The sequence below is a fragment of the Lates calcarifer genome, linkage group LG8 (genome assembly GCF_001640805.2).
Source record: "Lates calcarifer isolate ASB-BC8 linkage group LG8, TLL_Latcal_v3, whole genome shotgun sequence".
Classification (NCBI taxonomy): Eukaryota; Metazoa; Chordata; class Actinopteri; family Centropomidae; genus Lates; species Lates calcarifer.
Genome location: NC_066840.1, coordinates 5,016,442 through 5,118,138, shown reverse-complemented (window position 1 = coordinate 5,118,138; position 101,697 = coordinate 5,016,442). Strand labels below are relative to the sequence as shown.

At 40.3% G+C, this 101,697-nt stretch overlaps 10 protein-coding genes and 2 non-coding genes across 13 annotated transcripts; 4 read left to right on the top strand and 8 right to left on the bottom strand.

Moving 5' to 3' along the window:
- Positions 1–31,637: 31,637 nt before the first annotated feature.
- Positions 31,638–33,661, bottom strand: her11 (hairy-related 11). Its single transcript, XM_051072593.1, has 4 exons — positions 33,507–33,661; positions 32,799–32,894; positions 32,595–32,688; positions 31,638–32,513 (listed from the first exon to the last, which is right to left on the bottom strand). Exons 1-4 carry the CDS (start codon positions 33,558–33,560, stop codon positions 31,837–31,839), a joined length of 921 nt encoding a protein of 306 aa, XP_050928550.1. The 5' UTR covers positions 33,561–33,661; the 3' UTR covers positions 31,638–31,836.
- A 2,222-nt stretch (positions 33,662–35,883) lies between these two features.
- her5 (hairy-related 5) lies at positions 35,884–37,296 on the top strand. Its single transcript, XM_018669364.1, has 3 exons — positions 35,884–36,074; positions 36,180–36,275; positions 36,389–37,296. Exons 1-3 carry the CDS (start codon positions 35,886–35,888, stop codon positions 36,842–36,844), a joined length of 741 nt encoding a protein of 246 aa, XP_018524880.1. The 5' UTR covers positions 35,884–35,885; the 3' UTR covers positions 36,845–37,296.
- Positions 37,297–40,382: 3,086 nt separating this feature from the next.
- On the bottom strand, positions 40,383–42,618 carry pfdn6 (prefoldin subunit 6). Its single transcript, XM_018669387.2, has 4 exons — positions 42,433–42,618; positions 42,137–42,207; positions 41,891–42,015; positions 40,383–40,693 (listed from the first exon to the last, which is right to left on the bottom strand). The coding sequence occupies exons 1-4, from the start codon at positions 42,494–42,496 to the stop codon at positions 40,573–40,575; spliced, it is 381 nt and encodes a 126-aa protein (XP_018524903.1). The 5' UTR covers positions 42,497–42,618; the 3' UTR covers positions 40,383–40,572.
- Positions 42,619–42,820: 202 nt separating this feature from the next.
- On the top strand, positions 42,821–45,176 carry mmgt1 (membrane magnesium transporter 1). The gene is made up of 4 exons (XM_018669377.2): positions 42,821–42,960; positions 43,260–43,312; positions 43,420–43,523; positions 44,291–45,176. The coding sequence occupies exons 1-4, from the start codon at positions 42,882–42,884 to the stop codon at positions 44,445–44,447; spliced, it is 393 nt and encodes a 130-aa protein (XP_018524893.1). The 5' UTR covers positions 42,821–42,881; the 3' UTR covers positions 44,448–45,176.
- Positions 44,713–60,405, bottom strand: ints6l (integrator complex subunit 6 like). The gene is made up of 18 exons (XM_018669400.2): positions 60,102–60,405; positions 59,904–59,981; positions 56,421–56,570; positions 54,701–54,790; positions 54,313–54,496; positions 54,046–54,174; positions 53,312–53,475; positions 52,709–52,861; positions 52,317–52,449; positions 51,795–51,889; positions 51,574–51,684; positions 50,635–50,850; positions 50,373–50,499; positions 49,850–49,992; positions 49,506–49,737; positions 49,026–49,406; positions 48,822–48,915; positions 44,713–48,493 (listed from the first exon to the last, which is right to left on the bottom strand). The coding sequence occupies exons 1-18, from the start codon at positions 60,210–60,212 to the stop codon at positions 48,391–48,393; spliced, it is 2,694 nt and encodes an 897-aa protein (XP_018524916.1). The 5' UTR covers positions 60,213–60,405; the 3' UTR covers positions 44,713–48,390.
- Positions 60,406–61,813: 1,408 nt separating this feature from the next.
- mospd1 (motile sperm domain containing 1) lies at positions 61,814–66,227 on the top strand. Its single transcript, XM_018669454.2, has 6 exons — positions 61,814–61,974; positions 63,095–63,393; positions 63,514–63,589; positions 63,853–64,085; positions 65,193–65,354; positions 65,512–66,227. Exons 2-6 carry the CDS (start codon positions 63,240–63,242, stop codon positions 65,541–65,543), a joined length of 657 nt encoding a protein of 218 aa, XP_018524970.1. The 5' UTR covers positions 61,814–61,974; positions 63,095–63,239; the 3' UTR covers positions 65,544–66,227.
- A 324-nt stretch (positions 66,228–66,551) lies between these two features.
- On the bottom strand, positions 66,552–72,844 carry pabir2 (PABIR family member 2). The gene is made up of 10 exons (XM_018669413.2): positions 71,580–72,844; positions 71,346–71,424; positions 71,204–71,257; positions 70,722–70,765; positions 70,547–70,601; positions 70,095–70,196; positions 69,618–69,703; positions 69,265–69,329; positions 68,595–68,691; positions 66,552–68,403 (listed from the first exon to the last, which is right to left on the bottom strand). Exons 1-10 carry the CDS (start codon positions 71,738–71,740, stop codon positions 68,265–68,267), a joined length of 882 nt encoding a protein of 293 aa, XP_018524929.1. The 5' UTR covers positions 71,741–72,844; the 3' UTR covers positions 66,552–68,264.
- On the bottom strand, positions 70,285–70,438 carry LOC127142753 (small nucleolar RNA U109). Its single transcript, XR_007813784.1, has one exon. It is a non-coding gene; the product is annotated as a small nucleolar RNA U109 (small nucleolar RNA).
- Positions 71,031–71,172, bottom strand: LOC127142749 (small nucleolar RNA U109). Its single transcript, XR_007813780.1, has one exon. It is a non-coding gene; the product is annotated as a small nucleolar RNA U109 (small nucleolar RNA).
- Positions 72,845–73,358: 514 nt separating the features above from the next.
- Positions 73,359–79,870, bottom strand: hprt1 (hypoxanthine phosphoribosyltransferase 1). The gene is made up of 9 exons (XM_018669445.2): positions 79,651–79,870; positions 77,556–77,662; positions 76,812–76,995; positions 75,995–76,060; positions 75,492–75,509; positions 75,318–75,400; positions 75,169–75,215; positions 74,922–74,998; positions 73,359–74,744 (listed from the first exon to the last, which is right to left on the bottom strand). The coding sequence occupies exons 1-9, from the start codon at positions 79,675–79,677 to the stop codon at positions 74,697–74,699; spliced, it is 657 nt and encodes a 218-aa protein (XP_018524961.1). The 5' UTR covers positions 79,678–79,870; the 3' UTR covers positions 73,359–74,696.
- Positions 79,871–82,680: 2,810 nt separating this feature from the next.
- Positions 82,681–92,170, bottom strand: phf6 (PHD finger protein 6). Its single transcript, XM_018669468.2, has 11 exons — positions 92,004–92,170; positions 89,597–89,758; positions 88,993–89,094; positions 87,295–87,428; positions 87,152–87,198; positions 85,311–85,471; positions 85,071–85,214; positions 84,857–84,961; positions 84,639–84,772; positions 83,641–83,770; positions 82,681–83,505 (listed from the first exon to the last, which is right to left on the bottom strand). The coding sequence occupies exons 2-10, from the start codon at positions 89,726–89,728 to the stop codon at positions 83,641–83,643; spliced, it is 1,089 nt and encodes a 362-aa protein (XP_018524984.1). The 5' UTR covers positions 89,729–89,758; positions 92,004–92,170; the 3' UTR covers positions 82,681–83,505.
- Positions 92,171–94,211: 2,041 nt separating this feature from the next.
- Positions 94,212–100,784, top strand: cab39l1 (calcium binding protein 39, like 1). 2 transcript variants are annotated; one of them, XM_018669489.2, is made up of 9 exons: positions 94,212–94,566; positions 95,099–95,246; positions 95,331–95,495; positions 95,692–95,810; positions 96,696–96,864; positions 96,952–97,011; positions 97,094–97,159; positions 97,261–97,404; positions 97,592–100,784. In XM_018669489.2, exons 2-9 carry the CDS (start codon positions 95,130–95,132, stop codon positions 97,781–97,783), a joined length of 1,032 nt encoding a protein of 343 aa, XP_018525005.1. In that variant the 5' UTR covers positions 94,212–94,566; positions 95,099–95,129; the 3' UTR covers positions 97,784–100,784. The 2 variants fall into 2 exon arrangements, with proteins under 2 accessions (XP_018525005.1, XP_018524997.1); XM_018669481.2 differs by having other exon boundaries at positions 95,096–95,246.
- The last annotated feature ends 913 nt before the right edge of the window (positions 100,785–101,697 follow it).

The window sequence follows — 101,697 nt, the reverse complement described above, 5'->3', positions numbered from 1 at the left end:
GGCCAACGGGGCCATGCAACGAGTTGCAAGGACCCTCTTGTTTTCGGTCTGTTTATTATTATTATTATTATTATTATTAGGGCCCGAGCAACGAGTTGCGTGGGCCCAACGGGCCATGCAACGAGTTGCAAGGACCCTCTTGTTTTCGGTCTGTTTATTATTATTATTATTATTATTATTATTATTATTATTATTTTTTTCTTCTTTTTCCGCCTCTTAGATCGGCTTTTTGAGGGCCTTAACATGCGTGAAAACTTACCAAAATTTGCAGACGCGTCAGGCACGGCGAAAAATTTAATAATTTAGGGGTCTTGAGCATGGGCGTGGTAAAATGCCCTCGGTAGCGCCACCTACATTTTTAAACGGAACAGCCCTCAAGCCCGTTGCGCCTAAAAATCTGAAAATCTGCACACATATGTAACATCCCATGACGCACCAAAAAGTCTCTTGGAGCCATATTCTAAACCCAACAGAAAGTATTTTTATTTTGACCGGAAGGTGAAAAAATTGTGTGTTTTTGGCCATTTCCAGGGGTCGCTTGAACGCGAACTAGTCCTAGACGCATTATCCCATTGACTTCAAAACTTAATAGTATGTTCTTAAGACATAGACGATGTTAAATTGCGGCAGATTTTGAGTTTTTGTTGAAGGGCGTGGAAGTTATGGCCCCTCAAAGTTCGATTACTCGCCACGAAACAGGAAGTTGCTTTATTTTTGCTATATTTCGGCCATACTTTGTCCAAACTGCATCAAACTTTACAGGATTGTTAATGGTACCTATCTGCACACATCCATATGTCAATATTCATACAATTGTTGTAGCGCCACCTATTTATAGCAGGAAATGACATATTTTATAGTGTGATGTCCAGTTTCTAGACGGGTGACCAGATTCACTTCAAATGTTGTCAGCCCCTCCTTGACAATTTTTGGAAGAAGTCCTCCGAAAATTGTGAGTTTGGGTCGAAGCGTGTGCCGGTTCTGGCCCGTCAAAGTTCGGAAACCCAACTTCCTGTTTGAAACCTCAGATTTTGGGGTAACTTCCTGTTGCGACTCTCTACTTTATCCTACAGATGGAGCCATTGTATTACTCTTTGATGGGTTTTTGGAAGGGGGTCTCTGTGTGTGTGTGTCTGTGTGTGTGTGTTTGAGGGGGGAGGGGAAGAGGAGTTGATTGAGTCTGTGAGAAGCTGCCACAGGGAGGTTACAGTCAGAGAGCCAAGAGCTGTCACAGATGATGAGCTCTGAAAATATTTATCACAGAAAATAATTAGCATAAAAGCTTTTATTTTAAATTTGTTGCAACAAATTCAGGTTTCTTACAGCATTTTCCTTATTGAAAACTAAATTCTACCTGAAATGTATCAATAAAAATCTTCTTTTGCAGTTAATGTCACCAGTTTATAGTTTAGTTTTAATAGCATTCCCTGTCACTGATGTGCCTTTAATTATCGGTTCTATCAGGGATCATTTATGTGTTTATCTTACGGGGGTGAGCCACCTCACAGGTTGGTTATATTACCTGTTGACCTCAGCTCAGTGAGCTAAGACAATGTTTAATGCAGTGTTTTTTCTGATATGAAAATGGATATTAATTCAGCACATCTAACCTCAGCAGGCCCCTCTTCAGAAACTCATATCTGCAGATGTCAAAGCTGGCTCAAAAATTAAACTGGCTTCAAATTAATTTGAAGGAATTGTAGGTTATTTTGAATTCATGTAATCTTACCATATGTCTCCCTTGACCAAAAGTCTTTACAGTTTGGTTTTGATCAGTTAGGAAATTTCACAGGGGGTCAGCTGATTTTTTCGTGTTACTCAGTGTACGGCGACAGGAAAAGTGCACTAGGTCCACCGGCGTCGAGGTGAACCAGCTGAATATAAGCCACTCAAGTTGACGACAAGTGCATTGAAAGTAAAAGCTGCTGGCCTTTACCTTTTCTTTGTCAAAGCGCTGTTCGGCCAGTAGTTAGTAAAGTAATATTTTCAGCGTTGTCCACAGTCTCATGACATGTTTAACAGGAAGCACAGCACGCTGGTTAAGCTCATGGCAAACTGTTACTAACAGCTAAAATGAAAGCTTGTCTGTATGTAGTCTAACTGGTTAGTTTGTCACTAATCTCCAAATTTTGCAAATTGCTATAAACTTCACTCTCTTAAACCAGTAACAGTCTGAGCTGGACTGATAGGGGTCTGTATGGATAAAGATAAAAATCCTAATGATACCCATCCCTACAGCTGGTTAGTGGCTTCGCCCTGACTTTAGGCAGATGAGATATTCACTGTTCAAATAACTTCATTATAAGCCTTGTTTAAGCATAAATGATTTATATATGCACCCAATAACAGAACTTAAAAAAAATGCTTTTGCTCAAAGCTCAAAGCTTGTAAACTCAAGTTAAAACTGAGTTTTATCTCCTTTTGGGAGGGGGTATCTGTGTGTGTGTGTGTGTGTGTGTGTGTGTGTGTGTTTGTGTTTGTGTTTGAGGGGGAGGGGAAGAGGAGTTGATTGAGTCTGTGAGAAGCTGCCACAGGGAGGTTACAGTCAAGGAGAGCCAAGAGCTGTCACAGATGATGAGCTCTGAAAAATATTATCACAGAAAATAATTAGCGTAAAAGCTTTTATTTAAAATTTTTACATCTCGGAAGTGTGAACTGTTACGCCAGCGTGTGCCCTGCGACCTGCGTTGACCCCGCGGTTGCCGGGGTCCCGCGGTCGCCGCTCCCCCGACGGGCGCCGGGTGCGAGGGCCCGTTCAACGCTGCTCGCAGCTTTAATTATTATTATTATTATTTTTTTTCTTCTTTTTCCGCCTCTTAGATCGGCTTTTTGAGGGCCTTAACATGCGTGAAAACTTACCAAAATTTGCAGACGCGTCAGGCACGGCGAAAAATTTAATAATTTAGGGGTCTTGAGCATGGGCGTGGTAAAATGCCCTCGGTAGCGCCACCTACATTTTTAAACGGAACAGCCCCTCAAGCCCGTTGCGCCTAAAAATCTGAAAATCTGCACACATATGTAACATCCCATGACGCACCAAAAAGTCTCTTGGAGCCATATTCTAAACCCAACAGAAAGTATTTTTATTTTGACCGGAAGGTGAAAAAATTGTGTGTTTTTGGCCATTTCCAGGGGTCGCTTGAACGCGAACTAGTCCTAGACGCATTATCCCATTGACTTCAAAACTTAATAGTATGTTCTTAAGACATAGACGATGTTAAATTGCGGCAGATTTTGAGTTTTTGTTGAAGGGCGTGGAAGTTATGGCCCCTCAAAGTTCGATTACTCGCCACGAAACAGGAAGTTGCTTTATTTTTGCTATATTTCGGCCATACTTTGTCCAAACTGCATCAAACTTTACAGGATTGTTAATGGTACCTATCTGCACACATCCATATGTCAATATTCATACAATTGTTGTAGCGCCACCTATTTATAGCAGGAAATGACATATTTTATAGTGTGATGTCCAGTTTCTAGACGGGTGACCAGATTCACTTCAAATGTTGTCAGCCCCTCCTTGACAATTTTTGGAAGAAGTCCTCCGAAAATTGTGAGTTTGGGTCGAAGCGTGTGCCGGTTCTGGCCCGTCAAAGTTCGGAAACCCAACTTCCTGTTTGAAACCTCAGATTTTGGGGTAACTTCCTGTTGCGACTCTCTACTTTATCCTACAGATGGAGCCATTGTATTACTCTTTGATGGGTTTTTGGAAGGGGGTCTCTGTGTGTGTGTGTCTGTGTGTGTGTGTTTGAGGGGGGAGGGGAAGAGGAGTTGATTGAGTCTGTGAGAAGCTGCCACAGGGAGGTTACAGTCAGGAGAGCCAAGAGCTGTCACAGATGATGAGCTCTGAAAAATATTATCACAGAAAATAATTAGCATAAAAGCTTTTATTTTAAATTTGTTGCAACAAATTCAGGTTTCTTACAGCATTTTCCTTATTGAAAACTAAATTCTACCTGAAATGTATCAATAAAAATCTTCTTTTGCAGTTAATGTCACCAGTTTATAGTTTAGTTTTAATAGCATTCCCTGTCACTGATGTGCCTTTAATTATCGGTTCTATCAGGGATCATTTATGTGTTTATCTTACGGGGGTGAGCCACCTCACAGGTTGGTTATATTACCTGTTGACCTCAGCTCAGTGAGCTAAGACAATGTTTAATGCAGTGTTTTTTCTGATATGAAAATGGATATTATTCAGCACATCTAACCTCAGCAGGCCCCTCTTCAGAAACTCATATCTGCAGATGTCAAAGCTGGCTCAAACGTTGTCCACAGTCTCATGACATGTTTAACACGAAGCACAGCACGCTGGTTAAGCTCATGGCAAACTGTTACTAACAGCTAAAATGAAAGCTTGTCTGTATGTAGTCTAACTGGTTAGTTTGTCACTAATCTCCAAATTTTGCAAATTGCTATAAACTTCACTCTCTTAAACCAGTAACAGTCTGAGCTGGACTGATAGGGGTCTGTATGGATAAAGATAAAATCCTAATGATACCCATCCCTACAGCTGGTTAGTGGCTTCGCCCTGACTTTAGGCAGATGAGATATTCACTGTTCAAATAACTTCATTATAACCCTTGTTTAAGCATAAATGATTTATATATGCACCCAATAACAGAACTTGCAAAAAAATGCTTTTGCTCAAAGCTCAAAGCTTGTAAACTCAAGTTAAAACTGAGTTTTATCTCCTTTTGGGAGGGGGTATCTGTGTGTGTGTGTGTGTTTGTGTTTGTGTTTGTGTTTGAGGGGGGAGGGGAAGAGGAGTTGATTGAGTCTGTGAGAAGCTGCCACAGAGAGGTTACAGTCAGGAGAGCCAAGAGCTGTCACAGATGATGAGCTCTGAAAAATATTATCACAGAAAATAATTAGCATAAAAGCTTTTATTTAAAATTTTTACATCTCGGAAGTGTGAACTGTTACGCCAGCGTGTGCCCTGCGACCTGCGTTGACCCCGCGGTTGCCGGGGTCCCGCGGTCGCCGCTCCCCCGACGGGCGCCGGGTGCGAGGGCCCGTTCAACGCTGCTCGCAGCTTTAATTATTATTATTATTATTATTATTATTTTTTTTCTTCTTTTTCCGCCTCTTAGATCGGCTTTTTGAGGGCCTTAACATGCGTGAAAACTTACCAAAATTTGCAGACGCGTCAGGCACGGCGAAAAATTTAATAATTTAGGGGTCTTGAGCATGGGCGTGGTAAAATGCCCTCGGTAGCGCCACCTACATTTTTAAACGGAACAGCCCCTCAAGCCCGTTGCGCCTAAAAATCTGAAAATCTGCACACATATGTAACATCCCATGACGCACCAAAAAGTCTCTTGGAGCCATATTCTAAACCCAACAGAAAGTATTTTTATTTTGACCGGAAGGTGAAAAAATTGTGTGTTTTTGGCCATTTCCAGGGGTCGCTTGAACGCGAACTAGTCCTAGACGCATTATCCCATTGACTTCAAAACTTAATAGTATGTTCTTAAGACATAGACGATGTTAAATTGCGGCAGATTTTGAGTTTTTGTTGAAGGGCGTGGAAGTTATGGCCCCTCAAAGTTCGATTACTCGCCACGAAACAGGAAGTTGCTTTATTTTTGCTATATTTCGGCCATACTTTGTCCAAACTGCATCAAACTTTACAGGATTGTTAATGGTACCTATCTGCACACATCCATATGTCAATATTCATACAATTGTTGTAGCGCCACCTATTTATAGCAGGAAATGACATATTTTATAGTGTGATGTCCAGTTTCTAGACGGGTGACCAGATTCACTTCAAATGTTGTCAGCCCCTCCTTGACAATTTTTGGAAGAAGTCCTCCGAAAATTGTGAGTTTGGGTCGAAGCGTGTGCCGGTTCTGGCCCGTCAAAGTTCGGAAACCCAACTTCCTGTTTGAAACCTCAGATTTTGGGGTAACTTCCTGTTGCGACTCTCTACTTTATCCTACAGATGGAGCCATTGTATTACTCTTTGATGGGTTTTTGGAAGGGGGTCTCTGTGTGTGTGTGTCTGTGTGTGTGTGTTTGAGGGGGGAGGGGAAGAGGAGTTGATTGAGTCTGTGAGAAGCTGCCACAGGGAGGTTACAGTCAGGAGAGCCAAGAGCTGTCACAGATGATGAGCTCTGAAAAATATTATCACAGAAAATAATTAGCATAAAAGCTTTTATTTTAAATTTGTTGCAACAAATTCAGGTTTCTTACAGCATTTTCCTTATTGAAAACTAAATTCTACCTGAAATGTATCAATAAAAATCTTCTTTTGCAGTTAATGTCACCAGTTTATAGTTTAGTTTTAATAGCATTCCCTGTCACTGATGTGCCTTTAATTATCGGTTCTATCAGGGATCATTTATGTGTTTATCTTACGGGGGTGAGCCACCTCACAGGTTGGTTATATTACCTGTTGACCTCAGCTCAGTGAGCTAAGACAATGTTTAATGCAGTGTTTTTTCTGATATGAAAATGGATATTATTCAGCACATCTAACCTCAGCAGGCCCCTCTTCAGAAACTCATATCTGCAGATGTCAAAGCTGGCTCAAACGTTGTCCACAGTCTCATGACATGTTTAACACGAAGCACAGCACGCTGGTTAAGCTCATGGCAAACTGTTACTAACAGCTAAAATGAAAGCTTGTCTGTATGTAGTCTAACTGGTTAGTTTGTCACTAATCTCCAAATTTTGCAAATTGCTATAAACTTCACTCTCTTAAACCAGTAACAGTCTGAGCTGGACTGATAGGGGTCTGTATGGATAAAGATAAAATCCTAATGATACCCATCCCTACAGCTGGTTAGTGGCTTCGCCCTGACTTTAGGCAGATGAGATATTCACTGTTCAAATAACTTCATTATAACCCTTGTTTAAGCATAAATGATTTATATATGCACCCAATAACAGAACTTGCAAAAAAATGCTTTTGCTCAAAGCTCAAAGCTTGTAAACTCAAGTTAAAACTGAGTTTTATCTCCTTTTGGGAGGGGGTATCTGTGTGTGTGTGTGTGTGTTTGTGTTTGTGTTTGTGTTTGAGGGGGGAGGGGAAGAGGAGTTGATTGAGTCTGTGAGAAGCTGCCACAGAGAGGTTACAGTCAGGAGAGCCAAGAGCTGTCACAGATGATGAGCTCTGAAAAATATTATCACAGAAAATAATTAGCATAAAAGCTTTTATTTTAAATTTTTACATCTCGGAAGTGTGAACTGTTACGCCAGCGTGTGCCCTGCGACCTGCGTTGACCCCGCGGTTGCCGGGGTCCCGCGGTCGCCGCTCCCCCGACGGGCGCCGGGTGCGAGGGCCCGTTCAACGCTGCTCGCAGCTTTAATTATTATTATTATTATTTTTTTTCTTCTTTTTCCGCCTCTTTGATCGCCTTTTTGAGGGCCTTAACATGCGTCAAAACTCCTGAAAATTTGCAGACGCGTCAGGCACGGCGAAAAATTTAATAATTTAGGGGTCTTGAGCATGGGTGTGGCAAAATGGCCTCGGTAGCGCCACCTACATTTTTAAACGGAACAGCCCCTCAAGCCCGTTGCGCCTAAAAATCTGAAAATCTGCACACATATGTAACATCCCATGACGCACCAAAAAGTCTCTTGGAGCCATATCCTAAACCCAACAGAAAGTATTTTTATTTTGACCGGAAGGTGAAAAAATTGTGTGTTTTTGGCCATTTCCAGGGGTCGCTTGAACGCGAACTAGTCCTAGACGCATTATCCGATTGACTTCAAAATTTGATAATTTGTTCTTAAGACATAGACGAAGTTAAATTGCAAAAGTTTCGGACTTTTCATTGAAGGGCGTGGAAGTTATGGCCCCTCAAAGTTCGATCACTCGCCACAAAACAGGAAGTTGCTTTAAATTTGCTATATTTCGGCCATACTTTGTCCAAACTGCATCAAACTTTACAGGATTGTTAATGGTACCTATCTGCACACATCCATATGTCAATATTCATACAATTGTTGTAGCGCCACCTATTTATAGCAGGAAATGACATATTTTATAGTGTGATGTCCAGTTTCTAGACGGGTGACCAGATTCACTTCAAATGTTGTCAGCCCCTCCTTGACGATTTTTGGAAGACGTCCTCCGAAAATTGTGAGTTTTGGTCGAAGCGTGTGCCTGTTCTGGCCCGTCAAAGTTCAGAAACCCAACTTCCTGTTTGAAACCTCAGATTTTGGGGTAACTTCCTGTTGCGACTCTCTACTTTATCCTATAGATGGAGCCATTGTATTACTCTTTGATGGATTTTTGGAGGGGGGTCTCTGTGTGTGTGTGTGTGTGTGTGTGTGTGTGTGTGTGTGTGTTTGTGTTTGTGTTTGAGGGGGGAGGGGAAGAGGAGTTGATTGAGTCTGTGAGAAGCTGCCACAGAGAGGTTACAGTCAGGAGAGCCAAGAGCTGCTTTACACGCGGGATAAAAACTTCAGTTAAGATTTGAGCTGTCACTTGAGAAAGCATCATGCCAAAAACTAAGGAAATCACTGTAGACTTGAAGAAAAGAATTGTCGATGCTCAGGAAGCAGGAGAAGGATATACAAAGTTATCACAGCATTTCCAAGCGTCAAGAACTCAAATGAGAAGCGTCACCGAGAAATTCAAGGAGAGCCACACTGTGCAGAACAAGCCTGGCAGAGGTAGGAAGCCAAAGATTTCAATGACCCTGGAAAGAAAACCAGTGAGAGACCTGTCTAAAAACCCCATAAACGCTGCCAAGACACTAGTGAATGACTAAGTTAAGTCTGAAATTGTAGCCTCAAAGAAGATTACATGAATTCATGTAATCTTACCATATGTCTCCCCTTGACCAAAGCTGAGCGTGGATTGATGCTGTCTTTACAGTTTGGTTTTGATCAGTTAGGAAATTTCACAAGGGGTCAGCTGATTTTTTCGTGTTACTCAGTGTACGGCAACAGGAAAAGTGCATGTCTACATCCACCGGCGTCGAGGTGAACCAGCTGAATATAAGCCACTCAAGTTGACGACAAGTGCATTGAAAAGTAAAAGCTGCTGGCCTTTACCTTTTCTTTGTCAAAGCGCCTGTTCAGCCAGTAGTTAGTAAAGTAATATTTTCAGCGTTGTCCACAGTCTCATGACATGTTTAACAGGAAGCACAGCACGCTGGTTAAGCTCATGGCAAACTGTTACTAACAGCTAAAATGAAAGCTTGTCTGTATGTAGTCTAACTGGTTAGTTTGTCACTAATCTCCAAATTTTGCAAATTGCTATAAACTTCACTCTCTTAAACCAGTAACAGTCTGAGCTGGACTGATAGGGGTCTGTATGGATAAAGATAAAATCCTAATGATACCCATCCCTACAGCTGGTTAGTGGCTTCGCCCTGACTTTAGGCAGATGAGAAATTCACTATTCAAATAAGTTCATTATAAGCCTTGTTTAAGCATAAATGATTTATATATGCACCCAATAACAGAACTTAAAAAAATGCTTTTGCTCAAAGCTCAAAGCTTGTAAAGTCAAGTTAAAACTGAGTTTTATCTCCTTTTGGGAGGGGGTATCTCTCTCTGTGTTTGTGTGGGTGTGTTTGTGTTTGTGTTTGAGGGGGGAGGGGAAGAGGAGTTAATTGAGTCTGTGAGAAGCTGCCACAGGGAGGTTACAGTCAGGAGAGCCAAGAGCTGTCACAGATGATGAGCTCTGAAAAATATTATCACAGAAAATAATTAGCATAAAAGCTTTTATTTTAAATTTTTACATCTGGGAAGTGTGAACTGTTACGCCAGCGTGTACCCTGCGACCTGCGTTGACCCCGCGGTTGCCGGGGTCCCGCGGTCGCCGCTCCCCCGACGGGCAGCCGGGTGCGAGGGCCCGTTCAACGCTGCTCGCAGCTTTAATTAGGCCCGAGCAACGAGTTGCGTGGGCCCAACGGGGCCATGCAACGAGTTGCAAGGACCCTCTTGTTTTCGTTCGTTTATTATTATTATTATTATTATTATTTTTTTTCTTCTTTTTCCGCCTCTTTGATCGCCTTTTTGAGGGCCTTAACATGCGTCAAAACTCCTGAAAATTTGCAGACGCGTCAGGCACGGCGAAAAATTTAAGAATTTAGGGGTCTTGAGCATGGGCGTGGCAAAATGGCCTCGGTAGCGCCACCTACATTTTTAAACGAACAGCCCCTCAAGCCCGTTGCGCCTAAAAATCTGAAAATCTGCACACATATGTAACATCCCATGACGCACCAAAAAGTCTCTTGGAGCCATATCCTAAACCCAACAGAAAGTATTTTTATTTTGACCGGAAGGTGAAAAAATTGTGTGTTTTTGGCCATTTCCAGGGGTCGCTTGAACGCGAACTAGTCCTAGACGCATTATCCGATTGACTTCAAAATTTGATAATTTGTTCTTAAGACATAGACGAAGTTAAATTGCAAAAGTTTTGGACTTTTCATTGAAGGGCGTGGAAGTTATGGCCCCTCAAAGTTCGATTACTCGCCACGAAACAGGAAGTTGCTTTATTTTTGCTATATTTCGGCCATACTTTGTCCAAACTGCATCAAACTTTACAGGATTGTTAATGGTACCTATCTGCACACATCCATATGTCAATATTCATACAATTGTTGTAGCGCCACCTATTTATAGCAGGAAATGACATATTTTATAGTGTGATGTCCAGTTTCTAGACGGGTGACCAGATTCACTTCAAATGTTGTCAGCCCCTCCTTGAGGAATTTTTGGAAGACTGGCTCCGAAAATTGTGAGTTTTGGTCGAAGCGTGTGCCGGTTCTGGCCCGTCAAAGTTCGGAAACCCAACTTCCTGTTTGAAACCTCAGATTTTGGGGTAACTTCCTGTTGCGACTCTCTACTTTATCCTACAGATGGAGCCATTGTATTACTCTTTGATGGGTTTTTGGAAGGGGGTCTCTGTGTGTGTGTGTGTGTGTGTGTGTGTGTGTGTGTGTTTGTGTTTGTGTTTGAGGGGGGAGGGGAAGAGGAGTTGATTGAGTCTGTGAGAAGCTGCCACAGAGAGGTTACAGTCAGGAGAGCCAAGAGCTGCTTTACACGCGGGATAAAAACTTCAGTTAAGATTTGAGCTGTCACTTGAGAAAGCATCATGCCAAAAACTAAGGAAATCACTGTAGACTTGAAGAAAAGAATTGTCGATGCTCAGGAAGCAGGAGAAGGATATACAAAGTTATCACAGCATTTCCAAGCGTCAAGAACTCAAATGAGAAGCGTCACCGAGAAATTCAAGGAGAGCCACACTGTGCAGAACAAGCCTGGCAGAGGTAGGAAGCCAAAGATTTCAATGACCCTGGAAAGAAAACCAGTGAGAGACCTGTCTAAAAACCCCATAAACGCTGCCAAGACACTAGTGAATGACTAAGTTAAGTCTGAAATTGTAGCCTCAAAGAAGATTACATGAATTCATGTAATCTTACCATATGTCTCCCCTTGACCAAAGCTGAGCGTGGATTGATGCTGTCTTTACAGTTTGGTTTTGATCAGTTAGGAAATTTCACAAGGGGTCAGCTGATTTTTTCGTGTTACTCAGTGTACGGCAACAGGAAAAGTGCATGTCTACATCCACCGGCGTCGAGGTGAACCAGCTGAATATAAGCCACTCAAGTTGACGACAAGTGCATTGAAAAGTAAAAGCTGCTGGCCTTTACCTTTTCTTTGTCAAAGCGCCTGTTCAGCCAGTAGTTAGTAAAGTAATATTTTCAGCGTTGTCCACAGTCTCATGACATGTTTAACAGGAAGCACAGCACGCTGGTTAAGCTCATGGCAAACTGTTACTAACAGCTAAAATGAAAGCTTGTCTGTATGTAGTCTAACTGGTTAGTTTGTCACTAATCTCCAAATTTTGCAAATTGCTATAAACTTCACTCTCTTAAACCAGTAACAGTCTGAGCTGGACTGATAGGGGTCTGTATGGATAAAGATAAAATCCTAATGATACCCATCCCTACAGCTGGTTAGTGGCTTCGCCCTGACTTTAGGCAGATGAGAAATTCACTATTCAAATAAGTTCATTATAAGCCTTGTTTAAGCATAAATGATTTATATATGCACCCAATAACAGAACTTAAAAAAATGCTTTTGCTCAAAGCTCAAAGCTTGTAAAGTCAAGTTAAAACTGAGTTTTATCTCCTTTTGGGAGGGGGTATCTCTCTCTGTGTTTGTGTGGGTGTGTTTGTGTTTGTGTTTGAGGGGGAGGGGAAGAGGAGTTAATTGAGTCTGTGAGAAGCTGCCACAGGGAGGTTACAGTCAGGAGAGCCAAGAGCTGTCACAGATGATGAGCTCTGAAAAATATTATGACAGAAAATAATTAGCATAAAAGCTTTTATTTTAAATTTTTACATCTCGGAAGTGTGAACTGTTACGCCAGCGTGTACCCTGCGACCTGCGTTGACCCCGCGGTTGCCGGGGTCCCGCGGTCGCCGCTCCCCGACGGGCACCGGTGCGAGGGCCCGTTCAATGCTGCTCGCAGCTTTAATTAGGGCCCGAGCAACGAGTTGCGTGGCCCAACGGGGCCATGCAACGAGTTGCAAGGACCCTCTTGTTTTCGGTCTGTTTATTATTATTATTATTATTATTATTATTATTATTATTATTTTTTTTCTTCTTTTTCCGCCTCTTAGATCGGCTTTTTGAGGGCCTTAACATGCGTGAAAACTTACCAAAATTTGCAGACGCGTCAGGCACGGCGAAAAATTTAATAATTTAGGGGTCTTGAGCATGGGCGTGGTAAAATGCCCTCGGTAGCGCCACCTACATTTTTAAACGGAACAGCCCCTCAAGCCCGTTGCGCCTAAAAATCTGAAAATCTGCACACATATGTAACATCCCATGACGCACCAAAAAGTCTCTTGGAGCCATATTCTAAACCCAACAGAAAGTATTTTTATTTTGACCGGAAGGTGAAAAAATTGTGTGTTTTTGGCCATTTCCAGGGGTCGCTTGAACGCGAACTAGTCCTAGACGCATTATCCGATTGACTTCAAAACTTAATAGTATGTTCTTAAGACATAGACGATGTTAAATTGCGGCAGATTTTGAGTTTTTGTTGAAGGGCGTGGAAGTTATGGCCCCTCAAAGTTCGATTACTCGCCACGAAACAGGAAGTTGCTTTATTTTTGCTATATTTCGGCCATACTTTGTCCAAACTGCATCAAACTTTACAGGATTGTTAATGGTACCTATCTGCACACATCCATATGTCAATATTCATACAATTGTTGTAGCGCCACCTATTTATAGCAGGAAATGACATATTTTATAGTGTGATGTCCAGTTTCTAGACGGGTGACCAGATTCACTTCAAATGTTGTCAGCCCCTCCTTGACAATTTTTGGAAGAAGTCCTCCGAAAATTGTGAGTTTGGGTCGAAGCGTGTGCCGGTTCTGGCCCGTCAAAGTTCGGAAACCCAACTTCCTGTTTGAAACCTCAGATTTTGGGGTAACTTCCTGTTGCGACTCTCTACTTTATCCTACAGATGGAGCCATTGTATTACTCTTTGATGGGTTTTTGGAAGGGGGTCTCTGTGTGTGTGTGTCTGTGTGTGTGTGTTTGAGGGGGGAGGGGAAGAGGAGTTGATTGAGTCTGTGAGAAGCTGCCACAGAGAGGTTACAGTCAGGAGAGCCAAGAGCTGTCACAGATGATGAGCTCTGAAAAATATTATCACAGAAAATAATTAGCATAAAAGCTTTTATTTTAAATTTGTTGCAACAAATTCAGGTTTCTTACAGCATTTTCCTTATTGAAAACTAAATTCTACCTGAAATGTATCAATAAAAATGTTCTTTTGCAGTTAATGTCACCAGTTTATAGTTTAATTTTAATAGCATTCCCTGTCACTGATGTGCCTTTAATTATCGGTTCTATCAGGGATCATTTATGTGTTTATCTTACGGGGGTGAGCCACCTCACAGGTTGGTTATATTACCTGTTGACCTCAGCTCAGTGAGCTAAGACAATGTTTAATGCAGTGTTTTTTCTGATATGAAAATGGATATTATTCAGCACATCTAACCTCAGCAGGCCCCTCTTCAGAAACTCATATCTGCAGATGTCAAAGCTGGCTCAAAAAATTAAACTGGCTTCAAATTAATTTGAAGGAATTGTAGGTTATTTTGAATTCATGTAATCTTACCATATGTCTCCCCTTGACCAAAGTCTTTACAGTTTGGTTTTGATCAGTTAGGAAATTTCACAAGGGGTCGGCTGATATTTTCATGTTACACAGTGTACGGCGACAGGAAAAGTGCACGTCTACATCCACCGGCGTCGAGGTGAACCAGCTGAATATAAGCCACTCAAGTTGACGACAAGTGCATTGAAAAGTAAAAGCTGCTGGCCTTTACCTTTTCTTTGTAAAAGCGCCTGTTCGGCCAGTAGTTAGTAAAGTAATATTTTCAGCGTTGTCCACAGTCTCATGACATGTTTAACACGAAGCACAGCACGCTGGTTAAGCTCATGGCAAACTGTTACTAACAGCTAAAATGAAAGCTTGTCTGTATGTAGTCTAACTGGTTAGTTTGTCACTAATCTCCAAATTTTGCAAATTGCTATAAACTTCACTCTCTTAAACCAGTAACAGTCTGAGCTGGACTGATAGGGGTCTGTATGGATAAAGATAAAATCCTAATGATACCCATCCCTACAGCTGGTTAGTGGCTTCGCCCTGACTTTAGGCAGATGAGATATTCACTGTTCAAATAACTTCATTATAACCCTTGTTTAAGCATAAATGATTTATATATGCACCCAATAACAGAACTTGCAAAAAAATGCTTTTGCTCAAAGCTCAAAGCTTGTAAACTCAAGTTAAAACTGAGTTTTATCTCCTTTTGGGAGGGGGTATCTGTGTGTGTGTGTGTGTTTGTGTTTGTGTTTGTGTTTGAGGGGGGAGGGGAAGAGGAGTTGATTGAGTCTGTGAGAAGCTGCCACAGAGAGGTTACAGTCAGGAGAGCCAAGAGCTGTCACAGATGATGAGCTCTGAAAAATATTATCACAGAAAATAATTAGCGTAAAAGCTTTTATTTAAAATTTTTACATCTCGGAAGTGTGAACTGTTACGCCAGCGTGTGCCCTGCGACCTGCGTTGACCCCGCGGTTGCCGGGGTCCCGCGGTCGCCGCTCCCCCGACGGGCGCCGGGTGCGAGGGCCCGTTCAACGCTGCTCGCAGCTTTAATTATTATTATTATTATTTTTTTTCTTCTTTTTCCGCCTCTTAGATCGGCTTTTTGAGGGCCTTAACATGCGTGAAAACTTACCAAAATTTGCAGACGCGTCAGGCACGGCGAAAAATTTAATAATTTAGGGGTCTTGAGCATGGGTGTGGTAAAATGGCCTCGGTAGCGCCACCTACATTTTTAAACGGAACAGCCCCTCAAGCCCGTTGCGCCTAAAAATCTGAAAATCTGCACACATATGTAACATCCCATGACGCACCAAAAAGTCTCTTGGAGCCATATTCTAAACCCAACAGAAAGTATTTTTATTTTGACCGGAAGGTGAAAAAATTGTGTGTTTTTGGCCATTTCCAGGGGTCGCTTGAACGCGAACTAGTCCTAGACGCATTATCCGATTGACTTCAAAACTTAATAGTATGTTCTTAAGACATAGACGATGTTAAATTGCGGCAGATTTTGAGTTTTTGTTGAAGGGCGTGGAAGTTATGGCCCCTCAAAGTTCGATTACTCGCCACGAAACAGGAAGTTGCTTTATTTTTGCTATATTTCGGCCATACTTTGTCCAAACTGCATCAAACTTTACAGGATTGTTAATGGTACCTATCTGCACACATCCATATGTCAATATTCATACAATTGTTGTAGCGCCACCTATTTATAGCAGGAAATGACATATTTTATAGTGTGATGTCCAGTTTCTAGACGGGTGACCAGATTCACTTCAAATGTTGTCAGCCCCTCCTTGAGGATTTTTTGGAAGACTGGCTCCGAAAATTGTGAGTTTGGGTCGAAGCGTGTGCCGGTTCTGGCCCGTCAAAGTTCGGAAACCCAACTTCCTGTTTGAAACCTCAGATTTTGGGGTAACTTCCTGTTGCAACTCTCTACTTTATCCTATAGATGGAGCCATTGTATTACTCTTTGATGGGTTTTTGGAAGGGGGTCTCTGTGTGTGTGTGTCTGTGTGTGTGTGTTTGAGGGGGGAGGGGAAGAGGAGTTGATTGAGTCTGTGAGAAGCTAACACAGGGGAGGTTACAGTCAAGAGAGCCATGAGCTGTCACAGATGATGAGTTCTGAAAAATATTATCACAGAAAATAATTAGCATAAAAGCTTTTATTTTAAATTTGTTGCAACAAATTCAGGTTTCTTACACTGTTTTCCTTATTGAAAACTAAATTCTACCTGAAATGTATCAATAAAAATCTTCTTTTGCAGTTAATGTCACCAGTTTATAGTTTAGTTTTAATAGCATTCCCTGTCACTGATGTGCCTTTAATTATCGGTTCTATCAGGGATCATTTATGTGTTTATCTTACGGGGGTGAGCCACCTCACAGGTTGGTTATATTACCTGTTGACCTCAGCTCAGTGAGCTAAGACAATGTTTAATGCAGTGTTTTTTCTGATATGAAAATGGATATTATTCAGCACATCTAACCTCAGCAGGCCCCTCTTCAGAAACTCATATCTGCAGATGTCAAAGCTGGCTCAAAAAATTAAACTGGCTTCAAATTAATTTGAAGGAATTGTAGGTTATTTTGAATTCATGTAATCTTACCATATGTCTCCCCTTGACCAAAGTCTTTACAGTTTGGTTTTGATCAGTTAGGAAATTTCACAAGGGGTCGGCTGATATTTTCATGTTACACAGTGTACGGCGACAGGAAAAGTGCACGTCTACATCCACCGGCGTCGAGGTGAACCAGCTGAATATAAGCCACTCAAGTTGACGACAAGTGCATTGAAAAGTAAAAGCTGCTGGCCTTTACCTTTTCTTTGTAAAAGCGCCTGTTCGGCCAGTAGTTAGTAAAGTAATATTTTCAGCGTTGTCCACAGTCTCATGACATGTTTAACACGAAGCACAGCACTATGGTTAAGCTCATGGCAAACTGTTACTAACAGCTAAAATGAAAGCTTGTCTGTATGTGGTCTAACTGGTTAGTTTGTCACTAATCTCCAAATTTTGCAAATTGCTATAAACTTCACTCTCTTAAACCAGTAACAGTCTGAGCTGGAATGATAGGGGTCTGTATGGATAAAGATAAAATCCTAATGATACCCATCCCTACAGCTGGTTAGTGGCTTCGCCCTGACTTTAGGCAGATGAGATATTCACTGTTCAAATAACTTCATTATAAGCCTTGTTTAAGCATAAATGATTTATATATGCACCCAATAACAGAACTTAAAAAAAATGCTTTTGCTCAAAGCTCAAAGCTTGTAAACTCAAGTTAAAACTGAGTTTTATCTCCTTTTGGGAGGGGGTATCTGTGTGTGTGTGTGTGTTTGTGTTTGTGTTTGTGTTTGAGGGGGGAGGGGAAGAGGAGTTGATTGAGTCTGTGAGAAGCTGCCACAGGGAGGTTACAGTCAGGAGAGCCAAGAGCTGTCACAGATGATGAGCTCTGAAAAATATTATCACAGAAAATAATTAGCATAAAAGCTTTTATTTTAAATTTTTACATCTGGGAAGTGTGAACTGTTACGCCAGCGTGTGCCCTGCGACCTGCGTCGACCCCGCGGTTGCCGGGGTCCCGCGGTCGCTGCTCCCCCGACGGGCGCCGGGTGCGAGGGCCCGTTCAACGCTGCTCGCAGCTTTAATTAAAGTTTATCACTGACTTTGCCAATGATGATAACACAGCTGGCACTCATCAAGTGAACATCTCACAACTTACTTGGAGTGAGACAAAGGGCCTGTATTTACAGACATGTAAACAGGCCCTCTCATACAATATCAGCAAGAGCCCCTTACCATTTACAGCCACAAAGGCAGTGTTCACAGCCTTTTTAAAATGTACTTAAACATTTTTAATAAACATTTTGTAGGTTGACTATAACCCCTAAGTGCTCATTAACAGAGAAATGCTAATAGACTCACTTCATAAAGGCAGCTGTGGCTAAGGGACCCCTGACCCCTTGGACCACTGGCCATTTGCGTGGTAGGTGTTTAAGCATGAACCTGTCATTTGTACAGCAGACATAAAAGAAATCATTGGTTGGTAAAGAATAATGTGTTAACATGCAAAACATGACATGCTGGTGCATATAAACACTTCCAATCAAAATGCTGCAGGGTACATTCTCCACAGTTGGGATGCTGATGGTGTGCTAAAAAGTATTTGTCGTCTTAGCTTGAATCATCTGCAGCAGCTCCATGGAAACCAGAGACAGTGGCAGGTGTTCCCAGTCAGGCTGCTGCTCAGAGGAAACTGACTGTTTGTCATATTGTTTGTAAGGAGCTTACTGGTGAACAGGACATATTAGCAAAGGCCATTGGCCAGTCAAGATGGCCAGAAATGCTGAGCAGCTCAGGAATATCTTGCCAATTCTTCTGTAGACGGAGACCCCTGCAGGTAAAAAAAAATGGTAACATCAAGTAACATATAGGGAGTAATACTATTGTTAAAATGTCCAAATATTGACTTTATATTAGGAGGAAATTATGATTAATCATCCGTCCACTAGATTGGACATCATGCATCGCTGGCTATATTTCAACTACATTTCATACTATTACTGTGGCGAGATAAGATAATCCTTTATTAGTCCCACAGCGGGGAAATTTACATTGTTCCAGCAGCAGGGATTGTAAAAAATAGAAAAAGGCATAATTACGAGTAAAATACTTTATAACTTTTATATTTTGTAGAGCTCAAGCACAGCACATGATAGAAAGGCCTACAGTATAGTGGAGCAAATACCACCTGAGTCAGATGAGGATGATGCTGATGGCAGTGATGATGAATGGCTGCCACAAAAAGAAGTAATGACAAATGCTAGCAGTAGTTACAGTGGTGCTGAGAATGTGAATCTAAGGGGACACCTACCAGTCATTTCCTGATCATCCAGACAGATCTGACTACTGGCCTCAGCTGCTGTTACGAAATAGTCTGACCGGGAGGTGGAGTGGAGAAGAGAGGTTCATATATCAGTGAGTTACAGAGGAATTAGAAGGAGTGGGGACAGTAAAGACTGCATGGTCTGGTACAAGTCTGGTTCCTCAGTGTCACTGTGTGTATTGTAGTAGAAAGGAACAACCTCATGTTAGAGAAACATTCTCATTGTTGAACAGATGGTTCAGTTTGTACATGAGATTTATATAACTTAGAAACATATTTCAATATTATTGTTTTAAAATTGTTTTTTTTTTAAAATAATTCCTTGTAAATTTCTTCCTCTTCCTCTGACCATCATTTTTTGTCTTTTGACAATAAAAGCTACTGTTATTTTACAGTATGCCTACTGTAATCTACAACAGTTAATTACTGCAAATTTTTTTCCATAAAAATAACTGTAAAATACTGGCAGCTAGATATGCCAGCAGGCTAGTGTAAATTTAACAGTATCCTGCTGATGCTAAAATTTAGTTTGCTACTGTTTTTGTAAAAACTGATATTTTTTCCTTTCACAGTAGAATACTGATGAAAGGATTAGCAGTTAATTACTGTTATTTGCACTTAACAAGATGCAATGTATATTTACAGATTTTTACTGTGAACTGCAGCACATATGTAATACATAATACTCTATACATTAATTAACTTCTAACAAAAGAGACTAGAGATATTTTTTCTAAACCTTGCGATTTAATAAAATACTCCTTAGTAGTCCTACTATAAAACACCATGTTTTAATACATTCAGTAAGCTTCAACTTTTAAGACAAATAACACAGCTTCAAAGTATCGTTTTGGACCATTACACTATTTATTAAGCTTGTGAAAAAAAAACATTCAAGAACATTTAAGACAAATTAACACTGACTCATATAAAGTCCCACTCAAAGTCCATTCATTTCTTTAGTGGACTGGAGACATGAGGGTTGACTGATGTCATCTTTTTCTGGGTGACTTTGTCACGTCCAGTCTTGGAGCCTCTCTCTGGATTTATCCCGTTGAACCACCTGAAAAACAAGAGTTGGTGTGAAAAAAAGTTTACTAATTGAGATAATAATAACATAAATCTTTATGCAAATATTTTCTCCTATCAACAACATTGTTCTTTACTACCTTAGCTGTAAGTGATGTTACATTTTGTAATCTTTCTTAGGAATTACACATTGGCAATCAATACAGTTTATAAATTCAATTATAATTTCCTCCACAATGAGGAGAGAGAGTTTATTTTGATTAGTATCAGAAAAGCTTCCTTAACATGCAACAGTGATTAGATGTTTTGGGCAGCGTGTATGTGACCTGTGAGATGAAACTCAAGGAACACAAGGTCCTCAAAGCTGCTGTGAGCATAGCACCAACACAAGGATGTGAACATCTAACCTCTGAATGAATTCCAATGAACATGCAGCGTCATCTCCGTAGTGAAGACTTTAGTTGTAGTAGTAGAAAAGACAGCAGCAAGCCTGGACAGAAAAGCTGACTGGATGTCGTCCTAAATGACGTGCCCCTCAGTGCTGATCATTCAGTGGTAAAAACAGACATCTGAGTGGTGGGTTTGTTGTTGGCTCCTCCTCCTCCATAGCTAGCTCAAGTCCATGCAGCACTTTATCACTTTAAGTTAGAAAGAAGACTGAGTCAGTGAATCATCTTGGCGCTACAAAGTCAACATGGCATGTTAGGTGTATTGTAAGGTACAGATTTATTCTGGACTCCATCACACACTCGTGATGCCTGAACCCTAACATTTTTGGATGTTCTTAGGGAGTGATACATACACTGAAAATTTAGAAAGTGAACACAACTGAGGCATCAGAGAAAACTCAGTCTGAACAGAACATGTGAACAGAGGTGATTCTACCAGAGCAGCTTTACCAGCCTCCCTTCAGCTCTAACTGACATTAGCATTCTGTGCTAGGCTAAATAGCATCAGACGACAGGCCAGCTACAGCTGAACAGCAGCTGTATTATATTAACAATCCTCTCTGAATATTCCGCCCCCAGCCTCAACCGACACAGTCCAGTGTTTCAAGCACAAGGACAGTTCAACCAAAATTAACGTTTTGACTGTAGTTTAGCTAGCTAACTAATGTTAGCTAACAAGCTCTCCGTCGGTTCAGGCGCCACACACAGTAAAGAACCGCTGTTTACGAGCCACGTAGTTTAAAGACGTGCGCTCGACAAATGTTAACGTAACACAAAGTAATGTGAACATGAGAAGGTGAAACTCATTCTGTACTGTGGAGGATCAGGATCTGAGGTCCAGCTCCTCTCTGCTGTGACACACGTTCAAATTGCCGCTGAAACACGTTTTGAAAAGTCCCTGTTATATTCAACTATCACCAACGGTTTCAGACGCAGAAGGATTTTTCCCGCTTAGCAGCTTCACAGACTTGTGTTTAGAAGTGGCTAACGTTAGCTGGCAAAGTACTCACTCAGCTTGTGCATAGTGCGAGTCCTCCTGTGTTTGTGTAACTTTGCATTCACTTACAGAAAACAACGTTAGCTAAAGATTCATAAAGAATAACAGGTCAGAGGGAGGTCTCGGGTGTGTTAAAATCTTATCAGGAGGAGGTGATTGGAGTCATAATGTATTCTGAAATTATCCTCTTTTATGAAGAAAAATGTTTCTTATGGTGTCAGTCAGTTTCAGAATCAGTTTCATTTCATGGTGTGTGTTAATTGATCAAAAACACACTTTGTACAGTCTGCGTCATGTTTATTTCAACACCTAATGTAATACACGCGTTTACACATTGACTTTTAACAAATCAGGAATAAATCAGACCTTTGGTTAGTTCTTCACAAAGTATTACAATTATATAGTATATACTATATATAGTTATAGTGACAAAACAGCAAATCCTCAGCTGGTCGGGTTTTATAGCACTTGCTGAGAACAGACTAATGCACGCAAGTACTTCAATGACTACCTAAAAGGAATTCTCTTTCCATTTTCCTTCTTGCAATAGAGAGGTCAAAGGACACAGACTTATTGGGATGGGCTTAAACCTTGAGTTTTGAATTGAAAAAGCCCGTGTGAAGGGGCACTCTCAGCTGAGGATAGGAGCAGAAGTTAGTGGCAAACTTGGAGGATGAGGAGGAGAAGGAAGATGAAGAGGACATAATTCTGTAGATAACCTGGTAGAGAGAGGGATAAAATATGCATTAATTTGGACTGACATACAATGTTATTTAGTTTGTTAAAATGCATTAAAAGTGACAAATGTGTGACTTACCTCTGATTCCTCATAGCGCTCTAGGAGCTCCACAGGAGACATGTCATGCAGGTTACACAGGTTGGACTTGATTGGCACCTGAAACAGAAACAGTTTGATGATGTTTCTGGGATCGTCTTGACACAAAACAAAAACAAATAAAGGACTGGAAATGTGTTATTATTCCACTTACATGTGTAGTTGAAGCATGGAGATGAATCCAACTGTCAGAGGCAGATGGAGGATTGGACTAAAGCTATCTGCAGGAATCTTCAGGTGGAGGTGATACTGCAGGTTTCTGGTAGACAGCCTCAGCCCAACCCTCTGGCTGGAGGATTCCAGGTTCCAGCTGTCTCTACACATCAGGATGTAGGCAGAGGATTTGGTCTTGGTTGCCTGCTAGAAGCTAAGGGAGGAGGAGGCTGCAGGATGGTGGAAGAGGCTGGAGGTGGAGGCATGGGCCAAAGCTGTCTGCCAGAATCTAATGATGGAGGTGGCTTCACAAGATTTTTGCAGAGGTTGTAGATGGTGGTTGTGCAATCAGGTTGAAGCGATCTGCATGAATCAACAGGTGGAGGTTGCAGTGGATGTTGTTTGCAGAGCCTGTAGGTGGCGGTCCAGGCCATAGCTATCTGCCAGAATCTGCAGGTGGAGGAAGTTGTGGATTCCCAATAGAGGCTGGAGGTGGGGGCTTAGAATATATTTGTATAGTCAGAATCATCAGGTGGAGGCTGTATGGCAGGTTTCTGTCAGAGGCTGCAGGTGGAGGAATCAGCTTACTGCAAGCAATCTAAAGGTGGAGGCCACAGTGGATGTTGCTGACAGAGCATATAGGTGGAGGATGGAACATAGCACAGGTTGCTTGCAGATGTTGTTAGTGTCCTGGCAGATGATGTAGGTGGTGGAGGCTGATTTAAGACAGCGGCTGCATTTACTGATTTGCCATCTATCAGAATCTGTCGGTGTAGACAGCTGTAGCCCAAGCTTCCACCTTCAGCCTCTTCCAGTAACCTGCAGCCACCTCCACCTGCCAGTTGTTGAGGACAGCTAAGGCCAAACCCTCCACCTACATCTTCTGCCAGAAACATCCACTGCGACTTCCACCTACACAGTCCTGCAGATTAGTGCAACCTAATTCCACCTCCAGCTCCTCCTGCAGCTTCCTTCTCTTGCAGATTCTTGCAGATAGCTGATGCTAAAACCTCCACCTACAGCCTCAGCCTCCACCTGCAGAGTCTGTAAGACAGCTACAGACACAGCTTCACTGAAATCCTGTGTGAGCTGACGACAGGAAATGGTCACATCCACAAGATCATGATATAGCTCTGCTGATAACATCCTGGAAGAGGGAGGGATGAAATATACATTAATTTGGACCGACAATTTCTAAAGTACATACAAAGTTATTTAGTTTGTTAAGATGCATTAAAAGTGAGAAATGTGTGACTTACCTCTGCTTCCTCATAGTGTACTAGAGCCATCTGTATGAATCTGCAGGTGTAGGTTGCAGTGGATGTTGTTTGCAGAGCCTGTAGGTGGAGGTGCAGTCCCTAGCTGTCTGCTAGAATTTACAGGTGGAGGAAGCTGTTGGTAGAGGCTGAAGGTGGAAGTTTTCAGTTGCAGCAATCTGCAGAGACTGTATGGGTGGAGGTTACAGTGGAATCTTCTGGCAGAGGATGTAGGTGGAGGGTTTGGCATTAGCTGCCTTCAGTAATTGGCAAGTGGAGGTTGTTGCTGGAAGAGGCTGGAGGTGGAAGCTTGGGCTATAGCTCTCTGCCAAAATCTGATGGTGGAGGTGGCATTATAAGATTTTTGCTGAGGCTGTAGCTGGTGGTGATGGAGTCAGGTTTCAGCCATCTGCACAAATCTGCAGGTGGAGGTTGTAGTTGATGTTGATGGCAGAAGATGTTGGTGGAGGGTCTGGCCACAACTGTCTGTAAGACTTTGCAGGTGGAGGAAGCTGGAGATTCCTGGCGCAGGGTGGAGGTGGGATGAAGGCAATGGAAATGTTCACATCCACAAGGTCATGACACAGCTATGCTGATGGTTGCCAGAGGAGAGTCTGTTCTCAGCTGTCTGCTGTCTGCAGGTGGAGGCTAGAGCAGCAGGTGGCTGTTGGAGTGAGGAGGCAGAGTTTAAGTAAGATGGTAGGTGGTGTTTGGTTGAGGAGGTTGAGGCAGATTGAAGCATTTGCTGACAGAGGCTGCACTTTTTCACTTGTCACTTAAAACTATTAATTCTTAACTCTTAACACTTAACTATTAACTATTATACATGAACTATTTACAGTTGACTGTGCCAATGTATTTCATTGTTCACAGTGTTTAAACTACTTTGAATGTAGTTTCAGCTCTTAGCTTTCTTGTGTGGTGCTCTTCCAGGTTCTGGTTCTCCAGAGGTGTCCATATCATAATGGGGAGGATAGATTCCAGCCCCATATGACACGTCCACATGCATCACTTCGTCTTTGTTGGCCGACATCGAAATCATAGGACGATTCAGTCTCTCCCAGAGCTTCTGTTTGATCCGACGTCCAAGCTCTAGACTGTATGGACGAGGCCGGTCACTCTTGTACCTGAGTGGGGTGGAAGAAACAGAAATTGAGTAATAATGACATTGAACAACAGAGATTTTTGAGTAATTTGATGAATGTGAAAATGATCTGATTGAAAGAGTGACTTTTTAATTTTTTTACACAAACATACCTGAGCATATCATCAACCACTTCATGATAGATCTTTTGATAATCTTCAACTGAGTGGTTGTGTATCCTCAGTGGACTGCCAGGGCATACACCAGTGGAGGTGAGCTGGTTAGCAGCAGTGGAGGGCTGAGGGCTGGGTGGCAGAGTGGAGACCGGTGGCAGCTCGGCAGGTGAGATGGAAGACAGAGGCCTCTGGACGGGATCCAAGTTCCCTGGGGCTTCAGCAGGAGGTCCAGAAGGACAGGGCTCAGAGCTCCGCCTCCTATTCTGGGGAAGTCTGGAGGTGGTGACAGAGCGCCAGGACCGTGGGGTGGAATTCTGCACCTGGGGAAGGTAAGCAGCACATGAGATGATGTCAGGCTCTGGAAAACTGGATACTTATTAACAGCATTTTTTATAATGTTACAGAAGAAAGAGCTACATCAGATGAACTACAGAAGACTATACTACAGATTAACATCAATTTTTCTCTTCACAGAAATGTCCAGTGAATGATTGTGAAAAAATTGTGTTGTTTTTTTTTCCTTTCAATCCAGATGCTTAACCTGGGAGTCCCTGCAGCATGGACAATTGCGGCTGGGTCTTTGGCGTGCAGAGGTTCTCCTGCTCTTGAAGTAGTTGTGGTCTCTCAGGTGGATGGGCACGTCACACTGCAACAATACACACACTTTAGAATGAGGCTTTGCAAGTCCAGTTAAAGCAAGTCATAACTACAGCAGTGTTATTAGCAAAATGTATTTAAAGTAAAAGAAAAAGGGAATTAAGGGTTATTAAGCAGCCTTCTGTAGCAGAAAGTAGAAACAGTAAAGGACCTCATGATTGTACAGTATACAGTACAGTAAGTGCAGTATTAATGAACTCATTAACTTTCCAGCACTGACTTGTTCACTTCATTGTTCCCTAAAACTTCCCAATAAATATGGTTGAATTAAACTGCTCGAGGCCCCAAACCAAAGATCCAGTGCTGGGCCCATTTTAACCCTGTATCTCACACTGTCTGTGCAGTGATAAAACACACCAAACCCATTCATTTGAGAATATGTAACATGAAAGTACAACACTGAAACAATAAAAGTCTTAAAAATAGACCGTGACACAGGGGCCCTCTTAAAGACAGGACCTCAAGGTTTGGTAATACAGGAGGGGCACTCTAAGGCCCCTGATGTGCTTAAAAGTTGTATACTTCCAAATGAATTTTGAGTTAAATTATAACAAATGTTTGTAATGTCTGAAAATGTTATATTATACAGCTGCTGGGAATACACGTATAATAACAATGGCTCCACTTAAATCCACAATATTGTTATTTATCCCAGCTGTGAGCTGGATGATACAAATGAGTGATATTGCTTATACTGGATATTTTAACATGAAATCAATGGAGGCCATACAGTCCAATACTAACAGTGTGCATCACTGCAGTAAACTAATGACCTCCTACACTGTGTTTAACAGGCACAGCCCCATAGCTCTAAACAGATACTTCTGTTTTCTAAAGTTTAGGAATCTGGCTTTACTTCAATATATTTCATATAGCATGTGATGCCAAGGGGTGGGGGCAGGGTTCATGGTCAACTATGAGAGTTCTCAAAGTCTCAACAATAAAATACATTTTTAAAAAGACTACAGACTTTCAAAGTGTTCAAATCTCACATTTTCCATGATGAAGTTTGGTCAGTTGGTGTGGCCACTCTCAGAGAGTCTTTGGTTCTTTTCAGGATGTAGGAGATCCTCGGTTGAAGCGTTTTTGAAGAGGCTTTTGAAAAAATCGTGAAGTGAAACTCGTACAAACTTTTTCTTGAGAGCTGTTGGTTTTGTTTGTTTTTGAATGATAGATCGCACATATATATGATGCGCCTGGAGACAAACATGGCAACCATGGAATCCATGACGTCCATTTTGGTCACCTGTGTTTTTACCGTCACATCTCACCTGTGTGAGCTAATGTTTCATCCAATCAATCTGTAAAAGACCTGAGATCAGGTCTATATCTAACTGCGATAAAACGTGCAGCTCTGACTGCGTCCTCAGTCACACTGTCTGCTGCAAGTTTGGTCTCAGTCTTTATGAACGGCATCTTATGGAGTCAACTTTAACTGTGCAGACGTTTTCAACATTTTGACATATAATCAAAGTTACAAAACCACTTATTTGAAACTTCGTTGGATGTTTTAGATTTTTACTCCCAACTATATCTGAAGTTTACCAAGCAGCAGCAGCAGGCTCGTCGATGTGTGCATCCCCTAGTTGAGAGACCTGCAGTGCTCATTTTACGCACGCGGCACAGTGGCGGTATCTTCATTAATAATTTAAAACTCTAATACGCGACAACAGAATCTAAACGTAAATGCTTTTCGGGACTTGTAATGTTACACAGAGACACTGGGTTTATCCAGGAAAAACATTTGGAGACAGAAACCGTTCTCAGGATGCGAATGGGCCCATCAGAGCTGTCGGGACATTTTTATTTATAGTAAAAGTCCAAAATAAAATTATGCAACTTCTAACGTCTCAAAATATTTGGCGTTGTTGTGCTCATCGAAACCACCATCCGTAAACATTTCAGTATTTTCTCTGAAATTGACATGTTAACGCTCGACTATAATAAATGTCTATCACCAGCCTTCAACCTAGAGAAGTGGGCTTGTAAACATTATTTCACTAAACCCCAATAAATGATAATTTGACATAAATTAAAAACAGTTCAGCCTAAAGCTTCAAATCCCTGGTTGATTTACTGCAGGTGTATGAAATCAGGTGCATGTGTGTAAAGTTTGGTTTTACCAGTAAAGCACATTTGACACTGACAGGAAGAAAAAATAAAGTTACAAAAAATTTTTAATGATCTCTTTGCCTATTTTTTTTTTTTTTCATTTATTCATTTCTGTCTTTATTACCTTGAAGGAATTCTCCTTTCTCTCTCCTCCTTTCCTCTGCAATGGACAGGTCAAAGGTCAGGGGCTTAAGCCTTGGTTTTGAGTGAAAGAGCCCCTGTGAAGGGGCGCTCTAAGTTTGGACATTTGTGGTGAACTTGGAGGATGAGGAGGAGGAATAAGGTGAATAAGAAACAGATGAGGAGTCACCACTGCTGATCAAGGTGAAGACACAGGAAGTGGCCACATCCACAAGAGCTAGCTCTGTAGATAATTTCCTGGACAGAGGGGAAAAAAATAAGCGCTAATATACTTGATAATTTCAAGTACTTGCTTCTTCATAGTGTTCTAAGAGCTTGTTGGGGGACACGTCATGGCTGCAGTGGCTGAAGGAGCAGGTGGTTTCTGTCAGCTGCAGGGACAACGCTGGACCTGTGGAAGGCTGAAGGAATATTATCGCATCAGATCTAGAATTAATAATTAGCACACAGTTAGCATTTTAAAGAAATAAAGTGAAATTTGAAACTAGAATTATATACCTTGTATTTGCAGTTAATTAGTGTGTCAATTCATGAGTTATGGCCAAAAATGTGTTTGGTGAGGTCATAGTGACCTTTGACCTTTGACCACCAAGAAATTCTCTCAAGGACTTACTGAGATATCGTGAGAAAGACTGTTACTGCAGTTACTGAGTTTTCCAGAGGTCAGTGAATGTATGATTGTGCCTAGTGGCTGTGAAGCGTGTCAGTCAGCGTAGCCACCTATGACAGTGACTGGTGTGAGGTAACGTACCTGTGATTGGCAGAGTTGTGGAGGACTGTTCCTGCTAGTTTAAGCGGGAAGTTAGTTGAGTGGCAGTTGTGTAGGATGTCAGCCCAACGAGCAGACTGTAAAACTGAGCAGAGTATTGTTGTTTTGTCGTTGGCTACGGCCCACAGTAGCCTGTGTTCAGTTGACAAATAAAGGTGCCTGTGGAACCAGGTAAGGCCTCGTAGCTTCATGACTGATGGACGACACATTTGGTGTCAAAAGTGACAAACAGGGTTCGCCAAGTCGCTCTCTACAACACTCGCTAACATCCAATAACGGCTAGCAGCTGCTGGACTGGATGAGAAAATGTCGACGAGGGATGTCTCCAAGATTAAGCAGGAGGAGGATACCTACAGCAGCTTGGAGGGCGGCAGAACGCAGAGAGCGGGTGAGAGAAATGGCTTTTAAAATGGCTACGAAAGCCAACTTGAGCTTGCCTCTCCGCTCCGGCAATTAATGTGCCACCTGTGAGGAAACAGCAGCAACCGGAGTTATGGAAACATGTTGGGGAGCCCCCTTACCCACGATGAAAACTCCCGGGTACGACAACAGAGCTAACTGTGAAGCTTTTCACACACAATTTGAACTGTTGGCTCAGGCCATGGTCATGGTCATGTTATACAGATGTCTATAGGGCCCCCTGCAGACCCTGCTAAGTTCAAAGACTGTTTTAATTGTCAGAGGCTATAGGTTCACTAGACTTCCCATCCACACAGGGGAAGCACATTGCTTGATATCTTGGCTGGTTACTGCTACCTTGTTGTCCTGTGTGCATCCCATTTGGTGTGATATTTGTTTATGTGGCTGAAACTGAAAGTGTGTCTCACACCAAAACTGATATCAAATGGTGAACGGAAATGATTAAATTATTCCACCTCCGTGCTCCGTACAATTACCAGATAAGACCTTCAATTCTCTTTTTCATCACTGAATGTACACCCATACATACAAGCCTACATTTGAACAACATAGTGAAACGACCCGCGTGAGAGTGATGCTGTGTCCACTGTGATGACCCCATAACCCCTTCCTCTTTGTTTAGTTCTCTCTCTCTTTGTTGTTCCTTCCTCTTCCTCTTCAGGAGGCGGCTCTGATGGGTCAGGAGACTGAGAGTAGCACCTGAATTCACTCATGTCCTGATTGCTGCAAAAGAGGACTGGAGCAATCAGTTCTCTCTCTCTCTCTCCTACCATCAGGCAGGACCTTTGGGCTGGGGTTTTTACTTTGAGGTTTGTTAGGCTTATCTTTAGTTTTGTGCTCGCATTCACACATTCTTTCCACTCATTCAAACACACACTACACTAATGATTTTACTGGCATACATAACTTTAAGTGAACGTTGCTTTTGATTTAACATTAGTTAAATGAATTTATTTTACTTTGATTGATAAACTTTGATTGTTTGTGTGGTCTCCCTCATTTTTTGTCCTGAATTTGAGCTGGTTCATGACACACACTAAAAGAGAATGTGCTGGTTTGAATCCAGCCCAGTGGAGTCCAATGGTTAAGACCAGCTCTGAGGAAGTGTAAGTGCAATTTTATTTGGATTCATGAAAACAAAACAGTTTCAAATCACTAATGTCCCTAATCATCATAGAACAATCAATACATGTGCAGATGATAGATTCATAACTGCAGCTGCATTGTGTCTTTGTGTCCATTAGATTTCTGTGAACTCACCCTGGACACAAACACAGTAAACAATGAGATCAAACAGTCTGACAACAACAGGAAGGTGACATATGTGAGAGCAAACCAGAGAGAGAGGAGGTGGGTCAGAGGAGGCTGATGTAGTGGGGTGTCCAAACTTTTGTGCGTGCCAAAATTATTTGATTTTTTTTCTATTTTTCAAGATCATGTAATAAAAAATAACAAAATCTTAACATTAAAGAAATGCTCGTTTTCTAATGTCTGTCTGCTGCAGGGAGGAATTTACTACTTTTCACCTCTAAAATCAACAAACCTTTGTACACGACTGTAAATCAACTCACCTTACATGAGCTTACTAACTAGGAACGTTTTGAAAATGGTCTCTTTATCACTTCCTATCATTGACTCAAACAAGTTTTAAGAGTTGATTCTAATATGGTTCTAAAATACCTGGAGAGCACTTCTAACACCAAAATCAGTGCAGCATAAACCTGTGATATGTCTTTTTTTTTTTATTCTGCTCATTCTTCTTCCTTCCAAAATCTGGTGCCTACATTACCCACCATGCAACTTGGTTGCTGACAGTTGACATTTGGGGTATGACATTTGGGTGTTTTAATCCCAGTAGCAGAAAAAGTAGCCTGGAGCTTCAAGCAAAGATGAAAAGCAGGATACACATTTTTTACATTTCAAACTCTTAGTCTTCAACCTATGCTGACTCAGGTGACATCACATGATGCAGTTTACTCAACACAGCTCCCTCTGCTGCCACAACACAACTTTTTTCACATATGTAGTAGCGCCTCCCAAGACCTGTGAACAGACCTTCATTTCCTAAGCCCCAGTTAGTTACAGTGGATCAGTATTTCCAGACAACACACAAAGATGAAATGTGTATTTCCAAACCACTGAGTGATTGAGAGCATTTTCTAGTTTAATTACTGTTGTTTGTCCGGGGAAATAAAGTCTTACAGCAGCATAGGACCCTATGACTAGTTCACTTATATACTTATATAAAGCAGAGCCATCATTAACATTAGTGCTTCCATCTGTGCTTTTTCTGCTGTGACAAGCCAAACAAATGTGTATTCTACAAATTTATGAGATTACAGACAAGCCCCAAATAGAAATTGTCACAACTGTAGATGCCAAATTAGTCCAGCTGACTGGCCTGTGTTTATGTTTCTTAATGGCATTATTAACAAAAATTCAATTAGAGCAGGTAGTTTTGACTGTTGACTGTTATAAATGTTATAAATCTCTTTAGTCTGAATCTTAAGGGGAGTGAACACACAAGCTGCATTTTGTTCACAGTGAGCATATACTTGGATAGATACAGTTTTTAAAAAATGCTGAAGCTGAAACTTCACTTCAAGTATGTTTTTTTATTATTTACAAGAGAAATACAAAATATAGGGCATTTTAATAATAATATATACACTGTACATTGTAGGCATGGGAGGTTATTCATCGTCTCATCCAGACATTCCAGTTTATTCCCACTAAGTGGCTCCACTGTTCTCAGTTTGTCAGTCTCTGCGCCACTTCATTAAAACCAAGGTCTCCACATGGGTGAAGAGTTTGGTAGTGACCCCTCCCTCGGCGCAGGTTGTGGAGAGGATCTCAGGGCGGTGAGTGGGGGGAAGTGGAAGCCAGAAGGTCCAGCGTGAGGGGCTGTGGGTGAGAAACTGTAGAGGGAGGTGTTGGAAGACGGAGGCGACAGGCTGGGGGGGAAGGAGAAGTGAGAGGCAAATGACGGGAAAGGAGGGGAGGTGGCGTATGAGGAGAAAGAAGGAGAGAACCAGGGAGAAGTGGGAGGGGAGAGGTAGTCATGGCACGGCGTGGAGCATGAGTGAGGCTGGAATGGAGAATGGGAGGGAAACAGCGACTTGGACGACTCGTCTTTTCCCTCAGATGCACAGACTGAATCCACAGACGCTGCATGTGGTGTCTCAGTTTCAGTAATTTTCTGGCTGAAGTCTGGTTTCGGCTGCTGGGTCTCTGCATGATGTCTCAGTCCCTCGATCAGGCTCGTTCTCTGTGCTGGTGTTATTTTGTGCATGTAGCTGGTCAGTTGGGCCATGCACTGCTGAAAACCAGCACTCTGAATGGTGAAGAGAGGAGGAGGACTAGACTCTGGGTGATGAAGGCTTACCACAGGAGCATGAGTCTTCATCTGACTGTTGGAATCTGGAACAGGTGAAAAGACCAGGGCAAGAGATAAAACACGCGTGGAAGATTACAGTGCTGATTTGTCACAGCAGAAACAGGATTTAAGAGGCTAAAGAACTATTTTGTTGCACTAACCATTGCTCAGCTTCTTCACATCAGTCCACTTCTGAAGATATTCCACAGCCAAGTCCAGAATCTCTGCTTTCTCTATTTTGGGATTCTGCAGTCGCTGTGAGAGTTAACAGTGAAACATGGGAGAAATACATTTCATCATTCTAAGGTTGTTATTTTTTGCAAAAACATGCAGCTTCTATATGAGGTTTTTTTGACATGACTCACTGGATCCGATGTGTGATTCAACAGCAAACTTCTCAGTTCAGCAAGACTCTGATTTATTCGATCTCTCCTCTTCTTTTCAACAGCTGGTTTCAGAATCTAGACAGAGATAAATCATGATCAAACTGTGGTCACTCATCAAGGTGTCCCAGCTAATTTGTGACAGTTGACTCAATATACTACATATGCAAAACAAAGGAATGAATTAATGGATAATGAATAATTCACTGATGCTTTATAGATCAGCAATAAGGAACATATAAGAACATTTTTGGGGGATTTACCAGGTTGTAAAAATGTCTGTGGTCTCTTATGTTTGCAGTTAAAAATGTTAGTAAGTCATTAATAAAGAGTCTTTTTTCTCTCCCTTTTTTCCCATCAAATCCACATTTATAAATGTTAATAAGTTGTTATAATATATTATAGCAAGTTGTTATAATAAATCATTTTTGTCCAGATGCTCTTCAGCTTTTCTAAAAAGTAAGAGTTGCAGTTATTCTTCTTGATGACTTAAAAAATAACAAAAAATTTAAGCATTTCTGCTAGAGAAGGAAAAACACCAGCCAATAGGGATTTTCCTCAACCTGGATAAGACCTAAACCTTCTCCTTATTAATGGCTTACAACTGATCGAGAAGGTATCACTGAATCAATAACTCAAAAACCTTTAGAAAGTGACCTCAAATAACTAAATAGATAAATAGGTTTTTACCCTTTTCCTGCTCTTGGCGTCATCCAGGTTTGGGTTTTGTAGTTTTCTGGTCATGTTGCAGTGTTTGGTCCAAACGTCCTGACTGAGCTGCAGCTGTTGGGAAAAAGCCTCCTGTTTACTGGGGGCGGTTATAAATGGACTTCGTGCTTCCTCCGATTGGCTGACAGGTGTGAGTGACGACACCGAACCGAAAATGGTTTTATTATAATTATTATGGGCCTGGGTAAAATCGAAACTAACTATTTGCCATTTTGACTAACAATGAAAATGTAAGACAACAGCATTAACTCTTTTGTCGAGTGAAATTATCTGTGTAAACAACCTGCTGCTAGATGATGCCAGAAAGTTTTGCTTTGCTGTATTTCATTTTTTTTTTTTTTTACATTTTGACTTTCTCCATTTTAATGGTTGAATAAAACGTTTTTAAAGAAAGTTTTTTTAGTTGTTTTATTTTGTAGTAATAGTAGTATGGCATACATAAAATTAGATGAGGAAATAATAAACATTGAGTAACATCAGTCGCAGTCTCTAATTTCATTAGAAAATGTAACACTCTGCTTAAAGCTTCTCAGAAAAAACACCCATGAAGTGAGACTATGGGAACCTTCGCTTTTTCTCGTGGGAACAGAGATGAAGTGAGAAAGGGAGCAGCTATGAGGACCGTTTATGACGTGTGAGACATCAGCACTTTGCATTAAGTGATGAAAAAGACCAAATGATATCACGTAGACACTGCTGCTTCAAATGAAGAGGTGGTGCAAAACTCTGCGGATCCTGCATCAGTTTATATATTTGGAGTTGTGCAAATGCGTCAGAAAAATACATTAAAACATACATTAAAAATGATTTTAGTTTGTATGGCAACAGAAGGTTGTATGGGAACAACGAGCAAAAGGGAGCACAGGTCACGTTTGTGTGCTGATGTGATGAAGTGTGAGGATGATTATTACACCTGAGTGTTAAGTGTGCGCTGCGTCAGGTCAGCTTCATACCTGGTGTTTGGACTTCACACGCGCTCTCTTTCAAAATCAAACCAGTTGTTTACTTCACTACATGTTTCAAACCCTGTCAGCTCCATTTGACTTTTTTTTTTAACTCTTCTATCAGTGTGGCTGTCACACACGAGGAGTCACGTTATTAGAAGTGAACGGTCCATTTCTCTGCCACCAAAGGGCACGTTTGGAACTAATTAGTTTCCATCACAGGCTCAGGCGAGCACATTATAGGACTTATTTATGGGGCGGGTCCACGTGTCTTAAATCCCTATACACACTCATGAGAGAGAGAGAGAAAGAGAGAATGGAAATGAATGGAAAATAGATGTAGCGAGCATCCATCAGTTCCCCATAGTTACCAGCAGTGGCCCCTGAGCCTCCACTAATCGCCCTCTCTTTTGATTTTAAACGGAAGTATCATTGCCTCTGAAAAGCCACTTAATCTCTCCGGGATCCCCGTGATCCGATCATCCCAGTGTTATCTCCACACTTTAGCCTATTATGGGGATCAGGGGTGACCATAAATGCAGTGCTGAAAAAGCTACCCCTAAAACTCTAACCCCAGTCAACTGCTCTAACCCCACTCCTCTGGTGATACATCTTAGATATAGAAGTAGTGGAACATTAAACATCGAGCTGCTCCTGCACAATTCTTGTTCCGCACCAACCACACCCCCCAAAGATAAACACAACTCCTTCACACAACACAGGCGTTTAGGTGTGAAGAGGGGCAATTTGGCTCGACAACGCCAGGCGAGGTCCCATTATGAGATGGGAGGGTTTGTTGTGGTGTGGGGGTTCAGGATGGTTTCAAACTGATGAGCAGGAATGGTTTCACCAGCCACATCTATCTATCTTTCATGCCAACATATACTGGGAGAAATGGATTTACACATTTATAGCGCAAATGCCCTTTTAATTAGAAATATAAAATGTAAATGTAAGAATAAATAGCAATAGCCACTATTCAAAAAGTTTACCTCTCTGTACCTGATGTTAAAACTTTTTACACTTTAAACAGTTTCACTCTTATAGCTTTAGTAAAAATGTTTTAGTCTGCACATCCTATTGTATCACACTGACACTATTTTATCCGGATGACTTGATAAATCCACTAACTCCAAGTTTAAAAACAAAACAAAACAACAAAAAGATAATTTGGCTAAAATGACACCAACAGATAAAGAAACCAAATGGTAACCCCCCCAAAAAACAAACATGGCACACTCCCTTTATGTTAGGATACACTTTCCTTCAGCTTTTTTCAGCTATTCTGACCTTTAAAAAAAGTAAAATGAAAACAGATAGAGAATCATTTAGTGTTGTGTATAAAGTCATGTAATTTAAATGAATTCACTTTTCCTCATTGTCACGGCCTGAATGAATGAGGGGTGTGTCCGTCAGTGGGCGTGACTGTGTGCAGGAACAATCAACAAATTCCAACCAGGACACAAACACGTGCCATTTTCACTTTGGACTCACAGCAGCGACACAGAGACAGGACTTCTTTTTTTTTTTAACCATGAAGGCTTTATCTTCACCAGAGTCTCCCAGACAGAGGACCATGAGAAGGGTAAGCTGCTGCACTCTGGCTGTTTGGAGGTTCTGAATAAAAACTATGTTACTACTGTGTTGTTCAGGGTTTTATCATTCTAATATTGTACGTTTCAATCCCAAGGTGTCTAAACCTCTGATGGAGAAACGCAGACGGGAAAGAATCAACCACAGTCTGGAGACGTTACGACTCTTGATGCTGGAGAGCACCCACAATGAGGTACGTCTGTGCGTCATGCGTTTTGTCCCCGTTTTGCTGACATAATGTTGCTGTATTAGTATCAATATCAGGCTGTTCGGTGAGTAATTTCTTGTCTGATTTTCTTGATTTAGAAACTGAAGAATCCAAAGGTGGAGAAAGCGGAGATTCTGGAGAGTGTGGTCCACTTCCTGAAGACAGAGAAGGAAGTGGACAGGGTCCTGTCCGGGGAGCAGACCTGCGCCCGCCAGCACAACTACAACGACGGCATGAGGTCCTGTCTGCTAAGGGTTAGCCGCTTCATAGCCACCAAGAGCCAGGAGTCAGAGGGGACCGGGGGGGACACAGTTCAGGCGTCTCTCGCGCTTCCCGGACCCCACACGCACCCCTCATCACCCGGGCACATCCACAAGGCACTGATACCCGCTCCTGCCGGCGACTCTGCCACCCTGGTCCCTCAGCATGTGTCCCATCACCATCACCGCCAGCACGGGATCTCTCATCCGTACCTCACCCAGACAACCGGACTCCACTGTGAGACCAGAAAGATGCACATCACTGACCCGGTGTGGAGGCCCTGGCCTCAGTAACAGACAATTACACACATATTTTATTTTAGATATGAAGCCTACTGTGGATACAAACAGAGTGTAAATATGTATTTTATTGTACAGCCCGAATTCTCTTGTACAGTAAAGACATTTTCTATGACTCACAGATGATATTCTCCACTCTGATGGTGGCGTTTTTGCTTTGTCCTGCGCATCACGTGCTATATTTTTCTTTTTGTTTAAATTTCAGGTGTAAATATGAGATATTTTTAGGCGGGAGTGTCCGCAGGTTGCTGTTATTTTTACACCAATACTCGGGATATCTGTTTGGTGCTGAAACACATGCGTAAAACTGTTGGAACGCGTGCGTAAAAACGCTTATCTGCTTTGCCTTTTACTGCTTCATCAGGGGTGTTGTTCTATTTTTGCTTTTCTCTGAGATGTATATATTCTTGCTGGATTCTCTGCCCCCATTTGCAATAAAAGTACATTTCCTGATCATCCCGGATCACTGTGGAGTGGCCTATTTACTGTGTGAATAGCTGGCACTCGCAGCTGCCCTCTCTAAAGAAAAGGGGGACAGTTAGCACATACTTTATCCAGGCTGGACAACAGTTATGACACATTTTGTCTTTTGAAATGTTGAATTGTCTGAAGAGGGCAGTTTTTCAAATGTAGACAAGCAGAGTGGTCATTCACACACTACCCGGCATCCAGACTGCTACTGGTGGAGCAGCATCCAATTTACAACACCACAGACACTGCTGGAAATAGGCAAACCATGTCAGCACAATCATCCCTCACTTTACTACATGTAGTGCATTTAATATCAAGTGAATAAACAAAACATGGAATCAAATCTACTTTAACAGATTAAAAAACAGTATTACATACTTTTTTTTTTTTTTTTTACCAATATTTGCCATCGCTTAAAAGTCCAGTGTCCTTCCCCACATTCTCAAAAGTGTGTTGATCAGCTTCCTGTGATGATAGAGGAGGAGCTGCATCATATATTTTCATTTCGATGCTGTTTTGTTAAGTCTGAAGAAAAGCATGTAACTCCAAACGTCACCAGTGGATGTGTCATTAAAACTTCATCTCAGAGAGCTACAGTGTGCGGACTGCATTTTTCTTTCTTCGTATGGTTTTATTGGTCCGGCACCTGTATATGTTGGGATGTGCGCATCTGCTACATTAAATGTTTATTTCGATGTCACAAAAGCCACATGGTAGCCTATGGTGCCATTGCTAAGCATGTGACTATGTTGTGATTTAGTGTGGATAAAACATTGCGAGGACAATTTAATGGTAAATGTAGACCATGTAGCCTACTATTCTGCCCAACCCCCCTATGTATCCTACAGAGGCGTTGTTTCGGGGTTGCTATGGTTACAGAGTTTGAGGCTGTAGTTTTGTATATTGGATCAAAGTGTCTGGATGCTGCAGAGTGTGGACAGTGTGTTAATGGCCACTGTCGTGTGTTTTTCTACATCTGAAAAACTGCACTAAAACAACAGGCTCCCACCTATCAACATATCAATGCACACCTGATTATCTCGTAACAGTTCTCTATCCCGGGTAAAGTATGTGTTAACTGCCGCTCAGATCGCAGATGTCTGTGCAGTTTATCTCGTAGCAGCTGGATCACTGTAATGTTTGACTCATAGCGGCCTGATGGTTTTGACATTTTAAATTTGCTGGGGAAGATGCTTGTTACTGTTGTAATTCCCCGACAAGGCCTTCTCGTGATGGATGATGAATGTGTATAGATGCACGTCCATGTTTTCAGATGAGGTAAAACTAAACAGTGTCCAACTAAACATCGTATAATGTCCTATACTGATGCTACCTTGTTGTGACCCTTTGCTTGGTCCAGTGCTAATGCAGGCGTTCCTTCAAAGCCTGTTTGAAAACATCTTGTATCAAAGGAGGTGTTAGTCCCGCTGAGCTGATCTCTGGACAGGATGCTCCTTTGTGCGCTTTTAAGCTTAAGCCCCCTGGTGAAAAGCCCACAGGACTAAGTAAATCAATTAAAGTTGGAATCAGATTAGGGTTTTCATTTGAGGGGCATCTGTCTCAATGAAGATTAGATAGGGCTAGTGGCAGAAGTTATTGTCAGTCCAAATGGATGAGGATTACTTCAGTGCGGATGTAGCTGCTTATAGGTTTCTGGTTGGTAATTTAGACAAAAACACGCGGGAATTTATTGCAGAGTATCTGAAGAATGACCTTAACCTTTAATTTCAGTAAATTTGTCCGGCAAACGACCTGTACCATCAGTAACCCACCACACTGATAAACATTTTAACCAGTAGCTGTCTGCAAGTGTTGGTTTTTACCACATCAGCGCGAACACAATAAACTCAAAGTGATAAATCACCGTTTGGCCTCGTCAACAAACCATTTGATGCTCTCACTTCACATAAACCAACTCGCCATGATATTTATAGTATATAGACCACTCCCACACACCCTCTGGAGTTATTTAAAGGTTTGTCTGGAGTCAGTCTTTAGTGTTTGAATGATCTTGGGCCAAAGTGACCGGAGTTACAGCTCTATGTTACAACTTGAATAGAACACATATAATGACACAGATACGTCACCGAATTAGCTTTAGTTTGACTTTCACAGAACTTCATAGACATTATCATATATTTTAGAGAATGTGTACGTGCTACACCCTCTACCCATGGCCACGTGTCGGCTGACTTTACAGCCGCAGACTGGACATTATAAAAACACCGCACCTCAGGGTGTTAATGGGTTTGCTGCCTGGCACCCACGCGCCAGAGGTGACAGGCCCGTGCACGGGAACTGTTTTGTGACGCAATGTTATTATTGTACACCTGTGTTGATACTTATAGCCCATTGTAGGTAGTAAGACATTTTCATGTCGCCTAGCCTCGAGCTTGTGTGTCAGTGAGCAGCTTTCTGCATTTCCTCTCCTTCAGTATAAATGCGTGAACTCTGAATTAAAGAAACCCAGTTTTGGACTACAAAAGTTAACTTTCAATTCTATCTTTCTAAATAAATAAATAAAATACCCCCGCTTCTTTAACAATGCCTGTGTTTTGCTTTAATTTAGTCATTTAAATAAACAATAAATAAAAAACAATCGTCATATAAAGATACAACGTTAGTCTACTAGGCTACCCGCTTTAGCCTAACTAACCAGGCTGCTTCCAACCGTGGATATCCCAGCTGTTTGTTCTCATCTGGTGGCTATTGAGGCTCTCACAAGTGTAGAAGACTTTGTTTTTGATTATTCATGTTGTCTAAATCCTCCGCTGGTGGTAGACGGCGGGGAAAATCACATTAATTTATGTGAACAATGCTCCACCGCTGGGCCTTTTTTCACTGCTGTGAGCTGAGGGGTGGGTCAGTGACTGGACACCAGCTGCTCTGGTGGCCACAGAACTGCCTCAGTAATTAAAGCAAATGTCCGACAACAGAGAAAACACATACACACACACACAGAGGTGCTGCCCAGACCATTCATATGCAATCTAACTGTACAATGTATCAGCTAAAGAGAAAAACTGCTCACACAATTCAAACTAAAGGAAAAGGTAAGGCCTTTCATGAAAAACATGTTTATTAGTAACAAGAGAAAAGTCACAGTAATAACACTGTAAATTAATGACAAGGTACAAGCAGAATTTACTCAGCCATATGTAGCAGATTTACATTGTATTATGACTATCCCCTTCTACTTTTTCAGTGTGTGTATATGTGTGTGTGAGCATGCGTGCAGCTTCATCATGTGGTCAGACTTTGCCAACAGCGAGGCCCTGAGCTCTCTGAAACTCCTGCTGTAAACTGGACAAGACTTCTCGGTGCTGTTCAGACTTCTTTTCCATGTCTTTCAGGAGCGTCTCATACCTTTGACTGTGACAAGACAAAAAACAGAAAACAACAAACACATGATAAATATTACAAAGCTAAAGAAACACTGCAATAACATACATTGGATGCTAGTTATTTGCACTGCATATGTTCACTTGAGGTTGTGTGCTATCCCACAAACATACCGCGGGAGAATAGGTAATGGGAAGATATTGAAAAATGCAACACAATTCAACAGCATGACACAATCTGCTTTTCTCATTGTCTCCAATTGTGGCATAACACACAAAAAAATGTACACTCAGTGTTCTTGTAAACACTCTATTTTCCAAAAAACACCATTCCTGTTTTTGAACATATTAAAGTCTGTCCTCATTTCCACACCTGAGCTATTTGTAAGTATTCAATTGTGAACCTGTGTAATGAATTTCCTGTAAGTGCCGACACTACATGACGACCTGTAAGTAAGTACATGGACGATTTTCAGAACACACTTTCACACTTAGATATGGAGTCAATGGAGACATCCCGTCACTCATCTAAAACAACACAGCTCTGTCCCTGGGGGTTGGATGCTTTTTTTTTTTAAATTCTTTGAATGACAAGAAAAACATATTCCAGGGAATGAAGGTGTTGTACAATAAAAATTAACAATTAACACTTAACATTAAGTTTCTGTGTGATATTTTTTAGGGAATGTCTTTCTTGAAACCAGATATTACACAATAAATATAATGATATTTAACCATGATAATAATTACAACAAAGATAATTTTTACATTTGTAAAGTCACATCTGATTTTAAGTGAGCTCCACTGTATACATGATGATAGCTGTGTTTACTGTATACCACCTGTGTCTTCAACATTAGCTAAAGAATCAGCATTTATCAGACACATTTAAAGGAGCCTCCAAACAAGATTTATTAGCGTCTATCTGAGTGATGATCATAATTGACTCCTATCAACTGAAGCCACACAGATAGATATACAGAATATGGACTTATTTCTATACTACTTCTCTACTGATGAATATTAAATGTTGTGGTCTATTTATACAAATCATTCGAGGTCACTAGGCTCATTAGGGGAAATAAATACCAACATGTCTTGTTGTGTAGACATTTCTGAGATTAAAACTCCAGTTTCTTATGCAGGCAAAGCAGCAGCTGGTCAAACTGTATTGTGTAGGACTATAGGCATGAGATACTATGGAACGAACCAAACTTTAGTGACTCACATTTCTCCATTAATATACTCCAGCCTTTTTGCAACTGTGGCTTTGGCCTCATCCAGATCTTGTTTTACTAATACTGGACCAATAAGCTTATAAACTGTATTTGTGCTGTCCAGCAGATCCAGCTCCTACAAAGAGAGAGAGAGAGAGATCAAATCTTTTGAACACTACCATTATACAACATATGAAGTGCCAACAACTCTGAGTCAAGAAAAAATAGCTATTAGAGGCAAATGTGTTGTTGGTTACCTCTTTGACAATGTTGTTCTCTGTCAGCTGCGTCTCCAGTTTCTGTCTGGCTGACATGCTCTTGCTAACATCTGAACGACACACAGGCATTTGCTATTAAGTGCGGGTATTGATCACATTTATGAGAATCATACAGTGAAAACTTTGCTCCGACCGTAAAGAACAGTTTAAATGTTCGGGAAATGTCAAGCTAGTTCATTTCATGTACGACTAGATGTCCTAATGTGGTTAGTTAGCTTGCTCACCACAACATGGCACGATACGAGAAAAAACGAAAGGCTAATGCTAGCACCTACCTTTCTGCATCTGTGTATATTTTTCTAGTTCTGCTTTTAGCTTCTTTTGAATGGCCTCTGCCATATTTGTGTTTGCTCGAATAAGCACAATAAAATGAATAAATATAGCAACCGGTATGTAGCTAAATGTGGTATGACATGAAAGCGCTGTGGTAGCTAACAGGAAAGGGCAGCGGCTAGAGCGGATGTGAACTGACCCCTTCAAAGTAAGAGCCGTCACTACTTAAGGGGATATTCATGGCAAATAAACTCGCAAAAATACACAACGCATTTAAATAAACAAACATTTAAACCACATATCAGTATGTATATTTATGTACAATTTACTTCAAATGTGTTCTCGTTGCATTCTTCCCGTTGATGATTAATATTGGCCCTGTCATGGTTGCGGCTGTTTTACGACACTGCTTTACGGCACTGCTCACAGTTCCTCATCGCACTGGTTCAAGATGGCCTCGTCGTTTTGGAAAGGTGTTGTCGGCGTCGGACTTTTTGCCTTAGCTCACGCAGCTTTCTCAGCAGCACAGCGTGAGTATCAGGGCAGGGGGTGAAGACACAGCTTTCTGCATCTTTGTTTACTGCAGAAGGGCCTCTGTTGTCTCCCGGCAGGTTGATAGAACAGCGAGATGGGCCTTTCGGTCCGACAGCAAGCTAACTAGATGCTAACGCGGCTTAGCTCCGCTTTGAATTGGACAGAGATTTCTATCTGTAGACGGTTCATATTAAATATGCCAATGCCAGAGATATTTAACGGCTAGTGCGACTAGCATAATTTTGAATTGAAAAACGACCCTTTACATATCAATAAATATTATTTCTCCCATTAGATCGAGCATACATGCGACTTACAGAGAAGGAAAACGAGACACTACCAATTGATGTGAGTGACTTTCATCCTGATAATGACAATTTAATTTTCTGCCTTCCTTTTACCACCAGCCCTGAAGAATTGTCTCTTTAACTTATCACTGTCTTTTCTTACTGCAGATTGTATTACAGACCCTATTATCGTTTGTGATGACTTGTTATGGTATTGTCCACATCGCTGGAGAGTTCAAAGACATGGATGCCTCCTCAGAGTTGAAAAACAAGTAGGTTGAATGAACCCTGCAGCACCTTACTCCCCTGTTGATGTAGTTGTTTGTGTCCTCTGCCACAAGGGAAACATGCAGTTCACCATCTCCACTGTATTTATAGCAACATTACATTTGAGTCATGTTCCACAGAGACACACCAAACCTCCCTCTGAGGCTGTTATGTTACATTGTGGCCTGTATGTTGTGAGGGTTAGGTGCAATTCCCTCAACCAGTGTATTAAACATAATAGAGCTACTTAATTATTATTTTCATTTTCATTTAATCTGCCCATCATCTCTTGATTCACTGATAAATCATTAAATATATGAAATTTTAAAATAATAGAAAAAGGAAAATGATCATCCAAGGTGTTACCCTCAAAACCTGCGGATTCACTTTACAACTATATAAAACAAACAAGCAAAGGAAAGACTTCAATGATTGACTGATGATCAGATTGTTGGCTGGGGGATTATTTGACTTGTCCTTTCAGCACTAGATAATTTACAACATTGTGGTCATGATCTGTCCAAACCACTGCCTGAACTTTCTTCTGTCTGCCACACACATCCTTGCTTCTTGCTTTTTCATATTGTACTCTTCCACATGGACTGAAAGTGCACACTTTTCTGTTATTCTTTTACTCATAATTCTATGTCAGTCTGTTACTTCTCACACATGTAGAATAGTACACCTTCTGCTGTAAGTGTCCATGTACATAAAGCGGCATGATACTTGTGCGGTACCAGCCTTTTCATAACTTAAATCTTTTTTTCCCCAGAACATTTGATACACTGAGGAACCACCCATCCTTTTACCTTTTCAATCATCGGGGTCGGGTGCTATTCCGCTCGCCAGAGGAGGAGCCCTCCACCGCACGCAACCAGCAAGCTCTTCCCAACCCCATACGGCTACGCAAGCTGGAGCATTTGCACTGAGACTGGCCTTTTCCTGCCTGTAACATCATCATCTACGTCAGATAAGATTTGTTTTTGTTAGACAGAGGAATGCAGTGAGAAGTGAGAATTCATCTTCCTCTACTTTAATTTGTATTTGTACATAAACTAATATGCTGTCCAAACTTGCATCTCTGTCCATAGAAGTGGTCACTACCATATTCAACACTGACTGTGCCAACCCTTCAGTTTTTCAAGCAGATTTGTTTGTATATACAGTATGTAAATGCTTTAGAGTCTTAAGATACTGAGACCCCCCCCCCCCCTTTTGTCCCTTCTGAACTGAATTGGGATGTTGCTGTCCTTTGTATGAGGGGCATAAAACTGTCTGTTTAGTTACTGTTTCATTTCAACCACACATCAGTCTTGAGCAGCTGCCTGGGCAGATTTTTTTTGTCAGCAGAAATGAGTTTTGTTGTATGAACCAAGGACCCTTTATTTCCTTGATGATTTCCTAGAAGCATAAAGGCTCATCTGTACATCCTGTATGCAATAAAGAGGTTTGACTTATGCCACTGGAAATCAGTTCAAGGTGAGAAATGTGAGAGCAGAAAACATTAGACAGCTGTTCTAATGATACTGTGAACACTAAGGAAAAGTAGAACGTAATGGTACATTCATTTGGGTGAAGTTTATTTTTCCTTCATTTTACATTTTGTTAAGATTCAACAGATTGTTTTTGATTTAATAAAAGGCATACTGATTTTACAAGGTGTCAGAATCTTTTTATTTCTTATTAATTTTTTTTGCCTTAGCTCATTCAGGGGCTGAATGTTTCCTCCCTCCAGGCAAAAGCCATTAAATTTCTGCAGACTGTTAATAAAAAAAACAGAAATGCATCAATCATTTACTGTCCTTCCATCTTATTTTTTATTTTTTTTAGTAAATGTTATGAAATTGGTTATAAATGCTGATGCTATCAAGTCACTAATAATGACTGCATGCCGACATGGACTGAGAGTGTGACCTTGCTGCTGGAATGCTGCACCACAAAAGATTTCACCTGATGAAAAAAACCTGCAGTTGTTCATGTTGGCCTCTAGGTGTCAGCAGAGGCTGAACTTTCAGCCTGAGTTATCCAGGAAACTTTTCAAGCTGTAACAAGTTAAAACTGTTAAATGTTTACAGCAGGGGCAAGTGTTTTATATCCATCTCTTTAATAGTTTCAACGGAATGTTGTTTCGTTTGGAATAAACACATTTGAGGTTAATTTAGTTTCAGATTTCAGATAGTAAGAATATATATCATGTCTGGTTGATTTATTGATCCACCAAATGAAATGCATCTAAAAGGATGACTGCTGAAATGCTGTTTTGTTAAAGACAGTTTCTAGTTAGTTTTTTTTTTTTTATATTGAGCATAGTACAGAAGAGAGTCCATTTCTCTTTTTGGTTGGAGGGTTTAGGAAAGTGTTGTTTTTTTTAATAGGCTGTGTGGTCCCAGTGGGTCACAAGATAAATCTTAGAGGCCACAAGTTGATTAAACAGATAGGGAAGCAGTAAAACTTTTCTTTCTCATGTGAATCGCTTATTTTTTTCCCCTCAGGCTTTTAAAAAGGAGTTACATAAAAAAAGGGGGAAAAACAGGCTTTGGTTAAACTGGTCACAACCAGCGGACAAAATCACACAAAAAGTACCTATGCACTGTGGGACAGCCCCTACAGCTTTCAGACAGCTCCCCCTCCACAACATATTAATCTACACACACATAAACACATAATGCAACTGGTGACAAGGGCCTGCAAGTAGATATTGCTGTTATTGATGGTGTACTCTGTGTTGAGCAAAACCATTCCTTTGTCTGTAGACACTTGTTCACACTCAAGGGTTACTTATAAAACCTGGTGTTGTATGTGCTCAGTCCAAAATCAAGGTTTTACCACAGATTTTTATGCAGACACAAAGCAAAGATATAAAGTATTCCTGATTTTGTAATAGTGACGAAAAGCTGATTTTACAACATTAGCTAATGATTTCCAGCCTCTGTTGTGTTCCAACATGCTGTGAATGTAGGTCAGATTCAGTTTAGACATCTCTAGATAAAACATGTGGATCTGTTTGTAGAAGATGAAACTTAAAAAAAAAAAAAAACCCTAACTGTTGTATGCCTGGATATAAAACATCTGAAGGCTGTTGAATGTCATCTCTAAGCAGAAACACACACACTGACAGTAGATACCATTCTACCTGTGGTTTATTTTTTTGTTTTGTTAAAAAAAGAGTAAGTTAAAACTTTACACTTTGTATATGTATTTAACAGTGTACAAAATTGGCGTTAACATTTTCTTTCAAAATATTTCTTATACTCTGAAATAAACAAATTCACAAAAATAATCTATATTCCTTATGAACATTAAAAAGTAGTGTACATCTGTCGTAAAAAAACAAGGAGAAAACAAAGGAGGAGCGCTGACTGGGGTTCATGTAAAAAGCAGCAGGGGGCAGATTACCAGCTGTTAAAGTCCAACAACAGGTGACCGTCCACTCAGCCCGGACAGATGCTGAAATTCCTTGGAATAAACTTGGAATTCTGGGAATCAATGGAGTGTTTGTTGTGCTGTAGAGAGAGATTTGTGTGTGTGTGTGTGTGTGTGTGTGTGTGTGTGTTGGGAGGGGTGGGGGATGGGGTGGTGGGATTGGAGGGGGGTACCTCTAAATGGATACCAACAGCTGCATACACTGAATCCATGTTCTATTGCTGTAATGGCAGGTACGAGGATACTGATGCTCAGACACAATGAGTCCACTTCCAGTCCAAGACACTAATGTGCATAATACTAACACTTCTGTATACTATATTCATCGATTTCAGTTTTAAAAAAGCTTGACTGTGTGAAGTTTGCTTCCAAGAGCATTTCAATACAACTGTCAAATTAGGAACAAAATGGGCCCAGTTTAGACATTTAAAAGCGACTTAATGACCTAAAGACAGGTGTAGGTGAAGGTTTCATGAATTACGAGTGGGCAAAACGGCAACTGTCACATGAGATGAGAGAAATTTGTCTACCATTCAACATTTTTGCTTTACCATTATACTGGGGTAAGTATTCCTTTAATATGAAACATTGGATGTTCAGTATTTTTGTATCAATGTGACGCATTAGCTTGATTTGTCAGGTATTCATTGACATTGGCCATTTTATCTTTCAGTGGTTTCTCAATTAAAGGTCCAGAAAAGTGATATCACAGTCGTATTGCTACAGCAATATAAAATTGCATATACCCTCACAGATTTTATCCATTTTGCTCACCCCTAATACTAATGCATTTCAACATCAACCAGTAAGAACAGGAAAATATCAGTTAACAGTTTCAACGAACAAAAAAACATCTGTGCATCCTTTATGCAGATATAACACTTAAAATATGAGGGGTACCCGGCTGGAACAGATTTCTCCCATCAGCCATACGGCTACATTAATTTTATTACTCTAGGAAAAATGGTTGCAGTCTTACAAACACTTTTCAGACCAGCTGAAGAAAGGTCTGTTTTTAAAGAATAACATTAACAGGAATAATCCTGTCCATCCTTTGCTCTGCCATTAAAGAATCTGTCGGCTTACTGTGTGTCTAACGGAGTGTGTGTGTGTGTGTGTGTGTGTGTGTGTGTGTGTGTGTGCGTGCGTGTGTCTTCTGAACAATGTGCCGATACGGAGCCATACGGATGTTTAAGGCATCTGTCAATATGAAGAGGATTATATTTATGTGGGCTGAAGCCCCCTCCCTCTGGTTAAACCCCTTATCCTCCACCTCTAACAGGATGTGATGTAACAGCACAAGGTCAGTAGGAGCGTCTGTTCTCAGTGCATTTGTCCTTTACCCAGTTTGTCTTTTTGAGGCCAGTCAACAGGGACATCACTTTTATGGTGGTGATATTCAACAGTCAACAAATATACTTCAGTAACACAGCAAAGATGGCTCCATCACTATCTGCCATGATTGTTGGGAAGCTGTGAGGATGCTGCGTGCTTCTCTTCCAGCTCAGCAAGGACCAACTCCAGCTGCTGGATCAGTACCCGCTTCTTGAACCTGGGACAAAAGAAAAGAAAAAAGCAGGGAAATAATCAGGATGGTAATAGTAATTACTGTATGTTGCAAGTATAAGGCAGCAAGCTTCCAGAAACAAGCCAGAGGAGATTCATGTGGGCGAACCTGCTTTAAAAAGATATGATTATAATTGCAATGTGGTTAAAAGCTGCAGTTTTACCAGGACACCAAATCCATAATGTAACTGAAGTGACACAGGTCTAAATGACACATGGTTGAACTTTTTCTTCTGTGTCAGGGACAGAACTGTTGCAACTCTTGCATTTAATCCACTTAATGAAAAACCAGATGCAATGAGTCTGTTTCTTACCTGACAGCCTCTTTGATAGCATGTTGGATGAAGTACCTTTGCACATTAAGTGGTCCTTTCACCTGCTGCAGTAATGAAAGTATTGCCTGGTAGTCTGAGAAAAAGCACAGAGACACAGACTGACATGACAAAAACCAACAGGACATCTACTTCAGTGGATCAGAAAAAAACTGAATGTAACATGATACACCAGCTCATACTCACTTCGTCCAGGCTTGCGGACCTCCTTTATGACCCGTGTCCGCAGCTCCGCTTGGCTTCCGTCTAGCGGGGCTATGAAAATGGTCTCGAGCCCTGCAGGGTCAGCTTCGGAGCCCTCTAGCTGGCTCTGCGGACTGAGACGTTCACAGTTGTGTTTCTCCTCCAGCGGCTGCTCATCTAGACAATCTTCCACTAGTCTCTCCTCTGTCATGTTGATGTCCTCTCCCCGATCCACCGCTCCCACCCCGGCCTTCTCCTCCAGGGTCAGTGATGATGGGTTTCCTGCCGCGGGGTCCATCTCAGCAGGCCACATCTCCCCCAGCTCAGGTCCAAGAACCCCGTCACCATTGCTCTCAGGAACTGTCGCGTTGTTGCCATCCACTCCTGAAGGGGTAACAAAGAATTATATACAATTACTTATCACATGTACAATCATTAGTTGTAATGTACAATCAATTCCACATACTGTACAGATGATCTTACCTTTGTGCTGTGGGACAGGTTTGATGAGGTTCTGCTGCCCTTGAACCCCGACCGGACTCTTTCCCACCACCACATGGTTGGTGTTTCCTGGTGGAGTCTGTGGCCGCCGCAGCAACGGGGACATACTTCGTCTTCTCTTCATAGTAGCACCGGAGTTGGAATCATTGGAATTTCCTCTTTTCTTATTTTGAGGGCCCGCTACAAACTCATCTGCCTCATCAATCATCATGCCCTGAGATAAACATTTGAGAGAACAGAACATTAAAGGATGAAAGAAATAAAATATTGAATTAAAAGTAAAGTTAAGTTAAATCAACCAACACCTTATGTAGATGTATTATTACCTTCTTATCCTGCTTGAAAGGATTCCCGAATGTGTGCAGACGTTTAGGCTGGTCGGGGTCAATCTCTCTCAGAGGAGATGGCATCATTTTTAGGTACTCCTGATAGTTTCCCATCTGAGCCACTGGAATACTGTGCAGATAGTCTAACAACCACAGGACATTTTATCAGCATTAATAAAATACTGGAGTAATGACACAGGATTTCCTATAGGTTTTTTTGTGTTGGTGTTTTGGGAGTATTAGGTGGTATGGGTTCATCATTCAAGTACATTAAATGCCTCCAACCATGCACAGTGCAGTGTGTTCCTGAGGAAATCATTAAAAATATACATTGTCGCATGTGTTTTAAATTGTGTTACAATTGCAGCTATGACTATTTAAAGATGTAGATACTTGTCAAACTCCTTCATCTTGACCTCAAGTTGTGTAAAATACTGGCCGAAAAAATAAAAATGAACTGAGATTAAACTAGAACTGCTCCAATGTAATGTTTTCTTTTCATCTTGTCCTTGGAATAACAAACCTTCGTCTTGCCCTCGGATCAGTTTCTGTGACGTCCGCAGCAAATTAGAACGCATGCGGGTGAGCTGATCCAGAAGATTCCGTCTTGGGATGTCGTAGGCGTTTCGATAAGCTTGAGGTTTTACATCCTGTGAACACATCAGTTTATCTAGTCAGAGAAAACGCACTAAACATCACACTGCCCTGTTTTTTCCCCTGTAACTTTCCCACCCACATAAAATATGTGATATTTTTCAGAAATGTTCTTGCTGTCCTAAATCTACCTTGTTGAGCAGAGCGATCTGGAAGCCGGCGAACTCTTTGAAGTTGATGTCCACTAGTCGAAGTGGCCCTTCCCCAGTGATTCCCTGCAGCAGCTGCTTGAAGTCTCTCCGATGGGCCAGAGAAAGAGAGCTGGAGTGGTTCTTCACCTTTATGCCAGTTTCTTGAGGAGCCTTCTTCCCCACAGACACGATTAAACGATCTGATTCAATCTTTGCCTTCATTTCAACAAAACAAAGGAAAAAAACACTTCATATCACTGTCTGTCCAGATAATACAACTTAAACTGTTGTGTCCCAAATATTCATGTAGAAACTCAAGAGCAAGGTTAGTTTCTTTCTATATTTTTCACTCAACTGTTGAAATTAGACAATACTGCACTGTGTTTACAGCAAAATAAGAAGTATAAACATCATGTACTGTATAATATATAAAGGTAATATACTCCTCTGCCCATAACAGATATTATTTTTCTAATCAAGGGAATATAATTACATTAGACTGGTGTATCATCTCATCACAGTGTCAGCACTAACAGAGACATAGACATGTTACTGTTTCAGTCCAAATTTGAAGGCTCAATCTGTAGTTTTTTACCATTTAAATTGCAGGCATATTTCCACTATGTACTGTACTTCCATGCAGAGATTGAGTTGAAATATATATAATCCTACTTACATTTGAGGTTACAAATGGTATTGATTCAATTAAACCTTTTACAGAATCAGAAAAAGAATGATAACTTAAGTTGTGGCCTTGTGTTTGACTTTATATCAAGACCTGTGACCATCAATTTGATTCGGGAAATCCCTTTCAGAGTGAAAATTTCCTCACCTCAAGGACACTTCTCACTGACACTAGCTGTGTGTCATAGCTTTTCGTCTACCATATCTGTCACATAGGTTGGAAATAATGTTGAAAGAAGTGCAAGGAGTTCTTACCTGCTGGCTGAGCTTCTTCAGATATGAGATAACACTGTAACTCAGGCCGCAGTCCATGGTGTCTGCAATAAGATTGGGCGCGCCCATCATCCTCAATGCCTTCTTTAAGGGCTGTTAGAAGACAGCAGGGGAAAGTTGGGGTATTAATTATGTGCAAAAAGTATAAATCCATATATTAAACATTGATCAAAGGCAGCATAAGTGACATAGCATTAGTTTACCAAGAGGTAGTACGGGGGCATTGTCTTCAGGTACATCTCAAAGGCCTGTCGCCACTTGAGGTTTGGTTTTAGTTTGTGCACTTTAAACAAATCATCTGAAAAGAGAAAAAGAGGAGTGGGAAAAAAAAGTTTTAGCATTCTGGATCAGTGACCAGCCAGCCATCCACCTGCAGCTCCTCCTGCTGCTGCAGAGCTGACTATTGTACATCAATATTCAGGGGGTGAATCAAAAACAGGCCTCAAAACATGCACTTCATCATCATTTATCTCTTAATACCCCATTATCCCAAAATATCTATTTGTTGCAAAGTATTATTTAAGATTAACTGTTTATGCTGCTCTGTCGGAAGCCTGTTATTTGTGATTATGTTTAGACGTGAAGATGCTTGGGGGAAAAAATGACTGCAGATGATGAAGTGCCCCAGAAAAGGAAAGCTTTTTAAATTTAATATCAGCTCAAACCTACTGACCCAGAAGTTTTGAGGCCACTTTAATGAAAGGGTTTGCTGCCATATGTCTTACCGAGGAGTGGGAGAAGGACTGGGTAGTTGTATGGCATGACAAACAGGTTGACACAGGTGAGAGTGGTGCTGGCTTTAAGGTAGCCAAATGGCTGTCCCAGGTCATTCTGCTTCCCACTGCTGCTGACAAACACCTGAGGACAACAAGGAAAATTAAAAAGTCAAATAACATTCTGGTCATTTTCATTAAAAACTAAACTTCAGAAGACCTTTGTAGATCTGTGCTTTAGTAACTGCCTCATTACAAATTCACAACTGCCAAAAAGTGAGAAGATATTTTGAATAAAGTTAGCAGGGTCATTATTTCTGCTTTTCAGAAAAGTCCCAGAGGCTAAACCATTCAAAGTAGAATCAAGCAGACTGAGCTGATGGGTGTGTGAATATGAACCCTACCTGCCAGCACATGTGTGGAGACTTCCTTTCCAGAACGTACTGGGTGAGTGGAGAGGGCTCCAGTTCATACTTGTCAAAGGGAAGTTTGTCAATCACCATGGGCTCACAGTCCACACAAGAGAAACGCACCATGGGATGAGCAGAGCGAGGTGGCTGAGAACAGGAGATGGAGACAGATGAAGAAATAGTTAGGCATAATTATGTGAGGCGCAGACCTGTGTGAATACGGGAATATTAAAACAAAGCATTAAAGATTTAAAGGTAATCGAAATCACAGAGCGAGTTTGCAGAGTTGGAAACTTGATTATATTGGCTGCAAGTCAAAGTTCCTGAGTGAGAACTCAGACTGCCAATAAAAGAGAGAAGGACAGAAAGATAAAAGACAAAGTGAAAGTAAAAGAGCAGGCTTGTGTGTAAATGTGGGTCTGCTGGGAAATGTACATCCATAGAGACACACGCAGACAATATGAATAACAGGAGATTGTTTGACAGAACAGTGTTCAGTCAAAGTCAAATGTATGTATTAATTCACTATGGGAATCAGCCTGCACAATGTCAGACTAAAGGTGCTGCTAGGATGCTTCTGAGCCGGCCTCTGCTCACCAGTGTAGGAGAATTCTGGTCCGGCCAGAAGGACTCTGGTATGGGCCAATGCCCGACTGGCACACCAGTCTTTGGGTTTGGCCGCACGTAGATGAGTTTGTGGCAGCTGTGCCATGGCTGTGGGTTGAAGGATGACACAGGACGACTTGACTCCACTGAGTTATCTGAAAAAACAAAAGACTGTATGACATAAAATAGACCTTTCTCAAACAAATACAAACAATTAGTGGCAATTTAAGAGCAACCACTGTTGAACAAAACCATAGTGAATGACATGGATAGGCTTCTGTATCATTTTCTAAGTACCTCAAATTCACCATTTAAAAATGTGGAATTCTTAAAACTAAACATATACAACCTCCTTTTACCATTAAAATGATGTGTAAGTCAAATGATCTCAGTGCTTTTCTTTACATAGCCTAACTGTTTATATTCCCTTGTCCCTAGAAATGCGCTCAGTTCTCCTTTCAAAGTAAAACTGCACTGTGGTGATCCAAGATAAGAAGATTCTCTTCTGCTTTCAGCCTGTTTTACTGCCTACAGTGTCTTTGCTCCAACTAACTGTATGAAATGTGATGAATGCTCAGAAACTCAAGAAACTCACTTGATTTATGTTTTCTGTACTTGACTGTTCTCTTGAGTAGTCAAACATATTGTGTATACCAAGCTGTTACGACAGAAATGTAATGGTTGTTGCTTTCTGTCCATTCAGCGCACATCATCCACACACTCACCTTCCCCAACGAGAGGCGGATCTGGTCCTGTCTTCTCAAAATTAATGACAACGCCGCTTTGAACCTTTTGGACCAGAGATTCCAGACACTGGTTCAACATTCTCTGTGTCCGTACACAGTATGATCGCCCTGAGAGGAAAAAGCAGGATGCACAATGATCAAATTTAATATAATGAATTATTCAGTGCTGTCGAAAAGAGTAAAAATACAAACACACAATGAATGAACATTGAATGAGCTCAGGCACAGTAAAGGAAAATGCTGAACCTCCAGTGACTTCACACATCTGGGTAATAGCAGATTCATCTGTGGGGACGCTGCCGAGCTGCTCGTTGTCTGGTGTTGCTGCTCCTGGCAGCCTCAGCACCAGTGCAAACAGACGCTGGTCCCAACGAAAGGGCTCTTTGGTCAGCTCACTGCCTGCCAGAGGAGAGTTCAGAGGCAGGTGCAGCTAGACAACAGACAGGGGTAAAGAAAGACACAGATGATGGGAGAGAAGGTTCATATGTGAAATACTTCCTTCAGTCACCAATTCCACCATTATGCAAAACTTAATGTAAATGATTACATAAATAGTTTAGAAAACAGTTGACAGTATCAGACAGTATCAGTGGTACAGTACATAGAGGCACTGCTGCATTTTTTATGTTCTCACCTCATCTGGCACCCCAGAGCTGTGTGTAAGCTTGTTCCCATCAGTGATGGTGATGATCACAGATGGCTCGAGGAAGAAGGGGTTACGTCCCTGAGAGGGAAACGATAACGTTCAGCTATTAAATCTCAGTTCATGCAAAGAGTGACCTCATTTATTCTCACTAGCCTGCCTCCTAGACCGAAAACACTCTTGTGAGCTCTTTCTCAAAAATATTCATATCTCCTCAAAACACCAAATGTAATTGGTCTCTCGTGATTACAATAATGCAAAATATACTGTAAGCATAATTAAAACAGAGATCAACTTAAATGCAGTAATTAGTATACACTGCTGGTAACCCACTAGATGCTTATATGAACTGTGTTGCAACTTGCAATCTTTGCTCTGTGTCAGGATGCATCTGCAAGCTGCACAGCGTCCTTGTGTTACTCATTAAGGACAGAGGCCTCTACCACTGTGCTGTAGGGGTCAGTCTCGTCTAATTCAAACACAGAGAATGCCTAAGTAGATTTACACACTCCTGATTCAAAGAACTTGTGTCACTACTTGGGCACAGTGATTCATCTCTGCGTTGGAGCAGGGCTTTGGAGAAAAGAGTGTGAGGAGCAGATGACAGTGCTAACTGACGTGAGATGGAGAGGATTAAGCTGCAATCAAAAGTCAGTCTCTTCTTTTTGTCTCCCGGTGAAGGAATCATCAAAACCTTCATTTATCCAAGGAAAACTCACACATAGTAGTACACATGTTGGCTCTATGGTGTCTCACATTTTTGTCACATTCAGTCTGTACTGTAGTACTTTAGTCTTTCACTGTGGATTTAGCTGTAAAGTGCCTTGCTAACGGGCACTTGTCTTCCACCCCTTGTAGTATTTTAAGCGTTTGCATGATTTAAATTACTGTTAGTTTCTAAGTCTTCTTCTCTGACCTCTGGTTCTATTGCTGCATTATTCTGATGATATTAAAAAGTTAAGACTTACTAGAAAGAACGATTTGGCCCAATAATTATTTATCATATCACATTTTTATCATTGCTTCCCAGCAGCTTATAACAGTAATTCCTGATGATATAATTGATTTAAATTAATGCAACTCAGACTAAAATAAGCAGCAGAAAATAGACAATCCTGCATTAAGTGTAGAGATGTAATGTCTCCCAGCAGCCTGCAATCAGAGGCAAAAACATTTCATAACTTAAGGGAGTAGAGTATTTCAGACCATCAAACACCTTTGAAGGGTTATTTTGACAGAACTGAATTCAGTGCTTTTAAAGACTTTTCACTTTCACTGAAATTTTACCTGACTGTCAGTTTGAAAGTAACCATTGCCCCTGAATCTCTCTACAGAGTAAACTCCAATACACATTAAAATTAAAAAAAAAAAAAAAAAAAAAAAAAACAGATTCCCAGTGTGAGTCAATTATTCTTTGTCTTTTTAAGACAACTTACCACTGAATTATATCACCCTATCAGTGTGTAGATGGTATTTAAAATGCACCTAATGTTTTGTTTATAACCATTACCAATAAGTGAAATGACTTGAAATGAATTTAATTAATATTTCTGAAGTAATGGTACTTGATCTACAAATAGGCAATAATTTAAATGACTCTAAGACCTTTTAAAAAAACATAAGATATTGAAGAATACTTCTACTGTTCTCTTACAGCAACAGATGAGACTGCTGCCAGAGAAATGCATAATAGGATATGGGTGTCAAGTACCTGTCCATAGTTGTCTATGCCTGACACAAGGCGGTTGAGGTTAAGCAGGTCAAAGGCTGTGCGCAGAGCGTGACCTAGTGTAGTCAGCCCAGAGGCCTGCAGGTTCTTCAGCTCGCACATGAAGGTGGCATGGTTCTCCTTCCAGCCTGCCTGAAATACATATATCAACGGTGGAGTGAGTGCACTGCACAGAAAACAACCTTACTACACAGTAGCAGAGGAGGCCTGAAGTCACAGTGCATGGTGAACAGCCACAAAACCAAAATAGATCCAAACCCACAGATACTCATACTGTATAATTACAAAGAAAAACAAAACAAGTTTTGTTCACTGACAACCACAAACTTATTGAGGTCAAGTGTATGATTGCCACCTTTGGTAAGAGGACTGTAGATCTTAGTAACCCATTGATTGTGTGCAACATGACATAATAGTAACCATAAAATGGGATCAGGTTATGTCAAGCTCTGGAAATAGAAGATAATATTGTGGAAATTCAGACCCATGTTTGAGCTGGATGCTGCTTTTTAAAAAAGGAGTCTAATTTCATACATGACAAGCATCCCAAAATACACTTCCCACTGCTTCCTCGTCCTCCGTGAGATATACTCCCACAGGAGAGGACGTGGGTGTGTAAATGTTCTTGGACTTTTCTCCGGTGAGGTCAAGTTCCTTACTGCTGTAGCTTCATGCTTAATCTAAGGATGACCTGCAAGCTTACCACTTCCTTTATCAAGAGGGGGAGGGGGGGGCGGGAGGCTAAAGACACAGAGAGAGAGAGCGAGATGGAGATAAAAGCTTAAAGTGCCAGTATCAACATGTATGCTCTGGATCGGGCCAGTGGGTAGATTTTTGGATTATCATGGGATATCATTCCAAAGCCATGATTTGGAAGGAATTTCTAGGAGACCAGCAAATGTTGCATGAATGACGTTAGATAAATATTATGCAGTCATACAAGTAATCTCCCTGAGCTGCTGAAGCAAAAATTAAAGTGGAAACACATTCATATGGGCAAGTAGAGAAGAAACAACCCAGACATAGGCCCTTGTGCAGGCAAGGAGAAATGTAAGGCTTAGCTAGCACTCAATAATTCAGACTACAGAATATTTCTATTTTCTTCCTGCCCAACCTCCTCTCTCTCCCTCTACATCAACAATTTATTGCCTCTGTAACCGTGCAATCAGAGTAGCCCCATTCAGTATAACCTTGTCCTTTCATCATAATCCTCAGTACACAGAGCAGGCAGAAACAACAAAGGAGGAGGCAGTGAAGACAAAGAGAGGAAGAGCAGGAGGAAGAGAAGTTGAGGACAGACTTTACAACGAGGGAAAAACACTTCAGATAGCAGCACCTGGATGATTCTATGTGAGGGAGGAGAATTACATGTTGGACTATTTGGCTAAGATGCTACACACAAGACTATTTTAGTGGGATGCATTTAGCTAGATGATCTGGACTTGTGGTAAATACAGCAAGGTCAATGACTGAAGTAGAGAGAATTTTAGTTTTCATGAATGACAGCAACCACTCACAACATTTTGTCATGACCTCAGACCCATATGAGTATTTATGCCTATAGTAACACAATTGCACATAAAAATTTCATAATAATGTTTTAAGTGCTGAGGCTGTGAGCTGAAAATGGTCTGTTTTCCCTTTTTAATATGGAGGTCAATAAAGAGCCAGATGGAGACTATGTCATTTTGATCCTTGAGCAGGTTTTAACATTAATACTGAGCAGAATTGTGCATTACTTCATTATTTCATTATTCAAATTCATCAGTGTTGTAGCTATATCAAAATAAAATATCAGGGTTAGTAGAATAGACTGTGGAAAGTACACTAAATATATTGCAGTAAAAGCATAATGATAAATGCTGCTAGTTTAAAATTTTATTTGAGAGGAAATAGTTAGTTTATCAGTCAAAAGTTGGACTTTTTTATTCTTTATTTTAAATGAATTTACCTAACATAGATTAAGTTAAAGATATTCACTGTAAGAAGCCCTAGAAGTAGCATACATTAATAACAGGCCAGTGCTAAGTGTTATTAACTACATAAATCATAGCAAGCTAAATATTTAATAGACTGTACAAAACAAAAAGCAGGGTGTTGTTGTTGTTGTTTTTTTTTTTTTTTTACCACTAATCATCTGCTAAAATAAAAAAAAAATATATATATATATGTATATTTTCCACCCTGAAATTCATATCCTCTACTTTTCAACTAATTTCTACTGCTTTAGTTTCACTATTGATAATTCAAACACCTTTCATTTTCTTAGTTGCTTGTATGATAATTAAAAGTGCATCCCTTATGCATGGTCATATAAATGAACAATGCAAAATATTTTCCTGAATTATTTTATGGTCATCAAGTAATGTGAGATAGACTGTAATATTCTCACTCCTGGTTTGGGTCTATTTAAAAAGCTGCAGCTAGGTACAGCAAAGTACACTGAAACTGAACTTTCAAGAGTTTTAAAGACAAGAACTGTGGAATTCACTTATAATTACAGGTACCTTGTAACTTGCACTATACATTGCAACATATGCCTCTGTATCTATATTCTACACCTCACACCAGCAAATTTAAGATTGAGTAATAAATTATTTTCCAGCTCTAGTGTTTTGTAATTTGGCCATGAGGCATGCAGACACAAAAATACAAACGTACATAGAAAGCAAACTATTGTGTGTGTCTTCAAGTATTTAGCATATTGTGTTGAGAGTAGTGGAGTGTTGTTTGTAGACAGAGTTGGGCAAGCCAAGAGATTTCTAATGCAGACCAGCCGCTGATGCAGATCAGGGACCTCAGGTGCTCATTTGAGTACTTAGAAATATATTTTATTAATGCTCGTGGAGATGTGTGCCAGGTCATAAAACATGTCAACAGATTAGTGGTGAGGATAGCTTTGCTGACATGAAACCCCTGAAATTATTGCAGTGATTCACAGGTTGTATGTGCTTTCTATAGGGTGTTTGTATGCTGGGCCATAATGCTCATAGTATCGGCATAACAAATAATTATCACATGAATAATGATAATTTTCTTCCAGCGAACTCACATAAAAATTAAAAAAAAAATCTCATGATGAAGAGGGCTTATCAACTTTCAGCCCATTTTGGCCAATAGTAATACACGGATGATGCTAGGGGCGGGGTGGGAGATGATTGGCGGGCTCTTTGACCAATCTAAACATTGTATAGTCAAAAAAGGAGCGACGTCATAGGTGATAATAAATCTCTCCGCCTCCATCTCAACGCCCGAGACTTTTCTCAACACAAAAGCAAAATGTCCGCTGGATGTTCGGAGGTAGTGCATCTCCGGGTCTGCGGGTATTTGGAGCAAAAAATTGCCGTTTTTCGCCACCGGGAGGCCGCCCAACACTGACTACAAACCAGAAGGACAATAAAGTCTCACTGACAGAAAAATACGTTCGACTTGTCAAATGTAAAAATTGTATCAGTTGCTAATTACCTTCACTCCGTATGGTGGATCATCGAATGTAACTAGCATGTACCTGTCGCCTCTACTAGCCGGGTCTCGGGCACGCAGCTGTCAAAAAAAGAAAACCAAAACAACATATATTAATTTCGATCGATCTTGTCCAAGGAACCCTAAGCTCACCAAAGGTGCATACTTGCTGAAAAAAGTCGGGGTAAAATCATTCTTTACCTTCATAAAGACCTCAACCGCGCCTTTAGCAACGTCCAGATACGTCGTACCCAAATAAGTGCGCTGATTCATAGAGGCGGACGTGTCTAACAGGAAAAGTAAAATAGGCATTTTAAATGTAAAGCCGCGGTTGTATGCTTTTCTAAAATAACTGTTATCCACATATGACCTATCGTGCGGCCAAACAGTTCACACATGTGTGTATATATTTGTTATAATAAGCCCCCCCTCCAGAAGAGGGCCGTTGCCTCTGCCCTCTCTCTATCTGCCTTTCTAGAGCTCTGTCTCGGCTCGCGCTGTTCAACTTCTGCTCCTAACCGAATGGAACGCCCCGTTCCCTCAACTTCGACGCCATTGGCTGAGTGCGACTCCACTGACCACGCCCCCTCCAATATATAAATATATAACGAGGTCGAGATGGCTCGTGTATTCAGCACATCCGCCTACCCCCTTGCATTTGTATGTATGCGTAAACGGGCGGATATTAAAAAGTGTGGTCTGAGACTCTACTGTTTGAGTGTGTATTTATCTGAGCCTTACCATTGACTAGCCTACCTAGACAACTGATATTTGTAGTTGTATGATCATATTCATACAATTCCCTCGCACACCCCCGCCCTCCCTGTCACACGCACACAGGCACAGAAACACACACACACACACACACACACACACACACACACATTACCTCTGATTCTCTCTCTCCTGCCACTCTTCTGCTGCGTTCAAGGCGCCTCAAAAGCTCCACCCATCCGACAATAAAACACATCATAACAAGAACACGTGCAGTTTATGGATTCATAAACAAAAATATTTAAGCTTGACATTGTCTAGGTCTACGAATCAAGTGTCATACTTGGGGTATATACATTTTGCCTTGCAGGAACAGATTTAAGAGAAAATACATACTTAGTTTAAACACAAAAAATGAGTGGATATAGAAATATGAGCATTCAGGCAGACTTCCAAAAATGTTTTATACCGGACATATAACAATAAAAGTCGTTTTCAGTACATGCCTCTAAAATTATAAAACAAGAAGCACCGCCTGTTCTGCATCTACTCTACTGAAATACCCGACACTACTTGAATGTAGCATCGCTGTTACATGAAAAGATATTATTGATGCGTCCTTTTAACACTCAATCAAACACTTCACCATAAAATCACACATAATGTTGCAAACACATATGTATTACAAGGTCAGGCTTTATATCAAAAGGGATTTGAAAAAGCATACGTCGTAGGTTTAAAGGTCAGTAGAAAGTCATGGTGGCCAAACCCAGACAATGTTTACTTGTAGAGAGATGAAGGCCTGATATTTCCTGGACAGGTTCCTCTGCGTACAATGACAGTTTTTATTGACAGAATACTATATATCGTGTATAATCAAACTCTTTGCAATTGCACCTTCCTTTGCTGCCACTGAAACATAGATTGGATGAACAATAAATCTTTTCTAACGTGCATGCATTAATTGGCTGTGAATGTGTAAAGACTTGTTCCTTATTTTCGCGTTACTTATTGTGTTCCGCATGATCTACAGAAACTCACATATTCCGCAAATCTAAATGATTTTGCGTGCTAATGGGGCTTTAGACGCGCTTATTTGCGTGTTTTCCACAAGGATGGTTTCTGAAGTTTATTAGAAACACTATTTGTTGTTACTCCTCGCTTGGAACATCATTACGTCCGTTCTGTTGACGTCTTGCACGTAGTCGTTCGCCCTCTGTTATCCCAGCATGCACCGCGAGGTCTGCAGTATATTATTGACAAAGAAAAAAAGGCTGGAGAGAAACAACAGGGTGGGATCACAAGCACAAACCCCGGTGATAGCACTAACGTTACACGAACCCGTGGTGCTGACAACAAGGTAAAGTCTCACTCTCAGGTTTTTCTTTAAATAAAACAACTCTTTGGTCTATTTTCTGTAATGACACTGCGCGTAGACAGCGTTAAGTGGCAGTCAGCTACCATCTGGGGTTTTCCTAGCCGGCTAACGTTAGCCAATGTTACCAGTGCAGTACAGCATTAGCATTACACTATAACGACGTGTTATTACAATGTCAGAGCAAGCAAATATAATAAAATTATGGGTCTCTGTTAGAGATTTACAGCGGGTATGACATTATTTTTGAATGACTCTGTTGTTATATTTATGACGGATATATATACATGAAGATCTCGTTCCTTGCGTCTGTTTACGTTGTCACCTACGATTACACTGCATTTTAAAGGCAGGTTGCAGTTCATGCTTTACATACTACCTAGATATGAAAATAAAGTTAGCTAGATAAATTAATCACGAAATAAGACGTCCCATAGAGTGCTAAGCGACTTTACAGAAGCTTTGTCAATAATTAAGTGAATTTATCGTGATTTTTTTACGTGTGCTTGGAGAACAAAAAGTGTTGCGACACCACGAGCCAGGCTCCTCGAGCTCTACAGTAACCATGTAAACACTCAGAGCCACGTGACCAGCCACATAGAGCCCAGTTTGCTTTGTTCAACTCGAGTTATTTAAACTTCACTAAGTTTCATGAATTCATTTGCTTTGACGTTTTTCTCTGCCCTGCTTTATTTGTAACTGACTATATTTACAGTCCTTGGATGAAAAAGAAATGTGTTAGTGTTAGCAATTAAGTGTACAATTCTAAAGAATGACCTCTTGTACAGTTATTGTACTGAGCTAGCTTGTGTAAGCAGTACATTAATATACAAGGTACTGTTTCAGACACTTATGAATAGTTTAAACCAGCTGGAACAAAAAATAAGAAACCGTGTTGGCAATGCACAGTTTATCATTATAAGCCATATATTGTTTTAACATTATATTGTTTTTAGATTTTTTTCTTAAATATTGATATTGCCATTTGTCTCAAAAATCCAGTATCAGTTGGCCTAAAGTTCACATCTTGGAAGGACATCATCTTGAGTCTCTGAGCCTCTTGAGTAAATGCACTTTATTGTTTATCACCTGTGTCGCTTCACAGTGTCATGTCATGGCCCTAAGAAGCTGAGAGCGGGAAGTGCCATTTCCACCAAAAGGGGAGTTTACACAGCTTGATAGCCGGTAGAGAGGGGTGGGGGGCCCAGGCAGTCAGTGGACGGGGAAGGGGAAGAGCTCAGCTGGAGCCAATGCAGCAGCAGCATCGACAGCCTGAGCTGGTGGAAGGAAGCCTTCCCGTGTTTGTGTTCCCCACTGAGCTCGTCTTCTATGCAGACGAGCAGACGTCCCACAAGCAGGTGCTCACCCTCTACAATCCCTATGAGTTCGCCCTCAAGTTCAAAGGTCAGTGGATGGAGGAAAACACAACTTATCTTGAGCTGCCATGTGTGCTGTATCGTTTCTGTTAATTCTGTTAATATTCTAGACTATAGTGATAATTTGTCTTCTTTTTGTCTTTGTCAGTGCTCTGCACAGCGCCAAACAAGTATACTGTGGTGGATGCCACTGGAGCCGTCAAGCCACAATGTTGTGTTGACATGTGAGTTTGTTTTTGTGTGTAGAGCTATTTTTTCATGTAGAAGTATACCACTAAAGGGACTAGATGTCTCATCTATGATGTTGTTGCTCTTGGTCAATTCCAGTCCATATCTCTATTGCTGCTTGCTTTGCAAGATATCAACAAGTAGGTTTGTTGGACAGCTTCTACTGTATTTTTTTTAGTCAGATGGTTGTTTATACTGCTTACTTTCCCACCTGGTTAAGGAAAGAGTCTGTATTAACTTGAAGAGTCTGTCCACACAGAGTAATCAGACACAGAGATGTGCGAGCATGCCATTATGGAGTGTACGACAAGTTCCGACTGCAAGTGTCCGAGCAGAGTCAGCGCAAAGCTCTGGGTCGCAAAGAGGTGACGGCAACGCTCCGTCCCTCTGCCTCACAGGAGCCACCCAGCCCCCGGCCCCAAGATGAGGAACGCCGAATCAAAGAGCAGTTTTCAGACAGCGAGTTTTTTGAACAGACTGCATTTCAAACAGGTAGGTGTGGTGCTGTGTGGTGCTACCACTAGATGGAGCCAAATGTGTATAAATGTAAACTATAGCAACTTCTTAGCATTTACAGGACTCTGTACATTACAGTATCTTGTTGGCCTCTGAACATATGTATCTACCTACCTAACCTATCTAGGATAAAAAAAGCTATCTGTCTCATTATATTAGTATGACAATAATAATGTAATAATGCACAGGTTTTAATCATCTCCTGGTTCACATTTGTTTTAAAATAGGTAGGTGTGTACTATATGACTTTGTTCACTGATACCATGTTTACCTGTTTCTCCTTCAGATTGTTTCATACAGTTACATTTTTTGTATTAAACACATTTTTTGGCCTAAGAACTACAGGGAAACACTCCTGCAGGTAATCACTGGCAGCCTGTCAATTACAGTTTAAACACAAACCAAGGCTTCAGTGCATACAGGATAACATTTATCCTCATTCTATGTGTGTGCTGTAACTGCATTGTAGTAATGGAGTACTATAGCTATTCACTTGAATCAGCACCTGCAGGATTTTTTCTCTATTCAGCTCTAAGAACTAAAAGCACACTGGTGAGCCACACTGCTGCACTGGGTAACATCTTCCTACATTACCATGAACATGGGGACTGTAGTTTATTTTGAGTCAATCCCACACACACACACACCAACCTGCTCTAAATACTCACTAGAGCACCAAATCTGCACTAGAACATAGTTTCCAAATGCAAATACGCTATTTTTTTCCCTTTTGAGTAATGCCAAGAACAACAGTGCCCATCTGTTTTAGAAAGTTAGCTCTTTTAAAAACAACAGTATATATTTGTCACCTATTAATGCAGATTTTGTTTGCGTTTTTATTTTAACCTTTCTTTTTCTTTTTTCTTTTTTCTTTTTTTTTTTTTTACATTTTTTGTTGCTTTATGTTACACTGGGTTGGTTTTTTTTATCTGTTTTTAACATTTTATGATTTTTTGTTTTTAATTTGCAGCTGTGTGTGAAGCATGTTATGACCCATTAACACATTGTTGGTTTTGAATCATTTCTGAACTATTCTGAGTGATGAATCCGATCACAGTGTATGCTTGTGTGTGTGCCTGACAGAAAGCCGTCCCGTTGCTGGAGGACCCAGTCTGCTGACGGTGCTGCTTGGGTTGGTGTGTATGGCCGCCCTGATGCTCCCGACGCTGGGGGAGCAAGAATCTACTGTGCCTGTCTACCTCCACTTAAGTGTTAACAAGAAACTTGTAGCTGCTTATGTTCTCGGTAAGTAAGGTAACTCATGCAGGTTGCTAGGACAAAATGGGGGTGGCATTTTAATCTCATCTACACCGCTATTGTTTATGAAAGCACAAGGTTAAAAGAATGTGTGCTGGAGTTTACAGTGTCCTGTGCCTCTGCGTTGTTTCTTGTGATATTTTAGGTCTTCTTACAATGGTCATCCTACGCACATGAAGTGCTGTGAGCTGAGATGAGGAGGGAAAATGACCTAAAAGACTGAAGAGAACACTCACACCAGAGGCACCACTATGCTTCAATGTGTAGAGCTGACAGCAGGTGGATGGGGTACTTGCTCAGTCCACCCCATCCCCTGTAAAATAAGTTTTTAGCATACTTGTTTCCAAATCCACACATTTTTGTTAATACATACATTTACACAGTACTGAACTGATGCAAACGGCAGAGACCTCTGGTGCACAGGTCAAAGGAATTGTAGTGTGAGAGGAGCTGTCCCTGAACAGGGTCTGTGAAGAAACATGAGGCCATTCAACGTGCTGTTTGGCCTCATATTCCCTGTGTCTGTATTTCTATTGCCATTATGTAACAGAGAGTTGTTAACATGAGTGTGAAGGAATCTACATGCAAACATGATACATGTATATAAAGCCATTAAAATTTTGTTATGGTATTCACCTGTAACCATCATTATATTGATGTTTAAAGCATTTGTAGTGTAGACTCTGAGGACTAAATGCAGTTATTTGCATGTGTGGATACCTGTCTGAATGGGTTTTTATTTTTCCAGCCGTAAGATACTTTTACATGTCACCAAAGGAGAGATCTTTTGAAGACTATGGTTTGTTTGTCTGTACTATATCAATGCTCCATCAAACCTTTAATAAAGTCTCAATAAGTCTGTCTGATGTAATGTTCATAGATCAAATCAGGGTATTTTTTCCACTTTGCAAGTTTGGTTAGGAGGCTGTAGAGCACAATAATGCTTCTGATAGCTTCGTAATGACGGGTGCTGAAAATAATCCAGCTTCTTGCCTTGGGGGCTGGGTGTTGTAGGGTTTCGCAACAGACAAGATGATTTGCTACTGCTTGTGTACCAGTTGGTTCCAGAGGAGTAAATATCATTTAGGGATGACACTATCTCATTGTGGTCCATAGCTGCATGGTTGACATTTTAAATTAGCATTTGATTTAATTTACTGGGAATTTAAAACAGCTACACAAACATAAAGAAATAATTTATTTAATCCTGATGTCTGCTACGATGGCAATCACAAAAGACACAAGCAAGGCCACCTCGGCCAATATAGACATACAGTATAGCATAAGATTATTTGCTAAATTCATGCCCTGAATACTGCATAAGATGACAGAAAAAAAAACATAATCTTAGAAAAAATACCTCGTTTGCAGCAGGGCAAGCTGACTTTTTCCATTTCCTTCTTTGTATAAAAGAAAAACAACATTCAGTCAATGAACTGCAACCAGACTTTTCCTTAAATTAAAGGGCACACTTCCATAAAATGATTTACAATCACTTCCCTCTGTACATACACGAGAGGCTACAGAGCCATGAAGGGGTTCAGACGTACAAGTTACACAGGAGACGTGGACAATGGGGCCATGACAGTGGAAAGTACAGACTCAACCTCAGTACATTTCATTTCTTGGATTCTTTAAGAGAAAGCTGATATATATATGTAAGTGTTAGGACTTCCCTTCTTAAGACTTACACACAAGCTGAAACACTACAGGATTGAGTATCCTGTGCAAAAAAAAGGCTTTTAATAAATGTAACCACAGCAGAAACAGTCTCTTCACTCACAATATGATGGTGCCATTTTGTTTTTGCTGCACATTCCAGCAGTCAGTTGATTTGGTGTAAATGACAACACAAATGGGTCACTTTTACTGGGGATAGAAACCTATCACCATCCAATTTTTATAATAAACTTTTTTTTCCCATAAATAAGAACATTTTGCCAGAAAAAAAAAAAAAAATCATTTCTATACTTTATCTACGAAAAACATCCTGACAACAACACAGGATACAGAGGAACCGTTAGTGTTGAAAGACCACCAGCGATGACCATCTTATTTCAACCACAATTCACTGCTAGGTGCATTAATTGCTCACTCTAGGCAATTAAAGTTGCAGTAAGTCGTGCAGAGGGGTGCATACAAGCCAAACTGAAAAAATTCACCACAGTTCACAGCCTATCATAAAAATATTCAGAATACCTGCTGAAAACATAACTTCTCTTACAGTAGGACAGTAAGGAAATTTCCATAGTTGTACCCCAGAAGTAGTTCATGTTCCTTTAACAAAGAAAACTTTTTCTGTTGAAGACCTGTGCCCACATTCACCTCACAGCCAAACTTAAAACCATGTACGACATTTGACAAGGTTAATATGTACATAATTACAAACAAAGCAGGAGAACAATAAGTTAAATCTTTTCTTACAAAATCTGCAGACTGTGTACATACAAAGGCCTGTTTTCCAGCACAAAAACAGGGAAATGTACACATCCAGATAGTCTTTTTTTGTCCAGTGCTCAGTGTCTCTCTCCAGTGAGGGGAACTGGTAGGACAGATTTGCAGGATAGCCACTTTTAAACACAACATAACTATGTAGATGAGCACCATCCAAGATCCTCTACTAGCAGCTGGTGCTCACAGTGTCTTCAGTCATTCCCAGTTTGACTCGGTTTACACCTCTTACACACAAAACCTCATCCATGGCTTTCGTTTCCTTGATTCAAACATATTTAGACCCTCCAGAGTATAGCCATGAAAACAGCCATTCAAAAGCAGACATGGAAAATTAAACTAAATCTAGGCAATAGTGAGGTGGAGGGTCTCAGAAGGAAACTGGTTCCCTGGAGAGGGGCTTTTTTTGTGCCTGTCTTTTTTTTAGTGTCTCTTGCTATCCCATTCTCATTTTGGGGACAAATCCTGGAGGGAAGCAAAGGGCGAGTTGCTGGACGAGGAGGGTGACACTCCCTCCATCTTGCCCGGGGAGTCAGTAGAGGAGCTGACACTGCTGAGGCTGCCATCCAGTAAATCTGGAGAGTGACTGAAACAAAACAAGTCTCATTCAGTAAGTCTGCAGGCGGTCATAATGATGACTGCGGTAAACATCTGCTGTGTTACTGCCTATACCTTCACTATGGGGGAGAGAGCGCTTCAAAATCTCACATCTGATTTACTGTGACACTTTCTCCTTTTTGAAATTATTAATATTACACAAGTTACAACCAGTCTTACCAGGAACTGAGATCTGACAGGTTGGAGACATCAGAAGACAGCATGGTGGTGGTACCCTGGAAGAGCCTCTTGGGTTGGCTCTCTGTCTCCATCTCACCTGCAGAATAAAAGATCCAGAAATCTGTTATAATACACACAGCACGCGGTTAATCTAAAATGGAACAGCTGCATGAGTGTTTCATTGTAATCATAATCTGATAAAGTATAAATTACAGACATATCAGTTGGCTACCAGACAGACAAAAGAGTCTCTAATACTTCACAGCATGTGATCAAATCCAAAAGAGAATCAAGTGAACTATTACTTGGACCAAGTACCAAGAAAAGCACTTAATTAAAATATAATATCTTAATCATTATGTTATTGTTCAACCATAAGAGGCTTACATAGGTTTAAGGTTTGTTGTGGATCTCAAAAAATAACTTTAGCCAGCTCAAAAACAGAGATTTTAAATGTCAGCTTTAATACTGTAGTCACTCTGTGCAAAGAGAAACCCCCATTTACAGCATACATACATTTAGTCTGAACATAATTCCTTGAATTTATAACATATAACACATTTACAACATATCCATAAATTAAGTGGCTCAAGTGGTAGATTAATAAGATATGAGGAAAGTTATTTTCAAAGCATTCATTTAGGACTTTAAGGCACATTAGGCGTCTCACCTTTACGTTTTATTGGCCCGAGTATACTGGCTCTGATACAGTTGATAGGGCTTTGACTCCGTCGGCTGAAGAACACAGAAAACCCACATGTTGTTGAACCAGTATGATTTGAAATGCTGCCACAATCAGTAGCTGTCAGCTAAAGTTAAATATACACCTGTTCAAAATCTGTCAGTTGAGGCAATAATTAGCTGTGAAGTGCACAGAAATGATGTTATTTTCTACCAAGACTGGCTCAGTGACACATTTTATGCCACCAGAGGGATATAACAGCCATACTGGAGACAGCTGGTGCTAGTGCAGGCTCAACAGACCTGTTAATTTAAGGTATTACTGAAAAATTTGATCCTCACCTGAAGCGTCGCGTTGGGCTGGGTATTGGGCTGGGTGTTAGGCCATTGCTGCTCACAAGGATTTGTAGTGAAGGAGAGAAACACTGCTGCTCATGATGAAGGAAAACAGAGGAGAAAGACATTGAGCGAGAGAGAGACATCAAAATAAGCATAATTTACAAACATATCTTTGTCAAAGTAGGGCCAAAATGGAGAAGACAAAAAAAGGGATTTTTTATTTGTTGAAGCTAGAGCAAACTGACAGAAACAAATTCACTCAAGAATCTCAACAGTAACAAAGTTCTTGTGGTTTTTTTGTTGCTGATAAATTGCTTCCCGCAGGCTACCATACAGACTTCCATTCATCCATCTGACTGCAGGTTATTTGGAAAATCAGGTTACCACAAACCATGAAAGTGCCTTAACTATTACCATCATTTGGTTATTCACTGCCTAATCAGGTTACAGGTTATGTAGACACACTGGGGTCAGATGTACCTTTTTTCCTATCCCTCTGGTTGGGGACGGGGCAGGCGACACAGGCACAAAGTCGATGCGCTTTGGAGATGAAGATGCCGACTTCTCCAAATCATTGTCACTCTAAAAATACATTACAACATACATTTATCAACTCTAACTGTACGTCCATGACAGTGCAAAGTGAGATTGTTATAAACATTAAAAGCAAGAATGTTGGAGTATTATACTACCAACTCAGTCTGACCTTGAGAGACTGGTGGCCCTGTTAACTCCCATGTCTTAAGTGTTAATCTAGCATGTTTGTACTTGTCCACTCTACAGAAATAGAGAGGCCAACAATGGCTCGGGGCCAAAACATGCAGCAGAGCTGACTTTCAAGGATCCAGAGCAACAGAACATATCAACAACACTGACAGGGGCTGGACAAGCTGTAATGAAGAGATGTTTGTGTTTTTTTTTTTTTTTTTTACCAGACTAAGGCTTTCTTCCCAGGACTGGCTCATCTGCATGGCAGCTTGAACTTCTCTGTATGGACAAACATAGATGACAAGAATACATTTATGTCAATTTCCATTTTACCTACAACAAAGTAATAATTCAGAGAAATCTTCATCCAACATCTGCATCCATAACTACATAGCTTACCGCTCATGAGCAGTTTCTCTGTTCATCACGTCTACACCCTCTTCCTGCAAGAGCACACGAGAGGGTTGATGCCTATGACCACTTAGTTTACCAAGTCATCATTCAGACTTTCTGAATAACATACTTTTGTAGAACTAATTTGAAATGTACAAAGTGTAACAGTGTTCTCTCTCATGTAGCTGTAGTCAAGACTAAATCAGACTCAAAGGTACAACCGAAATCTCTTTTCACAGGCTAAAATTGAACCGTTTTCCACTTCACTTATGGATATGACATTTGAGCAGTAGATGACACTGTAATAACCAGTTCTTCTGTTGGAGTCTGATACTACCAGTTGATCAACTCTGTAAGATCGATGGCCCTGTGAACTCCAAAAACTGTTACTCTAGCATGTTTTTAAAACACCATCACTCCCTATGGCTTGAGAGGGAGACGGTGGTCTGACATGCTCAAATTCATAATGAAAAAAAGCCATTTCTTACTTGTTTTATCTGATGAAGTCTGGTGCTGGGAACACGAATAGGTGATGAAGGGACCTGTAAAGAAGGATGTGAGGAGAACATTAAATACTCAACAATCTAGACACTCTTTACTTGAGTAAACATGTTCAAAAAAGGAGTATACCATGTTGGGCCTGTTGACAACTGTAGTGCTATTTCTCCGGCTACGTAGGACCTCTCTCTGGAACACCTGGGAGTTATCACTGCAATGAAAGATTCAGACCAAAACATATGTCATGTGTCTTCTCCCCCTGAGGACAGGATAATGCATTTACTTCAGTGTTAATGAAGAAGGGTGTTAACATATTTAACACAGGAATCAGCAGTAAATTATTGTAACTATGTCATAATGTAGAACCTTAAGCCATTTATCATGGGTGCACTGTTGGATCTTCTCAAGTGTCCATCGGCCTGAACTACCGAAGATGGGATCTCCAGATCCAGCTCCATCTTTTCTTGTGGCATGACTCCTCCTGAGTTGTTCATTTTGCAAGCTAACGCTGCCTGACACCAATTCATGAACTCAAGATGGTTAACCAGCGATTTGATGTTACATTGTTGCTCTCCAAACTTCGATAACTTTACATGCTTTGTACAAACATCATCCGTCAGTCAACTGAGCGGGCGTGAGGCAAACTAGCTAACGCGGTGTAGATAACCCACAGCAATCTACAAGGCCCCGTCGTCTGTGTAACTGAGGCGCTGAAGCAGCTCAACACTGGCTATCAATTATAACAACGTTATCTCTATAATTCTTCATATCATGACCATATGTTCAGCCAGAACTAGCCTGTGCTAACGCTGCCTGTAACGTTATAACCAATCACAAACTTTCCTGATAGACGGTTAGCATGTCATGGCTACATACCGCACAATGCCCGGTAACTGTTAGCTACCGACCCGTTAGTCTGTTGGTGCAAAGCAGCAGTGGCTGGTGACTCAAACACTGCTCAACTACTACTGCATGTCAGCACGTTAAATTAGCAAGCCTTAGCCAAACTAGCCAGATGGTTACTTTGAGTACAAAATGAATGTTCGCCTCAACTCTAACGTAGGTGACGTTAATGTAGCGACGCTGCTCTCAAGTGATTCTCATAACGCGAGTCTACCTTCTAGCTAACACAGCGTAGCTAGCTAATGTAAGCTACTGATATGTTGTGCTTATCGCTAGCTAGTCGATTCAGTTACAGCCTGCAGCTCAGCTACCTAGCCTGCTGAGCTAACTAGCTAAGTTAGCATCAACGCCAGTGGCCACAATGCCATGTCCAGAGAGAGAGCCCGGGTCACCATTTCACTAAATGTTCCTGTCCATCAGCCTGATCGCTACCACGGCTTACAGACTACAGACTAAACCGTGTTTGTTGTAAATATACGCTCTACAGTGTCGTTTTTTGTTCGTTTCTGCAGGGCGCCGCCAAAAATGAACAGGATCCCAGATGATCACACAGGAGCTAGCTGCTAGCAGCAAACTTCACGCCCCTTTTAACGTTAGCAGACCTGTCCAATCAAACTGCTTCATCTGCCGGCGTGCTCGAGTGGAATGTGGCGGACTGCATCCTCTGATTCCTGGATAAACTCTTCACACATCCACTGTACCAGCAATGTTACTTCACACCGGAGTAGCATGTACCACATTTTGCTGCTAACAAGTGTCTTTGTTTATACCTGGTCCCTTGACATCTTTGTCCGCAGGAAACGCTATGTAGACAACTATGAGGATGGAGATTTGTATGTATGGGCAGTTATTTAGAGCAGCCGAGCACTGCACTGGTCCTCATGTCACACTGGCTGCTGATCAGATCATAGTGGTCCTCAATGTGCAGCTTTTCCCAGTAAATCTACTTATCTGTTGCAAAGTATTTATTTCATATTTAGTAAAATAGTCAAATATAAGCTCCTCTCAAGATTTGACCAGGAAATGTTTGGTTTTAATTAACAAATTAAATTAATAAAATGGCCTATAAAATCATCAAATTAAAATTAAAAATTGTAATCCATGATTTACAAATCAAACTGTCAGTGTGGAATAATAAATAAATACAGAGAACATTCTCAAATAAGCTCATATACCTGGACACATGAAAAGAAACTTTGCAATCACAATTTGTTCAGAGAGAAAAAGGGCCCACAGCAGGTATTTAATTCAGACAGTTGTGTAATTTTTCTTGACTCTCAGTTACTGGTGATATAATAGATGACATGTACATTGTCCTACTGTACAGATGGAAAGCTTGGAGCTCAAGGTCCCATAACAAAAACAGGTCAAACATTCATAATCACTGATGACTGCAGCCGTTCAGACTTACCTTAACCCTTTCCCAGGGAGCTTTTAGCCCCAGTGACATGATGTAAGAACACATCATGTAACATCATTCATCACCACGGTACTTCCCAGTATTATCACCATCAACTGCACAGAAATCATTTCACCATTCCAAGTAGTTGATATTAAACTGTATACAGAGCTTTATAGTAAAATCTACAAGTGACAGGAGGGGTGTGAACATTTAATGGCTGGTATTATGAAATTCAATTGACACTGGTTTATAGTGACAACAACATTGAATGAGAGAGTGTAATATAGTTTCAATTTAAGAAAAAGGTAGTCAAATTATGTCTGATTCAATGACAAGCAGATACAGATTAAATATTTCAAATGTGATTGAACAACATTTAACTTCAGTTGAACTATCAACTGAACATTTACACATCTGTATACTATACAGTATAGAGCTATTCCAGCATAAAAATGATTTTTGTCTTTTATGTTACACAAAGAAACTGGATGCATATATGTTTCGTTCAAATAAAGATTTCATTGATATAAAGAGGATATTTCATCTTCAGCATTGTAATGTGTTCAATGAGGGACAGCAGCCAAAATTTCTGTTACCTTGCTACACAGTCAATCTTAAGAAAATGTTCTCACAGAACCCAGTAACATAGAAAAGTGCTTTGTCCCAAAATATACATACAGGTGTAATATCCTCTTTTCAAGTGCCCATATTGATAATATCTGGTAAAAGTAGAATTACAATAAACGCAAAGTATTATAAAATAGGAGTTTGTCAAATGTTATGTTAGCACAACAATTGTGATATTGTATTACAAGTTAGAAGCATTGCTTCGAATAAATTATTCCATTGTATAAAAAAAAATAATAATAATCAGTGTGTGGGCATACAAGCATTATTCTAATTTCAAGTGAAGCTGGGCTCCATGCTGTTCAGTCCAGATGTGGTTCTATCTAAGGAAATCAGTTTTATCTATAGCTGAATATAGCATGTGTGCATGTGTTTGTGTGTGTGGTGGCTAAAACAGGAAATGCAACTGTTAGGATTATCACCATAATCAGTGTATCCTCAGTGACCCTGAGCAGGCTGAGTAATTTTTATGACACAAATATGAAGTAACAAAATAGAAAATGGACAGTAAAAGATAAAACCATACATTAAAATTTGTTATGAAGTGCTCTTCATGCCTTGTACTTCTCCTTCCCCGTTTCACTAATGACACAGATATGCTGAAACAGAGAAGAATCCATGAGTATTGTAGCATATTGTTGATTAACATTATTTGTTTAGAGGGTCCTAGCCTGGTCAGACCTAACATTAACACACAGGTACAAACTGTATAAATCATAGCATGAATTATAAGCTACTTTACTCATTATGTTTCTTTATTTATCTCAAATACTTACATTAAGATCTCTAAAGTACTCATTGTAGTCTAGCGCGTATCCCACCACAAATTTGTCAGGGACCTCGAATCCTACATCTACAAAGAAAACAGGAGAATTAATCACTTTCTGGTAAACTAACGGCACTGAAATGGTATGGAATGGAAGGTATGTAAAGCACAGTTTGTAAGAAATGCACTGCATAACATATAGTATATTCTACTAATAATAAAATTTAACAGAAAATATGTATTGTCTAAAAACTCACAGTCTGGTCTGTAGCCAACACTCCTTGGTGTTCTCTTCACCAACAAACTGAGGACAGAAACCAGGCTGATCATCAATCACATGATTCCTTTTTCTGCACAAGATTTACTAGTTTGTATTTGACAGGAAGCTGCGTGGAGATTAAATTACCTTGCTACTTTAACCATTTTGGGATTGTACTGTTTGAGGAGTTGCAATAATGTCTTCATTGTCTTCCCTGTGTCGATGATATCCTGGAAACCCACCATGAGAGAAGCATATAAGTGAGCTAGGAAATGAAAGCTTACAACTTGAAAATAGAAAAGAAAAAGAAATAGTACGTACCTCCACAATCAAGACATTCTGTGCAAAAAGAAAAGAACAATCACTATTTTAGTGAAAAACTGTGAAGCCAACACATTTCATCTTCATATGTGATTTAACAGTGAAAACCATAATGAGAGTGGTAGGGAGTGGAACACAAACACTGCCAAATACCCAATACAGTGTTACTGGCAGCTGACAGAGAAACAGAGAACACACCTGTCTGAAAAACACTCTAAAAAATAATTTGCCTAAATCATGATATTAAAGAATTGGCTTTACTTGAGTGTAGCAAAGTCATTGCCAATATTAATCACCATAATCTTTGATAAGCCTTATCAATAAACTTCCAACTTTCCAAAATTATTAATCTGTTAATGTCTATCAATTCATTAAAAAATATCTGTTCATGTTGAAAATAGTGGCGACATTAGACAGGATGGAAAACAAGCAGTAAAATGGGTTTTCACTGTGTCAAAAAGGATTCTTTTAGTCATAATAATACTGCCCTCCATACATCTTACCTTGCCTGTCAATGTAGACAAGTCATCTCCACCAATAACTTTGATTTCACCTGTTGACTGGTCGTTCTGTAAAGATAAGAATGAAATGTTGCAGATTTCACATTGTAACTTGTAAAAGTGCAACACGCAACAAACTACATTTGCTGCATGTTATATAATATGGGAGTTGTATATTATCAAAATGGACAAATCAAGAAAACAAAGCTGTTTACATTCAGTGCCTGATGCCTGCACTCGCTGTCATCATTTTATGAGTATGTGTGCAGATGGTTGAGGCAAACTGTAAAGTACTTTAGATAAAAGCGCTATGTAATTTAGAGCCACTTATCTAGATGCACTTAACACTTTATATTCACATAACGGTTATGGATGGAAACCTTGGTTAAAATTTATACTACTTGGATGGAAATCTGATTATTTACACCTAGCACCTGTGCTGAAAGCATTTCACTCCTTATAAAACATTTACAATGCTGATTTTTGACAGTTAAATCCTGCATTTGACTGCACATTGCTAAAATTCTTAGCACCACAGGTCAGTGGAAAAGTTTAACTTTGTGGCAAGAATGTAAGCTGCTTTGCCTGTTTGCTCATGCACATGTATGCACATCCCCATGTTCATGCACAAGATACAAACAACATGGAGTAAAAACATTGCTCCATAATCTTGCTAGTGGTCAAAAAGTCCATAGGGTACCTTTGAGCACACAAACCTGTTAAACTTTTAAATTAACAGAGGTAATAGAAAAACAATTAACATTAAAACAGTGCTTCTTAAGCAGTGCAAAAAATGTAAAGAGAAAAACTGATCAATTACACAGTAGCTCTTGAGGCGAATGAAGTCCACTGTCATTGGGATGGAGCGGTCACTGTTCCTGTTCAGGGCCTTGATGTAGTCCAGCAGGTCTGCAAAGAACTTGTAGCCCCCTTTGAGCACACAAAGGGCTACAATGTGGTGCCCCCCCATTTCCTTCATGATCTCTCTGGCCAGTCTCTCTGTCCTGTGGTCACGTGGGAGGGAGAGGGAGACAGAGAGAGAGAGGGGGATAGTCAGCCCAGTTTCTGCTACTGTCAGCAGTAGTTTCCATTTCCTCTCTGTTTGAGTCACAGCTGTTATTTCTAAAGCACTCCCAAGTATAATCACCCCTGGTTAATAGAGATCTGGTTAATAGAAACTACCAAAAAACCTCAAAGGTTATCTGCATTAATCATTAAATCCAAAATATGCACATGGAAATACTGCAAGTTCAGCAGACAGTCTGTATACAGTGTGCTGTCTTGACAACAATAGGCTTTTTAAAACCATTGGGGGAAAAAAATCATGATCACTTATTAAATATTTACTAAAATTTTAAATGGTGTCTGACTGTGTTTATTGGTAAGACTGGGCAAAAAACACACTTAAGCACTTAAATCCATCAGTTACTGAACACGTTTGAACCCCACAGGGTTGGGTGTTAAGACAGACTTGTCACTCAATCATTCCACCTTTTAGTCAACCCTGACAATTCATCACATTTACGCAACTCTGCTACAAGCCGCTAAAAATGCTGCAATCCACCTGTCCAAGATGAGTCCATGTGGAATGTAGACCCTCTCCAGGTCAGCGGCATAGTGCTTTGGTATGCAGAAAAGGTCCAGGTCATACCCCTGCTCCTCATCACTGATCTGAAATAAAACAGGACATGAAGGGGTTAAAAAATCTCAGGGGTATTACCTAAAATGGGACATGGAGCATTCATCTGATACAGGGCAGCACGAGGTAAAGGCGATGGGGTCAGCAGTGGTCTACATTCCCATTGACTCCCTCCATGTATGTCACTGCCTCAGTGGTTTTTCTTCCACAAAACACACACTCAGAGGACAATGCCTGATTTTGTACAGCAAGCAACTAGCATCTCCACCTAGCTCTACACTGAGGCTGTAGTCAGTGGTGGTAAATACTAAGCATAGATTCTTAGAAAGAGGCATCTCTGCATTGTACTTACTTGGTCATGATTAAAGAAAGTCTCTTCTAAGTAAATACTTATATATTAAATAGTAAGATATTGGCAACTGAGATGTCTTTCCAGAAAGAAAGTACTTTGCCTAATTCTATGAAAGGTTGTCCGTATTTCTTTTATTTTATAAATAAAAATAAATCAAATTTCCCCCTCTAGCTCAAACTGCATGCTACATGACCCCAGACAGTATAACGGGTATCATGTGACAGCAGGGAGCTGGTACAGAGCTTGAGGTGCTGTGGTAGCAACATGAATGACCATAGGCAGACTCACAGTATCCTCTCAAGACAGCAAAATCTTATCGCTTTATCAAACACTAGATTGCAAATTGCCCACCCTCACATCACACGTGGTTGAACTGGAATAAAGCAGTCGCCTAATGCCCACTGAAATGGAAAAACAGGCCCATCTGTTTGGGCTACAGGCCATTCAGCTACAAATAATAATCATTGATACCAAGCAGATGTCCTCATGGTCACATGAGTATTTTACACTGTTACTCATAGGCTTGTTGCCTGTTATTTAAACATGACAAACAACCCAATGAACTAGCCTGATGTCAATAAGAGGGCGACCTTGAAGTTTGTGCTAACAAAGTCCATATTTGGCAAGTCCACGCTGTACAGCAAATTGCATTTGAAATAAGATACAGAAGGCAAGATCCTCCACTGTCTTTTAATGTTGTTCTAGCAAGATGCATTTGTAGTTTCATTATCCGTGTCAGCAAGTGGGTCTGCCAGTCTGCCGGCCAGACTTGATGACAATAAAACACTGGCCTTCAAATGCTGGAAGATAGAACATTGGTTATTTATTTACTTTTTTCCAGTGCACTGGCAATTCTTATCTATAAGCTTATCTATAATATGTATTGCAGAATGAACACAGGACCTGGTGCTTTCACTCAAACTGGAATAACACAGATACATACATATGTACTGCATGTATATACAAAGGAAAACTATTTTTAAAATTCCAAAATTCCTGTTCAGCTTGGGGCAACTTTCATGGAACAAAAACAAGACAATAAAAAGCCTTTTTCTCTCATGTCCTCTGATCTTGTTGGAAAAACTGCATTACATTCATAACTGTGGACATTAGTAATGTTTGGACATAGGTCTAAAGCCAACATACTTCATATACTTCAGCTGCATGTAATAGACACATAATAATAATAATAATGCACCTTAGTATTTTAAACCTTAAGGACAGAAGAGCACGCTCAAACACGCCCCCTTGTTTGTAGCGCGTGCGTGTCTTCTTGTCTGAATGTCTCTGTGTATAAACATGTAATTATGCTAATATAACCTGTAAACTCCAGTCAGACACACAAACCCCCACAAATTGGGTTTTAATGTGTCCATCCTTACTGTCTCTTGCGTCACGTACGCTGAGCGTTGAGAGCGCGTGTCTGTCTCCATAGCCAGAGGCCACGCTGCATAGGAAAATACACTATTTACAATCAAAGCGTGTCACCAAGGTGAACAAACAGACAACACACACACATAGAGATGATTAACTACTGACAGAAAACAGTATATAGAAGGTTTTTATCACACAGTCCGCCCGTGTACAGAGTTATTCCAGTGGACCTGTAACGTAGCCTACGACCACCTTCTGTGTCTAATTTCATTCCGGTTGCTGAGGGGAACTCACCACAACACAGGAGCTGGAAGTCGCCATGTCTATGTCGGTCCCTGCCGTTCAGTTTTATGTCGTCTAGCGGAGTCTTCAGATAGAGAAAAGTACGATTTGTTCTTGAAATGGTTTCGCGGACTCTTCACCCTTGTGACAGCAGCTGTAGCACACACATGGACGCGGCTAGCTTTCCTCGCTACCAGAGGCTTCTGTCTTGTTCCGGGCTGTGTGTGTGTGTTGTGACGCGGGCAAATCAAATGAGCAGAGCCGAGTTAGCCCCGCCCCGCCGTGGGGTGGAGGTGATAGAGCTGCAACCGCCTCACCGCCGTACAAAACGAGAGAGAATAAGACTCAGCAATACATATTTAATGAAGAAAAAACTAATTTATCTCCTGTCTCGGTACAGATGTGGTAATAAACATATTGTTTAGTGGCCCCCACATCCTCAGGCCTGACTTCTAAAGTGGAGTAAACCTCATGATCATGACCTTAGGCAGCTGTGCAGAACTTCAGTTTCCCTTTTAAGGACAAAGTTATCGCTATGCGTGACAGCATATTGATTATGGAGTTTGCAGAGCCACACTGTGAAAAAATATCATTCTTGGTTAAACTACAAGGCTGCAGCTAATAATCAGTAATCTGATTATTATCTAGATTAACTGATAAATTGGTTTGTAAAATGCCCATCACCTTCACACTGCTTATTTAGTAAAATTAGTAAAATAATAATAATAATAATGATAATAATAGTAATTATTATTTTACACTAATAGTTACATTTGCCATCAGAGGAAAATCCCATGTTCAGTTAGTCCATACAGAGACAACTTCCTCTGTAAATCAAAAATGATGATGCCACACTTTTGGGAGTTTGACCACTAACACTAAGTCAGTGAGAAAGTTTTGAACTGAACTGAAGTTTATTCAAATGTAAAAGAATATGTTCACATTTTGTCATGACTCCCATCCATAAGTGGTCTGAGGACATGTCTTCCTAACAATACAGGTGATGGGGGGCAAAATCTAGGCACTGTTTTGTAAAACTGCACACCAGAGTTCAGTCAGAGCCAATATCAGGCTTCTCAGTTAGAGAAATTATATGGGCATCAGAGTTAGAGTTAGTGTCTGTTAAGTATGAATTTCTCTGTCGTGTGTGGCTGCTCTGGTGGCCTAAGGCTTAGAGGTGACGAACAGCAACATCCCCCGACTCCTGTCTCTCCTGTCTCACCATCTCTCTCTTCCATCATTTCTTGTCATATAGCTACACAACATGAGGACTATGCATTTGTCCCCATCTCTTACACTTCAATTACACTGGCAAGCCATCTATATACAGCTGGGAGGAATGATTATAATAACCAACAAATCTTCCAATGCACATGTCTAGACCTGCTCTATATGAGAGGTGCCATGAGATAACTTCTGTTAGGATTTGGTGTAAATAAAACTGACTTGAATTGACATGGGGGTATTGTATTAAGATAGGCTTGGAATGTGAACCTGTCCTTTCAACTGTGTCCCAAAAAGGTCTTTATCAGAGTATGACCATTACAAACATCATCATGGTTACTTGTTGCTTTATTAACTATTGTCAAAGGACCAACTCCAGACTGTGTATTCCATACTCCACACTAATACTAAGGTGGTTTCAAGTGTGGTTTCACACTGGAGGTGCCAAGATTAAAATAATACACTGCTGATGGACGGTATTGTCCCACCATATAATAAATAAAGGAAATGGAGAGACTAACAGAATATTACAACTAACAGCAGAGTACAGAAACAGGAAGAGCTGAAAATAGATCCAGCTTACTGCCTTATCTTTGTGAAGTTAAATTGGCAGTGGCACTCTAAAGTTGGTGTTCGATGTTTGTCAGTACACATATTGCATCATCCCATTTTGGTGCAGAACAATAATGTTTTCTGCTACAGTGCACTTGGATAATTAGTACATGGTATGTGTATGATAGGTCTTTTTCATGGAGGGAATTTTGACATATCAGAGTAGGAAAAACACAGGTGTACAGAATACGATCAGTGATGGCTAAATGCCAGTTTCTGTTGGACAGTTGGACAGTCGTAGCCTGGTCAGATGCGAACACGAACTGATGAAGCCTCTTGGATGAGAGGTGAAACGTCTTCCTAGACTACAACTAAGTCCAGTTGCTTTTGATTAAAACTTCCTTGAAATCTCCAAATAAGTTGTCTAAATGCTAAGATAAGATTTTTACATTTGAACAATGTATCCAAAGTAAAACAGAAGAGTTAATGTTTCAGATGGGAGCATGAGAGGCCTCGCTGTGAATGTAGAGGGTACAGCTAAGGTAATCTTACATAACTGCATGATCTGACTTCATGACCTTGCAGCCAGTGTGACATTCCTCACTCTTTAAACCTCACCAGAAATCTTCACCTTTAACAACCTGTGATCTGCCATGAGTACGAGGGATGCACCAATACTGATACCAGCATCGGGTATCTGTCTGATACCCTGTTCCTGTACTCGTACATAAAAGTATTCATAAAAGTGTCCCGATACCACGGCATCCAATACCACTTTACGGGAGCGTGACATTCAGTTTGGCGATCAGGTGCTAATTGAGAGCAAGGAAGAGCAATGTCGGCAGTGTGGAGGTATTTCAAAGTGAATGATGGTTACAAAAGTAAAGCAGACTGCAAATTATGCTCTGCAAAGTTGTCAAGAGGAGGGACGAAAGCGAGTACTTTCAACACAAGCAACCTGATAAAACATCTAAAAAACCAACACGATGCCGAGTTCAAAGAGGGTTAGGGTCAGTTACAACAATTTCTTACAGCCAGAGAATGAAACAATATCTGATGAAAACAAAACACATTTTCAAGTAAATGTGCAAAGTGTAATGGCATTAAAAAGTACTCATATTGGTACTCGGTATCGGCAAGTACTCAAATCCAATTAGATTGAAAAACTGTGGTATTGGTGCATCCTTAGTGAGTACTGTGAACACTGTTTTCTATACAACACCTTCTGGACACACTTTCAAATAAAAACTCAGTTCACTCAGCAAATGTGTAAAATAAAATATTTTCTATTTCCAATCATTCATGGATACATTTTGTAGAGATACAAGTAACAGTACATCAAACAAAGTCAAGCCAACTCTTCTAAAGAGCTCTACTTTGCCCTTTAGCAGCTAAATAAAAAAACACCACCTTTAACAGTGGGAAAATCCAAGTGCATGCTGGCAAAACTTGTAATTGTGACTGTCTGAGATCCAGATATTCAAAATTACTCATGATGATAATAATACAGTAGCAAAATATTACATATCAAGAAAGAAAGGCTAACATGAAAAGAGTATTCTTAAGACATGATTACAGAAACAAGGTAATCAAACTGCACAACTTCATAGAGACTAGTAACAAACAGACCCCTCTTAAAAAGTGAGTCCTTTAGAAGCTAAGGAGGAGGAAGAATGTATCGACTTTCAGCAAGTGTGGGTCACGCAATCTGTGGGGACATGGGCAGTGAGTGACAATCAAAAGATCAGCTCTTATTCACGGCAATAATACATGTATTTGAAACTGAGCCCGTAACTGACTCTGGGGAGAGATTAGCCATGGCTTTTCAGTATCCTGCAGCAGCCCCGTGCTCTGCTGAGGACCTCCAGTCTGTGAAAAGCTCATCCACTCAACTCAAAACAGGGTTTAATGAAGAAGACGTCTGCTGAACACTGGGACATTGTGTCCATTTTACTGGAAGAAACTGTGTGAAGGACTCGTGGCAGCTTGCAGACCACGACTTTGTGAGTAGGCTAAGATTTAGTATAAAAAATATCTCTCCCTCGTCTTTTGAGTTCCTCTGTTTTCTCCCCACGTCACATCCATCAGAACCTGTAAAAAATGACATCAACCAAAGGACAGGAAATGTATAAATCTGCATTTCATTTATTTATCTTCATGTATCACAAGTAGACAGTTACAAAGTTTTAATAATAGTTTTGTGTTCAGTAACCGTCAATAACATACCTAGTTGCCATTCAGTTGTGTTGACGGTGTTCCTCCGTGGTCGATTGCTGCCCTCTCTCTACTGCGATTCTCTCGCTCCTCATCTTCCTCATCCCTCTCCTCATTCCCACTGTGGTTCTTACAGTATAACCTAAAACACATGCAAACACATATACATGCAGGGAGAATTTGTAAGTAACAAAATACAGTAATACAAAGCAGCATCTGCACTGCACAGAGAGAGTCAAGTGCTAAAGAGTTAAAGGTTGTCTATAGAGTTTTTACACAATGATTTCATGAGTGGGTCCTCTTTTTGTTTGGATTGTGCACGTAAGCAAGGACACACACATGCACATACACACTGGTTTCATTATAATCCATTTACCAACAGTTGTCAGTGGTCATGCACAAAGAAACATACACATAGCAAAGCCAGGAAAGAGGAAGACTGCAAGCTAGCTGACATGAATGTAAACAATGCACAATTTACAATATTCTAAAAGTTTAGCTTTGCAAATATTTGAGGAGGGAAATTCTTCCAACGTGTTTGTTAGGCCTTAAGGACACACTCAACACATTTTGTTGAGTTAATACTTAATTAACTTTAATCACACTCTCATGCTGAATTGTGATTGGAGAACTGATAGAAGAGGGGTGGCATGAGGTTTAGGATTGTTGGTTGTGGTGAAATAAACCTAACTTCTGTAACTAATAAATACCAGAATATGATATAACACAGTTCAATTGATTAAAAAAATCATTCTGACAACATGATGTCATAATTCTTATTTCATTTTGTGATCCTGTAACCTTTCCCATAACTTTCCTGAGTTTAAGGAATTACTGTTGCTCTGTTAATGATCACATATAAAATTTAACACCAAAGTGAAAATTACTGTAAATATAAAGAGAAAACCTGCATATATAAATACATATTTCAGTAATATTGTCTAAATCTGGTTGTGAAGTGAAAGCGCTATTTATCTTTTTAGCTGAAAATCTGTACAAGTTGAACTCACTTGTAGATACCACGCGCCATGTTTTCGATGTACTTGGCTTTGTCCTGCAGGCCGCAGTGATAGTGGTAGGTCTTCACGCATGCTTTGATTTCACAGCCAATGGTAGCACCCAGCTGAGTGCAGAGTGTACATTTCTAGGAAAACGACAAAGCCAATCATTTAATTGCTGTACATTGCAAACAATAAAAAAATTAAATAAAGTTAAACAAATTTTGTACCATTCTTTTCCCTCTCTTGATTTCCTGGATGACTGTTTTCACATCAAAGTTTCCAAACTCAGCCCGTGATGTAGTGGTCAGCTGGACTGTCCCCGATGAAAAAAGCTGGAAGGGATCAGAGATTACAGACAGATGCAATTTGGTGTGATGTATATACACATTTATAGAGAGTGAGTTGCACAAACACTCTCTTACACACAGTACCATTTCTTACCATGCACTTGTAGTGTGCAGCCACTTTTTTGGAGTTATCAGTGTGAAGCATTCCCCTTGTTTCGTTCTCTTCATCACCAGCATGACAAAAGCCGCAGCGCTGGCCGCCATCTCCTGGACTGGTCCGAAGAGGTGACCTGTCCCGCTGGAACAAACAGAACACTCAGAAACAGAGGCCACATGCAGAACAACCAAGTGAATATCGCAGACTGTATTCACACTTTAAAGAGTGTTGCCTTACATGGGAGGAGCTCTCCTCATCTGCAGCCTGCGAGGAGGTGGAGCGGCTGTCTTCTGATTGGCCACGAGATCCCACTTTGGCTCTCACCTTCTCAAACCGTCCTCTGCCCCTGCTTTGTGGTGGCGATGAGTCTGAATCATTGGCCACACCTCCCTCTTCATCTGGTAACAAACAGCCATGTTTAGCACAGCAAGTTCTGTTTATAAAAAATTCATCAAAGCAAAGTACCTGAGAGTGGATGTAATTTCCATTTTGACACAAAAATCTGATCAAGAACTTCAGACTCAAGCAGATACAGTGGTTTCACTGTAGTGAAGTATCCAGACCCCTTCTCTTTTTGCAGACTTTGTGTTGTGAATTTAATTGTAATTGCCATTTTGCCAATCAATCTATACTCAATAACCCATAATGACAAAGCAAAAACATGTTCTATAAAAAGTTTTGCAAATTCATTAAAAATCAAAAACTGAAATCTCTGATTTACAAAAGTATTTGGATCCTTTTCCAGAGTAGGGGCATCCTCTTTTTTTAAAGAATTCTTGAAATGTGCCTAGAACTTGATTTTTGAACTGCACTGAGCTGGCATAGCTTACCACAGCACACGTGTGTATAAAGTCCCACAATTTGCATTGCACATCAGGATTTCCAGGAGCACAGTGGCCTCAATTGTTGTGAAATGGAAGAAGCTTGGAACAACCAGGACCAGGAGTTGGCTGTCAGGCTAAAATGAGTAACCAGGCAACGAGGGCCTCAGTCAGAGAGGTGACCAAGAACCCAACAATCACTCTAACAGGGCCTCAGAAGTCCTCAGGGCAATCATCTCAGCAGCACTCCAACAATCAGACTTAAATGGTAAAGTGGCTACACAGAAGCCACTTTGAGTGGTACTTTACAGGAGTCAGAGCATAAAAAGCACAGGAAAAGACTCATGAGACAAAAATTGAACCATTTGAGCAGAACACCAAATACTACACCAGGCACTGCTCATCACCTGTCTAATATCATCCCTACAGTGAAGCATGGTGGTAGCAGCATCATGCTATGGGGGACAGGGAGACTGGTCAGAATTGGGAGAAGGATGAATAAAGCCAAATACACAGAGGTTGTTAAAGAAAGCCTGCTTCAAGGTGCATAAGACCTGAGACTTTCAGCACAACAATGACTTGGAGCATACAGCCAATATGCTGGTTTGATTCTGGGACAAATCTCTGACTATCCAAACTAAACCAAGACTTAAACCATAGAGAATATCTTCAGAGAGACCTGAAGACAACAGTTCACAGACACTTCCCATTCAATCTGACAAGAGCTTGAGAGAATCCTACTGGAGGAATGGGATAAACTACCCACATCCAGGGGTTCAAAGTTTGTAGAGACTCACCCAAGAACACTTGAGGGCATAATTTTGTAAATGAGAGATTTCACATTTTGATTTTGCAGAAATTCCTAAAAAACATATTTTCACTTTGTCATTGTTGGTTATTGAGAGTAGACTGCTAAACAAAAAATGGTAATTTCCCTATTAAAAATTTAATCAAAAACACAAAGTGTGCAAAAAGTTAATGGGGTCTGAATACTTCCTGAACACACTGTATCTAGGGTTACTGCACTAAGACAGTGTTTCGTGTGGTATTAGTATTTAACATTGTAACACATTTCACAATAAAATGCAAACAAGACAATCATTAGTAGTCAATAGTACTATGGTATGCATAACAAACAACTCAAATTCATGGGATCAAGTGTTTGTATATATATGTTGTGACTGAAAAGGAAAACAGAAGTCCAGCTGTAAATCCAATCATCCATGTAGCCTGGTGGTATGTTTAAGCATACTCTACCTTGAATGCCATCCTGAGAAGCATCTCTGTGTTTGCGACAGTAAACGCTGCATTCGGAACAAAAGAAAAAAATGACATGAATGACAAATATCTTTATTTGTTGTGGATGAATGTGTGTAAGGTCCAAAGACAAAGTGACTTACAGATAAATCCCTTGTGAGGGATTCTCTTTGATTTGGGCTTTGTCCTTCACAGCACAGTAATAGTGATACGTTCTCCGGCAAGTCTTCACATCACAGCCGATAGTAGCACCCGGTCGGTGACATGAGGAACACATCTGGAGAAAAAAGAAACAGAGCTGCATCTTTCAGGGAAAAAAACTACCAAGCACATGCAGTCTCACAACCTTTTATGTTCATTCGAATAGCTGACAACTGCTAATGTGATTTGTCAATTAGCAATGTGAAATGTGATTTGCCAGTGTGGATCCGAATCATAATTTCTCTCCAAAGACCATGGGACCCCGACAGACACAACTGTCTGAAAGGCCATATGCAAATATCATGAAACAATATCCCTGTGGGGAGAATTATGTTTGTGGCAGGAGGAAAACAAATTAAATGCAGGAGGGAAGATGGAACAAAAGCACATAAGATAAAAAAAAAAAGCAGACAGAGAAACAGCAGAGAAATCTTAGTATTGACAGGTTGTAAATAAAAATTCAAGCATTTTTACATTTATGCAAAGATACATTGCCAATACTGATCATTATTTGTTATTTGTTAATATCTAAAAATTGCTCTTCGAAATAGATTTCACAGTAGAAAACATGTATATGTAGCTCAAGGTGGATGAGAGTAAAAGAACAAACTTTAAAAAATTAAACTTAACATACTGCTCAGAGATATGTAGAAATGACACTTCACTTGTAAATATATTGGTAATCTCTCACCACAGTGAAAAGTCAATATTATGTGTGAAATTGATATTCATTTACACCTATGTACATACTGTACAAATTCAATCAGAAAAGCTGCTAATTAAATTTTAATTGCATTACAGAATCAGACTCCTTATTCAACAGTTTGTCAGACAGAGGGAAAAAACACAACCTGTTAATTTTAACACGTGGAATTCAGGGTCTTTTATTAGATGGAAAAGCTGATGAGCTACCAGCTCATTTTAATCATCTGTAGGGAACTTACATAGCTATTCTATATAATGCACACATACACACCATGAATACAAAGAATGGTAAATGGATTTGGATGGACTTGTACTTATATAGCGCTTTTCTAGTTGTATCGACTATCAAAGCGCTTTAAAATACATGTCACATTCACCCATTCACACACACAGTCATACAGTGCTTGCACTACGCACAAAGCACTCTAGCACATTCACACACCGATGTTACAAACATCGGGGGCAGCGTGGGCTTCAGTATCTTGCCCAAGGATACTTTGGCACGAACTAGAAGAGCCGGGGATCGAACCTTCCGATTAGTGGGCGACCCGCTCTACCTCCTGAGCCACAGCCGGTGTACGAACTTGCACACCTCAGGTATACACACAGAGGAAACTTAACATTACGGTAGATTTACACTACAGTGACATCATCACGCTCAGGAAAACATCAGTGAGCAACATCAAGCAGCAGTGACTGGATGTGCAGTAGTGTTGGCCTCAATACCACCATCCCATATCACCATATATTTAGATCTAGTAATATGCATTTAAATATAAACATGCACAAATACATACATAAATATGTTGGATTTCATTTTAATGAGTCATTCATAATTTATAGTTTTCACATGACTTGATTTTGTGGCCTTATACAGTAACACTCTTTGTCCTCAAATCATTAATGCTACACTGAGATGACCACTGGGTACTTACCAGTTTATTTCCCCTCTTGATCTCTTTTTTCACATCCTCAAGGGAAAATCCTCCGATGTTTTCACTGTCTGAGTGAGATGTAACCAGGGCAGAGGAGAATAGCTACATAGAAAAAATATGAAAACACCTACTGAATGGTTTTTGTTTTTTACACGTTATCAAATAAAATCTGATAAAATGCTGCAATGTTGCACATTTCCTTATGAGTTGCAATTATTGTTTTTGTCAAATTCATTTAGCCAGGTTTTTGATATAGCATGTTAAGCTGCAGAGCAGTGTTCTCTTAACCTGGAAGTCACAACCAGCCAGAAGACAAAAGACTATTTGGAGACTTTCAAGATTATTTTTAGGAGATGATCCTCATATTTTGTGCTAAACAAATGTATTATATCTGTTTTTTCATAGTGTATCTCTTTTTTGCATTGTGAGTAGAGGGTTTTTTCAATTACTTTCTCTTATAAGGAAGTGGAATAATAAAAATAAAAGCCACAATTTTGGGGCTAAACTGTCCACTGTTCTGCATACATTTCAGGTTGCAAACACACAGGATTTTGGCTTGAGGTATCACAGGCTAAAAAGATTGAGAACTACGAGCTCTCCTCACCATGCACTTATGGTGGGCTGCCACCTTCTGGCTGTCAGACACCAGCAGCTGGCCGCACTCCTTGTCCCGGTTGGTTCTGCAGAAGGCACATTTAGGCAGCCGCGCTGCAGCTCCTTTCCTCTGTCCTGACATGGCCAAAGGCTTTTTTGTTTGCCCAAAGATCTAATGAAAAAACAAAACACCACAGAAAATGATAAAGTGAGCATGGCAAGATAACTTTGAATTCCACAGGCTGTTAAACACTTTTTAAATAGATGTTTCCAAAGCAGTTAGAAAAACAACTTCTCACTCAATCATCCACTAACATTGCATTTCTAAGTCCTCCACTATATCATCAAAACAACTTTAACAGTTATTGATGCATTCATCACACATCTATTTCATAATCACAGCTCATATCTGATTCAAAGAGGACGCCATAAGACTTTTAATGCATACAGTATGTGGATGATGCCCAGAGCAGTTGGCAATATAGATAAAAAGTGAAAGATGGAAATGATGGCCACACATATTAGCAGCAAGGCAATATAACAACAGAGTTTAATGTGGTCATAACCAGGGAGGAAAATGTGCAAATCTGCATAACTGTCCATGTGTGAGTTGCCAAACATCCCTTACATGTTCAGTTACTGAAGGATAAACTGTGTTCTGGAAATAAAGCTTTTTTTCTTTCACCAACTAACAGTCAGTGTTGTGAAATAATGAGTATAGCCCTTTGGAAAGGAGCCATTAGAGGCTATTTTCCAGAAACAGCTAGAAACAAAACTTTGACTCAACTACAACTTCAAGAAATTCCAAAATGGAGCAACCAAAGTCACAAAAGAAGAGCTCTGTGCCCTAAAAACACTTGTGTTTCTCAGCAAAGCGTCTGATGGATCACACATGGGGCCCACACATTTGTTGCAGGTCTGCAGCTCGACACTTTTTCTGAGAGTTTCTGATGGTCTGCAGTTTGAATGCTAAAATGCTAAAATCCACAGAATGTGTGTATCTTACAGTGTCTAAAATTGCTGAACAATGCCAGCATTTTGTGAGATCTTGATTTAGTTTGCGGAAGGTGATCAAAAAAAACACTGCTGATGTGTCATGGCTGAAGACAATATCAGTACAACACAGGCCTGCAATTAGCAACATTCACCAGTCATCTCTGGACTAAATCAGATTAAAGAAGAACACAGAGGGAAATCAGCAGAAGCAGGACTCTGAAGCTGGAGGACCAGACCTGATGCAGCCCATTAAACCATGCTCACAGGGGCGACTTTTATAATTAGAGACAAACCTCCATACACACCCATCTCCCATATTCTACCACATCTGTCTGCCCCAACTTCTCTTTAAAAAATAAAGTTAAAATATATATGTGTGTGTGTGTGTTTTTTTTTATTCAGAGGAAAGATTACAAATTTAGTCTGTATTGCTTGTTGTGATAAGCAAGCAAGACATACACCTAACCAGAAACTGGAGTGCTATAAATACTAGTATTGTATATTTTTAGCTGGATTCTGATTAAATCTTTTGCATGTATATTAATCAAGATTTTTCTTGAAAGTCATACGGGACTGGTTGCAAACCCATCAATGTATTCTTTGGAAGAGTAGATCAAGCCTCCAAACGTGTGCTGTCATTTGCAGAGATAGTCTGATGTTGTCCATAATGCGCTGCAAGCTCCGCATTTACATTAAATATGAGGATTAAAAAGATCTACTCAATCCTTCATAGTCCACAAACGAAAGTGGGTGTTTTAAAAATCACAATAGCAGTGTGCTGCGACGCCTTGATAGAGCCATTACAGCCATGATAGCAGGGCCAGGCTTTCACTGCGGCGGCTACAGCAGCGGAGCCAGCGTGCAAACACAATACTCTCCATGTAAATAACACTAAATATCCTTTATTTCAACCCCTGCTCTTCACTGAAATGCTCTCATTTCACACGCCTGCTCTACATGGCGATGTTGTGGTCGACTTGTGACGAGAGCAAGCGAAATATAAAAAGTGCCTCAAATTTCTGCTACAAAGTTTTGAATTAAAGGGGGTGTGTGTCTCTTTCTCCACCAAACTAGCTGTAACTGAAAACAATTTTCACTATGAACATCTCAACGCCCTGAAATTTCTCCCAAGGCCCTTTCATGCAGGAAAATAAAGGTCGACGGTAGGAAAATTTGACACTTCGACATTATGTTTCTACTGGAACCTGAAATACTGCGAATATTTCCCTTTAAATGTGGGAAATTATCATGACAGGCGCGGGTCTTTGCAAACCGTTTCGAAGTAAAGAGCGCCATACGTGATGTATCCCTGTGAAAAGAGAGCAGCTCAGCTTGTACGCCAGCAATACGGCCTGAAACGACAATAGGCCATAAAATACATCGGCTATCATCCGGCCGCGGACACACAGCTCACATCTTACCTGCTAATATAATCTTATAGCGCTGAGACGAAAGAAAAGATGAGAAAGTGTTCCGGGCAGCGACTGTGTTTCTTTCCGTCCTTCAGAAGTGATCGTGTGCTTTTCACACTAGCATCAAGCTAGCTACCATGTCCACGGCGGCGGGACTTCTGGGTATGGCTTTCAGAATAAAAGTCTTGCTGACGACAGTATGTTGCAATATTTGAAACGTGAAAAGATGCAGGAGGTCAGAGTACGCAGGAAACGAAAGTGCTTTACAAAAATACCTCATGAAAATGACTTTAATTTTGAAGTATCGATATCCCATAAGCAGATATGACTTCAGGGCGGGCCATGTGTCATGCAGATTAAAAAAGGTTGGACAAATGCTTGTATTATGTCGTATTTTAATTTTAAAGAGTTGTAGTACCTAATTTCAATTTTGTCACAAAACATGAGGAGTTTTACGTGTTAAGGTTTTTATTTGTCATAATTTCTTTAAAATAATAAAATAAAATGCACATGCAAAGACTTGACAAAGGCTGGACTACCAATCCGTTTTTGATAATTTGGTTAACTCCAGCATATATATATATATATATATATATATATATATATATATATATATATATAGAGAGAGAGAGAGAGAGAGAGAGAGAGTTAAAACTCTTTAAAATCTACTGGAAACATCTGCAGGAAGAATCCTTAAAATCAATGGCAGACAAGAGAACAACAAACAGTTAATTTAAAAAAAAAATGTTGTGGTCAAAGGTATCAAAGATTTGAACAGGTCTGTGGGTGCAGAACACTTTTGAACAAATACATCAACAGTGTCATCCATAATGGCAGTAGCAGTTGTGAGGTGACCAGTTTGTGCAACTGAACTACCTGAGGTGTAGTTGTTACATCTAAACATCCCAAACCATGCAACACGTGTGATACAGTTTGAAGTATATATATAATAAACTCCAAAAACTGCATATTATTTATGAGCACGCAATTTCATTTTGTAAATGTTTACATAACTAGCAACACAGAGAGATGCAGAATGTGATGTAGTGAGCACAAACCCTCTAATGCTTTTCATACTTTTTTGTCAACATCTGGATTGATTTACTGTCATCAACTGGTGGGAACATGATGGTACAATGCTGCAGGCATCATATGGGAATCATAACAAAAACATAACAAAACAAAAAAGTTTAGCATGGTTAAGCACAGGATTTGGTGTGATACCAATATGATGGTTGGTTTCTTCGGCCAAACTGATTAAAATGAAGTGCAGAGAAAAACTCTGCTAAGACAACCTGAAGTGTTTTTAAGATCAATGCTGATGACATGATGAGAGTGCTGTCAGTTCATATCACAATGAGATCAGAAAACTAAAACTTGGAGGGAAAATCCTTAAGCTTGTAGTACAGTTAAATTAGATTTATAACATTCATTAGTGTAACGCATTAAGAGAAGAGTAGTAGAGAGAGTAGAGTAGTAGTAGAGTAAGAGTACAAAAGTACAAATGATGCCAGCCTATTATATTTATATTAGGGAAAAGGAAACACTGCAACAGAACCAACCCTTTAAGAGAAATTCTGAGACATACCAGAAGATGTTCTATAGATATGATGAAGAGAGGATAGCAAATACTCAGCCAACCAGGAAACACAGGCTTTTGCATCATTTATGTGAGTATATGTTGAATATTGTCAAATACTGCGTGATTACTTTTAATATATTCAGTAAATCAGGTTTACAATAATTCTCTGTTTAATTATGTGTATTTTGTGACTTCTGTGAATTTTCTGAAATCTTTTTTTCACTGCATATACCAGAATATGATGCAGCCAAAAGACTTTACGAGAAAAAATACAATTATTACTACTTCTAGTAAATATACTTTCTTTTTTGCTGTAATAACGATACTCTAATTCTATGTACATAAAAATGAAGAGGACTGACAGGCCTGAATATTTCTCCGCTCACTTTCTCTGTCTTATCTTCTGATCTTTTCTCGAGAATTTGGCTGCACTTGCTTACTGTTACGGGGTAGTCCGGTTATAGGGGTTTCACGGGTAGTCTTTTATCTATCCACCCACACGAAGAATACGAGCCGTCAAACATGCGCATCCACAGACGAGAGGGAGTTACCACATAAAAATTAGCCTTGGTTAAAGTGATTGGCTAAAAATTGTGTCAGTCATTTTGGAGAGCAAAAACATACCCGCCCAGTGTCCCCGGGATGAGGAGAGTATGTGAGTGTCCACAGAAGAGAACAGGGAAATGAAGTTGTCAGACAGGCCAACCCAGCGACTCTCTCTTCACAACTAGGCAGCTAGCAAGTTAGGTGACAGTCGGTCACGAGAAGAGAGATTTTCATGAAATATCACAGCTATGAACGTCGTCCGTCTGAGCAACTTGTAGCCACAATTGGTACACGTTAGATAGACACAGCTACAGATCTCAGATAACGTTACAGACATTTCAAAGTAACGTTACAGTAGAAAAAGAAAGTGGAGACAACTTGCTAGCCTGCTAGCTAACCTTTAGCCACCGAGCCTCCTTCGGCTTAAAAACTACAGTTCACTCGGTGAGTCTTGACAGCCTGAACCGAACATTTCAGCAGTGTCTTTTATATATTTTCCACGGTACTCGCTGTTTGCTATGCAGTGTGCTTGTTTCTTGCTACAGCTAACTAGGTCATAAGCTAGCTGAAGTTTGCTGATGAACATTGCTGTAGCGTTGACATTTGTAACGTCTAATTGTCCGTGACATCCTTGTTTCGGGTAGAAAGTCAGCCTTTTGTAAGGCCGGGTTAAGGTTAACTTTGAGAAACTAAGAAACCAGTGCAAACATACCGTAGAGCTCTTACTTAGGCCCCAGTCTGTCCGCATTATCGTTGATAACTAACTAATGTAACGTTAGCAACGTTAGCTAGTTCTATGCGTTGTTATGGTCTTTAAAACTGTAACCCAATAGTTTACTTCAGGGCGTCGAGTTACAGTCAGACAGTGTAGCTGTAGCCTTGCTTTCTTCAGGTGAAAGCTTTCTCAGCCATTTCCTGATGCGAAGAGGTACAGGAAGTTGAACTGCTTTAATTGCACAGTGTTTTATTTCAGCAGAGATCTGGGCTTGGATCACCTCTCTTCAGTCATGCCTTTTCCTTTTGGGAAGTCTCAGAAGAGTCCAGCTGAAATAGTGAGGAGTTTGAAGGAGAACATGGCATACATGGAAAAGCTGGATGCTGGAGACAGCAAGAAGTGTGAAAAGGTCAGCACTGGTTTTTCTCCTGATTGCTCTTATTCTTAACACCAACTATCGGTTGTAGTCACCAACTGCTTTTCCACACTTAAGGTTGCAGAAGAGGTGTCCAAAAATCTGGCCTCACTGAAGGAGGTGCTCTGTGGAACAGGTGACAAGGAGCCTCAAACTGAAGCGGTGGCTCAGCTCGCACAGGAGCTGTACAACACCAACCTTCTCATTGCACTCATTGCCAACCTGCAGAGGATTGATTTTGAGGTGGGTAACATATAATTCTTTCTGCAGTGACTGTATGGGTGTAAAGTATTGATTAAATTGTGCGGTCAGCAAATGGTCAGTGGGGAGCGTGTGTACGCCTGATTTGAACATCTTTGCCCAAAGCAAAAATGTCTTTGCATGTCATCATTACCTAGTCAGTCAGTCATTCATCTGTCTGAGTGCTTCTTTTTCACAGGGGAAGAAGGATGTGGTTCATTTGTTCAGCAATATAGTGAGACGTCAGATTGGCACTCGCACTCCCACTGTAGAGTACATTTCTACACACCCACAGATCCTCTTCATGCTTCTGAAAGGGTAAGTTCATCTTTTCAGGTTTCAGGAACTCAGTATTTGATACTTTGATATCAGATATGAGTGTGTTGTTTGTCCATTGTTCTCCTGACCTTTAGAGGCCCCTAAACTGGTAGAGATCATCAAATTCCCCAGATCATTTAGTTGTTGTTTTTAAAGTTACCATTTAAAACTTTTGTGTTTAAATCACTTTCTCTCAGCATGCCTCATGATTCTCTACGTTACTTATGTGTTTCAACAACTCCCAGAGGAACGAGCATGAACTTGTTGCATTCACATGTGGGTTACACATGAAGATGAGCAGAGAGATAGTTGAGTGCTGGTTTTACAGCTCTAAGAAACTGAGTCATCCTGCTTACTCAAAGAGCAACCATGTCTAACAGCTGCACTGTATTATGGTCCATTTAGGCTGGTTTCAGTGGATCAAATGCTCTCTTTGCAAATTGCCACTTCTGTGATGGATCTGCTCTCCTTTTGAACATTATTCCTAAATGTCAACTTCTTTTAAGATGAACATTCAGACAGACATCAAAACCCGACATTTACTGTTGATGTGTTAGATGATTCTTCTAATAATAAACCCCCATGTAGCTGCATGGCAAATTGTCTACATTTAGCCTGGTATCTTCAGGCATATCAAAAATATCTCACTATGGAAAATAAGGCCTAAAAATTGAATATTTTTCTGAAGCAAAGAAAAAAACCAAAACAAATTTAATGCCAGATCAACAGCTTTAGAAGTAGTGGGAAGGAGGTTGGGTGGGGGTCCTTCAAATAATGCAGATTTTTAATGGTTTTCACTTGTGTTACATCTACAGTGTACATTTTATAACTGGTCTGATGATGCATATGACTTGACCTGGACTAGACATGTATTACCTTCCACAGATATGAGAGTGCAGAAGTGGCTCTAAACTGTGGAATGATGCTGAGGGAGTGCCTGCGTCACGAGCCTTTAGCACGGACGGTGCTCTTCTCTGAAGAGTTCTTCTGCTTCTTCCGTTATGTAGAGCTCTCAACCTTTGACATTGCCTCAGACGCTTTTGCCTCGTTCAAGGTACACTAACAAATCTTCTTTCTAATTGCAGCATCTTCATATTAATAGTTCTTGTCTAATACCTGGGTCTCTTCTGTTGCTGCACAGGATCTCCTCACAAGACACAAGATCATGTGTGCAGATTTCCTGGAGAACAATTATGACAGGGTTAGCCTTCTTCTGTTGGTTTAGATCTTTAATTGAAGGACAGCTCAAGCTTTGCCTAACATACTTTCAAACTGCCTGTCAGGTTTTTACAGAATACGAGAAGCTCCTGCACTCTGACAACTACGTCACCAAACGACAGTCTTTGAAGGTAAAAGCTTTGCTGCTCTGTCGAATCAAAATCACTGATGAAGTTTGATTTGAGCTTCAGATTCAAGTGTAGCTGACATTACTTAATTGTACTGTTTTCAGCTCCTTGGGGAGCTTCTCCTGGATAGACACAACTTCACTGTCATGACAAAGTACATCAGTCGGGCAGAAAACTTGAAGCTGATGATGAACTTGCTAAGAGACAACAGCCGGAACATCCAGTTTGAAGCGTTCCATGTCTTCAAGGTGAGCACATACACTAGGCATCATCAGTGCAACAGTTCAGTGTTTAAAATTCAAGTTGTATATTCATGCCACAAACAGTTATTGAAAGAAAAGTGCAAAATGCCGCTAACTTAAATCAGTAAAACATTCTTTTTAAGAGAAGTATGGACTGATGCAGCCATTTGATTTCATCTCTCTTCTTTCAAAGGTATTTGTTGCAAACCCCAACAAGACTCAACCCGTGCTGGACATCCTGCTGAAGAACCAGACCAAACTTGTGGAGTTCCTGAGCCACTTCCAGACGGACAGATCCGAGGACGAGCAGTTCTGTGATGAGAAGAACTATCTGATCAAGCAGATCCGGGACCTGAAGAGGCCCACCGCACCGGAGGAAGCCTAAAAGTAGCAGGGATGACTGCTCCATCAGGTGGTAGATTTTTAGAGGTAGTGGCTGGAGCTGCAGAGGGCTAAGTGAGAGTCTAAAAGTCACGCTTCATTAAGATTAAATATTAACTACAAAACATAGGAAAAAAGTAAAGATTACTTCCTTCACTTTCTGTTTTTAGTGTGGATATGGAGGTGATTTCCATCCAGCAACCTGAGTGGGCCAAGAACTGTTATTTAAACCATAGTGTTTCCTCTTTAGTCATAATGAAATTGCATTTAGTCTGTTGTTTTAATGTTGGACCTTAAACTGTTACCTTTCCACATACATTGTCACTGGCAGAGACCTTAGAATGACAGAAACTTCACCCAGTTCACAGCTAACACGAGCTCTGAGGTATTCTTGAAAGTCTCTTTTTTTTCTAGAAACTTGTCTATATTTTAGATTGAAAAGCTGAGGAGACGTAAATATATTATTTTTCTAATGTATCTTTATGGTAAGCAGTTTAAAACATACAGTAACTCTTTTCTCATTGCTTTGCCTAACTGATTGCATAGGTTTGGTTTATTGCCTTATTGTAAGCTGTTGTATTGTACAGGGACTTCAGTGAGCTTTAGAAATACAGCTTTGGCTGAGTGACATATGGATCATATTGGCCAGGTCAGCCATTTTTGATGATTATTGTGTAGTTATTAGGCCTTCCAGTTGCATGTGTGAGGTTACAGAGGTCTGAAATGATCCTGCAGTGCTGTACTTGCCAATGGATTAGCTGGCACAGGAAGAGAAAATCAAAACCATAGAGGAATCAATTTATTGTGCTGTGATTTTTAGGCTGAGGCTACATGACTGAAATAGAAACACGGCATCAGATAATGCTGCAGGGTAGCAGCCATCCATTCACTGCTAATGTGGACAGCCAGGATATACAGATTGATCTCACTCGTAGCACTCCATTTCATCCTCACTCACTGAGCACAGATAGCAATAATTCATTTGAAACAATGATTTAACAAATAATTAATTCATGTGGTTTTAAACTACTTGATATATGCCATCTTAGGCGTTTTCTTTCACATTATTAGCACTGCATAACACAAGAAATAATACTGCAGTTTACACAGAGTTGTTGCATAAGGATGCATCATAAGTATGTTACACTGTAAATCTATTGTGTTCATATCAGAGAGTTGTTGACATGTTGAAGAGACTTTACACTAATTTTGGTTGGGATTGTTGTTTCTTGAAAAACTTTAAAGATTTTCTTTGACACTCAGTGAACATCTGCTACACTGGACATGAGAACTGGGCAAACTGTAGGGAATGGACTGTTTGATTTGACTGGAATATTTTGTTAAAACTAATGACATCACTTTAATCACACATCTCCCATCCAGACAGTTAGTTACTACTAAAAGACTACTAAAAGAAAAGAGAGGTGCTGAAACACACACACAGGATTTTAAATGGTATGTCCCTCTCTGATATGATTATAATAATGCATTTTGATAGAATACACTTTAACATAATTGTGATGCATCAGAAAGCACTTTTCTGTCAGCTGTCACCATATTGTCAAAATACCCACAATGCACTGTTAAAATAAGAATGAATTTGTTCCTCACATGCATCACTCATCACTTCTACTTCTTAAAGAGACTTCTGTTGATATAATTGCCTTACTACTGCCATTGTCACTAAAATGGCATACTAGGGATTTCAAGATGTGTTGTCTGGGCGCACAGTCTTCTAGTATATACCTCATGGGATTTGAGTTTGCGGATGCTGCGTTCTCTTTTCTTTCCTTCCTAGATGAGATATTTTATTTGACATTTTAAGATACACGACAGTGGTTTGTATGCATGCCTAAACTTGATATATATATGTTTAAACTTGAACAGGGACTGCAATCTGGTTTTCACGATGGAAAACTAGATTTTTAAACTTAAATATTTCATTGGCTGGTGCCACACGTACGTTAATTCATAGTGAATTGCAGTGTGGTACTCCTTAATGAATGTTGCCTTATTTAAAGACATTTAATGGATTGTAATGTAAAATTCCAGACCTCTTAATTTGTTTTTATGCCAAAGTAAATATAAAAAGGGTGAAAATGTACATTTCAAGTCCCAAATGCATTAGGCCTTCCATTTCATTTCTCAGACCCACATCTAGTGCAGTGTAGATTTGTTATTAACTATGTTACACTCCTAATGTTACCCTGTGAGTGTAAATACACATTTTTAAAAAATCACTTATGGCTATTTGGTACACTGCACCAGATAGTCACAAAGTTAGTACCAGGCCTTTCAAGATCCATAAAATAATTTGAGAAATCTGCTGTGAATGTGGTACATTATGCATAAATGCAGACTGAAGTCCTGCACACAGTGCACAGCTATGTCACCAGTTTATGAAAGAAAGTTTGTCGGACAGTATGTGTGAGTTTCTCAGAATATCCTGATGGTGATCAACTTTTCAGCTCCTTGATGAGAGACTGAAGTCACTGTAATAATATCCAAGATTATCAGCCTGTTGTTTAACAAGATCATGTCATTTTTAAAGAAAAAAACAACAAAATATTTTCAGGTGGCATATAGATGTACATTCAAACTTTCTTGAAATTTGAGTTCAGTCATGACGTGCACTATGTGAAGGACATGCTGTACACAGATATCCCACCAGAGGGAGCTGTTGGCACCTTGTATTAGTTGTAAAAACAAAGCATTTCATGTTTCTATAACCCTACCTCTAATTATGAATATTTAAATCACTGGCAATATTATGTAGACATCAACACAAATCCCTTAAGATCAATACTATATATTTCATGATTTAGAGTTCTCTGTTTAAATATTTGTTGTGCTTTACTTTTATTCTATTGCCTTATTTTTTTCCTGTCTTTTTCCACACTCTGGATATTCTCTTTATTTACCATGGGAGAGAATTATATGTACATAACTTTATAAATGATAAATTGTGGAAGCATTCGTGAAAATAAAACTTTATGGCAATTTAATCTTGTGTTGCTTCAACAGTTGAGTGCAGACAACTACAAATGGAAGAACTTGTCGTAGACTATGAGCAGTAGTTGTTGTAGTTTGTTCAAATCAGATCGTAAGGACTGTCTGCACTGATCAGATCAGACATCACCAACCCATCTGCATGGGTTGCTTTTGTAAAGTATTGCATGAAGTGTTGATGTGTTGTATTAGGAGTGACCCAAAAGACAGCCTGAATTTGAGATGCGTAGAGATCTGACTGGAATCAAATTATAACCACCTCCAGATGTGATCAACCACAACAAGTGTAAACACCTTGTGTTGCCTTTGTATAGATATATTTTCAATTCTAAAGGTAATGCATACAAACAAAACCTTTTTTTTAAAAAAATATAATAAAAATAATAATGATTAAGAAACAAGTTAATACAGAAAATTATACATCACCACCTTGGGTTGGCATTAGGGCAATTAATTTCTGTTTTACAATGCCTTGAACTAAATCGATATTATTAATGGATTTACTAATATTATTAGAAATAGAAAAAGCTCCATGTTCATTAGATTTGATAGATAGATAGATAGATAGATAGATAGATAGAGAGTGTCCACTGATCTGTGTTCAGTTTCAACAAATATTGACTGAAGTCTGCTGTATATTAACCTTCAGCTTTTGATGAGATATAACAATACTGTGGAAGCTATGAAAGCTCTACTGTAACTATGGCCTTGTGCTGAGAGGATTAGTTGGTCAATTGATCAGTTTATCAACAGGAGAACCATTTTAAGTATCAGACAAAAATGACAAATATTCAGTGGTAATTCAGAGGATTTTCTGTTTTCCTATACTGTATTGATCTTTGTGAAGGGGTAGGGTTGTAATAAAAGCTTAGAGGTCCACTTAAGCTTCAATCAGGAATTTGAAGACAC

Bases quoted from the DNA above. Each gene is read 5' to 3' on its own strand.
- hprt1 (XM_018669445.2), bottom strand. From the start codon at position 79,677: ATGGCGACTTCCAGCTCCTGTGTTGTG. The intron at 76,996-77,555 runs GTGGATTGCAGC...ACGTGACCACAG, and splicing joins CATGGACTCATCTTGGACAG to GACAGAGAGACTGGCCAGAG. The intron at 76,061-76,811 runs GTAATTGATCAG...TTATCTTTACAG, and splicing joins TTCGCCTCAAGAGCTACTGT to AACGACCAGTCAACAGGTGA.
- her11 (XM_051072593.1), bottom strand. From the start codon at position 33,560: ATGACCAGAAAACTACAAAACCCAAACCTGGATGACGCCAAGAGCAGG. The intron at 32,689-32,798 runs GTGAGTCATGTC...TAACTCTCACAG, and splicing joins TGAATCACACATCGGATCCA to CGACTGCAGAATCCCAAAAT. The intron at 32,514-32,594 runs GTTAGTGCAACA...CTTCCACGCGTG, and splicing joins TGTGAAGAAGCTGAGCAATG to TTTTATCTCTTGCCCTGGTC.
- pfdn6 (XM_018669387.2), bottom strand. From the start codon at position 42,496: ATGGCAGAGGCCATTCAAAAGAAGCTAAAAGCAGAACTAGAAAAATAT. The intron at 42,208-42,432 runs GTAGGTGCTAGC...TGTGTCGTTCAG, and splicing joins ATATACACAGATGCAGAAAG to ATGTTAGCAAGAGCATGTCA. The intron at 40,694-41,890 runs GTGAGTCACTAA...GTCTTGTCACAG, and splicing joins GAGTATATTAATGGAGAAAT to TCAAAGGTATGAGACGCTCC.
- mospd1 (XM_018669454.2), top strand. From the start codon at position 63,240: ATGCAGCAGCAGCATCGACAGCCTGAGCTGGTGGAAGGAAGCCTTCCC. The intron at 63,394-63,513 runs GTCAGTGGATGG...TGTCTTTGTCAG, and splicing joins GTTCGCCCTCAAGTTCAAAG to TGCTCTGCACAGCGCCAAAC. The intron at 64,086-65,192 runs GTAGGTGTGGTG...TGTGCCTGACAG, and splicing joins ACAGACTGCATTTCAAACAG to AAAGCCGTCCCGTTGCTGGA.
- her5 (XM_018669364.1), top strand. From the start codon at position 35,886: ATGAGGGGTGTGTCCGTCAGTGGGCGTGACTGTGTGCAGGAACAATCA. The intron at 36,075-36,179 runs GTAAGCTGCTGC...TTCAATCCCAAG, and splicing joins GACAGAGGACCATGAGAAGG to GTGTCTAAACCTCTGATGGA. The intron at 36,276-36,388 runs GTACGTCTGTGC...TTCTTGATTTAG, and splicing joins TGGAGAGCACCCACAATGAG to AAACTGAAGAATCCAAAGGT.
- ints6l (XM_018669400.2), bottom strand. From the start codon at position 60,212: ATGCCTATTTTACTTTTCCTGTTAGACACGTCCGCCTCTATGAATCAG. The intron at 53,476-54,045 runs GTGAGTGTGTGG...TTGTTTTTTCAG, and splicing joins TCCGCCTCTCGTTGGGGAAG to ATAACTCAGTGGAGTCAAGT. The intron at 52,450-52,708 runs GTAGGGTTCATA...TGTTGTCCTCAG, and splicing joins CTCCACACATGTGCTGGCAG to GTGTTTGTCAGCAGCAGTGG.
- pabir2 (XM_018669413.2), bottom strand. From the start codon at position 71,740: ATGAATTGGTGTCAGGCAGCGTTAGCTTGCAAAATGAACAACTCAGGA. The intron at 69,330-69,617 runs GTGAGGATCAAA...TGTGTTCTTCAG, and splicing joins AGCCCAACGCGACGCTTCAG to CCGACGGAGTCAAAGCCCTA. The intron at 68,692-69,264 runs GTGAGACGCCTA...TTTATTCTGCAG, and splicing joins CGGGCCAATAAAACGTAAAG to GTGAGATGGAGACAGAGAGC.
- cab39l1 (XM_018669489.2), top strand. From the start codon at position 95,130: ATGCCTTTTCCTTTTGGGAAGTCTCAGAAGAGTCCAGCTGAAATAGTG. The intron at 95,247-95,330 runs GTCAGCACTGGT...TCCACACTTAAG, and splicing joins ACAGCAAGAAGTGTGAAAAG to GTTGCAGAAGAGGTGTCCAA. The intron at 95,496-95,691 runs GTGGGTAACATA...TCTTTTTCACAG, and splicing joins TGCAGAGGATTGATTTTGAG to GGGAAGAAGGATGTGGTTCA.
- phf6 (XM_018669468.2), bottom strand. From the start codon at position 89,728: ATGTCAGGACAGAGGAAAGGAGCTGCAGCGCGGCTGCCTAAATGTGCC. The intron at 87,429-88,992 runs GTAAGTACCCAG...TTTTTTCTCCAG, and splicing joins TCAAGAGGGGAAATAAACTG to ATGTGTTCCTCATGTCACCG. The intron at 84,773-84,856 runs GTACAAAATTTG...TCGTTTTCCTAG, and splicing joins TCAAGAGAGGGAAAAGAATG to AAATGTACACTCTGCACTCA.
- mmgt1 (XM_018669377.2), top strand. From the start codon at position 42,882: ATGGCCTCGTCGTTTTGGAAAGGTGTTGTCGGCGTCGGACTTTTTGCC. The intron at 43,313-43,419 runs GTGAGTGACTTT...TTCTTACTGCAG, and splicing joins ACGAGACACTACCAATTGAT to ATTGTATTACAGACCCTATT. The intron at 43,524-44,290 runs GTAGGTTGAATG...TTTTTTCCCCAG, and splicing joins TCCTCAGAGTTGAAAAACAA to AACATTTGATACACTGAGGA.